The sequence below is a fragment of the Rhinoderma darwinii genome, chromosome 3 (assembly GCF_050947455.1).
Source record: "Rhinoderma darwinii isolate aRhiDar2 chromosome 3, aRhiDar2.hap1, whole genome shotgun sequence".
NCBI classification, from domain to species: Eukaryota; Metazoa; Chordata; class Amphibia; order Anura; family Rhinodermatidae; genus Rhinoderma; species Rhinoderma darwinii.
The window spans coordinates 204,619,886-204,764,064 of NC_134689.1; the positions used below are offsets into that span (position 1 = coordinate 204,619,886).

General features: G+C 40.8%; 3 protein-coding genes across 5 annotated transcripts; 1 reads left to right on the plus strand and 2 right to left on the minus strand.

Moving 5' to 3' along the window:
- The first annotated feature begins 3,159 nt into the window (after positions 1-3,159).
- On the plus strand, positions 3,160-65,421 carry LOC142750409 (chloride anion exchanger-like). Its single transcript, XM_075859411.1, has 23 exons — positions 3,160-3,290; positions 5,490-5,629; positions 5,770-5,880; positions 7,514-7,650; positions 7,743-7,907; positions 11,610-11,762; positions 13,221-13,303; positions 17,077-17,224; positions 18,942-19,055; positions 21,527-21,604; positions 21,705-21,800; positions 23,053-23,159; positions 23,476-23,545; positions 24,472-24,564; positions 24,653-24,748; positions 25,302-25,535; positions 28,270-28,324; positions 32,036-32,181; positions 34,347-34,421; positions 39,285-39,371; positions 41,510-41,564; positions 42,796-42,941; positions 65,098-65,421. Exons 1-23 carry the CDS (start codon positions 3,160-3,162, stop codon positions 65,419-65,421), a joined length of 2,844 nt encoding a protein of 947 aa, XP_075715526.1.
- Positions 65,422-69,067: 3,646 nt separating this feature from the next.
- On the minus strand, positions 69,068-86,231 carry CBLL1 (Cbl proto-oncogene like 1). Of its 3 annotated transcripts, none has more exons than XM_075857263.1 (7): positions 86,136-86,231; positions 83,202-83,360; positions 78,533-78,633; positions 77,172-77,255; positions 74,493-74,566; positions 74,135-74,176; positions 69,068-70,525 (listed from the first exon to the last, which is right to left on the minus strand). In XM_075857263.1, the coding sequence occupies exons 1-7, from the start codon at positions 86,146-86,148 to the stop codon at positions 69,496-69,498; spliced, it is 1,503 nt and encodes a 500-aa protein (XP_075713378.1). In that variant the 5' UTR covers positions 86,149-86,231; the 3' UTR covers positions 69,068-69,495. The 3 variants fall into 3 exon arrangements, with proteins under 3 accessions (XP_075713378.1, XP_075713376.1, XP_075713379.1); XM_075857261.1 differs by having other exon boundaries at positions 83,193-83,360; XM_075857264.1 differs by lacking the exon at positions 86,136-86,231 and adding an exon at positions 85,865-86,114 and having other exon boundaries at positions 83,193-83,360.
- Positions 86,232-109,374: 23,143 nt separating this feature from the next.
- SLC26A4 (solute carrier family 26 member 4) lies at positions 109,375-134,220 on the minus strand. Its single transcript, XM_075855069.1, has 20 exons — positions 134,069-134,220; positions 133,382-133,521; positions 131,964-132,074; positions 131,459-131,640; positions 131,080-131,244; positions 126,689-126,841; positions 126,520-126,602; positions 125,693-125,840; positions 125,216-125,329; positions 125,034-125,111; positions 123,296-123,391; positions 121,585-121,691; positions 120,965-121,034; positions 120,290-120,382; positions 120,092-120,187; positions 118,439-118,672; positions 112,001-112,055; positions 111,740-111,885; positions 109,896-109,979; positions 109,375-109,478 (listed from the first exon to the last, which is right to left on the minus strand). The coding sequence occupies exons 1-20, from the start codon at positions 134,218-134,220 to the stop codon at positions 109,455-109,457; spliced, it is 2,331 nt and encodes a 776-aa protein (XP_075711184.1). The 3' UTR covers positions 109,375-109,454.
- Positions 134,221-144,179: the final 9,959 nt, after the last annotated feature.

Genomic DNA, 144,179 nt, shown 5'->3' on the forward strand with positions numbered 1-144,179 from the left:
TTGCAAATTCAGTTTAACCCCTGCCCTATAGGTTTGTACGGTGTAAAACTACATTTCCCAGCATTGCTCGAACAATGGTAAGGATGTGCTGGGAGTTGCTGTTTCACAAAAAATTCAAAACAATATTATACTATCCATCATCTCACTGCAGGTCATACAGTGACTACAGTACAGATTAGAGGCAGAATAAACATTTACATTGAGTGACATATAGGTGACATCTTCTCAGATTCTAGTCGTTCTCTTTCTTTTTCTTCTCCTTCCAGTCCAGACTTCTATGATGAATTCTCCTGGCCACGGTCCATTTTTGCAGTTTGACACTCAGATGTCTTCAGCTTCTTACTTTTCAAACATTTCCGCACCTATAAACAAAGATAAAATTCTGATGGTGCCACACAATACACTCCTAAATAAAATAGCGAAATACACGGCTTCCCTGAATATAATAGTATCATACACTGGGTCCCACACACATACAGAGTTCCCTCTGTAGATAGTGCCTCCCCGTAGAGCCCCCTGTAGATAGAAGCCCCCTGTAGATAGTACCCAACATAGAGTCCCCTGTCGATAGTGCCCCCCAATAGAGCCCCCTGTAGATAGTGCCTCTCATAGAGCCACCTGTAGATAGTGCCCCTCATAGAGCCCCTGTAGTTATTGCCCCTCATAGAGCCCCCTGTAGACAGTGTCCCACATAGAGCCCCCTGTAAATATTGCCCCCATGCATAGTGACCCACATAGAGCCTCCTGTAGATATGGATCCCTATAGAGCTTCCTGTAGATACTGCTCCCCATAGAATACCCTGTAGATAGTGCCCCTCAGAGAGCCACCTGTAGATAGTGCCCCTCATAGAGCCCCCTGTAGACAGTGCCACACATGGAGACCCCTGTAGGTAGTGCCCCCTTGCATAGTGCCTCCTATAGAGCCTCCTGTAGATAGTGTCTCCATAGACCCTCCTGTAGATACTGATCCCCATAGAGCTTCCTGTAGATACTGCTCCCCATAAAGCCCCCTGTAACTAGTGCCCCCCATGGAACCCCCTGTAGTGTCCCATAGACCCCCCTAGAGATAGTGCCGTACATAGATCCCCCTGTAGATAGTGGCCCCATAGATCTCCCTGTAGATAGTGCCCCACAAACAGCCCCCTGTAGATACTGCCCCCCAAGAGTCCCCTGTATATAGGGCCCCCTGTAGATATTACCCAACAAACAGCCCCTTGTAGATACTGCCCCCCAGAGTCCCCTGTATATAGGGCTCCCTGTAGATAGAGCACCCTGTAGATAATGCCACTCACACTGTTAACTAAAAAAAATAAAACATTTACATACTCACCTGATCCCATTTCCGCGCTGTCCTCTAGCAACACAGGCCTGCTCTTATCTGAGCAGGTTTGCTGCAGCTGAACAATGCCTGCATCATTGAAAAGTGCTGAATGGCAGGACAATGAACTAATGTTTCTTATCCTGCCATTCAACGCCTTTCAATGACACAAGCGGCGCGATGACAACATCGCGCCAGCTGCGTCTAATAGACGCATATACAATTATAGTTCTGGAGGCAGTGGCAGTGGTTGTTTTTTTTTTTTAGCCATCTCCCCCTCAAATAGGCAGAGGCACCTCATGGGCGGTGCGGCCACGGTAAGCGTAGTATTAGTAGTCGTAGTTAGTAGTACTAGTAATAGTTGTGCAGTTGCAAAAATCCTTCACGCAGAATTTTGGAAAATAATGGACCAAACAATGTACATTTATAATTTCAATATCTGATTTATGGGTGATATTGATAAATCTGATTGTTTCATTGGTGATCATTAACCGTTTGCTGAACATAAGGACTACACATCAGAATAGTTATATACCTTTGAGATTAAACTAACTATTTTACCTAATAGTGTCAAGATTCTTCTATTCTTAAGATGCCTTATAGACACTTCTGCACGCCCTTCATTTTCTATTGATTCCACTGTCAATGGTCAAGGCCATGTGACATCTGAAAGATCTTATAAAAGTTAATACATGTTAATTATTACATAGGGGTGATAAGACTTCTTACTGATGCATCCTCCATGAATAAAATTATTTCATTTCAGTTTTAGCACTTAAAGGAATAAGACACCACAAAAACTTTGAGGGCGACTCCAGACAAAGTAATTCAGTACATGGGTAAGTTTTAGAGAGAAAAATAGATACTTAGGAACGTACTGCATAGAGTCAATACAATATGGTTACTTATTAGCAGCAGGGCTTTACAACATGTAGAAGATGCCTTTTATTACATTGACATGTAGAATTCAGAGTATTTGTATTGCCTGCGCAGGCTATAGCAATATATGGAACAAAACACAGTTTCTTGTATATGCCTTTAACTGTTTACATGTAACAGATATGAGAATCAACATTTTTATATTAAAATACAAGCTTACTTCTGATCCCACACTTAGAAGTGGTTCAAGGAACCTGCAAATTACTCTATATTATGTTTGTATTGTCAGTTGTATATTGCATATGACAAATACTATTGTAATTCTCTCATTTATTTGGAACATAAACGCTCTCCAATTTGCTGGAAAACCTAGTGGTTTTTGGTACCGTATAACATATTTCTACTAGTTCTTAATGTCTTTTCATTGGTGACAATGTTTAAAAGGAGTCAAATTTTGTAACTTTAAAGCCTTGAACTGGCTCCTAAAGGATCTAGTTTAAATAGAAATAACAATGGCAGCTCCTGTAGGTGGTACTAGCTCCCCAATGCCACTGGCATAAAACTGCTAGAAAACATAGTCCCACATTTATCGTTCAGTTCGCGTCAGGTTTTTGCGTAAACTGTTACCAAAAATTCACAATGTGTGACAAATTCGCACTAAAATTTGTGAATTTTCTCAATCCCTTGAATAGCCAGGGATTTGAGAAGTCTTACCACAGGTAGTGACCAGCTTCTCTCTGAACAGGGACTGTCTTCTTGATACAAAAGCTTTCAGTAACTTAAATTTAAAGTGTTGAATTTCCTCATATAACGCTGTAAAAATCTACAATGATTTAAAAGATTGTATTCTCAGTGTTAACAGGTTTCATTTTGTTTCTTTACTGTATAGGTAATTTCATTATTTATTTTTTTTCCTATAATTTATTTATTACTTAGAAGATCAAGATCAATAACGGACAAAAATGTATGAGACAGTGGGAAACCAGTATGTGGTATCCAGACCTGTATACTCCGAAAATAACTTCCAGGTTGAGAATGAAAAAGTGCATAGATACCATAAAACATTTCTGGATCACCTACGTGTATTTTTTGGGTTAGTGCTGTGTCCTTATTATAGAATTTAACTAGATATGTGCGCATAATACAAATATGTATCTACTTATACTTTGAATTCTGATATAGTTGATATATATATATATATATATATATACATAAGCTATAGCCAATTGGCACACATATTTGAACACAGTAAGTAACTGTGTTGACTTTCCTGCTTGTTGTGTGTCAGGACCTACTATAAATTAAGGCAGAGCTTATTAAAAACCTCCTGTGTTAGGCCCCCTGCACATGGCCGTAGCCGTAATCCTGGTCCGTGATTACGGCTACGGCCGGCCGCAGACAGTCACTTGCATTTGCAGGCCATGCTCCCATTATAAAGTTTGGGAGCACGGTCCGTAAAATAAAAAATTGGACATGTCCTATTTTTTGCGCAACCTTTCTACAGCCCGGACACCTTCCTGTAAATATAAAAATATAAATGAATGGGTCCGTACTTTTATCTGCAATTACAGACCGTAATTGCGGATCAAAATTACGGCCGTGTGCATGGGGCCTTAATTTATAAATGTACCGGCCAAATCTGAAAACTCTTTAGTATCATTGATTATTCCATTCTTTTCAGATAATGGTCAACACAGCAAATATGTAATTGTTTCTATTTTGTATACAAAATCATTACAACCAACTAAAGAACTAATAATGAATATTATCTTTTCCAATGATCAAGGTTAGAGAGAAGTGAAAAGAGGAAAGGCAAAATGTTTTAGAAAGGATCATATCCATAAGCAGTTAATACAACATAGTAAAATTAATTTGATAAAACCACCAGTTTGTTTTTACATTAAAGGTATTTGTATACATTGTATACAAGGCTAGAGAGCAGTTAAAAGGGTTCTGTGCATTTCATGTTTATGAATGGGCTACTAGCCTACTTACATAGACATCAATGTATGCATCTTATACTTAGATGGTCTGTAGTCCAGTACGGCTGTACCATGTACTGCCAAACAGAGTCCACCAGACTACGTGTGTATGAAGCTATTGCCCCCTAGAAACTATGCTTACAGGGGTGAATAAAGGGAATCCGTTAGAACATGTCACAATTTCTTTTCTGTCTGATTTGTACGGAATCAGACAAAAAAAAACAACCTCTGTATGCCTCCAGATGAAATTGGAGGTATACAGAGGTACAGTAGAAGGGTTATGCACCTCTATGTAAGCCCTATTACAGGTCCGTACAAAACAGTGCCATAATACATTTGTAAACATGAGCCCTTAGAGCTATATATAGAAGTAACCCCAGAAGCCTTGTTGGAACCCTCAAAGCTATTGCTCTTTGGTCAAATGAATACTAAAGTATGTACATTTATTACTTTGAACTGAGCATAGACAGGAAGTGCGCTCCCTACATATTGATAAATCTTTTTTTTTTCTTTGAGATTTTGTCCTGCTTAGTTTCAACGGTCATTGCTCTCATGTACATATCAATAATGATATCATTATTTCTTATCAGGGCTTTTGACAAATGCTGATATATATTATAGACTTTTTATAACACTCTATGTGACAAGACAATCAGTTAATACAGGCAATATACCCAATTGTAAAATGAAATCACACAAGAACCTATATTATACGGACTACAAGCAAGGCATTGATCTATTGTTTAAGATGATGTGAATTGTATTAGTTGCACAAAGTGAAATGGGCAATGCAGTATAATCTGTATGGGGCTGTATATCGCCGTAATGTGGCATCCACAGACTGCAATCTTTTTTCCGTTGGACCCATATGGAATCCAAAAGAAAAAAAATCTCTATAAGCCCGCATATGGAACTGGAGCCATTTAGAGAAACAGTAGAGCACCATAAAAGTGTATGGGTGCCACATTACAGCTCTGTACAACACAGAGTTTGTACAGAGTCACATACAATCATTGCGATGATGACTTGATGAACTCAAAAAATATTTATAATGTGAGTCTCAGGCCACGCCAACATCTAAAGTACTAATTATTCAGAATTGTGTCATAACATAGTTATTATTCAGGTTTAGAAAAATAACTACAGGTAAGGATTAAATGACAATTACAATAAGCAGTGGAAATTAACATCTCCAACTAGTTCATTGAACCTTGACCATTAGTGGTCCCTAACTCAGTAATAAATGTAAGATATACCTTCAGTAGATGTTCTACTATAAAATAAAACATGTGACTATCATCCATTTCTAGGTGCTCAAAAGAGAAGGCTAAAAGGATAGCATTTACATTTTTTCCCATTGCTTCATGGCTGCCCATGTACCAAATCAAGGAATGGCTTGTCAGCGATATCGTGTCTGGGGTCAGCACTGGCCTAGTGGCAGTCCTACAAGGTATATTAACCATGTTAATAAGCATAATGGAATGTGGACAATGCTGGTGTCATTATTTCCCATATACATACAGAAATAATGTTTAACTCAGCAAGGAATTATCGTTCTTTGTAGTAAGTTAGGACTTTTTATCATTTCAGGTCTTGCATTTGCTCTGCTAGTGAATGTTACGCCAGATTATGGATTGTATGCTGCATTTTTTCCAGTCATCATCTACTTCTTTTTTGGTACCTCTAAGCATATATCTGTTGGTAAGTCATGTAACTTATATAATTAGCTTATTATGGAGGTGCAATATAAGAAACCTTTTCAGGAGTGCGTCGTCGTCGTCGTCGCCGCCGCCGCAGCCGTCCAAATTCATCTATAATGAAAATCAAATACATTTTACAAATAGTCTCAATTAAAATCTATATTTTCATGTCCATAGCTCCTAAACAGATCTATTTGTTTCTATGGTAACAGACTACATACAAATCCTGTGTAGTCTGAGCCTATAGTCATATTTTCTTCTATCTAACCCCTACTTTTTGCTGACAGACATTCGGTAGGTTAGCAAGAAGATCAGGGGACAGATGCAAAGAAGTATGTTTGCAGGATCAGACTACTTATGGTCTGTATAGGAGCTGTAGATACAATGTTTAATTAGGACTACTTGAAAAGTTTGTTTTATTTTTAATTTTAGATGCATTGGAACAATAAAAGAAAATGGTTACAATGGTAGTATAGCTTTTTTCTATCATTTTTCAGTAAAAATGGGAGGCTACTTAGGGAAAATCAATGTCAGGTACATATTTTTAGGACTCTTGGTTTACTATGCACCAGAGTTTTAGGTTGAGGAGCAAGAATATATATTTTAAGCATCAGTTCTCTGTACACAAATCATACAAAAAATAAACAAATAATAAAATGAATCCTATCTTTCAACCAATCAACTCTTTATAAGTAGGAATGATCTGATAATAGAGCAGGACAACAGCTGTATATTTCTCATTGTAATCATTAACTACAGAATCCTTCAGGCTTTAATATCGGCTTTGGTAGGAAGGTCCAAAGCTGAATATAGTAATCTCCATTGCTGGGACCCCACAGGGATAAACTGCAATCCATGGGGGAATCTGGTAGCAAGTGTTTCATTGTCCAGTAGTGCCATTGCAGGGGAAATTAAGTATTACACTGTGATATCAATGGGTTGTCCATGCAATGCTTGGACGTGCTGGGTCCCGACAATCTTTGTAGGTGCTCTCAGCTCTGGTTAATAAAGGGGGGCCCAAGTGGGGGAACACACTCTAGTAACTCTGGATTCCCTAACAAAGTATTTGAAATGAGTTTTCTAATTCAGACTAATTTTAACTCTTCTGTGTGCTGGTCTGTCCCTCCTGGACTTTTAATCCATTTACTAATAAAAGTTATATCTTACATTTATTTAGTTGGTAGCTGGTAAAATGGTTTTCATTGTGCCTCTGGTACATTAGTTATTTACAATTCTAATTCAGACTATCACACTCTAGGCAGTAACTAAAGCCATGGGGAGTCAAATCCTGATTTAGCGTGGTCACCCTCTATTCAGTAGGACAGCTAGTAGTGCAACCACTGACAGTTCTTCCACTACTACAGTCACATGCAGGAGAGTCTTATCTTGTTTCTCTAATGATAAGATATTTTCTATATTCTTGTCATACAGTATTTACACATCTACTAGTATAGATTTATCAAATAGATTTATCTTAGAATACTACCCTTGTTCTTGCTAACTATTCCTTTGTGAAGAGCAACAGTAGAGGAAAAGTCTAATGGAAAAAAACATAGATGCATGGAACCTGTTCTGTTACCCAAGTAAATTATCACAGATAATCTAGTTAGACGGTTTAATCTGGTGTATTACAGGTCCCTTTCCTGTGTTGAGTCTAATGGTTGGCACAGCTGTACTGCGGTTGGTCCCAGATGATCCAAATGTTCTAAATTTGAATGAGAGAAGAGTTGTTGTAGCTGCTTCTGTGACGGTACTAGCGGGGATTTTCCAGGTCAGTGCTGCTGGGATATCTCAATAACCTGATACTCCACATGTATGCTAAAAGCTAATAATGGCCCATGTGTTTTTTTTCCTTTGTTCCAGTTGGCTCTAGGATTGCTGCAAGTTGGATTTATAGTCAAATACTTGTCGGATTCCTTGATTAGTGGTTTTACAACCGCTGCTGCTGTTCATGTTTTAGTATCACAGTTAAAATTTATATTTGGCTTAACAGTTAAACCATTTAGCGGACCTTTAGCCTTGTTTTATGTAAGTATATTTATGAATTTATTATATTTTGCTATGTTCTACATGTTTTTCTTTCCACAACCTGTTACGGAAATCTCGAAATATAATTTAAAGAGACTCTGTCCCCACATTATAAGTGCCCTATCTCCTATATAAGGAGATCGGCACTATAATGTAGGTGACAGTAATGCTTTTTATTTCGAAAAATGATCTATTTTAAACCACTTTATGAGCGATTTTTCGCTTTATGCTAATGAGTTTCTTAATGCCCAAGTGGGCGTGTTTTACTTTAGACCAAGTGGGCGTTGTACAGAGGAGTGTATGACGCTGACCAATCAGCGTCATGCCCTTCTCTCCATTCATTTACACTGCACTAGCGGTATAGTTATATATATCCCTAGTGCAGTCATTTACACAAACACTAACATTACTGCAGTGTCCTGATAATGAATAAACATCACTACCAGCCTGGACGTGATGTTTATTCAGAATCCTGACACTTCTAAATCTTTTCTGTGAGATTCCATCAAGGCAAGCGTAATCTCGCGAGATTACGATGTAACCTGTCATTTCAAACGAGATTACGCTTGCCTTGCTGTAATCTCACGTCCAGGCTGGTAGTGATGTATATTCATTATCAGGACACTACAGTAATGTTAGTGTTTGTGTAAGTGACTGCACTAGCTATATAACTATACCGCTAGTGCAGTGTAAATGAATGGAGAGAAGTGCATGACTCTGATTGGTCAGCGTCATACACTCCTCTGTACAACACCCACTTGGTCTAACGTAAAACACGCCCACTTGGGCATTAAGAAACTCATTAGCAACAGCTATTAGTTCTTGAGAGGGTGGAGGTGGAAAGGAGGAAGGAAACGGGAACCAAGAAGCTATTTGATAAGTGGCAAATATTCATAGAATCGCAATGTACAGCAGCCGAAATAGCGGAAATTGTTAAGCCTTTCCAGCACACAAAGTGGTACTGCACATAGCTCTTGGCAGGCACTTTAGGGGGGTTGCAACTTTGAACTAGTTGGGGGATAAATGATAAGTAGATACTCATTGATGACCTAAGTCGTGTCGGGGTTGGGGGAAGTCATGTTTTCGGTCCATATGAAGATCGACACTTATGCCATGTTTATATGTTTACATGTTATGTTATGTTGAATTTAATTCAAAGTTAATTCAATGACAGTTGAGTGCTGCGCACTCATGATGTAACTTTTACGTGAAATGTTTGTAAGAAAATATGAAAACTGACAATAAAAAGGATATTTAAAAAAAAAAAGAAACTCAGCATAAAGCGAAAAATCGCTCATAAAGTGGTTTAAAATAGATAGTTTTTCTAAATAAAAAGCATTACTGTCACCTATATTATAGCGCCGATCTCCTTATATAGGAGATAGGGCACTTATAATGTGGTGACAGAGTCTCTTTAAAATGTCAACAAACATTATTACTTTATAATGCTCTTTCCTGTGTGATTTTAGTATCAACTATCCATAAAAAACTCAAAAGAGCAGCCCATAGAGATATTTTTATTCCATTAGAGAAGTCTTATTTTGCTTTGGTTGCACATTTTCTGAGCAGACACCATAATCCAGTGTGGTTCTAGTGTGCTTGTTTTAAGGTGAGCTGGGAGCTGACAGATTATTAAATGTGCAGGTTGGGGAAATAGTGCTCACATCATTATACATTTCTACTTGTTTTCTATCAGATGCTTTGTAGAGGAACAATAAAAATATTGAAGTTCAGGAAAGTAAAATTCAATCAGCGCCCTTACCTCATTGACTTGGACAATGTCCTAAAAAAGAAAAGTACAGATGCTAAGGCTTCATGCACACGACCGTATTTCTCGTCCGTAATTACGAACCCTTCAATTCCTATTAGCCAAGGACACCTTTCAGTATTTTTACTGATGAGTGTCCGTGCTGAAAAAAAATTATAGAACCTGTCCTATTCTTGTCAGTAATTACGGCACGAACTCTCCCATAGAAGTCTATGGGAGCTTCAGTAAATACGACGGCTACGGATGTGCATCCGTAAACCATCCATATTTACGGAAGCGTTGCCATGCAACATGCTGATGACATAATTTACAGCCTCCCTCTTTTTTTACGGATCCGTATATACGGATCAAATACCAATCCGTAAATACGGATGAATCATGGATGCCTACAGATCCGTATTTACGGACAGTATTTACTGATAAATAAAAATACGCTCGTGTGCATGGAACCTAAGTAAACAATTTTTAAAAGCATGTCAAATTTTTATTGTGAGAGGTACATACCTTCTGAGAATAAAACGGTTAGAAACAGTGGAAAACCAGTGTAGATAAATAAAAATTTAAAGGGCAATAAATAACAAAATGAAAGCATTTAAAATACTAAAACAGTAGGGCACTGAGGCCCTATGCACACTGCCGTGCCCGTAATCATGACCCGCGATTGCGGGCACGGCCGGCCGCCCACATTTTCGGACCGTGCTCCCATACAAAGTATGGGTGCATGGCCCGTAAAATGGCAAAGAACGTACATGTTCCATAATGTTTGGAACATTTCTACGCCACGGACACCCATCCATAGTCATACGGAAAGGTGTCCGCGGCCAATAGAACTGAATGGGTCCGTAATTGCTGATCGTATTATGGTCCGCAATTACATCGAGTTTTTATGGTCGTGTGCATGGGGCCTAAGCCAGAACGGAGAGACGTTCTCCTGTTCCTGTCCACCCAGCTGCCCATGCATGGCCACATGCGGCTTTCCCAGTTAATAACAGCTGATCACTAGGAGTTAGAGAAGCCGGACACGTAGCGACCATCTGACCTCTGGGCCAACAAGGTTTTGGTTTTGTGAGACAGCCCTGAGGATTAGAAGATAGTATTATTCCTGGTTGATCATCAAGGGGACCAAGGGGAGTTGGATACCATCCCTTCTTGTGCAACACCATAGGAATACTTCTGACATGTTTCCAATACAAAAAGGTGCATTCTTTGACTTTAGCTGAGCATCTTTGGGTTTTAAGGGCATTTGGGAACAGAAAATTATATTCCTAAACTATGAAATGACCTACTCAGAAATTGGTTAGACATATGGAATCCAAATACATCCGTAGTACAGAAGGGGCTAAACATACTTCCATAGAAACACTAATTTACACATATTTGTTATGGTATTGATCAACAGTAGCACATTGCATCACTAGATTTTACATGATCATCATATCCCCCTGAATAAGGAAATAAAAATTCATGGCTAGGTTTCATATGCTCTCTTTGTCAACATAACTTAAACTTAAATTACTTAAAGGGATTTTTTGAGAGTAGAAAAAGGGGTGTTTTTTTCCAGAAACATAACCACTCTTGTTCAAGGGCTTTATCTGGCATTGCGGATCAGCCTCATTCCCTTGTATGTTGCACTACCAGACATAGCCCATGGACAAGAGGCCCACAGTTTGTGGAAAGAAAGGCAGACCCTTTTTCAGAAAACCACTTAGTGACTAAGATGACCATGTAGTACTTTTCTGCACCTAAACTGCTTATTACCTACTGCGGAAGGATCTCACTTTTACTATCTACAGTAAAGTGCAAAGGACAAATGTTTGTTTAAATAATTTTTAAATATGAATATAATTAGGAAAAATGTAGCAATTTTCTAATTTAACAGTTAAACTTTTTAAATATAGATTGTTGGTGTATTTAGCGTCGATTTTGTTTCACAGACTTTGGAAGGTCTATTTACGAAAATTACAAAGACAAATATTGCCGACCTTGTGACATCAATAATTATAATGGTTGTGGTCTTTGCTGTAAAGGAAATCAATGATCGCTATAAATCCAAGATTCCTGTACCAATCCCTATTGAAGTTATTATGGTAAGAAACTAATTCATTAAAATAAATTTGTAATAAAATGAATGTAAGATGCTAAAAAATTAATATAGAACGGTAAGGCTTCGTGCACATCTGCGTTAGAGACCTCGTTAGGGGCCTCTGTCTCAAATTAGGCAAGGCTATTGTGTCCAGCTGCGCTATTGTGTCTAGTAAAATCACAGCCCCTAGACGAAAAGTCGACAGTACCATTGAAGTCAATGGGTTCCATTGGCCACCGGCGGTGTCCGTTGTCCGTTGCTTCCGTTATTCCCTTGTTCTGCTCCTCTGACGGAGCAGAACAACGGAATGACACAACGCAGGTGTTAACCCAGCTTATGTCCACCTTCCTACATCATTTCACAGTTTATATACACTAACACATTTTAGGGTTTCTTTTACAGAATTAATCTGCATTAACTTTGTAAATACTTTACATTACTTATCTTGCGGAATTACAGCATGTTCTATTCTCCAGTTCTGCAGCCAGAATTCTGCAGTCTTCAGATCTAAAATCTCCCAACACTCTTTGCTGGCTTAAAAGTTTTACTAAATCTGCTTTGATGATTTCCATTCTTAGAATTCTAGTCTTTACAGCAGGCACTGTGTCATCTGATGTAAAAACCAACTGCCCCCATGCACTAAAAGAGCTCAGCTAAGCGGGTAGAGGGGTGTCTGACAACTAGCTTGTGGTCTGTTTCCAGTAATAACCAGCAGAATTATGAATGCAGCCTTTGGAGTATAAAAAGCCTGTAATGTAGCTTCTTATGTAGATTAATTCTATAGTATTAACTGCTAAATCGTTTTCAAAGGTGAGCATACGCTTTAATGATAAAGATAAGTAGAACATGACAGAGCATGAAAAAAACCCGAATGATCACAACAAAAATTGTGAAGACTGTAGCAGTTTGGCATCCGTTTAAATTTCCTTAAAAATTAATAGGATCAATTAACGGACCAGTCATGATCTGTTTTTTTTTTTTTAAATACAAATATATTAAACTATGTAAACGCACCCTTAGAGTATGTGCCAACTGGACTTTTTTTTTTTACTAAATGTTTAGGAAACATTCAAATGGGCACATACCCTTAAACTGCAACACAATTGCTCTTAGTATACCGTTTCCCCACCGCCTGTCTCTCGTATCCCTCACTGCTCATGTTTGTTATGGTTTAATCTTTTTAAACTCGGTGTGGTTTCTGTTTGAATTCAGATTTGGGTTATATCAATTTTTTTCAAGCATAAACAATAACTGAACTTCAATGCAAACTACTCTAAATACATGAACGCATGAAAATAGAGAATAGATGTCTAATTGCTCATTAAAGAAGATATAGAATTAAATTCCAAATAAAAGTAGAGTTATTATGGAACAAGCAGAAAGAATTTGTGATGAACAGAACGCCTGTATTTCTATCCTTACATCTTTTCACAAATTAATTTATTTATGTTTTGCTTTGCAGACAGTGATTGCAACTGGTGTATCATATGCATTTAATTTCCAGACAAAGTACGGCGTTGACATTGTTGGAAAATTACAGAAGGGGTATGAAAGTTTATATATTTCTAAGTAAAAATAGTCAATCCCATTGTTGTGAGCTGTCCATTCTGTGAAGTCTTTTATTATATATTTTTTTATCTTTTAATATCTTTCTGAGGTTTCTTGGTCTCCTTTATAGGTAATATATATTGTAATAACAGATAATTCCAGCTATTACAGCTCAACTAGGGGCTGTCTCTTATTTTTCCACTAACCCTGAGTGGCTTATAAACCTGGATTCTTATGCAGACATCACACCTCACTAACCTGTAACTCCCTCTTTCTTTCTGCTCTGATTTTATGACAAAAAACAATAAGAATAATCATTACATCTATGGTATTGGTTTTGACCCGTGACAATCTGATTCCTCGTTCGAAACACCTATTATTAATGATACAAATATAATGGTGGTTTCTCTTGGCTCAAATACCCACAAAATCTCTCTCAGACCGGAGCAGGCAAAACTAAATTGGGTATGACCCAACAAATACCCTAAATAACATATATAAAGTACAGTGAAGTTTACCGCTCAGACGGCACTGGTAACAGTCCAATATCATTCAGTATGGACTCTCTCCCAGAAAAATGCAGTGGACAGTCCGCAATCCAATGAGGGTGTGGATGGTAATTCTTATCCTTGTAGTTCCACCAAGCTCCTTATCGTCTCTCTCCACATTCAAAGAACTCCTGGTAGCGAAAGGATCTTATGTCTCTAATAGATGGAAAAAGGAAGACACATAGTGCAACACCCTCTGAAAAAAGATTGCTCCATGCCAAGTTTAATCCATACTCACAGAAGTAACAAGAAATAAAAGCATGGATGCCCCAGAGGAAGCCGGAAGGGCGAAACCCAGGGTCGGGCGAGAGTGTTTGGCGTGCCGCTTAGAAATTTTAAAGATTTTTACTTACCTTGATGCTTTTATTTCTTGTTACTTCTGTGAGTATGGATTAAACTTGGCATGGAGCAATCTTTTTTCAGAGGGTGTTGCACTATGTGTCTTCCTTTTTCCATCTATTAGAGACATAAGATCCTTTTCCTACCAGGAGTTCTTTGAATGTGGAGAGAGACGATAAGGAGCTTGGTGGAACTACAAGGATAAGAATTACCATCCACACCCTCATTGGATTGCGGACTGTCCACTGCATTTTTCTGGGAGAGAGTCCATACTGAATGATATTGGACTGTTACCAGTGCCGTCTGAGCGGTAAACTTCACTGTACTTTACCTATTATTAATGCACAGAGATTTGTAGAATGGAATGAGACGATGGGAGGAAACCTCCAGCTCACCAGCTCCACGTTCCTGTGTCAAAGTCTCGCCCGGATCTCCGTGACGGCACACGGCAGACAATACGAGAAAAAAAAGAGAAGTAGGATCCAGCGATGTATATGTAAATGGAGAAACTCGGTTTCCACTTTATTGATCACATGAATCAGCCATGAATAAGAGCACAGATCGTGCTCGAAACGCGTAAGCTTCCTTTAATTTGCCAATTTAACCACCTTGTCATTTCTCCTGTGTTTACCTTTTATTGTTCGTGATCAATAAAGTGGAAACCGAGTTTCCCCATTTACATATACATCGCTGGATCCTACTTCTCTTTTTTCACATATTATTAATGCTTTAAACTATTTTGTCAGTGGTAAACCTTACAATCATAGAGTTTACAGTCATCTGAGATAAATACATAGAGGGATATTCAAAGACAAGATATTTCTCATTTTTGCGTATGCCCCTTACATATCAGGCGTTCTCTTGCAACGCTCATAGTATAGGAGGAAAATCTTTACATCAATGGCTAGTTTAAATCTAAGAGTCTACAATGCAGTACTGTAATTTTATTTGTGAACTAGGAGAATCAGGACAAACAATGTTAGAGGTCCCACCCATTTTTGAATTTAGATTTCTTTCTTTTTTCCCCACTAAAATATAACTACTGTATCATCAGCAAGCAATGCTTCATCTCTTCGGGGACACAAAGAATAATGTTAAGTAACGTGATCTTTATTAGATTAAAGGGGAACTCCAACCAAAGCCAAATTTGCTTTGTGATCCATTTGTGATCCATTAAGGCATTTCTAGTTCAGTTAATCAAGATAAATCTGTCACTCAAACAGGCACCAGAACTTCCTGTATGATTAAATTGCATCGACTGTTCCACACAGGCTCTGCACAGGGGCACAAACTCCTATCACAGTTACTACTGATGATTAGACAGGCTCCTGTCACTCAGCTATAATAAAGAGGAGCACAGCTCAGCCTACCTGGCTCTATACTTATAATCTCTTACCTTATATAGGAGAATATTGAGGGAAGGATAATCACACTGTCCTCCCAGAAGGCAGAAATGGTATTGGCTGTAGCGGCTCGTGTGATGCTGTGCTGAGGCATCATGGGTTTGGTTGTAGGGATAGGAATTCCAGCTCTTTAAAGTGAGCCAGATCATTTGGCTCAACTTAGCCAGAAGAGCCAACTATTTCAGCTCCCAAAGGGCTCTTTATTTAATACCAATTCTGGCTTCTATTAATCAGCCAAACTTAGCAATCTTTCGAAATACAAAATAAATTATAATGTAAAAAAAAAGTAGCATCAAACCATTTTTACAGTGAAACACTTTAAGGTGTCTTTAGGGCAGATTGGAATTAAAAAAAATAAAAAAGTGCCTCAGATTAGAAATGTTGACATGGTTTCTACTCTGTTATTATTTGGCTTGTTTTGGAGAAGATTCTTTCTGAAGGGACTGATATCATTACGATGCACAGTCTTCTTGCCATCACCTTGTCAATGCGTGGGTAGATTGAAGCCTTGGTCACAGCTCTTTGGATAAGCGGGTCTCAGTGGGTCTGCAGCTCTTTGGATAAGGGTCTCTTCAGCATAATATCTTACTTGCAGTATAGCATATGCTGAGGAATTCTTTCTTGCAGTGTCTACTGTTGCTCTTTCATGAAAGAGCCTCAGACATTTGTGGCTCTACTTCTGGTGCCCCTGCTCCCGCTTGGCCTCCTGTTGATGGAGCGGACTTGCTAATGGAGCTACATCTTGCTGCTACCGTTTCTCTTTGAATGGCCTCATCAATAGCTGTGTTGTCATTAAAGGCCAACTTTTTGAACCTCGGGGCCAGTACAGTGTTTTCTGAGGGTAGAGTATTGTATTCCATTCTGTGACACTTTCTTTCTACAGATGCACAGAGAGCAGACAAAAAATAATAATTTAAAAAATTGTAACTTAGCAAATTAGATCTTGTTTTATTTTGTACTATATGGTCTTTGTTTACTATTACTGCCATTCATCTCTGGTATGCACTTTTAATATGCAATTATGTAATAATAAATAATATAACAAAAATTGTCCACTGTACCAGCCTGCATTAATCTCCACAGTGACTTGCTTAAAGGGTTCCAGAACAGTGCATCAAAGTGTCAACAGGTGCATTGATACGGGCCAGGGTAGAGGAGATTTCATCCTTGAACTCTAGAACCTGTTTAAGCATACGAAATGCTACATTCGACTTCATAAAACATACTTGTTTGGACCTCAGCCCTGGCATACCCATCTTGCACCGAGTAGACTTCAGCTTCTCTGTGGCTGTTGTGTTCATATGGGAAAATTCCACCATCACCTTTACTTTATCCAAAGTGGGCTTCATCACATTCAGGGCATCTCAGGTTAACTGCGTGAGACATTGTCTGGGGTAAAACATGTAAAAAAAAGGAGGAAAAAATATTATTCTATTTCTATAACTTAGTTTTTTTTCATACTTCTCTTCTTTATACATAGCTTCCAGCCTCCACTGGCACCAAGTCTTTCAGTATTCCAGGAATGTGTAGCTGACGGCTTTTCCATTGGAATCGTTGGATTTGCTATAGGTTTTTCTGTGGCTAAAGTCTATTCCATAAAGCATGACTATGTGATAAATGGTAATCAGGTACGTTACATAATTATTTTCACCATTTCAGATGATAGATCATTGTAATATGCATAAAATGTAAGCATCTTAAAGAGGCTCTGTCACCAGATTTTGCAACCCCTATCTGCTATTGCAGCAGATAGGCGCTGCAATGTAGATTACAGTAACGTTTTTATTTTAAAAAAACGAGCATTTTTGGCCAAGTTATGACCATTTTTGTAATTATGCAAATGAGGCTTGCAAAAGTCCAAGTGGGTGTGTTTAAAAGTACAAGTCCAAGTGGGTGTGTATTATGTGCGTACATCGGGGCGTTTTTAATACTTTCACTAGCTGGGCGCTCTGATGAGAAGTAACATCCTCTTCTCTTCAGAACGCCCAGCTTGTGACAGTGCAGATCTGTGACGTCACTCACAGGTCCTGCATCGTGACGGCCACATCGGCACCAGAGGCTACAGTTGATTCTGCAGCAGCATCAGCGTTTGCAGGTAAGTCGATCTTACCTGCAAACGCTGATGCTGCTGCAGAATCAACTGTAGCCTCTGCTGCCGATGTGGCCGTCACGATGCAGGACCTGTGAGTGACGTCACAGATCTGCACTGTCACAAGCTGGGCGTTCTGAAGAGAAGAGGATGTTACTTCTCATCAGAGCGCCCAGCTAGTGAAAGTATTAAAAACGCCCCGATGTACGCACATAATACACACCCACTTGGACTTGTACTTTTAAACACACCCACTTGGACTTTTGCAAGCCTCATTTGCATAACTACAAAAATGGTCATAACTTGGCCAAAAATGCTCGTTTTTTTAAAATAAAAACGTTACTGTAATCTACATTGCAGCGCCTATCTGCTGCAATAGCAGATAGGGGTTGCAAAATCTGGTGACAGAGCCTCTTTAAGTGTCAGGCACATGGCACACAGAGCTCCTGTGGCTCAGTACTATAGAGCTATAGGCACAATGTGTGCTGCCTATATGATGCTTCATACAGCAATATTGAGATATCAATGGAATACGGTGCTCCATACAGTGATACTTAGGTATTCTCACCAGCACCAATGCTTCTAGGGGAGAATAAGTCCATAATACTGTGACCTATGGAACATGGCACAACTCATTTTCATGCAGAGATATAGAAGTCCATGGTAACCTGATACAACTCAGAGGTTCACGGAGCCATAATACGGTTTTGTGTTTGAGCCCTTATGGTTAACCAGCAGTGGAAACCATGGTTATAATCTTATCATACAATGTGTTTGATAATCTTTATATCACCTATTAAAATACAAGGCACACAGAGGTAATTGCCAGATCATATTGTGAAGTTAATTTACAATTGAAAAAATGAGGTTGAAGTTTAAAAAAATATAAAAAATAAAATAACTGTTGGGGAGATTTATTAAGACTGGTATTTAAATTGCAGTCTTAATGATAAACAATCGGGAGTAAGATGCGACAAAACTTAAGAAGTGAACGCCTTATAAATGGTTCTAATATACGGATGCTTGTTCCACCAGTCGAAGCAAGCATGACATGCTGTCATAATTATGTATTTAATAAGATAATGAATGAGAAATTACACGTACAACAATGCACAGGAATTATGTTTGCAACAGTTGATATGATTTTCCACATGGAAATCATTCTTATGTTGGCAAATGTTTTCTAGTCACATCAGAAAATAAAATTTCTGTCTATGGTCAGGTTTAGTAATGTGACTTATTTAATACATTTTCAGGAGCTGGTAGCCTTTGGATTAAGCAACATCTTCGGTGGCTGTTTCAGGGGGTTTGCTGCAAGTACTTCATTGTCAAGATCTGCTGTCCAAGAAAGCACAGGGGGGAAAACACAGGTGAATATTCCATAAATGAACTAGCCTATAAATCAAATATATCATCTTAAAATCACTTTAGCAATAAGGTGCCTGTAGCAGCGTTTCCCTTTCCCTTCTCTCCACTATTCTACTATGCATGCATAAAACTGAATTGCGTGGTGGAAGAGAAGGGTATGTGAGCCACAGCATAGGACCCCCAATGATCCTGTAAATGTTAACGTGTTAAATACACGGTGGCAAGAAACTTTAACTTGACTTTTTCAATGGTTTTCAATTTTAGTGGTACGTTATCACGCTGCAGTAAGTTATCAGAGTCAAGATAAGGATTGCTGGTCACTAAACCGTTAAAAAAGTCACATATCTGCTATTACACAAACGATACATGTTTACATACCACAATCTCAGAACAACCAACGATTATTTTTTTGTTGACATAAACGATCATATGTACAAATCAACCAGCGTTTTAACGCTAGTCATTGAGTCGGTACACCTATTTACATGAAGTAATTATCATGCATGATCGCTGGTCAGCATTGAAATCTGACCGATTATCCGTTCGTATAAATGGGTCTGAACTATAGGGTAAAATAGAGAAAAAGAAGCGATGATGAAGGTAACACCCCAATGGTGGAACAATGGTATATTGGCCAGTTGCAGTATAACAAAGAAGATTTCTGTCATTGGGATTTTATTATAATTGGACACAAAAGGCTGATGTACAAGTACAGTTGAATGTATTTTCTCCATTTTCCATTTCTTAAACTTTTATATTGAAATATAAAGGCATGTCCTTTATTCCCAGTTTTAAGTACATGCAGCCTTAGTTTGAATAAGCTTCTACTATGATTACTAGCAGTGAGATTGCATGAGATTATGAATGATATGCTGTACGCATCCTCAGATGCACTTGTGCACTTTACCCTGTATGTAATATAGATAACGATACAGTAACAGAATACCCATTTATTTTCTGACCCCGCGTGAGTTGGCCTAGAAACACATCATGCACATGTTCTGGGAGCAACTAGGACATTCCATAGTCTTATAATTCAAACTAGACTCATGAATTAACACAATAGATTCATGCATATGAAGAGAAAGACATTTAGCTCTAGACATACCTACACAGACCTGAGCTCTATACATTCAACATGATGCAAAATGGAAAATCTTGACTCATACTTCAATATCACTGTATAATGATCTCCTTCAGGTAGTGATGCTTTTACCTGCTACAATTATGTAAAGTAGGTGATTTAATTATTATGATAATTGGAAATCATTATATAAAGTGTGATTGCACGCAGCTATTTTTCCATAGGATGCAAACAATTCTGTGCAATGCTGATTTCAATTTGACATTGTCATTTGTTGTTTTTTTCAAATACCTTGTTTTATTGAATGATTTCAATTACATAAATTCCAAATAAATAGCAGCCTTTAAGAAAACATATGCAAGTTAAATATTAATGCTACATATGGGTACAACTATACGCAGAATAATTTTAAATATATACATGAAAGAAATGTTAATGCCACAGTAAAGAACCATCAATCAGAGAGCAATCTATTTGCCTGGATTAGCCCATTTGCAGCTTCAATTAGAATAGAGCAAGTACATTATTTTTGGCATCTCCAGTCTTCTGAAAGATTGTGGTTGTAGCAAACTAATTAAAAAGATTTTGTTTCTGGCAAGATTGGTTATCATTTATAAATGGATCTCAAAAGATTTCTCACGGGAAGTAGAATGGCACCATAAGGTGAATAAAGCAATGCTTTTCGAAAGATCATATTACTTGTCGCTAAGCAAAGAGGAAGAGTAAACATTCTTTAGAAGATCTGGAAGAGATGGATAGTGGAACTATGCCCCGAACAGAAAAAGAACTTAGGGCAGGTTTAAAACCTGTTAGTAGCTGTTTGAGGAGTAATGTTTTGTTTTTTTCTCTCTCTCCCCTCCCTACGCGATATTTTCCAGGGTTTTAGTAGGTGACTGTTGATTTTCTAACATTGACTTTTGGGATAGTGTCTGTACTGCATAATATTTTGTTTGATATAATGTTAACTCTGAACATTTTCTTTGTTTTTTTTGTTATGTAGTATGGAATATTTTGCTGTATAAATCAACAGCAATTTAAAAAATTATATAAAAAAAAAAGTGCATAGAACAGGTACAAATGTGTACATCTCTGGCCAAATAACACTTATACGTGCTTAAAAATGTTCAGTCTGCATAGAATTTAACTTATACGAGCAGCAGTTAGTGCTCCAGAGCTTCTCTTCCTACTGTAACTAAATAAGTTGCACTTGTTGTTGATCATTTTGGAGTTATGGAACTGGGTTTTCTGGTCATTCAGTCACCCGCCTGCACACAAGACTATTCCCTGCTCTCTCGCTTTCCTAGCACACAAGGAGGATGTATAATAACATGGTATCATGCTTTTTTTTTTAAATAAAAAAATGCTTATATATAATATATTAATCAACAGGTGGCAGGACTTTTATCAGCAATAATTGTCATGATTGTCACGTTGGCTATTGGATTCCTCCTAGAACCGCTGCAAAAGGTAAGCTTCCATGATATATTAAAAGTATCATTCCTTAATATAAATAATCTCCATCAGTAAATGTAATAATATTGTTTATTTTCTTCTCTTTCTCTTTTAGTCTGTGCTTGCCGCCTTAGTCGTCATTAATCTGAAGGGCATGCTAATGCAGTTCAATGAAATTCCTAATTTGTTCCGGAAAGATAAATATGACTGTGTAAGTACTTAGTAGTATGTCTAAGCTGTATATAAACATATATAGGTTAGTATGAATCAGCCCTCATAGCATAATAGTGCAATGTCCAAGGACCAGAGCCAATAATTAATGAAAGTTGATCGACTGTATTACCTCACAGCTCTTTAAACAGCTGCCAAAAAGAAAATAGAGTTTTAAACAATGACAAGACACAAGTTGTTTGCATAGTAGGATTGCTTGTCTCGGTCCAAAGTGTTACAATAAGTATAGTAATAAAATGGGAGTCCATAGAGTCTTCAACTCTGTAAATTACCTTCTCCAAGTAATTTAGATAACCGTATCTAGCACATTTAAAGTGATATAACCAAAGAAAGAGCTTTTCTTGCTTTGAAAAATATTTTTAGGATTGCAACTCTAGTTTATATATTAAGGTAAATTATATATTTTTAAAGCATTTCATTAGATTACAGCATCAACTATTTTAAAAAAAAGTGCTAACATGTACCGGTAGTCAGCAGGACTATTAAGTTCACACAATAATGTAGTCTTTGTCTGTAGGCAATAGAATATTTACTGTATATAGCACCAATATATTCTACAGCGCTTTACAAATAAGGAAGTAACAAACAAGTAAAATGAGCAGTAATCAAAACAAGTCAACTGGCTCTACTTTTATTCAGGGGAATATAAGTAAAGCTGGGAATGTTAGAAGCAAGTCCAATGGTCCAGGGCAGTGAGCTTCACAGAATGCGTGCAGCACGATAGAAGTCCTTCAGACGGGGGTGAGAAGATGTAATAAAGGAGGTCATTGGTCGAGAAAAGAGCCCTGTTGGGTAGGCAGATGGAGGTGAGAGCGGAGATGTGTGATAGTGAAGTATTGTTTAGACCTTTGGAGACTAGTAGTAGAGTTCTGAATTTACTTCTACAAGAAACGAGTAAGCAGTGTAATGAGCGATACAAAGCAGAGAAGCCAGTATTACTGCTAGATATAGATCAACCTGGCTGCTGCATTCATGGTTGAGTTAGTTCTATTTGAATTCTACAATTTTCACGCTTTTACATAAAGTTATCAAATGTCATCAATATACAGTTATTTTTTGGATGAACTTGGACTTTTATAATCATAGATTCACAACAAATTCCATAGATTTTTTTTTTAGATTCCTGTTGAGTGGTACGGTAATGAAAATGATAGAATGATCCTGGAATTGTGTAAAACACTCGATATCCAAATGGCATACATGACTTCTCATTGTTCCTTTATTCTTTGCAGTTAGTATGGTTGGTGACCTTTCTTGCAGCTGTATTACTCGGTCTTGACCTTGGACTGGCAGCAGGAGTAGGATTCGAGCTGCTGACAGTAGTATTCCGTGCACAATTGTAAGTACTGTAGGGCATTGACTTATAAGTAGTCTATATCTATTGCATAATTCAGGAAGAAAATAGACAAGACATGGGCTAATATGACAGATGGAGTACTGCATACATGATACAAGTAGCCTAGGTTATTTCCGTGCAAGTGCAAGCTAGGCCTAAGTATTCACAAGTTTAGGACTATGATCTTGTATAAGAGGAGAGCTTCGGTGGCATTAAGCTATGAGGGAGTTTGTACTGCTTAAAATTATTTTGAGCGTATATTATTTTAAATACATCAACAATTATTCTGAATTAATATATTTGTGATTTTATTTTTCAGCCCAAAATGTTCCCAGGTAGCAAACATTGGGGGAACTGACATTTACAGGAACAGAAAAGATTATACAAATGTAAGCCGTCCAAATATTTACGTTTTTTAAAAAAAAAATCATTTTATTCATTTCATGCTCATAAACCAACAAATTAGGCTTAACAAAATATTGTCCTGGATTATATTTTCCACCTGTATTATATTAGCTTTTATGACTGAACTTGGTATCAAGCCCTTAAAGGGAACCTGTAACCACCATTTCACCTAATACCTGGTGGTAGTGGGTGAAAAATATTTTTTATGTACCCTATAATTATGTTCTAAGTAGGCTCTGTACCTTTAGTATTCAATTTTTTAGTGTTCCTGCACCGTATACTAATGGGCATAAGAGAGTCATATCTTCTTTTGAAAAGAGTCATATCTTCATTCCTCAAGCCTTTCCGAGTTTACCCCATCTTCTTACTTTTGATTGGCAGGTCCTCGCCTCCCCCAGCACACACTAAATCCCATGCTTGCACATAGATGTCCTGTTCTAGTGCGTTCGCACAACGGGCTACCATAGCAGCGCATGCACAGTATCTAGATTTGAGACCCGTACGAAGCAGGGTCGGGTGTTGGAGCATACAAGATGACTGCACGTGCGCTCTCTCAGATGAGTTTTCGATATTCAGGGCGGTGGGCAGGCATAAGAAGAGGAACTAACGAGACTAATGGATTATTACCATAAAGGGCAGAAAATGTGTGCAGAACGTTATTTACGGTCGGAGGTGCAGTATAGGAGAGGGGATAACGCCAATTAACTTTTGACAGCAGGGGTAAATATAGTTAAATAGGTGAAAAGCTGGTGACAGGTTCCCTTTAAGACTCTTTCAAATCTGTGGGCACCAGTACCAACAACCGATCAGTACAGTTGGTAGTTTCAGTCAAGAATTTTGCATTCATATCCAACACTTAAATATGTCAAACCTTGGTATATGACTGACCTGTTGTGCTTGTCGTCTACAGATCTATGAGCATCACGGAATCAAGATTTTCAGATGTCCATCACCAATATTTTTTGCCAATATTGATTTTTTTAAAGATAAGCTTGTAACAGCTGTAAGTTTGGAAACTTATAAAAACCATGTATATATTTTTATCTTTAAGAAACAACATTATAACACTGCAATATGTCTCTCTATTACAGGCAGGTTTTAGCCCACTGAGAGTGCTGCGCAAACGCAACAAAGCTCTAAGAAAAATAAAGAAGCTGATAAGTAAAGGGACATTTCAGATCCTGCCAGTAAGTGATGAGGAGTATTTCCACATATACATTATTTTGTATCACAAACAGCGTTTTTGTACAAATGAAGGCAAGATGGCCTGGGTCTCAGTCAGCAAGTCAATACATCTCAACGTGCTTGATAAGGAGGTGTCAGGGCTCGGTACTGGCCAGCAAAGGCCTACACGACTGCATTTTTTATGGACCTAGCCTTATTGTAGACAAGGGTGTAGGCACAACATCTACGGTTTTTGGACGTACAAAAGTTGCCTTTTGCACATACATTTTGTAACTTTTTTTTTTTAAGTTGTCAGAGCTTGGCAAAAGATGGCTCGACCATCCACGGCTTGTTCCATTTACTATAATTGACACCAGAAACTGGCGTAAATTATAGCAAAGTTCTACCCCAGCTCGATTTAACTTTCTGGTGCTTAGACGCCCAGAGATGCATCTAAATTATTAAGAGGCGTGCACCTCTTAATAAATTATCCACATCTTAATTCTGGGGACTTACATTGTATGCTGTATCAATTTTGTAGACTTTTAGTTAATGGTCTATGACTTTGTATTGCAGAAAGGTATAATTTCAACATTAGGAAACCAATATGAGTCTGAAGAAGAATTGGACAATAACAGGATTGAAGAGCTGGACCAACCAATAAACACCTCTGACCTGCCCTTTGTTATAGACTGGAATTCAGATCTCCCAAACAATTTGACGGTTCCCAAAATTGATATTCATAGTTTAATCATTGACTTTGGAGCAGTGTCTTTTCTTGATATGTCTGGAATGAAGGGTTTAAAAGCGGTATGTAATACAAATTAAGCGTTGATATAGAACATTTGAGATAGCATGATTAGTAGTGTATTAGCTTTATCCATATGTTAGCTGTATTGTGGTATAGGTTCAGAAAAATGCTGCAGTGAGCCTGTGCCGCAAAAAGTCAATGACACCAAGCAGCTGCTATAAATGACGGTGCAGCCATAATTCTCACACCACATGCAGTATAAACGCAAACATACTTATTGGTCCAGAAGTAAGATCTGGCTGTTTATAGCCAATGTAAAATAATATTTTGTTGGATTTAGTCGCATAAACACAATTAGGGACTTGTGTTAGGTTATATAAACTTTTGAACGCAATTTTTTTCTTTTATAAAAAGGTCAGTGTGTTTTATGCAACTTTATAATTAGCTTTTATTAAATATAATTTTTACTTTTTGAGATACAGCAGCTTTGTATCCTGCATACAGAGCAGCTGTATCTTACGATGATTCTGCTATCCGTCAGGTCTGCGGGACTAACGGGTTCAGTGTCAGCGGATCTTGCGTGTCTCTGACATGCAAGATCCACCTGTAATCTATCACATCTAAGTTATGAACTTAGATGTGATATATTACAGGTTGATCGTGTGTGGATTCAGTTTTTAGCGCAAATATAATTTTTACTTTTTGAGATACAGCTGCTCTGTATGCAGAATGCAAAGCAGCTGTATCTCAAAAAATAAAAATAATTTTTAATAAAAACTAATTAGAAAGTTGCACAAAACACACTGATTGACCTTTTTATTAAAAATCAATCAATCGCTTTCGAAGGTGTACATAGCATTTAAAGATAATCTGTCAGCAGAAAGGCTGGTGACAGGTTCCCTTTAAGACCTTTCAAATCTGTGGGCAGCAGTACCAACAACCCATCAGTACAGTTGGTAGTTTCAGTCAAGAATTTTGCATTCATATCCAACACTTAAATATGTCAAACCTTGGTATATGACTGACCTCTTGTGCTTGTCGTCAACAGATCTATGAGCATCACGGAATCAAGTATAAGTACTGCTATTAAAGAGGCTCTGTCACCAGATTTTGCAACCCCTATCTGCTATTGCAGCAGATAGGCGCTGCAATGTAGATTACAGTAACGTTTTTATTTTTTTTAAAACGAGCATTTTTGGCCAAGTTATGACCATTTTTGTATTTATGCAAATGAGGCTTGCAAAAGTACAACTGGGCGTGTTGAAAAGTAAAAGTACAACTGGGCGTGTATTATGTGCGTACATCGGGGCGTTTTTACTTCTTTTACTAGCTAGGCGTTCTGACGAGAAGTATCATCCACTTCTCTTCAGAATGCCCAGCTTCTGGCAGATCACGCTGTGACGTCACTTCCCCAGGTCCTGCATCGTGTCAGACGAGCGAGGACACATCGGCACCAAAGGCTACAGTTGATTCTGCAGCAGCATCAGCGTTTGCAGGTAAGTCGATGTAGCTACTTACCTGCAAACGCCGATGCTGCTGCAGAATCATCTGTAGCCTCTGGTGCCGATGTGTCCTCGCTCGTCCGACACGATGCAGGACCTGTGAGTGACGTCACAGCGTGATCTCTCGAGAACACGCTGTCTGCACTGCCAAAAGCTGGGCGTTGTGAAGAGAAGTGGATGATACTTCTCGTCAGAACGCCCAGCTAGTAAAAGAAGTAAAAACGCCCCGATGTACGCACATAATACACGCCCAGTTGTACTTTTACTGTAAACACGCCCAGTTGTACTTTTGCAAGCCTCATTTGCATAAATACAAAAATGGTCATAACTTGGCCAAAAATGCTCGTTTTTTAAAAATAAAAACGTTACTGTAATCTACATTGCAGCGCCTATCTGCTGCAATAGCAGATAGGGGTTGCAAAATCTGGTGACAGAGCCTCTTTAAAGAAATGTAATAGATACCTTAAATTAAACAGAGCTAATATGGCTATAAAGTCAAACTAACCTACATACAATTAAGTTCACACTTGCATTGTATAATCCGTTACTCTGATCAGTTTTTAGATCATTATAACGGATAAAAACGGACCTGTTAAAAATCTTATTGAAATCAATGAGAATTTTAATTGCATCCGTTAGCGTCCGTTATGTTAGTCATTAGTTTTTTTTACGAGATAAAGGTGCAGCGTACAGGATTTTTTTGGTCTAACGGATGGGTTATGTTTATCATTGGTGTCAATGTAAAACAGAAAACAAACTGTTTGCCACCATTATTTTTAAACAATCCACTGATCTAAAAACGGATTATACAATGCCTATCTTTAATCGGAGACCAGAATAAGTATGCCTCAATTAGGGGTGTAACAAGTAAACATGGGGCCCCATAGCTAAGCTTTGGATGGTGCCCCTCCTTCAGCAGCAAGGGTGATCAGGGCATATAAACTTGATTATAAAAAGTTATTATTTTGGTTTCCAGTAAGTTCAATTTTCCCTTTTCCTTCTTTCATTGATTTCCCAGCAATCTACAGTCAGTTTTTTACAACCCTTCCCTTTCATCATCTATAGCAATCACTTACTATATATCACCTCTGAGTTATGAACGCCCACATAACATATTGGTCCTCATAGCAGCTACTATGCCTGCTACCCTGGTAGTTACACCAAATTATGTATCAATCCATTGTGTAATTGGTTTTCCATACAGTGGAAATTTAACCCGTCCATGCAAGATCAACCAGCAGAAATGAAAAAAAAAAATGAATACACCTTTTGTTTGTTTTTATTTCTTTAGGTTTTGAAAGACTTTCTTAAGGTTGATGTAGATGTATATATTGCTGGAATAGACAGTAAGTACCTTTTTTTATACTTCATAATTCATTTGAAAAAAGGGAAACTATGGGGTTTGTTATGAAAAAACAACGCGCAACAGTTTTCTAATCTGGAAGCTGCTATCGGTTAACCCCTTAGTGACCACCAATACGCCTTTTCACGTGAGTCACTAATGGGCTTTAGGCTAGGCTGACGCCTTTTCACGTCAGCCTAGTCTAAGTCCTGCACGGGTCTCCCGTGCAGGCAGGAGCCGGGGCTCTGCTGTCTGATGACAGCTGAGCTCCTGCTCCAACGCCCGCGATCGAAGTTTACTTCGATCGCTGCCGTTTAACCCGTTAAATGCCGCCGTCAATAGCGACCGCGGCATTTAACTTTGTTTACAAAGGGAGTGCGCTCCCTCTGTCACCCATCGGCGGCCCGCGAATGCAATCGCGGGTCTCCGATGGGGTGTCATGGCAGCCGGGGGCTTGATAAAAGCCCCCAGGTCTGCCATGGACATATGCCTGTTAGGACGCGCCGGAGGCACGTCCTAACAGATTGCCTGTCAGATTTACACTGACAGGCAATAATGCTCTGGTATACGAAGTATACCAAAGCATTATAGCAGCGATCGGAACATCGCACAGTAAAGTCCCCTAGTGGGACTAATAAAATAAGTCATCAAAGTGAAATAAAGATTATTAATAAAAAGTACAGTAAAAAAATAAATAAAATCATTTTTTTGCATAAAAAGTGGTTTTATTTAGTAAAAGTGTATAAAAAAAAAAAAAAGTACACATATGTGGTATCGCCGCGACCGTAATGACTCCATTAATAAAGTTAATATGTCATTTAAACCGCAAGGTGAACACCGTAAAAAAAAAACGCAAAAAAACATGGCGAAATTGCAATTTTTTTCCATTGCCCCCCCAAAAAGTCATAATAAAAATGAATCAATAAGTCCCATCCACCCCAAAACAGTACCATTCAAAACTACGTCTTGTCCCGCAGAAAACAAGCCCAAAAATCACTACATTGATGGAAAAATAAAAAAGTTACGGCTCTTGGAAAGCGACGATGCAAAAACAAATAATTTTAGTTCAAAAGTGTTTTTATTGTGCAAAAGTCGTAAAACATAAAAAAACCTCTACATATGTGGTATCGCCGTAATCGTACCGACCCATAGAATAAAGGTAACGTGTTATTTACGCCGCACAGTGAACGGCGTCAATTTAAAAACGCATAGAACAGGTTTTTGTTATAATCCCCCCCAAAAAGGTTAATAAAAGTTAATATAAAAATTATATGTACCCAAAAATGGTGCTATTAAAAAGCACAACTAATCCCGCAAAAAACAAGTCCTCATACAGCTATGTAGATGAAAAAATAAAAACGTTATAGCTCTTTGAATGCGACTATAGAAAAACGAATAAAATAGCTTGGTCATTAAGGCCTAAAATGGGCTGGTCACTAAGGGGTTAAAGCAGAATTGCCCACCCTACCCAGTCCTCTCAGGAGAACCATTATGCTGTGAAGACTCTGTATGCCTAAACCATCATCTTAAAATGAAACATAGCCCTTGGCAGAAACTGTGCCAAATTGGTAGAGCATGTAAAATTGCTTAACAGCAATGATTTACTTTACCAAGATCACGGGCCCACAAAAGTGTTAGGGTATTTGATTCCAGATCCAGAGCGCATGTGAATAGCAGCATATGAGCTACAAAATGAGGAACTGGACATTGGTCAAGGTCATATGTCCTGTTTCCCACCCGCACCACTACATGAACGTGTGAACCTGGCCTTATCACGCAATTCTGTGAGCAGTAGACAACAGTAGACACAATCTATACAGTATTTAGCTAGTTTGTCAAATTGCCAGAGATAAAGAACTTGTAAATTAATAAAAAATAAATAATCAGTTTGTAAGGTGAGGCTTGGGTGATACAGATGTAGCCGTCTTTACATTGACTTTTAACGCATTAAACAAACAATGGCTAGATCTCTTAACTTGACTCTTTCAATGACTTTTCAATGGCTTTTGTTGTGTGATATCACGCTGCAGCAAGTTATCAGAATCAAGTTAAAGATGGCTACATCTGCATAAGGCCAATGCAGGGTAAACACAGAAAAGATAAAAACAAGTTTTCCCCACACTCTTACACGTTCCCTCCTTCCTCGTTTATTCTGTGCCGTCCCCTGGCTAAGGAACAAACATAGACAATGGGCTGGACGGATAGTACTGGAACTCAAACCACAAATAGTCCCTTAAAGATGCTCTGTCACCAGATTTTCAAACCCCTATCTCGTATTGCAGCAGATCGGCGCTGCAATGTAGATTACAGTAACGTTTTGTTTTTTTCAAAAACGAGCATTTTTGGCCAAGTTATGACCATTTTTATATTTATGCAAATGAGCCTTTCTTAAGTACAACTGGGCGTGTTTAAAGTTATGTACAAGTGGGCGTGTATTGTGTGTGTACATCTGAGCGTTTTTACTTGTTTTACTAGCTGGGCATTGTGAATGGGAGTGTATGATGCTGACGAATCAGCATCATCCACTTCTCTTCGTTAACACCCAGCTTCTGGCAGTGCACAGACACACAGCGTGTTCTCGAGAGATCACGCTGTGACGTCACTTCCTGCACACACAATACACACCCACTTCGACATAACTTTAAACACGCCCAGTTGTACTTAAGAAAGGCTCATTTGCATAAATATAAAAATGCTCATAACTTGGCCAAAAATGCTCGTTTTTGAAAAAAAATAAACGTTACTGTTATCTACATTGCAGCGCCGATCTGCTGCAATACGAGATAGGGGTTTGAAAATCTGGTGACAGAGCCTCTTTAAGGACCTGTTCACACTGAGTTTTTTGCAGGCAGAAAAAAACTCAGCCATTGAGCGCAAAAAACTCAGTGTGAACCCATCTTGGAGAATTATGGCATATCCACAGGTCTGATAGATGCGAGTCCCACCTCTGGGACCCGCACCTATCTCTTGAACGGGGCCCCCTAAACCCTGTTCTAGCTTACTCGGTTCCGCTGTCTCCCTGACACTTCCTGGTCAGGTTGTCAGGAGTTGCGGAAACAGCCGAGCTCACTAAGCTACGCTGCTTCCGTAACTCCCATTCACTTTTATGGGAATTACGGAAACAGCGTAGCTCAGTGAGAACTCGGCTGTTTCCGTAACTCCCGACCACCTAACCAGGAAGTGGCAGGGAGGCAGGGGAGCCGAGTAAGCTGGAATGGGGTTTAGAGGGCCCTGTTCTAGAGATAGGTGCGGGTCCCGGAGGTGAGACCCGCATCTATCAGAATTTTATGGCATATCCTGTGGATATGACATAAATTTCCAAGATGGGAAAACTCCTTTGATTCAGGTACACAAACAGTCCCTTACAGGAGAACACACTTCCACTCTTCTAGGATACTCAGTCGGATACAAACAAAAAAAAACCACATCTTTGCAAGCCACTGTATGATATTGGCAGAATACGGAGATATAATATGAACCCATATAAGTCTATGGGTGCTGGCTCTGTACAATCAGCAGATATAACTAAACTAAAGAAATGACTGAATATAATTTTTTTTACATTTTGACAGAATAGGACAACTCTGACACTGAAGATAGCTTTTTATGATAAAAACACCAGATGTCTATAAATGAAAGAGCATAAAATACACACATAAACCATATATAATAAATGTGTATTACAGTATTTCTGGCTTTTATTTCCTGTTTTCAGGTAATCTCTTGGAAAAACTGATAAAATGTGGATTTTTTGATGATGATATTACAACCTCTATGATTTTCCTAACCATCCATGATGCAGTCCTGCATGTACTAGAAAAGAAGAATCTGGATAACTTAGCTAAAGTAAAAGAGGCTACGGTAATTATATTATACAAGCAATTGCATATTCTTACAAACCTATGTAATCTGTGTCAGGGCACAGCAAAAATGTAAGCAAGTAAATATAACCATATATTTACATAGAATATATGCAGAACCCAAAACTATCCCATGGGAAAAGTGGTTTTGCTGCCCATAAAAACCAGAGTTCATCATTGCAGCTCAGACAATGAACAGAAAACTCGGATTAGTTGCTATTTACAGCAAGACCTCTTTTTCATGAGACCGTTTTGATGTAAACTACATTTCAATCGCAAAAAGAACACCAATTGGACTGGGTTTACACACACACAGATTTTGGCCATTGGATATTAATTTAAGTACAGCTGTTCTGAACTAGCTCATTGCATACACATATCGTGTTACCCCAGGTTCTGAAACTCCCGATAATCAGATGATATCTCCGGTAGACAATGCGTACACTTAAGAGGAAATTAATGGATGTCCACGTAATATATGGACAAACTGGGTATGCTAGAGTGGGAGTCGCGAATACTCTGCAGGTCTCGGTTTTTCCTCAGAGAAGGTGGTCCTGAGTGGGGAAGTCCCCTAATAGAGCATTTGGAAAGGGGTTGTCTTCGTGAGATAATACTTCCCTATTCCACATCATAGAGTCCTCTCTTCTCACCTTTCAAATGCTATATAACACAAAATAGATTTCTTTTAAGTCAACTGATCATTTACACACGTCACATTACGGAGACCCAAAGTGTTTCAGACAGCGAGAGATGTAAAAACTTTGGTGAAAAGTACAGGCTCATGCGTCTATGGGAGTTCATCTCAGTACAGCGTGAACATTAACAATAATATTTGAAGAGGACTAGGAAGCATGATTGAAGGTGGGAAGCCAGACAAGCCCAGAAGAAGTGAGCTACGTTTACTAGGAAATAATAAATTACCAGTCCATGCTTTGGTCAATTTCGGTATGGGTTCTAAAAAGTGTTCGGACTATCGGTGCAATTATAGCGATTAGTCCAATTCTATTTTACAAAACATTTACTGAAAAGTATTAGGGCATGACCAGACGTGGCGGAATTGCTCTGGAATTCCACTGACGACAGTCCACAGCGGAAATCCGCAGCGTACACATTTCTCCATTGCTTTCCACATCTTTTTAGTTGGGTTCATTTACACGTTGCGGACAATTCCGCTGCGGAGCATAGACTACGGTGCGGAATTTGGTGTCCGCAGCATACACTGACTGTTGCGGACGTGTAGCGGACTTGTTGCCGACTCATTGCGAAATTTCCCCATTGACTTCAATGGAGAGTCAAAATTCCGCAATGGAGTCCGCAGATGTTATGTGTGCTATGTAGCGTATTTGTTTTACAAACATGACATTTCTTCATTCTGGCTGGACCTATGTATTTCTAGGTCTACAGCCAGACTGAAGCCCCATGCACACTAACGCAAAAACGCCCGTAATCACGGGCCGTTATTATGGCACGGGCAGGCCCATAGAAGTCAATGGGGCTCCAGTAATTACGGGTGACTACGTGTGTGCACCCGTAATTACGGGAGCGTTGCTAGGCGACGTCAGTAAATAGTCACTGTCCAGGGTGCTGAAAGAGTTAAATGATCGGCAGTAACTGTTTCAGCACCCTGGACAGTGACTTCCGATCACAATATACATCAACCTGTAAAAAAATACTTACCGAGAACTCCCTGCTTCTTCCTCCAGTCCGGCATCCCGGGATGACGTTTCAGTCCAAGTGACGGCTGCAGCCAATCACAGGCTGCAGCGGTCACATGGACTGACGCGTCATCCAGGGAGGTCGGGCTGGATGTCGAAAGTGGGACGCATCACCAAGACAACGGCCGAGTAAGTATGAATTTCTTTTACTTTTACTAGGGAAAGGGCTGTCCCTTCTCTTTATCCTGCACTGATAGAGAGAAGGGAAGCCCTCTTCCCCTCAATATGCAATGGCTAGTCCGCATCAATTTAATGCCCATCTTAGGCAAAGCCGCAACAGAATCTGCAACGCAGATTCTGTGCGGCATTGATGCGGACAGTGTATGCAGAACTCCGCCACGTCTGGTCATGCCCTTATAATGCACCGTGCAATGCACTAGTTCAAAACGAACACTTCCACTGCCCATTATAGTGTCACGTGATTTGTAAAATAATATTTTATTTTTATTAGGAGCAAGTGAAAGAGACCAAGTTTGATGCAAAAGAAAATTTCAATAGTCCAATAACCATGAATAATGATTATGCTGTGAGTATACGCTTCATAAATTAATGCAATTAGTAAAAATAAAATAAAAGCCAGAGCCACATTGATCTACATCCTGAAGACCTTCCATGTCTATTCAAATTTACCGTAGTCTACTACGCTATTGATTCCGTCAAAACGACGGAACCCTTGCACAACTGAGACAAACGGAAACCATTGGCACCAGATCCAACACCATTGAAATCAATGGTGATGAAAACGGAAACCTATGGTTTCCGTTTGTGTCTGTCAGGGCTCCGTTCCGACGAAAAGCTCTGACGGAACGGAGCCCCAGCACAGATGTGAACGAAGCCTAACAGATTCATTGCCCTGCCCAAGCCAAGATAAGTAGCTTCCCTAGTGATAATAGCAAAGGAAACTAAACAGAATTAGAAAGCCGGGTTATGTGGGGCGGACTCGAGCTTCCTTGAGCAGTGTCTACAGATAGTAATTATTAAATTAAAGATAAAAACAAAAAAATCCATGCACTAGTAAAACTATAAAAATGGGCTAACAAAACAGTATCTTTTTAAATGTCAATGTGCATACAGCTATACCCAGTTGAATAGAAAATTGTCATTAAGCAGTTAAAAGGACAATAATTTTTGGCCCTTTGCAGGACAGAGCTTGGGCTCCTCTTATCCAGGGGTTGTCCTCTTTCATCTCCAGACCTGTCACTATCTTGCAGCCCCTATGCTTGTCACGCAGGAAGCCCCCAGGGAACTTATCCACCGTCCAATGCTGCCTTTTTGCAGCAATCACTGGGAGGCAGGGGTTGGTCTGGCAATATCAGCCATTTTATACACTAAGCGCCACCCAAACGTCAGGCCACAGTGTAGCCACGCTGCAACATCCTGAAGCTGTTATGGCGCAGCAGAAATTTGACCAAGATGTTGTCTGGGATTTACATCCCAGCACCAAAGCAACTTAGCCACCAGTCAGTCAATCATCATCTGCCACACATGCCAATACAAAGTGCACTATATAACAGTACAACATAACATGACACCAAGACAGCATAACAGCTCAAAAATCACAGCACTAGTATAAATACAAGTATACAAATTAGGTTCTAAAGTCGCCTTTAAGAGTTGGGAATTCTCCCCTACACTCTTACATAACCATGCTGTATGCGTACTCACCACTGTTACGGCGCAGCAAACGACAAGAAAATGGTGTCTGGGATGTTTCTCCCGGCACCAATACAAAGCCAGTCAACCATTATTGCTTATGTACCTGAAATAAGAATTACTGTACAATTTTTTTTAAAAACGGTCAAGAAACAGTTTTCAGATCTGTCAAAAAGAACGCTCTGGGTATGTCACAATGTACATTTAGATAGTTTTCTGGTAAACAAATGTACCCCTCTGACATTGTCCATAAACGTGGTGTGAATAGAGTCTTACTACTGCCAATTATCAATTAGATATGGTTTTAAAACAGATTTTGATTGGTAACTATTGGTTCTGTAGCTATGCAGATTTTCCTCCTGCTATTAAATAAAGATTCATGGCTATTTGTTAGAGATTTAAAGTACTTTATGTCCTTTTTCCCAGACGTGCATAGCGGCGCAGCTGTGATCACATGAAGTCATCCAGCACATTACCTGAAGAGCTCCCCTCTGGAATGAACATGGGATATAATGAATGTGTGAGGCATACAGAGGTCTACGTAGATTGCAGCCACTGATGCAACTTTGCTTATTGATGAGAACATTTTATTAAAACAAAAAAAAAAAGCGTATTCATATATATATATATATATATATATATATATATATATATTGTCTGTCATCCCACAATTCCTGCCTCTCCGATCTGGCCTGGACTTATATCACTGCTTTTCCTAGCTTCAAGAAAATAATTCCTGAACTAAGGTGTGCACTGACTCAAGAAACCAGTTGAATAGATGGAGCAGTTTCGGAATGTGAATTGTTTAATAGTGTGGATTTATGAGCCATTCAAGATTTGTGGAAATCTGGATGATAACCCCTAAGGGCCATGTAATGGCTGCTTTCTGTTACCCGTGGACACCAAAATAACGACAAAACCGTTGAAAAGAATATAAATAAGACCGCAAATTATAACTGTACTTCTTGTGCACATTTTCTATACCAAGAAACACTAATATTTAAGCAACCATGTTACAATGTGTATACAAAGTCAAAGGATATTAGAGAATATATATTGCTTACAGATTATTGGCTAATTGCATGTTACGGACATTGTTTGCATTCATGTATTAACAGGAATGTTGCTGCAATAATGTATGTATAGTATGTGGCTTAACATGAAATTGTACATGAAAAGTAAATGTATTATATTAATGCATCCATATGGTGATAATGTACACAATTCACATGTAATTATGTAAATAATTATGATTAGAAATTAAATATAATTAACTATTATACCATTTTGATAGGTGGGCTTATGATGGACCACGCGTACAAAAAATAAACTACAGCAAAATGGTTATTTACTGTATATTGTTGCCCAATGTGACCAGTGTGTACTAACAGGGACAGTATAATGCTATGCATATAATACTGTATACAATGCTGTGTGCATGATCCCCTAAGAGCTCATACAGAAAACAGTGCACGAGGCTGTATGGCTCCATACCGTTGTAAAGGGCTCTGATCCAAACCGTCACAAGATTGTTGGGGGTGACCTAAACACTATTGAATACTTTGGAGGAAAGGAAAGTACATTATCAAGGCTTTTGTTGCCGAGAACCGGAGATCAGGTGCTACCTTCACCGTTGGAGCAGGCTGACTTGATAGATCACTGGAGACAGGATCACCCAGATGACTCGAGATGAGCGAATAGTTTCTATAACAAATAGACTTCAGTCTAAATGTCCCAAAAGTTTTGTATTCAGTGAAATCTAAAAATTTTAGGATTTGAGGCGTACTAATCAGCAAAATCGCGACTGCCGGACGCCATTTTACATATTAGAAACAGGAAGAGGCTGTAGAATTTAATAGATTATGTTCCGAGGGAGAGTGTTTATCTTTGGCATTTTACCTCCTTCCTTTGCGATGACTATTCCTTTAAAACACCTTATTGCAACGATGCAGGTTGGAATTTACATCTGATAACGCACAACATTCATTGGACCCTTACTTATGCTGGGAAACTGCAAATGCAGCATTCAGGGGCCGCCTTCTCGCTCATGTGGTACACTGCCGCAAAAAAAAAACACTCCTACATGCCACAAGCGTAGAGTAGACTATATAAACTACCTTGCCAGTCCTATTCTAGACCATAAAAGATTGTGGATAGGAGTTAGGAACACTTTGAACATTGGTTATCAGATAGGGAGAAACTGAAGAGATCTCACAGGGTTGCAATGTATGTTCGAATGGGGAAAAAAAGCAGTTACTCACTAGATTAGCCACGTGGGTATATGGGATCACACCCATTCCAAAAATCAAAGATAAAAGTGGAAAAATCACTGCGCATCCTAAAAAGTTTAATGAGGAATTTTATTCCTTTTATCAGGAATTATACAGGGATGATGTTCAATCTACCTATTATCTGCAAATGTTTCTGGATTGTGTCGGACTACCGGTCCTTCTGGCTGAGCAGCTGGAATCTCTTATCGTTAGAGGAATACCGTCAAATCTTTGAGATCAGGCCCCGATAGTTATACAGGGAAGGTATACAGTGGGGCTGGAATGGGTAAGCGGGGAGAAAATCGTGACGCCGTTCCCTGCAAAGGGGGCGTTACTGGTGCCATCGTGTCAGGGGGAGTGGTCCCGAGGATGACGGAAGGCGAGCCCCTGAAGCCGGCCAGTAGCGTGAGTCAAGGGCCGGTGAACGAGGTGGACCAGAAATCAGCGGCGGTTTTCTGGTGATGTAGCTGACTGGATGTCAGCCAGCTCTGTAACATCTGAGTTGGCTGACAGAGTAGCAGGAAAGTCAGCTACCGCCCCGGACAGAGGCGATGCTGACAACGAGGATCCAGTGGGAAGCCATTCCCTGAGAAAGGGGAGTGGTTTGGACACCACAGACAAGGCAGTGTCAGCATCGGAAAGAGAGAAGTAATTGCCTGGCAAGAAGATTGTCTTAATAATGTCTCCCCTCCCTGGTTGCCATGGACACTAATGAAGCGGAGGGTAGCGTGGCGGTACCGCCTATAACATCTGGCGGTCTCTCCACAAAAACACCCAATGATGCAGAGGTGGGAAGTGGAGGAGGGGGGGGGGAGAGTGACGGAAAAAAAGAAAAATATTGAACCTGACCTGGCCAAAGAAATGATGTATGAGAATATGCTTAAAAATGTGATAGGTAATAACGTGATTAATAAAAATGTGGTGAATGGGTCAAATAATGTAGATAGTGTGCCAAACAAAGGTGCGGAGGGGCCAAGTGCTCCTTCCACTACTACTCCCAGCAGATTTTATGCTGGGGTAGGGATGGGGGGGACAACCGGCATACCATTCTTTCTCCTCTGGCCCCAGGGACGGTAACTTGCAACAGTCCTGGAGGCCTTAAGGGAGGGGAAGCAGACCCTAACAGTAGAGGGTGTGCAGCAAGACCTATCCTTTTGAATAAAGTAACGTTAAAACCAAGCACACCATTGTTTTTCTTGTGAAATTCTCGATAAGTTTGATGTGTCACATGACCCTCTTCCCATTGAAAAAACTAAAGTTGGATACAAAATGGCCAACTTCAAAATGGCCGCCATGGTCAACACCCAGCTTGAAAAGTTTCCCCCCTCCCATATACTAATGTGCCACAAACAGGAAGTTAATATCACCAACCACTCCCATTTTATTTAGGTGTATCCATATAAATGGCCCACCCTGTATATCCAAATGAAATACATGACTTCTCATTGTTCCTTTATTCTTTGCAGTTAGTATGGTTGGTGACCTTTCTTGCAGCTGTATTACTCGGTCTTGACCTTGGACTGGCAGCAGGAGTAGGATTCGAGCTGCTGACAGTAGTATTCCGTGCACAATTGTAAGTACTGTAGTGCATTCACTTATAAGTAGTCTGTATCTATTGCATAATTCAGGAAGAAAATAGACAAGACATGGGCTAATATGACAGATGGAGTACTGCATACATGATACAAGTAGCCTAGGTTATTTCCGTGCAAGTGCAAGCTAGGCCTAAGTATTCACAAGTTTAGGACTATGATGTTGTATAAGAGGAGAGCTTCGGTGGCATTAAGCTATGAGGGAGTTTGTACTGCTTAAAATTATTTTGAGTATATTATTTTAAATACATCAACAATTATTCTGAATTAATATATTTGTGATTTTATTCTTTAGCCCAAAATGTTCCCAGGTGGCAAACATGGGGGGAGCTGACATTTACAGGAACAGAAAAGATTATACAAATGCAAGCCACCCAAATATTCTAAAAAAAAAACAAAACATTTTATTAATTTCATGCTCATAAATCATCAAATTTGGCTCAACAAAATATTGTTATGGATTCTATTTTCCACCTTTATTTTATTAGCTTTTATGACTGAACTTGGTATCAAGCCCTTAAAGGGAACCTGTCACCAGCATTTAACTTATTAAACCAGCAATACCTGGTGGTAATGGGTGAAAAATCATTTTTATGTACCCTATTATTATGTTCTAAGTAGGCTCTGTACCTTTAGTATTCAATTGTTTAGTGTTCCTGCACCGTATACTAATGGGCATGAGAGTCATATCTTCATTCCTCGACAATTACAGCTGAAATTACGGAGCTGTTTTCAGGAGAAAACACCTCCTGCATTTCAGACGTAATTGCTCGTACTCGCGTTTTGCGAGGCGTCAATTACAGCCGTAATTTGGAGCTGTTCTTCATTGAAGTCAATGAAAAACGGCTCAAATTACGTCCCAAGAAGTGTCCTGCACTTCTTTGATGATGCTGTTATTTTACGCGCCGTCTTTTGACAGCGACGCGTAAAATTACAGGTCGTATTTGAGCAGTGTTTTCAGGCATAATTCGAGGCGTAAAACGCCTCGTTTACGCCTCTAAATAGGTCGTGTGAACCCAGCCTTACTCCTTACTTTTGATTGGCAGGTCCTCACCTCCCGCCAGGACACACTAAATCTCACGCATGCACATAGATGTCCTGTTCTATACACCATAGCGGCGCATGCGCAGTAACTAGATTTGAGACCCGTACAAAGCAGGGAAGGGGGTCGGACCATACATAATGGCCGCACGCGCGCTCTCAGACGATGAACTTAGATGTGATAGATTACAGGTTGATCGTGTGTGGATTCAGTTTTTAGCGTAAAAATTATTTTTTTACTTTTTCAGATACAGCTGCTCTGTATACAGAATGCAAAGCAGCTGTATCTCAAAAAATAAAAATAATTTTTAATAAAAACTAATTAGAAAGTTGCACAAAAACACTGATTGATTTATTTTTAATAAAAAGGTCAATCGCTTTCGAAGGTGTACATAGCATTTAAAGATAATCTGTCATCAGAAAGGTCTCCTTAAACAAGGGCATCTAATAATTGAATGGGGGACTATAAGCCTGTATATTAAACATTCGATCTCTCTTGTTTGGCCTAGAGGGATCACGAGACCTACAGCATGATTCCTTATTCAGAATGATTCGTTTGGGGAATATAGCTTCCATTAACGTACTGTAATTAAAGAAATGTAATAGATACCTTAAATTAAACAGAGCTAATATGGCTATAAGGTCAAACTAACCTACATACGAATAAGTTCACACTTGCATTGTATAATCCGTTACTCTGATCGGTTTTTAGATCAGGATAACGGATAAAAACGGACCTGTTAAAAATCTCATTGAAATCAATGGGATTTTGAATTGCATCCGTTAGCGTCCGTTATGTTAGTCATTATTTTTTTTGGGACGGAGATAAAGGTGCAGCATACAGGATTTTTTTGTCTAACGGATGGGTTATGTTTATCATTGGTATCAATGTAAAACAGAAAACAAACGGTTTGCCACCATTATTTTTAAACAATCCGCTGATCTAAAAACGGATTATACAATGCCTATCTTTAATCGGAGACCAGAATAAGTATGTCTCAATTAGGGGTGTAACAAGTAAACATGAATACCCCTTTCGTTTGTTTTTATTTCTTTAGGTTTTGAAAGACTTTCTTAAGGTTGATGTAGATGTATATATTGCTGGAATAGACAGTAAGTACCTTTTTTTTATACTTCATAATTCATTTGAAAAAAGGGAAACTATGGGGTTTGTTATGAAAAAAGTTTTCTAATCTGGAAGCTGCTATCGGTTAAAGCAGAATTGCCCACCCTACCCAGTCCTCTCAGGAGAACCATTATGCTGTGAAGACTCTGTATGCCTAAACCATCATCTTAAAATGAAACATAGCCCTTGGCAGAAACTGTGCCAAATTGGTAGAGCATGTAAAATTGCTTAACAGCAATGATTTACTTTACCAAGATCACGGGCCCACAAAAGTGTTAGGGTATTTCATTCCAGATCCAGAGCGCATGTGAATAGCAGCATATGAGCTACAAAATGAGGAACTGGACATTGGTCAAGGTCATATGTCCTGTTTCCCACCCGCACCACTACATGAACGTGTGAACCTGGCCTTATCATGCAATTCTGTGAGCAGTAGACAACAGTAGACACAATATATACAGTATTTAGCTAGTATGTCAAATTGCCAGAGATAAAGAACTTGTAAATTAATAAAAAATAAATAATCAGTTTGTAAGGTGAGGCTTGGGTGATACAGATGTAGCTGTCTTTACATTGACTTTACATTGACTACCACCTCTGGGACCCGCACCTACAGTATCTCTTCAACGAGGGCCCCCTAAACCCTGTTCTAGCTTACTCGGCTCCTGCTGCCTCACGGCCACTTCCTGGTTAGGTGGTCGTGATTTACGGAAACAGCAGAGTTCACTGAGCTACGCTGCTTCCGTTACTCCCATTCACTTTAATGGGAATTACGGAAACAGCGTAGCTCAGTGAGCACTAGTGGATATGCCATAAATTTCAGAGATGAGAAAACTCCTTTGATTCAGGAACACAAACAGTCCCTTACAGGAGAACACACTTCCACTCTTCTAGGATACTCAGTCGAATACAAACAGGAAAAAAAAACACATCTTTGCAAGCCACTGTATGATATTGCAATAATACGGAGACACAATATGAACCTATATAAGCCTATGGGTGCTGTACAATCAGCAGATATAACTAAACTAAAGAAATGACTGAATATAATTTTTTTAAATTTGACAGAATAGGACAACTCTGACACTGAAGATAGCTTTTTATGATAAAAACACCAAATGTCTATAAATGAAGCAGCATAAAATACATTACACATAAAATAACCATATATAATAAATGTGTATTACAGTATTTCTGGCTTTGATTTCCTGTTTTCAGGTAATCTCTTGGAAAAACTGATAAAATGTGGATTTTTTGATGATGATATTACAACCTCTATTATTTTCCTAACCATCCATGATGCAGTCCTGCATGTACTAGAAAAGAAGAATCTGGATAACTTCGCTAAATTAAAAGAGGCTAAGGTAATTACTGTATATTATACATGCAATTGCATATTCTTACAACCCTATGTAATCTTTGTCAGGGCACAGCAAAAATGTAAGCAAGTAAATATAACCATATATTCACATAGCATATATGCAGAACCCAAAACTATCCCATGGAAAAAGTGGTTTTGCTGCCCATAACAACCAGAGTTCATCATTGCAGCTCAGAAAATGAACAGAAAACTCGGATTAGTTGCTATTTAGAGCAAGACCTCTTTTTCACAAGACCGTTTCGATACATGTAAACTACATTTCAAATCACAAAAAGAACACAAATTGGACTGGGTTTACACACACAGATTTTGACCATTGGATATTAATTTGAGTACAGCTGTTCTATACTAGCTCATTGCATACACATATCGTGTTACCGCAGGTTCTGAAATTCCTGATAATCAGATGATATCTCCGATAGACATTGCGTACACTTAAGTGGAAATTAATGGATGTCCATGTAATATATGGATAAACTGGGTATGCTAGAGCGGGAGTCGCGAATACTCTGCAGGTCTCGGTTTTTCCTCCCAGAAGGTGGTCCTGAATGGGGAGGTCCCCTAATCGGGCATTTGGAAAGGGGTTGTCTTCGTGAGATAATACTCCCCTATTCCACATAATAGAGTCCTCTCCTCACCGTTCACATGCTATATAACACAAAATAGATTTCTTTTAAGTCAACTGATCATTTACACACGCCAGATTATATTGATATTCATCTAATTGGAGACCCAAAGTGTTTCAGACGGCGAGAGATGTAACAACTTTGGTGAAAAGTACAGGATCATGCGTCTATGGGAGTTCATCTCAATACAGCGTGAACATTCACAATAATTTTTGAAAAGGTCTAGGAAGCATGATTGAAGGTGGGAAGCCAGACAAGCCCAGAACAAATGAGCTACGTTTACTAGGAAATAATAAATTACCAGTCCATCCTTTGGTCAATTTCGGTATAGGTTCTAAAAAGTGTTCGGACTATCGGTGCAATTATAGCGATTAGTCCAATTCTATTTTCCAAAACATTTACTGAAAAGTATTATAATGCACCATGCAATGCACTAGTTCAAAACGAACACTTTCATTGACCATTATAGTGTCACGTGATTTGTAAAATAATATTTTATTTTTATTAGGAGCAAGTGAAAGAGAGACCAAGTTTGATGCAAAAGAAAATTTCAATAGCCCAATAACCATGAATAATGAATATGCTGTGAGTATACGCTTCATAAATTAATGCAATTACTAAAAATAAAATAAAAGCCAGAGCCACATTGAACTACATCCTGAAGACCTTCCATGTCTATTAAGATTGACCGTAGTCTACTATGCTATTGATTCCGTCAAAACGACGGAACCCTTGCACAACTGAAACCAACTGAAACCATTGGCACCGGATCCGTCACCATTGAAATCAATGGTGATGGAAACGGAAACCTATGGTTCCCGTTTGTGTCTGTCGGTGCTCCGTTCCGACGAAAAGCTCTAACGGAACGGAGCCCCAGCGCAGATGTGAACGAAGCCTAACAGATTCATTGCCCTGCCCAAGCCAAGATAAGTAGCTTCCCTAGTGATAATAGCAAAGGAAACTAAACAGAATTAGAAAGCCGGGTTATGTGGGGTGGACTCGAGCTTCCTTGAGCAGTGTCTACAGATAGTAATTATTAAATTAAAGATAAAAACAGGGAACTTATCCACCGTCCAATGCTGCCTTTTTGCAGCAATCAATCACTGGGAGGCTTCTGCACTCCACCTGATGGTTTTGCTACCACCTTGCAGGCATTCTCTCCACACTTCACCCACCATCCCGGACCCTCTAATGCTTAGGGCCTCCTCGTGCCTGCCAGCACCAACAGTGCACATTCTTCATACTTCAGTTGGCCACAGTCAACGCACTCAACCCCATCAGACGGGAACAGCTGCCTTACATAGTTTTCAGCACTGCCCCAGTGTGAGACACGCAGCATAACTGTAAAGTGTGGCCCCTAGGTGGTATAAGGCCCAAGCAGGAGTATAGTGGAAAAGGTGCAGACCCCAGGCGAGTCGTGGCAACTGGACTTTACAAGGCCGCAGCCAGAAAAAAAACCCCTTATCTTTTTACTTGAAGAGGCACAGTTCTTAGATAGAGCTCAGGAAGACGGATGATAAGATTCATACTTTTCGCAGACAGAGCTAAGAGTGCTCCTCCCTGATGCAGGGGTTGGTCTGGCAATATCAGCCATTTTATACACTAAGCGCCACCCAAACGTCAGGCCACAGTGTAGCCATGCTGCAACATCCTGAAGCTGTTATGGCGCAGCAGAAATTTGACCAAGATGTTGTCTGGCGCAGCAAAATCATAACTTATTTGCCTAAATGCAAATGCACTGGAAATATTACACATTCAATTCCAAATCAAAATAATAACATTTATACAGTTTGTGTTAATCCTTTACAGAAAGTAAAGAAAAAGGAATATTAGGCTGTTCAAAAAAAAAAAAAAATAGTGCCAGCATTTTCTTTAAAAGCTCAAAAATGTAATGTGTAAAGGGAATTTTTTTTTCCACTTTACTGAACTAATATTTAGAGGCATAACCATTGTTTGAGACCTGCTTGACATCTGTGTTGCATGGAGTCGACCAACTTCTGGCACTTCTGAGCAGGTATTCCAGTCCAGGAAGATTGGACTACATTCCACAGTTCTTCTGCATTTTTGGGTTTTGCCTCATAAACCACATTTTTTTATGTCACCCCACAAGTTCTCTATGGGATTGATGTCAGGGGATTGGGCTGGCTACTCCATTACCTCAATCCTGTTTGTCTGTAACCAAGATGTTGTTCACTTACTGGAGTGTTTTGGGTCATCGTGTTGAAACACCCATTTCGAGGGCATTTCTTCATCGGCATAGGGAAACATGATCTCAAGTATTTTGATATATTCAAATGTCTCCATGATCCCTTGTATACGATAAATAGACCCCACATCATGGTATGAGAAACATCCCCATATCGTGATTTTTGAACCACCATGCTTTACGGTCTTCAGTGTACTGTGGCTTGAATTTTAGTGCCCGGTGATCGTCTGACATACGGTCTGCAGCCACTAGACCCAAAAAGAACAATTTTGCTTTTACCAGTCCACAAAACGTTTTTTTGGGGCCAGTCAATGTATTCCTTGACAAACTTTAACCTATTCAGGACAACAACGAGACTTTGCAGGGAGTTCTTGTTGGTAACTTAGCTCCACTTAATAGTCCTGATTGTAGCAGTACTCACTGGTAACTTCAGATCTTCTTTGATCTTTCTGGAGGTGATCATTGGCTGAGCCTTTCCCATTTTGGTTGTCACTGCAAGGCATTTGAGATAACTTTAACTGAGCAACCTATAATTTGCTGCACTTCTCTATATGTCTTTCTCTCTCCAATCAACTTTTTAATCAACGTTCGTTTTTCATTAGAACAATGTCTGGAACGACCCATTTTCCCCAGTATTTCAGAAGGAAATGCACTATAACCAACATGTGCAACATTTCCCACACTCCTACCTTAAACAAGGGCCAAAATTAACACCTCTTATTCCACAGAATGATTGACGTCACCGATTTAACTTCTCACTGCTATTATTTTGAACAAGCCCCTTTCAATTAATGATTCAATTACACAGAATGAGCGGCATGTATGTCCTAATTGTTGGCTCTGTTTTTTTTTTACTACACTTATAGTAAATTATTTGCTATGTAGGAATATCACTTCTACAAAAAACATTGATTTATCAGGTTAATGCAGTTGTATTGATCATGAGATTTTAACAGATTTTTATAATCCTTCATGATGACACGACTGTCATGTAAACGGCCTCGCTGTACACTAAGTAATCGATATACAACTGCTACATCGATTACAAACAGCACAGCGGGGCTGGCCACATGACGAGGAGTCATGTCGTCATGAAAGACGACTTGCGGTCCCAGCGAGTGCTATAAAATTCTGTTAAAATCTCATAATCAGTGTGACAGGGGACCGAAATGTATATTAGTGAGTGTACTTACATACTGCAGTGGGTATACTTTTCGGTCCCCAAATAACCCCTTTAATTATATTATTATTATAGTCACTATTTCCTAGTACCGATGTTATTCTGTCAGGTCTATTGGCTAATAGTAACACCATCGCGCTCAGTGACGTACTATTCCGTCATGCTGACCGCACGGTTCACGCTCACTGATGGAATAGTAAGTCATGGGGAAAACGCATCGCCATTTTCCACTGGCACGTTCACGAGCTTTGACAGCTGCTGTTTCGGACAGCAGGCTATCACCGCTAAATACGCCGTGAACTGTCGCAATGGTCCCGCCTCCTCGATCGCCGCTATTGGTCAGTGACTAACTGTCTAATAGCGGTGACCGGTCTCTTCACTTCCTCTCCCTGACATCACATCCTGCTGCAACCGCCATGAACGCCACTGTTGGAGATAGTGAGGCGTTCACAGAGGTTGTGAGAAGAGAGAGAGAAGAGCAAAGTCCAAAAATAGTCAAAAAAACACTAACTTTTTTTTTGCTTATTTCTGCTTCCCACCTCCCCCATCCACTACCCACTCCTGTACCCTTCCTCCTTGTGTCCCCCCCCCCCCCCATGTTTTGGATCAGTGATCTCCTATCACTGACCACTTCTTAGTCTTCAGGACCAATTTCTTGTTCCCTGGGGATTTTTTTCTTTTTTTCTTTATAAAATATATAAAACAAAAAATATATATAAAAAATAAAAATAAAAATATGTGTTAGTTTAGACAATTTAACAGGTTAGTTTAGTATTAGGGTTAGTGTCGGAACCATCAAAAAGTGCAGTTAGGTATAGCGTCAGGGAATTTAGCATCAATAATCCATCACCGTAGTTAGATCTAGTGTTAGGGGTCCATCACCGTAGTTAGGTTTAGCGTCAGGGAAGCTTTGAGTAATCTAGTTAGGTTCAGTGTCAGGCACCCGTCACTGTGGTTAGGTTTAGTGTCAGTAAACTTAGCTAGATTATCCCGAGCTTCCCTATCAGGGAATAGTCGCCGTAGTTAGATTTAGTCTCAGGGAAGTTCAAATAAAATCTAGTTAGGTTTAGTGTTAGGAACCCTCGCCATAGTTAGGTTTAGTTTCAGGGAAGCCCACTCTATCTATAAAAAGTGGGCTGGTTTAGGTAGCAGCCTATTGCTCCTAGTTGGGAAAGCAAACAAACATGTCCCAACGGACATTTACTGCCGAAGAGGCAGATTCATTTCTTGCCTCAGACACAGACTCGTCGGATGGTGAGACTGTTTTATTTATCCACCACATCATCCAGTGATGAAGAAGAGGAACTCCCTAGGACCACCACTACATTTGAAATCCCCGAGCGAAATGACGCCATTTGGACCCCCATATCAGACATTTATGAGCCCCAAATCCCAGAGTACACGGGCAGCCCGGGGATCAAATTTAATATGGCAGGGCGTAGTGAAATGGACTTTTTCAAGTTCTTCTTCACTGATGACTTTATAGAGCTTATGGTCTCCCAGACAAATTTATATGCCAAACAGTATATCACTAAGAACCCCACATCATTTTATGCCCAATCCCACAGGTGGACCCCTGTAGACCCAGCAGAGTTGGGCAAGTTCTGGGGACTGCACTTGAACGTGGGGCTTCTGAAAAAGCCATCCATTGGGACCTACTGGAGCACGGACATCTTATACCACACCCCGATGTACCGTATGGCCATGTCCAGTATGCGTTATGAGGCAATACTTTGCTTCTTACATTATACTGATAATGAGCAGTGCCCACCCCGAGATGACCCCAGTTTTGACCGTTTGTATAAACGGAGACCCCTATTAGACCATTTCAGTGCCCGGTTTGCCCAAGCATATACCCCTGAGAAGTGTATTTCTGTTGATGAGTCCATGGTACATTTTAAAGGGAGGCTTCAATTTCCCCAGTACCTGCCGAGTAAGAGGGCAAGGTATAGCATGAAGATGTATAAGCTGTGCGATAGTGCATCAGGGTATGCTTACAAATTTAGTATATATGAAGGGAAGGACAGCAGTATTCATCCCCCAGAATGCCCCCCCCCCCTTACTGGGACTTGATGCAAAAATTGTGTGTGATTTGGTGCACCCACTGCTGGACCAGGGTTACCACCTCTACCTGGATAATTTTTATACCAGCGTCCCACTCTTCAAGTGTCTCGCTTCCAGAAGTACTGCGGCATTGCTAGAAGAAATCTGAGAGGCCTCCCTAAGGCCTCATTCACACGACAGTGAAAAACGGCCATGTGATGGCCGTCCTTTTAACGGCTTTCACATGGCCGTTTTCAGAACAATGATATTCTATGGGTGCATTCACACGGCCGTTTTTTTAACGGCCCGTGAATAATGGCCGTCAAAAAATAGGACATGTCCTATTTTTGGCCGTTTTAACGGCCTGACGGCCCCCATAGAAGTCAATGGATCCGTTTTTAACGGCTGTCAATACATGTAACAACCGTTAAAAACGGATCTGTTACATGGGGACTGGCAAGGGAACTACTAGTTCCCTTGCTGGCCATCGTTGGCATACTCACGTTTGCGGCGCTTCTTCACGTGTGGTCACTCGTCTTCATGGGTTTGAAGGCGCCTCGATGACGTCATCGCTCCATCGCGCTGCCTTGCCAGATCCCGTGCAGACGAGTGACCACAAGTGAAGAAGAGGAGAGACGGCGCTGCTCTCGTGAGTATGTGGCACAATCTACAGGGAGGCTGGTGTGGCATCTACAGGGAGGCTGGTGTGGCATCATGTACAGGCAGGCTGGTGTGGCATCATGTACAGGGAGGCTGGTGTGGCATCATGTACAGGGAGGCTGGTGTGGCATCATGTACAGGGAGGCTGGTGTGGCATCATGTACAGGAAGGCTGGTGTGGCATCATGTACAGGGAGGCTGGTGTGGCATCATCTACAGGGAGGCAGGTGTGGCATCATCTACAGGGAGGCAGGTGTGGCATCATCTACAGGGAGGCGTGTGGCATCATCTACAGGGAGGCGTGTGGCATATACAAGAAGGCTGTGTGCCATTATGTACAGGCAGGCTGGTGTGGCATCATGTACAGGGAGGCTGGTGTGGCATGTACAGGGAGGCTGGTGTGGCATCATGTACAGGGAGGCTGGTGTGGCATCATGTACAGGGAGGCTGGTGTGGCATCATGTACAGGGAGGCTGGTGTGGCATCATCTACAGGGAGGCTGGTGTGGCATCATCTACAGGGAGGCTGGTGTGGCATCATCTACAGGGAGGCTGGTGTGGCATCATCTACAGGGAGGCTGGTGTGGCATCATCTACAGGGAGGCTGGTGTGGCATCATCTACAGGGAGGCAGGTGTGGCATCATCTACAGGGAGGCAGGTGTGGCATCATCTACAGGGAGGCAGGTGTGGCATCATCTACAGGGAGGCAGGTGTGGCATCATATACAGGGAGGCGTGTGGCATCATATACAGGGAGGCGTGTGGCATCATATACAGGGAGGCGTGTGGCATCATCTACAGGGAGGCGTGTGGCATATACAAGAAGGCTGTGTGGCATCATATACAGGGAGGTGTGTGGCATCATATACAGGGAGGTGTGTGGCATCATATACAGGGAGGCTGTAAATAGTGTCTAGGTGAACGTGACCTTCCTTTGGTTGTTTTCAGGGGTCTGGGAGAAAAAAAGCCTGACCAATGAAATTCATCAGTTTTTTTAACGGCCATGAAAAACTGATGCAAAATGGATGTCAAACGGCCATTAAAAACGGACAGATGAACTTGAAACGGATGAAAATTTAGAGACACACTGATGCAAAATGGCCATGAAAAACTGACAGTTGATCAGTTTTAAATGGACATTTTTTTTCACTGTCGTGTGAATAAGGCCTAAGACTCTGCTTGGGCAAACACTCAGAAGGGCACATTCTAGCAGCAACATATTGTGTGTCACGTACAAGACAAGAGAGATGTCACACCAGTACCCATGTACCAGGACGAGGTAGGTACATCGGAGGGGTGGACTTGTCAAACGTTTGTCTAGAATTATTACTCCTCTTCCGGCGATGACACCGCGGCGTAGTCCTATCCTCCGTGATATTTTGGTTAGGAGTCATTATGTTCCCTCCACATCCAATAAATATCTTTTTGGACCAAGGGGGCCCAAATGGGGCAACGTGTCCTGTGGTAAATGTGGAGCCTGTCAAATTATAGAGAGAACTGATTAGTTCTCTGGCTCAGACTGCACTAAAGTTTATAAAATTGTACATTTTGTTAACTGCAATACTAGGAATGTCATTTACCACGCACGCTGTCCTTGTAATATGATATACATAGGAATGACCTCAAGGGATCTAAAAATACGGATAATGGAACACATTAGGGACATTAAGGGCATTCAACATAGACACGATGGAATTGATGATACCCTTTATGGTGACAAAAGTAAGCCTCTTGCAAGGCACTTCAAGGAGTTCCATGATAGCAATTGGAGACTCTTGAAAGTTAAGGGTATTGACCGGATTTATGTTGGGAACCGCGGGGGGGGGGGGGGGATATTGGGAAGAATTTAATGAGAAAGGAAATGAAATGGATTGTTACTTTGGACACTATGTCCCCTAGGGGTCTGAACGAATCACAAAGTTTTGCATCCTTTTTGTAATTGCTATGTTTAAGACAAATGCTGTTTTTTAATTTGCTGTTAGTGTCGATATAATGGATTCCTGTAGAAAGGGATACCGAAAAAATCCGGTATATATGGATTAGTGCCGATGATCATATAAGCTGGAAGATGCGAAGTTACGAACATAATACATGGCTCTATCTGTATGTGTATGGCTTTTCATATATGTACGAGTGGTTATATGAATAATGTATTTATATGTATGTAAGATATGTAGAATGTGTAAATACGTATGCATATCATTAAATAATAAATTTTGTTATGGAAGTTTTAATGTGTACGCATACCAATTGGATATTTATTTATTGATATTTACTGTCTATAAATTTATGGTTACATTTTTTGAGTGTATTAGTATATTCTAATATACATGTATAATTAATGTTTATCACTATGGGGGCTATGTATGTATAAATGTGTTTGTTATCATGTTATTAATTTAACCTTAACCCCTTAGTGACCACCAATACGCCTTTTTACGTCGGTCACTAATGGGCTTTAGGCTAGGCTGACGCCTTTTCACGTCAGCCTAGTCTAAGTCCTGCACGGGTCTCCCGTGCAGGCAGGAGCCGGGGCTCTGCTGTCTGATGACAGCTGAGCTCCTGCTCCAACGCCCGCGATCGAAGTTTACTTCGATCACGGCCGTTTAACCCGTTAAATGCCGCCGTCAATAGCGACCGCGGCATTTAACTTTGTTTACAGAGGGAGTGCGCTCCCTCTGTCACCCATCGGCGACCCGCGAATGCAATCGCGGGTCTCCGATGGGGTGTCATGGCAGCCGGGGGCCTGATAAAAGCCCCCAGGTCTGCCCTGGACATATGCCTGTTAGGACGCGCCGGAGGCACGTCCTAACAGATTGCCTGTCAGATTTACACTGACAGGCAATAATGCTCTGGTATACGAAGTATACCAAAGCATTATAGCAGCGATCGGAAGATCGCACAGTAAAGTCCCCTAGTGGGACTAATAAAATAAGTCATCAAAGTGAAATAAAGATTATTAATAAAAAGTACAGTAAAAAAATAAATAAAATCATTTTTTTCCATAAAAAGTGGTTTTATTTAGTAAAAGTGTAAAAAAAAAAAAGTACACATATGTGGTATCGCCGCGACCGTAATGACTCCATCAATAAAGTTAATATGTAATTTAAACCGCAAAGTGAACACCGTAAAAAAAAAACGCAAAAAACCATGGCGAAATTGCAATTCTTTCCATTGCCCCCCAAAAAACTCATAATAAAAATGAATCAATAAGTGCACCCCAAAACAGTACCATTCAAAACTACGTCTTGTCCCGCAGAAAACAAGCCCAAAAAATCACTACATTGATGGAAAAATAAAAAAATTACGGCTCTTGGAAAGCGACGATGCAAAAACAAATAATTTTAGTTCAAAAGTGTTTTTATTGTGCAAAAGTCGTAAAACATAAAAAAACCTCTACATATGTGGTATCGCCGTAATCGTACCGACCCATAGAATAAAGGTAACATGTTATTTACGTCGCATAGTGAACGGCGTCAATTTAAAAACGCATAGAACAATGGCGGAATTTCAGGTTTTTTTTATAATCCCCCCAAAAAGGTTAATAAAAGTTAATATAAAAATTATATGTACCCAAAAATGGTGCCATTAAAAAGCACAACTAATCCCGCAAAAAACAAGTCCTCATACAGCTATGTAGACGAAAAAATAAAAAATCTATAGCTCTTTGAATGCGACTATAGAAAAACGATTAAAATAGCTTGGTCATTAGGGCCTAAAATGTGCTGGTCACTAAGGGGTTAAATGTGATATATTATATATTTATATATTTATGTGTATTTAATTTGACTTTATTTTTGGATCCGTGCTGCTCATCCTGGTCGTTACCCGTGATCTCTGGTTTCGGGTTTCCGATTGGGATCAGCACCTATGAATCCATCAACCTATTACTGTGCACTTTATATTTATATTTATAATTGTTATGTATAATTAAGGGTCTGGTCCGTTTTTTGGTCCTCTTAATTTATTTATTGATGGGGGAGGTTTTTTCTATACACATGGTATTTTGCGTTGGATTCTGTACAATTATGTTTAATCATATTTAATCACCATTTGTGTAATACATCATAATGAATAAATTTTATAGAATTTTAATATAAGGATGATATTTGAATATATGGTCAGTCATGTAGTTATTTATCCATTTATTTTTTGAGTAATTTATTTCTGGTATTGAGTGATACGCATATTAAGGATATTTTCAATGTAGTTAGGTTTATTTTCATATGAACGTACATAGATATGATTGATAGTTCCAGGGACCGGAATGATTTAGGACACTTTCCCCTAATGATAGTATGCTTCCTGTTTCACCTGTTGGGTACTTGATGGGTGCGCATGCGGGTCACGTGATCTCCTGTGCGTCGGACCGGAAGTTGTCTCTAGGTTTGAGAACGAGTCCTGGTTTCCAGGTACGAACTTCCGGCCGTGACGCGGATGGTCTGACGCATGGAGATGTGCGTGACCTGTCATGCGCCGCTTAACATCACCTCATTTGGAGGTGTACTTAAGAGGGGAATCATTAGGCATACCTCACCTCCTGACGAAGGACGCAAAACGCGCGTCGAGGTGGTCCTCGGATCGGAGTGCGTTTTTTTCACCATGTCCACTTCAGGTAAATGACGTATTCACTTAGACTTTGATGTACTTGTGCATAATTATTGAGTTATATCTTGCAGTTTATAGTTGATCATTCTAGATATTGGATCTTCTGGTTATTCTACTAGTATATCATATGCTGTCATCATGTTATAATATATGGTCATTTCCATGGGACTTGGTGTACATTCCCATCCGGGGTGTTTTTAGCTCTTTGTATTTTAAATGTATGTTTTTTTGTGGGTAATTTCTCCCGTATGGGATAATAAAGATTTATATATTTTATTTTTGCTGTCTACTTGGTGTTATTTTTACATCAGGTATATTTTTGGATTTTTGATAATCATTGTCATACCTGATGGTTTGATATATGCTCTGAGTACAATTTCTGTTGACAATTCAAATACGTGCGGTGAAAAAACTGTGGGGTCAAAATGGTAACAACAACCATAAATAAATTCCTTGAGGGGTGTAGTTTCCAAAATGGATTCACTTTTGGCACCTCAACACCTCTTCAAACCTGGTATGCTGCCTAAAATATATCCGAATTAAAAAAAAAAAAAAAAAAAAAGAAGAAGAGGCCCCAAAATGCACTAGGTGCTTCTTTGCTGCTTCTGGGGCTTATGTTTTAGTCCACGAGTACACTAGAGCCACATGTTGGACATTGATAAAAACTGCAGAATCTGGACAATACATATTTAGTAGGGTTTCTCTGGTAAAACCTTCTGTGTTACAGAAAAAAATTTGACTAAAATTGAAATTCAGCAAGAAAAATTTAATTTACATATTTCACCACCACTTTGCTTTAATTCCTGTGAAATGCCTAAAGGCTTAAATAAACTTTCTAAATGCTGTTTTGAATACTTTGAGGGTCTAGTTTTTAAAAAGGGGTGATTTATGGGGGTTTGTAATACATAGGCCCCTCAAAGCCACTTCAGAACTGAACTGGTACCTTAAAAAAAAGGCTTTTGAAATTTTATTAAAAATATGAGAAATTGCAGTTTATGTTCTAATCCTTGTAACGTCCAAGAAAAATAAAAGAATGTTCAAAAAACGATGCAAATCTAAAAGTAGACATATAGGAAAAGTTAATTAGTAACTATTTTGTGTGGTATAACCATCTGCCTTAGGGCCTGTTCACATCACCGTTCATTTCCGTTCCGGGGTTCCGTCTGAGGGTTCCGTCGGGTGAACCCCGCAACGGAAAGTGAAACTGACAGCACAGCTTCCGTTTCAGTCACCATTGATCTCAATGGTGACGGATACATCGCTAATGCTTTCCGTTCGTCACCATTCCGGCTGGTTTCCGGTTTTCCGACGGAATAGCGTAGTCGACTACGCTATTGATTCCGTCGGAAAACCGGAAACCAGCCGGAATGTTTTAAGGCCAAAACAAGGCTGCGTCCTTAAGGGGTTAAGTCCAAAAGGGCCCTCCCTCTATTAGGGTCCTGCACCAGTTGGGAAAAAAAAGTTATCTAAAGTTATTGACAGAAAACAGTTTCCTTTAGGAGATTCCCAGGTTTCTTTCCCAATTTATATCTGGGTAGTTTAAAGGGAAAGTGTCGCTAGAAAAAAATATTTTTATTTTTTTTTAGTTAAACAATTAGTGTATAGGTGATTAAACATTGTTCTAATTTTTTTCACGAGTCAGGAAATATTATAAATTAGATTCTAACTTATATTTCCCAGCGCTGGTCACTAGATGGAGCAATTCCCAAAATTGCAGCATTGCATGTGGTAAAGCAACCACATTGCTTTATGCTGCAAAATTTGAGAAAACTCACTCGTGAGCTCTCAGAATCCCCCCTCCTTTATCCTGGCTAGTGCCGGGAGAAACAAGGGGATTGAACGATCAAACCTCCTACACTGTGTGTCGCCATTTTTTGAGCTAACACACAGTGTAGAAGGTTTAGAAAAAATGTTTGGGAGGATTCCTCCAGCTCACCTTATCGCATCAATGGACTTGCGCACGGGTCCTCGTGTCGGCACACGTATGGAGTAGAAGGAAGATAAAGAAAATGGATCCAGCGCTGAGTTCTCTGAAGTCTTTTTTAAAAGGAAACTATTTCCAAGTTTTATTGTAGAATTATCAAAAAATTAAAAACAATAGCATGGTAGGAAAATATTCTCAGATAGAATGGGGATTTATGGCAGTGTAAGCGGTGCCTACGCGTTTCTGACGCTTGCAGCGTCCTTAGTCATGACTAAGGACGCTGCAAGCGTCAGAAACGCGTAGGCACCGCTTACACTGCCATAAATCCCCATTCTATCTGAGAATATTTTCCTACCATGCTATTGTTTTTAATTTTTTGATAATTCTACAATAAAACTTGGAAATAGTTTCCTTTTAAAAAAGACTTCAGAGAACTCAGCGCTGGATCCATTTTCTTTATCTTCCTTGTAGAAGGTTTACATACAGTAGTAAACACACACTAAACCACGAACATACATAGAAATAACTTACCTGTTCCTGCCGCCGCCGCTCCCTCCGGTCCGTCCGCTCCGTCTGCTACCGCCGCTCCAAGTGCACAAGTCCGGAAGCCACGACCGGAAGTAGTAATCTTACTGTCCGGCCGCGACTTCCGGTCCACAGGAAAATGGCGCCGGACGTCGCACAGTTCAACTTGGACTGTGTGGGAGCGGCGCATGCGCCGTTCCCACAAAGACGGTGTACAGCATAGTGGATGGAACAGGCCCCGTTCGAATTCACTATGGGACTGTATGTGCCGTATTCCATGTCTGTATGTGTCGTTAATCGACACATACAGAGATGGAAAAAAAATGGCAGCCCCCATAGGGAAGAAAAAGTGAAAAAATTAAAAAAAGTAAAACACAAACACAAATAAATAAAAAAATGTTTAATAAAACACTAAAATCAAATTGATCTAAAAAAAATTTTTTTTCGTGACACTGGTCCTTTAAGTCATCCATTATAAAAACCTCATTAAGACTTCATGCATCATCTATTCGACTTCGCAGCAGATTTTCTGTAGACTCTGTAATATTTGTTGGCTTATAGCAAACCCCTAACAGTATTTTATGCACATTCACCCCTCTCTCACGCGCAGTGCTCCAAATGCACCCCTCACTCACGCGCAGTGCTCCAAATGCACCCCCCCTCACACACGCGCGGTGCTCCAAATGCACCCCCCCTCACACACGCGCGGTGCTCCAAATACACCCCCCTCACACACGCGCAGTGCTCCAAATACACCCCCCTCACACACGCGCGGTGCTCCAAATGCACCCCGCTCACACACGCGGTGCTCCAAATGCACCCCGCTCACACGCGCGGTGCTCCAAATGCACCCCTCACACACGCAGTGCTCCAAATGCACCCCCTCTCACACACGCAGTGTTCCAAATCCACCCCCTCTCACACACGCAGTGTTCCAAATCCACCCCTCACACACGCAGTGCTCCAAATGCACCCCCTCTCACACACGCAGTGCTCCAAATGCACCCCCTCTCACACACGCAGTGCTCCAAATGCACCCCTCTCACACGCAGTGCTCCAAATGCACACCTCACACACACAGTGCTCCAAATGCATCCCCCTCTCACACACAGTGCTCCAAATGCATCACCCTCTCACACACAGTGCTCCAAATGCACCCCTCTCACAGTGCTCCAAATGCACCCCTCTCTCACACAGTACTCCAAATGCACCCCTATCTTCTAGACTGCTGCCCATGCAACCCTACACACACATACCGCTTCCCATACGCTCCACCCTGACACAGATTGCTGCCCATGTACCTTTTTCACACTGCTAATATGTCTCGCTTCTACAGAAGTACTGGGGTTTAATGCAATATTGCAAACTTTCCATCTTTGATGAACATTTTTCATGATAACACAATGAGATTCTTACCACAGTTATTCTGGAGCTAGAAACTAGTTTAATAGATACTCAGAAACAAGAGTACAATATAGTAAAAGAAAAAACCTCATAGTATTTCCGCTTTTCAATAGAAAAATGCAAATTTTTGGGTCAGTTGTCCACTGTCTCCAATCTCTCGACACAACGCTTCTCATGGTTTGCTTGGGCAAAATATTCTAAATTCTGAGGTCAGTTTAACACAAAAAAAAAACAAAAAAACGTACCACTCCATCCTTTAAATCCTGGACATAATCACTCACAAATGAATACGGTTTATTGTACAGGAGAACACACATCTGTCTATTCAGAACATGGACCCCCACAAGTGTTCTTGAAATAAAAAACAAATGTGGGCATTGCATTTATTAGTAGATAAATCCAACACCTGCGGCCTAAGCCACCCCTGAATTGGTGGAAGTCGTGCATTTTAGCAATGGTTACAAGAATACATTGGGGATGTATTTCCTTTTTCTTATGACCATGTCCTGCCACATACAGCTGTTACATTCCTAATTCTGTACCGTGATAAGAGCATGATATTATTTTTGGAAGATCTCTAATAAATCGAGCTGTTCCTTATCAATACACCATGATGGGCTTTGTTACGGTTCTTCTGGAAATCATGACATCATTTTGGGGATTAGTGATCCTTTACTGCTCCTATAGATGGTTTTGGACACTTCCCCTCTATATATTCTGTAGGTGATTGGTTGTTTTGTGCACATAGCGGTTTCTACCTTGCCGGGGAGGGGCCTGTTATGGTGTACCGCGATTCGTCCCTCATAAGTATTGATGGAGCTAAAGAGACGTTGTACAACCAGTCACTGAAAAAAAAGCTGGTCTTGACAGCCCTGCAGGTGTTCTTCTATCTTGTGAACAGACTGGAGTTTGCAACATAGTTGGATACATTTTCCTCCATTTGTTTGAAGATATTGCCCGTCACTCCAGTACAGTTTATTTTTTCCTCTCTGACTGATTTTATATTAGGACAGAATTCTGTCCACAATGACATCATAATGGCACGGATGTGGGACAACTGCTTCTTCAGCAAGACATAGTTATAAGTACAGGCAAATACGTCTATAGCAACATGTATCCATTATGAATACACGGCTTCACTTCTCTTCTGTATGCCGCACAAATTTATTAATGTGGCATATTTCTAAAAAAATAACCGTAATAAGAATTTTAAGAAAACATTATATACCCATAGTATCTGAAATAATACCCATTATTTCCTCCTTTAAAACATTTTTGGTCCGCATTCTCACTACACCACTAGATGAATAACTTTAGGGGTTTCGTTCTTAAAATGGGGTCATTTCTGCGTGTTTTTTTTTTTTTTGTTCAGGCTGCTCAATGCCTCTAAATGCAGGATATGGGGCCTAGAATTTATTCAATTGTGCCCTGAAAGCCAAAGGGTGCTCCCTCTCTTTTTTGGCCCAGCCACACGTCTAATAAGAAGATTGGGGCAACAATGGGAGTATTTTAGAAAACTGGAGAAACCGGGTGATTGATTTTGTGGTGTGTTTCTTCATTTTACAAAGAAATCGGTCTTCAAACTGATTCTTATGAAAAAAGTTAAATTTAATTTTTTTCTCACCTGCTATGCATTAAATTTAGCAAAAAACTATGGGGTCAAAATACTTACTATACCCCTAGATAAATACCTTAAGGGGTCTAGTTTTCTAAATGGTGTCATTTGTGGGGTTTTCCATCATTGAGACCTATGAGCCTCTGAAAGCCTGGCTTGGTGCAGAAAACAAAATGTACTTCAAAATTTATAAATTATTCAATTTGTAAGTCCTCTAAATTGCTGAAAATGTATTTTTATTTTTTCAAAAGTGCTGCCAAAATAGAGTAAAGAGATGGAAATCTATATTTAATTAAAACAATTGTACAGTATGTATGTACATATTGCAGTTAAAAATAGGGAAAAATGTTAATTTTTACATTTTTCTATTCTTTAATTAATTTCCGCAAATCGTATCAGTCTACTTTTACCACTAAAATAAAAGTACAACATGTGCCGAAAAAACAATGTCAGAATTACTTGGATATTCAAAACTTTCACAGAGTTATTCTCTGATAAAGTCAGACATACCAGATTTGACAAATCTGGCTTGGTCATTAGGGTCCAAACAAGCTTGGTCATTAAGGGGTTAAGCATTGAGCAAGAAAAAAAAAACCGATAGAAAATTAATTCTTGTTGTGTCACAATTACACAACCTAATAATGAAATGCAGATGTGAGGCGCTGTCTTGCTCCAATCGCAAAATAGAAGATTATTTTGAAGGGCTCTAGTGTGACAGCGCAAAATGTTGGAAAGACCACATATTGAAACTTTGGGATAGCCAACCAGTTACTGGAAACATGCCAGCTGGTAATATACATATTAATTTCTTCAGTAATACTGTGCAGCGGAGGTAATTTTGCTAAAACGAAGTACTTTTTGGCAGTTCTTGGATTTTTAGGCATTTCATAAAGTATACATTATAAAAATAAAATCAGCAGGCAAAAGATTTTCCTGTAATCAGTCCTGACGAAGGGTGCGAAACGCACGTCAAGGTGTTTTGAGACCACTGACACCCACCATGCCAGTCACAGGTAATGACGAAGAGTGCGAAACGTGCAGAGGTGTTTTCTTGAGACCACGGACAGCCACAGGTAATTGAACATATCATATGTCCCTCTTGTATGTATATAATATACTGTGAGCAGTGTATTTACCTATAGATGGTGTTTCTGTTTTGGAGGAATTTGGAATAGAGGCATATTACATAATCACATTGTTTGCCCGTTTCACATTATGCATGTAACATACCTCCCTGGTTATGCTGGTATTTTGCTAGTGGTCTTAGTGTGATTTATTTTAAGTATGTTTTAATCTGTATGTATATGTGTGGGGGTTCTGGGGTATATCCATATTTATGGAACAATAACATTTAAATTTTTTGGACAAAACATGTCTAGAATTATCTTTGTGTGTTTGAGACATATATAGGATTTATGAAAGGGTATAAATAGTTGACTTTCAGGCAGAGCAATTACAACCCAATATTTTGGCCATGGCTCCTGAAAAACTGGTCCTTGTGATAGAACTTGATAGATTACTTTGCGAGAACCTAAAACGTGAGACTGCGTAAAGGTGATAAGGTAGAAATACCATACGAAGTCACCAATTCGATATTTGGCATTGTGCTAAATCGATTGGTGCTAAAATAATGTCTGCCAATAAGAGAAAGGATTAGGAGGTCCTTTCAAGATGGGTGAGCTCTGCAAAAGACCACCTCTGGTGGTGGGCTAAAAAAAACATGTAATCGAGATCCCTCTTTGCTTATTGGAAAATGGAACTCCTTGGTAGAACACGTTCGCAACATTCATTCTTGGGACTGTGGTTCACACTATTTTCATCGTGAGCATTCGCTCTTAATTAAAAGTGAGGACTGTCATCCAAAACGGTTAAAAATAGGGCACTACTGCACGTAATGCACTGAAGGCAATAAGGCTTCCCCCTAATTTACAACGTGATTTAGTATATCACTTTTTTCTCACACAGGCGAACTAAAATCATTCCATAGTTCCACTCAAGTTTCGCTCCAAGCATAAATAATTTTACTATGGACATCATGGCGGCAAGGACGCAACGGTCTGCGCTAGAACACAAAGTGAAGCGACTTAAAGTGAAGACAGACTTGTCATTGTTCTACGCCTGGCACCTTTCACCATGGTTTTGTTTACAGTAAAGCCAAAAAAAAAACTTGAAGTCCACTAAAAACATACTGAAATATTATTTATCTTTAAGAATTTATTAAAGATTTTTAAATATGTCATTACAGTTTCAAGTAAACCGAGACCCAGCTAGGTCATGTGCAAACTCATAACATCCACTTGTAGACAATGTAGACATTTGTACACCGTTAATGTTCAAAGAAAATTGATCAGCTTGACCAAGTTCATGGTAGAACAATAGATCATTCCTTTTTCAAATAAATTCCAGAACATAGAGTAATTATTTTCTAATATTCTTTTGACCTTTTCCCTGTAATGATATCTTCCAAGATATAGATTGTGGTTTAGCAAATAATTAACTATACGGCTGGCATTGACGCAAGTAATCCCTACTAGTGAACTAGCCAATGTCCGGTCAGTGTGTTGAAGTGGTGTGACCACATCGTGCAACTACTGCTGCTTGCACGAGTTTCATTTGCGAATTAAAATGGATGCCTCGACAATCTGTTGAGATGAAATGTGTACTGAGGCAGGTGATTTACACTCTAAACCAGAGAAGACATGGTGGAATCCATTTTTTTTGTCGAATAGAGGTAATACTAAACATTTGAGACAAGCTCCTGGCACATCCGTTAATAGTTAGTTTATAGGAAGAAAGCCCTCCATGAATAGAAGTGCAGTAAACCGAGGAGGCATTTTAGTGCCCTAAGCAAATAAGTCAAAATGTGCCATACACCGCGCACACAGAAGCATGGGTGATTTAGAACTAACCCATCAGGTGATATATGCTGTCTTATCTAAAAGAAACATATGATAAAGGAAGAAAAGTTGAGCTTCGTGATATAGGTTTTTATGATAAAAAGCAAAGTAAATCCTGACAGGAATTATAGGAGAGATTAGTGAGAGTCCTGGTCACCCTGCCCAAAGAGACAGATTGATAGCATTCCCTGTACACACACTGTTACAGGGAAAACCTGTCAATCAGCCTGTGTGCGCGGGGTTAGCAGAGTTGTTAGCGCTAGTCATTTAGTCACCACAAACGTCCAGTAAAACCAGTGCAATTCTATGCTTGAACTGTCAGATGCGTTGAAGTCCATTTTGCACCGGCTGTGGTGGAAGAGGAGGAGCAAGAGTGATTTAAAACAAACCTGTCAGGTGAATTTTGCAGTCCTATCTGAGAGCAACATATGATAGGGGAGAAAAGTTGAGCTTCATGAGATATAGGTTTTTATGATATGAAGCAGGATTTCTGAGTAAAAAAAAGAGTAAATCCTAACAGGACTCCTAGGAGAAATAGTGAGAGTCCTGCTAACCCCACGCACACAGGCTGATTGACAGGTTTTCCCTGTAACAGTGTGTATAGGGAATGCTATCAATCTGCCTCTTTGGGCAGGGTGATCAGGACTCTCACTAATCTCTCCTAGGAGTCCAGTCAGGACTTTTGAACAATAATCAAATTCTTCAGGCCGAAGCCATTTTTTGATTTTTCCATTTTCGTTTTTCACTCCCCGCATTCCAAAAGCCAGAACTTTTTTATTTTTCCATCAATAGAGTGGTGTGAGGGCTTATTTTTTGCGGGAGGAGTCAGTTTATTTTGGTACATTTATAGTTCCATATAATGTACTGGGAAACTGAAAAAAAATTCTTTAGGGCTGAAGATGGAAAAAACTGCGATTTCTCAATAGTTTTTTGGGTTTCGTTTTTACGTCTTTCACCGTGTAGTAAAAAAGACAACTTATCTTTATTCTGTGGCTCAAAATGATTACAGTCATACCAAATTTATATAGTCTTTTTATATTTTACTACTTTTATTGATAATAAACTTGTTTAAAAAAAATGGTTTTGTGTCGCCACATTCTGAGAGCCATAACTTTTATTTTTTCACCGTTTGAGGGCTTATTTTTTGCGGGACGCGCTGTAGTAGTTATTGGTATGTAGAACTTTTTGATCAATTTTTATTACATTTTTTGAGAGCGAAGGTGACCATAAAACAGCGATTTTGGCAATTTAAATTCATGGCATTCACGGTGTGCATTAAATAATGCTGTGTTGTAATAATTCAGACTTTAACAGACGCAGTGATACCAATTTTGCATACTTTTTTTTTTTACATTACTTTAGGGGGAAAATGTTTTTGTTTTGTTTTTTTACGCACTTCATTAGCCCCACTAGGGGACTTGAACCAGCGATCGTTTGATCGCTGGTACAATATACTGCAATACTAACATATTGCAGTATATCGTCATTTTTACAGGTATCTGTTAAGCAACAGGCAGGGCTTAACAGAGGCAGAGTGAAGGCAGCCCTGGTAGCCTTCATTAGGCCACTAGGCTACAACAACCGTTGTCACCCTTGATCTCACTGCAGGGGGCGATCAGCTGTCGTAGGGCACCCTCTTTGCAACGCCTCAGATGCTGCGGTCGCGATTGAACGCAGCATTTGAGGTGTTAAACTGCTCCCGGCTGTCCGCTGTAAAATACAGCCGACACCCGCAGCATATGGAGCGCGCTCCAAACATCACCCCCCGCACCCCGACATAATAGCACAATTTCATTATATACAAAAAATTCAAGATGGACTCTGAACAATTTTCAATTCCACTCAGAGAAGAACACCCAGATGGTAATTTGGGATTTAAAAGATGCGTTCTACCATCTTCCCATACATAAAGATGATCGGAAATTACTTAGTTTGCGGTCTTAGAAAGTACTTCCTCCAACACTATCAATTCACTTGCCCTCCTTTCAGGATATCTACAGCGCCTCGTCTGTTTCCGAAGGTGATAGCTGTCTTGAGAGAGACAAAACCTTGATCATCCCATATCTGGGCGATGTACTGTTAAATAGAGAATGCACAGTAGGATATTCAGCCACAGCTACAATTTATCATCTCGGTGCTTCAACAGTTGGGATTGACGGTGAATTGGGAGAAATCCCATCAAAACAAAGGAAGCACCTGGGCGACATCCTAGACACCACATCCTAGACACCACTGCACAGAGGACCTTTCTCCTTTAGAAGATTCAGAACATCAAAAATATTAGAGCCTTCTCCAAAAAAGATGACCACAATCAACCAGGCTATGAGGATCCTAGATCACACGACAGCATGACTCCCTGCAGCTCCTTGGGCCCAATCCCACGCAAGGTCCTTGCAGATGTAGATCCTAAGTCAATGGGTTAAAAGTCTAAAGTTCATCTTATAACTCCTCAGGTGAAGGTCTCTTCAGTGGAGATTGCAGGGGTATCACCTAAAAAAAGGGTCGACGGGATTCCAAATCCAATGACTTTGGTGACAATAGATGCAAGTGCATCAGAATGGGGAGCCCATATCAGCCATAACTTCTTAAAGGGGACTTGGAACACAACAATAGGTCCGAAATCCTTACATTTCAGAGAACTGATGGGCATTTGGAAAGCTCTGAAAGGCACAAAACTCGTAGAAGGGACTCATCTAAAAAATGTTTCAGACAACGTAACAGAAGTGGCCTTTGTACAACTTCAGGGAGTGACAAGACACCGCTTGCTTACAAAGTAGGTTTTTGTCTGGATAAAGAAACACCTCCTGTCAATCTTCAGTACAGCTAAAAGGTACTCAAAACCAGCTGGCAGACTATCTCAGCAAAAAGACCGTAATCCCAGGGGTACGTACACTATTAGACCAAGCATTCAACCTTATTACTCAGGCTTGTTGCCTTCTGAAATAATATATTTTTTCCTTTAAGAAAATCAGAAAGTTCTCCTCTCTGAAATCACAGGGATCATCCAACAGTAGTGGACACTCTGGCCATACAAACTAAGCTACGCGTTATCTAACTTTCTGCTCATACCAAGAGGGATTAAAAAAAATCCAGGAAGAAAGGGCCAAAGTCAATCTAGTGGTTACCTGACTGCCAAAGGGGAACAGGTTTGGGACCCTGAAAAGATCCTAGAGCAGCTGAAGCCTATTCAAACGAACGATGTTCAGGTCTTTGTGCTATCCTAGTGTAGAACTGACAGCACAGACTGAGCACTGACCCATAAAGGCCAATGGGCTCATTCACATCCAATTTTATTTGAACAGCTGTCACACTGTCGTCTGAATTTGGCCATACAGGGACAATTCTACTTCGTTTTAAAGTAGTTGTACCTCAATCAAGTGAAATGAGCAATAAAATACTAGACAATTCATTGAAGAGGAAAAAAAAAAAAAAAGGGGGCGCGGTTTCTGAAAGAAAGCAGCAATGTGAAACCGCTTGCCTATTAATCCTTGAGCAAAACAAGTCTTTAAATATATTTCTAACTTTTTGATGCAAATGACATTGCATATCTGGCATTATTGTGACCTTTGAGTTCTAATGGTTGAGAACATACACTACAAATGAGAAAACTTTAGAATCCCAGGTGAGGATTACTTTAAAATTACCTACAGATTCAAACAATCAGGTTGCATTTAGGTCAACTATAGATAATAGATCCTGTACCGAAACCAGAAACAGGACAAGCCGGGAAATTTTTCCCTGAACTCTTATAAAGCAAATTTTAGCAGGTATGAGAAGAGAAACATGTCAAACATAAGTGATAAAAAAATAATGTTTGTGTCCGTTTTTAATAACGTATACTCAAACATCGCTGAGAATAAACCAGGTTGAAAAATATGAAAGTCCAGATATAAATACCTTCCACCATGTCTTACATTAGAACATATTCAAATGTGTAGATAATACAATTAATATTATGCATATGCAAAATTGTAAGCATCAGTAACAGCGAGACCCAGTTCCAAGCTACCCCCTCAATTTGAATGAAAATTATTTCCCTTTTACGGCCATCTATGGTAAAACATACTGTGATTTAGTACTCAAAGCATCTGAGTACTATTATATACTACACAGTTTAGTATTTTTCACTTTGGCATTTGTGAAGATAAAACTAAAAAAATAAAATAAAGGGCAACAAAAATGTTACATCGTAATAAGAGTAAACGTTAAATAGTAGTACTTCTCTTCTCCGCACAGCTGAAGAACAAAACACATCTTCTGTTTCGGGGAATAGGTCGATGAGACGGACGAAATTACACACAGTTAGAGATGGTACATCAGCTGTACGACTGATAAAACTACAGACAATTTCTGCAAAACTAATAAAATAGTCATCTGGAAATCTGCTGCAGTCTCATGATCATACAAACACTTGAGATCAGCTTTGCATAATCTCAATTCTCTCTTATTGGAATACAGCACTTTACAATCAGGGGCATTCCCATCTACAATTATTCATTCAATGTAATCTAGGACTCAGCACAGTACAGGCTATTTAACAGAACCTGTGTATTCTCAATACAAGCTGCCTGTTGCAATGCAATGTTGATCACAGCAGCAGGTGTCTATCTATATAGACCTAATCACACGCCAAATTTAAGGCCCTTTTACATGGGACAATGATCGGCCAAACGAGTGTTCATATGAATGCTCGTTCCTGATCATTGCATTGTGTTAACAGGGCAACGATCAGCTGATGAACAAGCAAAAGCAAGAAATCTTATCGTTGCCAGCAGCATATCTCCCTGTGTAAACAGGGAGAAGTGCTGCCGACATGATTTACATGTATGAGGATGAACGATCGTAGCAATGATCACTCACCCCCATACGTAACGGTTTATAGCTCCTTGTGAAAGGAGCAAACAAGTGCCAGTCAACCAGCTGCCTCGTTAATCGGCACTGGTTTTCACGGCCCATTTAATAGGACCTTAAAGAGGCTGTCACCAGATTTTGCAACCCCTATCTCCTATTGCAGCAGATCGGCGCTGCAATGTAGATTACAGTAACGTTTTTTTTTTTTTTTTTTAAACGAGCATTTTTGGCCAAGTTATGACCATTTTTATATTTATGCAAATGAGGCTTTCTAAAGTACAACTGGGCGTGTTTAAAGTTAAAGTACAACTGGGCGTGTATTGTGTATGTACATCTGGGCGTGTATTGTGTTCGTTACATCTGGGCGTTTTTACTTCTTTTACTAGCTGGGCGTTGTGAATAGAAGTGTATGATGCTGACGAATCAGCATCATCCACTTCTCTTCGTTACCACCCAGCTTCTGGCAGTGCAGACACACAGAGCGTTCGAGAGATCACGCTGTGACGTCACTCACTTCCTGCCCCAGGTCCTGCATCGTGTCGGCACCAGAGGCTACATTTGATTCTGCAGCAGCATCGGCGTTTGCAGGTAAGTAGTTACATCGACTTACCTTCAAACGCTGATGCTGCTGCAGAATCAACTGTAGCCTCTGGTGCCGATGTGTCCTCGCTCGTCCGACACGATGCAGGACCTGGGGAAGTGACGTCACAGCGTGATCTCTCGAGAACACGCTGTGTCTGCACTGCCAGAAGCTGGGCGTTCTGAAGAGAAGTGGATGATACTTCTCGTCAGCATCATACACTTCTATTCACAACGCCCAGCTAGTAAAAGAAGTAAAAACGCCCCGATGTACGCACATAATACACGCCCAGATGTACTTTTACTTTAAACACGCCCAGATGTACTTTAGAAAGCCTCATTTACATAAATATAAAAATGGTCATAACTTGGCCAAAAATGCTCGTTTTAAAAAAAACAAAAAACAAACGTTACTCTTATCTACATTGCAGCGCCGATCTGCTGCAATAGGATATAGGGGTTGCAAAATCTGGTGACAGAGCCTCTTTAAGGGTATGTTCACACACAGATTTTTGCCTCTGTTTTTGATGCGGAAACCGTGCCAAAAAATGGCTGAAAACGCCTCCCATTGATTTCAACGGGAGGCAAAGGCGTTTTTTTCCCCGCAACTGGGGAAAAATTCTCGTGGGAAAAAGCAGCGTCATGCCCTTTCCGTCTCTAACCTCCTATTGACATCAATGGAAGGCAGAGAAAGTGGTTAACGCTGCGTTTTTTGCGGCAAGTGTTCTACCGGCAGGTCAAAATCTGCCTCAAAATTAATTTGGAGGCAGATTTTTCCGCCTGCAAAACAAAACTCTGTGTGAACTAGGCCTAAGTCTCCCATTGACTTAAATGGGAAAAGTCTCTGTAGACATTTGAACCGGCAGATATTTTGCCAATCCGCCACACATCAAACTGCACATCCACGGCAGAAATTTGAGAGAAGCCTCAGACTTCTGCTTCGGATCTTGCAGTTAGTACGACAACAGAAAATGAATGATAATACCCAAGTAGTTCTAGCAAAGTATATTTATTTAACCACTGGTAAAAATACCAGACTACAGCACAGAAGTTGTTACTGCATTATTACTTACACCATTTAAAAGGGCAAGGGGTACTACTGTACATTTAAATATACATTTTAAACAGTATCATTAACCATCACAACTGATCCCTAAAGATGGGCGGTGACCGGAAAAAGCAGAAATCAAAAGTGAACTGGTAAGAGACTAAACGGTTAGCGCTAGGAATTTGGGAAAAAAAAAATACAAGTAAATTGTGTTGACAATCACATAATTAAGAAAGTTGCTGGGTAAAGAATATTGATTTAGAAGTACAAGTATGTAGACACCTTAACCCGAAAAATTAGACTGTCTATAAACCGTAATGCAAGTTCAAAGTTATTAAGCATAAAAATAAAATCTAGGAGTTCAAAAGATAAATCATTGATAATATGGCCTATATCTAGCCTGATCGGGATGATGTTGCCCAGGAATAGGGGCTTGGTTTGGAGGACCCTGCATTCGTGGTGGTGGTGGTGGAGGTCCCCTTGGTGCAGGCCATATTCCAGGGCTTATTCCCCCAGGCTGTGTGAAAGGTGGGCTAAGAGTCCCTTGCTCTTCATTAAATTGTGGCAAAGAGTTAGGATTATAATGATGCGGAGGAGGGGCATTTACAGGTGGACCACCATGTTGTGGTGGTGGAGGTCCTGGAGGAGGATGATTCATGTAGGGTGGCATTTGAGCAATTATATGTCCAGGTGGAGGTGTAATTGGTGGTGGAGCAGTTGTCATAGGTGGAGGGGGTCCTTGACTGTACACCAGGTGGGGTGTACCAGGTCCTTGAGGAGGGTGTTGCATTGGATGACTTATTGGGGGTGGTGGTGGAGGGGGTGGTGCATAATGTTGCTGAGGAGGCATAATATGATGAGGATGAGTTACTACTGGTTGACCAGGGTACTCAGGATGGTGAAGAGATGGACCAGGTGCTTGAGGAACGTCCCTAGCCCCAGAACCAGAATCATCTTGTATAGGTACGGTTATTAAATTGCTGTGTTTTCTAGTATTAATTCTGAAAGCATCTTGAGGAACAGTGCGAGGTGGAGCCATGGACATTTCAGCAGGAGAAGCGCGCATATCTTCATGTTGCTGATTAAAATGCTCATGAGGGACATGTTGAATAGGGGGTGGGGGCATCAGTATGTGCTGCTTTGGTGGCATGTGACTCAAATGGTGCTTGTCTGGGGGCATTATGAAACGATCAGCCAAATCAGCCGGTGGTGGAGCCATAGGTGGATGTATTGGTTCAGGCGGAGGCCGAGTAGCTGGCTTCGCTGCTCTCATATGCCGGTGATTAATATGCGCCTGTAAATCCCTCTGGGACAGATACGTCCTCTTGCATCCTTGCATGATACTGCACATAAACAGTGTTCCACGTACACACTGCTCAATTCTCTGAACTGGATCGTTACAGCTGAAAAGACAACATCACATTTTAGAATTCAGTTGGCAGATTGGTTTTCTTTAATATTGGATTTATTTTACTTACAAGAAGGAACTGTAAAATAGAACATTTTCCTTAAAAAGAATCTTTAAGAGTCTGTCACCAAGACCGATCACTTTAATTTAGGAAAACAAGCAAGCACCCTGTAAGTCCAGGTTGGTTGCTTGGCTAAGTGGGACATCCTAAGTAGAGCCACGATACCTTACATGCTAACCTGTCGGGGCCGCGTGGTGCCGTATAGATTGCGGATTTTCTTGCGATGCCCCAAATAGCAGTTCAGGGGGCTGCAGAGCTTGTTTTTCGTAGGGAATCTCTTAGACGTCCTAGTTACAGATTCCCTTTAACCCCTTAATGATTAGGCCTATTTTGTCCTTAACGAACAGACATGTTTTTTCATCGTCGTAACGTTTTAATTTTTCTGCCGACATAGCCATATGAGGGCTTGTTATTTTGCTGCACGAGATGTTTTATGTAGCACAACCTTTGGCTACATAAAATATGTTAATTAACTTAACTTATTTGGGGAGGGAATTGAAAAAAAAAAACCGCTAGTCCAGCATATTTTTTCACAATGCGATATAAATAACATGTTCGTCTTATTCTATGGGTCGGTATGATTACGGCAATACCACATATGTATAGGTTTTTTTATGTTTTACTATTTTTGCACAATAAACCCCCTTTTAAATCAAAAATAATTAATTTTTGCATAGTCGCATTTCAAGAGACATAACTTTTATAATTTCCTATAGATTAATCCATATGTGGGTTTTTTTGCAGGCCGGGAAGGAATTTTTATTAGTACTATTTTGGGGTTACATGGGCGTTAGCGATTAAAGAGACTGTCACCAGATATAATTATATCTCCTACATAATCTGATCTGCGCTGTAATGTAGATAGCAACAGTGGTTTTTATTTTGGAAAAACTATCCTTTTTGACAAAGTTATAAACAATTTTAGATTTATGCCAATTCGTTTTAGTAGACAACTGGGCGTGTTTTTACTTTTTTACCAACTGGGCATTGTGGAGAGAAGTGTATGACGCTGACCAATCAGTGACCAATCAGCGTCATACACTTCTCATTGTTCTAGCCCAGCTTCTTTCACTGCACAATCACACTGTAACAATGGGCTGGAACAATGAGAAGTGTATGACGCTGATTGGTCATTGCCATACACTCCTCTGTACAACGCCCAGTTGGTCAAAAACTAAAAACACGCCCAGTTGACTATTAAGAAACTAATTATCATAAGTCGAAAATTGTTCATAACTGTCAAAAATACATCGTTTTTCAAAATAAAAACCACTGTTATCTACATTACAGCGGCGCGCAGATTATGTAGGAGATAGGGCACTTATAATGTGGTGACAGAGCCTCTAACTTTTATTATATGTTTTTTGGGAAGGGAGGGAGGTGATTGACAAAAAAAGTGTGACTTTAACTATATAATTTCTAGAAAGCATTTTAGAGGGAATAGTGCGACTCTGTGGGCATCGTACAGTTACTGAAGCAACTGTACCACACAACATGTTGCTTGTGTCTCTACACGCAATGTAATTTTGGGCAGGAGAGCAAAGTTACAATGACACTTTAAAAACTTCTTTAGTTAACTGGCACAAACTATAACATCACAGCAAGTAAAAAAACAAAAAACAAAACAAACGTTACACTTTTTTCCCCCTCTTAACCCCTTAATGACCGCCGATACGTCTTTTTACGGCGGTCATTAGTGGGCTTTATTCTAGAGCGCCGCCAAACTACGTCGCTGCTGTAGAATAAAGTAAACAGAGCAGGGAGCCGTGAAATCTCCCTGCTCTCAGCTGCCAGAAGCAGCTGAGGGCTGGGGGCGTCCCTGCTCTGCCGGGTGAGATCGATATTAGTATCGATCTCACCTGTTTAACCCTTCAGATGCGGTGCACAATAGCGAGCACCGCATCTGAATGGTTTTAGAGAGAGGGAGGGAGCTCCCTCTCATCTCACTGACACCCGGCGATAAAATCGCCGAGTGTCTGTGTCTTCTATGGCAGCCGGGGGTCTAATAAAGACCCCCAGGTCTGCCTGCAGCGAATGCCTGCTAGATCATGCCGCAGGCATGACCTAGCAGATGCCTGTCCGTTTTAAACGGACAGGCAGTAATACACTGCAATACAAAAGTATTGCAGTGTATTATAATAGCGATCGGAGGATAGTGAAGTCCCCTAGTGGGACTAGTAAAAAAGTCAAAAAAGTTTAATAAAGTTAATAAAATAAAAAAGTGAAAAAAAAAAAAATGAAAAACCCAGCTTTTCCGCTTACAAAATGCTTTACTATTAAAAAAAACTAAAATAAAGCAAAAAAGTTACACATATTTGGTATCGCCGCGTCCGTAACGACCCCGACTATAAAGCTGTTACATTATTTAACCCGCACTGTGAACGCCGTAAAAAATAAAATAAAAAACAATGGAAAAATTGCTGTTTTCTGTTAATCCTGACTTAAAAAAAATGTGATAGAAAGTGATCAAAAAGTCGCATCTACTCTCAAATGGTACCAATAAAAACTGCAAGTCGTCCCGCAAAAAACAAGACCTTATACAGCTATGCCGACGCAAAAAGAAAAAAGGTAAAACTCTTCGAATGTGACAATGGAAAAATGTAAAAAATGGCTTGGACATTAGGGCCCAGAATGCCAGCAGGGGGAAGGGGTTAAAGAGAACCGGTCACGTAGTAAACGCTGTCCAATCTGCAGGCAGCATGTCATAGAACAGGAGGAGTGGAGCAGAATGATATATAGCTTTGTGGGAAAAGATTCAGGATAACACATTATATTTATATAAATCCCTGGTCACTCAGCGATTAAGAGCTTGCTCAACCACTGATTGACAACCTTCCCTGTGTGAGTGTATACAGAGATAGTGGTCAACCACGGAGTAAGTACCGCCCACTTGACTCAAGCCCAGAGTGAGCAGGGATTTATATGAATAAAACACAGTTTATCCTAACAAAGCAATTTAGCAATCTGCTCCGCTCCTCCTGCTTTAGAACATGCAAAATGCATAGAAGACAAGAACAAACTACGTGATAGGTTCCCTTAAAAACTATTCCTAACAGCAAGTTTTCGTTGAACGTGATCAAACAAAGAAGTAATAGTATGTTATCTTTTATTAAGAAAACACTATCATATTATAGGGGCCAGATCATATCAAGAATATGTACAAGAAAAAGTATATTTAGGAGTTAGCCACAGAAAGATTAGACAGTCTGTGTGTGTGGGAGAGGGGGGTAGGTGTCCTTCGCCAGGAAGTTATTGCCAAGCCCACTTTTTTTTTCTGCATAGGTACCCTGCAGGATTGAGGGCAGTTGATGGAAACACTGGTGCTTATATTAGTCATACATGAAGAACATAGAATCTAAATATTATTACTCCATCTAAACAAATTGCAAAGGATAAATGCATCTCCTCCTGAGTACACTTTTCTTGTACAAACCTTGTAAAATACAGTTAGTACAAATGCCATGTACATTAAAATCAACCACCACCAACCCGGTGACCTTTAAATAAAAAAAAATAAAAAAAGACTATTCTTGTACAACCTACCTCACACGCTTATAGGTGTCAATACTTTCTTCAACAAGTGTTCTGTTGGGAAAGAAAGATATACCACAAAATAAACATAAAATGATATGCACATATTTAGGGTAATCAAGAAAATGACAACTAGTCTATACTTGGGGGATGCGGAATGCATGGCAAGTCTACATTATAAGTAACAAAGGGATTTGTACTTATAGAATATTAGAACTACTATAAAATAATGATACTAGAAATAGCTCTGCCTCCATATGGTTTCTAAAGATTATTTACATCAATATAAGGGAGTGAAATGTACAAAATATATTCTACTCAAACAAAAAATGTACATATTGAGGCAGAAAAACCAAAAAGGTTAACTCACCCTGGACAGAGCTTATCAGCCTTTTTCTCGTGTAGCAGGGCACAGTCATAACAGAAAATATGCTTGCAAGGTATCTGAAAGAGATACAAAAGCAGAAAAGAAAAAGGCAGAAGATTTATAAATCACTTACTACTTTTACAATACAATTCATCTGTAAGGCTCGATTCTCATAATTACTTCTGGAGGATCCGTTGATACCCAGGAAAATGTATCCCAACATACCCATATTGTCAAGCGTCCTTTTGGCATCGATTTGCCAGGTTAGCATCAGGATACAGTGTCTTGACTGCAAAAGTGTGGCCTACCACACTATTACCACAGAAAATTATATAGGTAAAAGTGAACGCCCAGTATTAGTAAAGGTATTATTTTGTCTGCTTCCTCCTGCAGCAATGAGAATTGTCTGAACAGGAACAGAGAGCTCTCAGTATTATGTGCATGTAGGGGCGAGCACAGAAGGAAGTCTGTGTGATGAAGCTTCAGCCAATAGCAGGAAGTTATGTCAGAGGAGGGAGCACCATTTTGGCAACTTCTCCGGTACAGCCCAGAAACATGCAGTAGTTATTGCCTGTGGTTTTAAAAACCTATAGTATACAGACCACTTTGGAAACTTACAAGTTAAAAATCAGTGAGAAAGAATTATTGGGTCTGCCGTTTTTACTCTTTTCGAGATTCTGCCCGCAGTTTTAATCTGAGGTATACTTTACTCAATGGCACACATACGCAGTTGCTTACTTCGCCCTTTTTTGTCAATTATATGGGGTCTAAGAGATCTTATAAGCGAGGCTTTGTTTCTTTACTGGTGACACACATACCTAGGACTGATGACACACATGGAAAGGCAAACTAGGCTATGGTCAAACTTTTGCATGGAAAATTCTACCGTGCAATACCAGTCTTGGTGCCAAACCTTTTGCACCAAAAGTTGGCACAATATACAGTTATATTCTGGTCACTAGAATGCACTAGGGATGCACGATGCATCGAAACTTCGATACAGTGCATCCCCAAACTGTTCAATACCGTTATTTCATGTATTTCGATACTAAGCTGTGCGGCCGCACAGCTAAGTATAGTAATACATGAATGTATGAGAGCGGGGCTGCGGCTGTGTAATCCACCCATTGCTCCGCTCCCGAGTCTTGACAAGTGCGCGCCATCAGGATGATGCGACGCAGCCAGCGCTGCACTAATGAGCGGCGGCACTGAAGACAGAACATGGCGGACGCACTGCAAAACACCCCCATGTTCTGGCTTCAGTGCCTGAACCGCCGCTCATTAGTGCAGCGCCGGCCGCATCACCTCATGCTGACCGCCCATGTGCACTTATTGTCAGGAGCGGGGCAATGACTGTATTACACAACAGCAGCCCCGCTCTATAACGTGGAGATCAGAGAAACCTCATCTCCGCCGTTATTCCCGTGAATGCTGCGATCACAGTGGACTGCAGCATTCAGGGGAAAATGAGAAGGGGGGATGCCCCTTGGATCGCATCACAGGAATCCCTGCGATGCGATTGAGGGACATACCATATATGGGCAGACAGCCCGGGTGTCCATGGAAGGAGCCCAGGGCTGTCTTACCATATTTCCTGTTGTTAGGGGATACTGAGTTATGTCCCAACAACTGCCTGTGTACTATCCGTACACAGGCTAATGTACTGTAATATAGATATATACCTGTGTACTATCTGTATATAGATATATGCCAGTACATTAAAGATTAAAAAAAAAAGTAAAAACAAAGTAATATTAAATTTAAAAAAAATACACATACCTTTTTTTACAATAAACATTAAAATAAGTCTCAATACATAAAATATACACATATTCGCTATTGGCGCGGCCAAAATTACCTGCACATATTTTTTTTGCGTCATTTATGATGTGTACGCTATAATTTTTTTTTAAAAAAACTGCTTTCTTTCACTTATTAATGTGAGGCACGAGGTGTGATGAATTTAACCTCCATGTGACTCACATTAATAGTAATTAACCCCATCATGTACCTTATACATTAACCCATTATGACTGAGAAACACGATGGGGTTACTATTAATGTGAGGCACAATGAAAATTCATCAAACCACGTACGTGCCTCACATCTGAAAATAGAAGAACCTTTTTTTTATTCTTATTACTGATGCCAAAGTATCGTTTTGGTATCGAAATCGCAATACTACACTAAGTATCGGTATCGAAGTCCAAATTCTGGTATCGTGACATCCCTAGAACGCACAGCACTAAATGGCAAGCTAAAACATTCCAGTTTAGAAAAGCATATCATTTACAATCCTCAGAATGTTATTGCAGATAACGAACACAAGTGATAAACGTGTTAGAATGTTCATATCTCACACTCCGTATCTTTTTTTTAATATTTTTTTTTAAAATCAAGTAATTTTTTTCACACTCCGAATCTCTACTTGAAAATACACGTTGGGCAAAACTGATAAACCAGGTCATGGGTAGTGAAAGTCCCGATATCGCACCTTCGATCCTTCACTATTCATACCAGCAATATTTATGCCAAGATTGTTCCTTAAAAAAAATATATATATTGGAAGACAAAACTAATGTGCTATAAAAGGAAGCGTATAATCAAAGTGTCCACGGCTGAAGATTAGCAAACAGGAAAACATATCCTAGTCAGATAAGATAGGCACGCTCTACAACTTACCATACGTCCATATATTTTTATCGGCAAGCCACATTTGTCACAGCAATGAACAGGAGTATCATCCTTTTCTCCTATAAGATTAAGCTGTAAAAACAAAAACACTTAGAAAGATGGTTTAATCCAAATGATATCTTTATAAAAAAAGAAATAACACGATAAATAGGTAATGTAAAAGAAAACATTTTTTTTAATATGAGCGCACATCACCATACAAAATATACCAGAAACAATAGATAAAGAGAGGGTGTATTGGGCAAACTAGATCTAACAATTGCTACTAAACATTTCAATCTGACACACGTGCATGCTGTATCTGTGGGATATTTTGTATTTGGGGATTATTTGTTAATGGTTCTCTTCTGACTGGCTTACTAAGCACAGATATGAATGTTTCTAGCTTCTGATCTAAAGCATTGCCAATACTACAATGAATAGGTACCAGATAGGAAGTCTTTAGCACGATTTTGCACATTTCATTTTAGATTAGTCTAAGTACAGAGGTTTGTGCCTCACTTAATGGTTTTAAAAAGCGTCTCGAAAAGAATGTGTGGCTTAAAATGCGCCAAACTAAAATTAATCCAACAAGAAGTTGGTATAAGGGCTTATTCAGACGAACATGATATACGTCCGTGCAACGCGCGTGATTTTTCACGCGCCTCGCACGTGCCTATGTTAGTCTATGGGGCCGTTCAGACAGTCAGTGTTTTTTACGCAGCGTGTGTTCTCTGCGTAAAACTCACGAAATGTCCTATATTTGTGCATTTGTAGTCAATGGGTGCGTGAAAACCGCGCACGGCACCCGGAAGCACTTTCGTGGGACACGCGTGATTCGTGTAACAGCAGTAAAAACTATGAATGGAAACAGAAAAGCACTACGTGCTTTTCTGTTTACAAACATACAGTGTCATAATGATGGCAGGTGCGTGAAAATCACGCAGCCACGCATCATACGCAGCTGACACATGGAGCTGTTCTATACCTCTTGCGCGCGCAAAACGCCGCGATTTTTGCGCGTGCAAAACACACACGCTCGTGTGAATCCGGCCTAAGAAAGAGAAAAGGATCCAGCATGCCTAAGATGCACCAGATTTATCATACAGTGTGCGCCACAGTGATCGATTTGGCGCATCTTCACACAGACTAAATCTTATACCACTTAGTATATCTGCCCCACTGACTTTAGAAGACATCTAATATGTTAGTGGTGAAGAACGGTGAAGGCCATGTATAAGGAAAGGTGTTATGGCTCAACACTATTAATTGTCTTCACATTTATAATTTATATCAATTGGAGTCTGCTAACAGATTGTTGAATGCAAACAGTAATTAATGGTTGCTGCAAAATATTTCACTGACTGTACCTTAAAGTCCCAAAAAGTGTGAGCGGGAAATCTTCTTTGATTGCCAAACAGATCACTTCCTTTGTTGTCATATCTTTCTTCTTCATTATAATCAAAGCCTCCTTGAAGAAAAAAAAAAAAAAAAGAACAGCTCTTGAGAAAGTAGTAGGACAGAAACGCTGAGGCTTTGTGTTGACTGAATAAAACTACACCTTTTGCTTCATTGGAGAGCTGTGGGATTTTTTTTATATATATATATATATATATATATATATATATATATATATATATATATATATATATATATAAATAGACACATACAGAGATGAAAAAAAAAAAAATTTGTAGCCCCCCATAGAGAAGTAAAAGACAGAAAACACAAATAAATAAAATTTATTTTAATAACATACTAAAAGCAAAAACATAAAAAATAAAATTTTTTCATGACACCTTCCCTTTAATATCTTTTCTTACAATTTCAGAGTGGACCCCCCTTGTTTACAAGGACAGCAGTGTCATTCTATATATGACTGAATTTTGGATCTCGTGATGGCATCATTTGGCCGTATAAAGATGCATGTATTTGGCTTCTTGAATTCTGTATGGATAGGCGGTGACTAGCGCATGGATATGTACAATACAAATACTTTTTGGATGATGCGCAGCTCTTTATTTCTTGCTCTAGCTGTATGTACATGTAATGTTGGCATTATGTAATGCATTCCCATAGTGATGGATCTGGTATGTTTTCACAATCATATGCCTTTCTTTACCGATATGATTAATTATTCACGTTGCAGTACTATATATGTATATATACATAGAATTGTGCCTGCCATTAAATTACCATACTGTGGCATGTCTATACATATACACATATATCAATTCACTTTATTTATTCAGCACTTTACTCATTTGAGTCTTTATTGGACTTTTTGGGCCTGGACACATTTTTCCACATTTCTTTTATTTATTCTTTTTCACAGATTATTTTAATTCATCTAGTATAATCACTATACTTTTTGTGTATCTCCAAATTTGGTACAAATATATACTATTTTGGCCGTGTGTGTACACGACGGGCCCCTAGGCATGCATTGGGCCCCCATTGTGTATACATTTATTCAAAACTATAAAAATGGCGAGTCAATGTCTGTTTAGTATGGTTCATCTGCGGTCCATGCTTGGTCATCATGTAATTGATGTATGCTATGATAATTCTCTGTGCATCATTTATTAGATCTAGAGATCCTGCATATATGTCGATTTACATCTGTGGATAATGGCACGGCGTTATGTTGTGCCATTACTCAAGATGTCTGCGGCAGGTCCTCGGATGGAGTGCGCATGCGCGAGGTGAGGGGCCGTTCATGACGTAGTTCACGGCGCACCATGGACTTGAGTTTTGTGCAGTTGCGCACTACTCGCTTCCGGATGCCGTGAACTACGTGATCGAGGTGCCAACAAACATCCTATGGACAGGTAATGGGGTTACATTGAATTTTAGTTAATTTCATATCTGCACTGACTATATAGGTCCTCTTGTCACACTCACTCAGCACCCCCTGACGAAGCTAGGTGCGAAACGCACGTTGGGGTGTCCTGACGTTGTTGTGGCAGTGAAATATAGCTCATGGTGGGTGAAGTATGTTGTATCATAGGGTTTCATGGCGTGCTGATATACATGGTTATTGAGGCTATTGTGGTTTGACCATGGTCCGAGTATCTAATTTTGGCATACATGTTATACGGTTCATATCTATTTAATGCACAGTACCACCATTTTTTGCCCTGCCTTTACCAACACTGTCTGTTCATGTACTGATTGTACATTTTGTTTTTATGGGTGTAATTTTTTTTTTTTTTTTTGTTATCAACTGTGTTTGTCTTCAATAAAAGATTTTTGTATTTTTCTATGAAATGATTGATGTGGTCTTGTTTTTTTAAGAAGTTGTTGTATTTTTTAATACCTTAACAATCGCCAATACGCCTTTTCACAGTGGCCGTTAAAGGAACAGTGTTATCACAAATAATTTTTTTATATGTTAAAGATGTTAGTGCTTTAATAAAAACGTTTATTTTCGTGTGTTTGTGTTTTACTGTTTCTTATTTTTACACTTTTTCTTCCCTATGGGGGCTGCCATTTTTTGTTCCATTTCTGTGTGTGTCGATTAACGACACACACAGACATGGAACACGGCAGCCACAGTCCCATAGGGACTGCGAACGGCTCCCGTCCCATTGACTGCCGTGTACGGCGTCTGTGTGGGAACTGCGCATGCGCCGCTCCCACACAGTCCTATTCGAAATTGGCGCCGTACGGCGCCATTTTCCTGTGGACCGGAAGTCGCGGCCGGACAGTAATATTACTACTTCCGGTCGCGGCTTCCGGACTTGTGCACATGGAACAGCGGCAGCAAAGGGAGCGGACGGGCCGGAGGGAGCCGCGGCGGCAGGAGCAGGTAAGAGATTTCAATGTATGTTAGTGTTTGTGTGTGTTTACTACTGTATGTAAACCTACTACACTGTGGGTTACCTCAAAAAATGGCGACACACAGTGTAGGAGGTTAAACCTTTCAAACCCCTCGTTTATCCCGGCACTAGCCAGGATAAAGGAGGGGGGGATGCTGAGAGCTCACTAGAGCGAGGGCTTTTAACCCAATGTTGCAATGCTGCAATTTTGGGAACAGCTCCATCTAGTGACCAAAAATGGGTAGTATTATAAATTAGAAATAATTTATAATATTACATGGACTCGTGCAAAAAAATAAAAAAAATTTGAACAATGTTTAATCACCCACACACTAAATGTTTAATTTTTAAAAAAAAAACATGTTTTTCTGGCAACACATTCCCTTTAAAGAGGCTCTGTCACCACATTATAAGTGCCCTATCTCCTACATAATCTGATCGGCACTATAATGTAGATAACAGTGGTTTTTATTTTGAAAAACGATCATTTTTGGAGGAAGTTATGAGTAATTTTAGATTTATGCTAATTCGTTTCTTAATGCCCAACTTGTAAAGAGTGTATGACGCTGACCAATCAGCATCATACACTTCTCTACATTCATATTCACAGCACAGCGTGATCTCGCTGTGTGTCACACACACCCACATTAACTTTGCTGAAGTGTCTTGAGAGTGAATAGACATCACCTCCAGCCAGGATGCAATGCCTATTCCCACTCCCGACACTTCAGTGAAGTTTCTGTGGGACTTCCTCACAGCACAGCGTGATCTCGCAAGCAGGATCGAAATCAGCCTCAATCCCACCCATTTAACTCCTCCAATGCTGTGGCCTAACAAAGTCCTCCACATCTGCCTCTAGTTAATGCCTATTAGGCCATGTCAGAGGCGTGGCCTAACAGGTGCCTGTCAGTTTTACACAGACAGGCATAATACACTGCAATACAGAAGTATTGCAGTGTATTATAAAAGCGATCAAAAGATCGCACAGCAAAGCCCCCTAAGTGTGAGTAACAAAAAAAAGAAAAAGTTAAATAAAGTCTATAATAAATAAAAATCCCAAAGTAAAAAACCCACTTTTTCCCCCTTACAAAATGCTTTATTATAAAAAAAATTACATATTTGGTATCCCCGCATCTGTAACGACCCCAACAATAAAGCTATTAAATGTAACCTGCACTGCAAATGCCATAAAAAATAAAATAGAAAACAATGCCAGAATTTCTGTTCATCCTGCCATCAAAAATATTTGGTAAAAAGTGATCAAAGTCACATGTACTCCAAAATGGTACAATACCATATTCATCCTGTCAAAACGACAGAACCCTTGCACAATGGAGACAAATGGAAACCATTGCCACCGGATCCGTCACCATTGAAATCAATGGGGATGGAAACGGACACCTTCGGTTTCAGTCTGTATCAGTCAGGGCTCCGTTCCGATGGAAAGCACCGACGGAACGGAGCCTTGACGCAGATGTGAACAATGCCTAAAAGCAGTAAAACATTAGAAAACTATATAAATTTGGTATCGCCGTAATCATAACGATTAATGTGCTGAATAAAGTTTTTATTTACACCACACAGTGAACGACGCAAATTTACGACGGAAAAAAGGGACACGAAATTGCTGTGGTTGCTCTATGGCAGTAGTGAAAGCAGTGTAGCATGCGAGCTACGCTGTTTCCGTAACTACGATTCAGTTCTATGGGGCTTGCGGAGGATCCCACCTTGTGGTTTAAATGACGTATTAACTTTATTATACGGGTCGTTACAATTAAGGCGATGACATGTGTATTTTTATTAATTTTTACACTCTTGCAAAATGAAACCATTTTTTTTGTTATGGCAAAAAAATATAAATATAGTTTTTTTGTTTTTTAAAAACATTTTCCTGATGAACGTTATTAAACGGTGTTCAACAATTTTTTAGTCCCATTTGGGGACTTCAAATCGCAACCTTCTACTCTGTATAGCAAAGAATTATTGGGCCGTGTTAAGTTATACAACCGGCCCTGCTGTGGATGACGGGGGCACAGCTCCTTTGCCATCCATTGAGCATACCATTACGCCCTATTGCGGCTTTAAAAACGCAATTATGACATCAGGGTACGCTAATTTGCATGAACGGGTTACTTTTACTGTGGAGCGCTGTGCGAATAGCATGGAATAAAATGACTACTAGATTTTGCTACTTAACAATAATCTATACCTTCTTCACCTTGCTGTGGCTTTGAAGTGATCCTGTTCATATTTCTCATTGGTCGAGCAGAAAGTTTGTTTTTGTTCGGGTGTTTGGAGATGAGTTTAATTGGAATGCGTCGTCTGACATCCAATCCACTCAGAGATCCCATACTGTTCGTTCCTTGTAAATCATTGTCTAAAATACAAAAAGAAAACACACGTTAGCAAAGATTGTCCATAAATGCACCTGTAAGGCTGAAATCACTTGTGCGGTTTTTTGTGATTTTTTTTTTTTTTTTTTTAAAGCAATAAATGGATCCAAAAAAGGAAAGAAAAGTACAATGGAAAAACTGATTCGTATCCACTCCTGGCTTTGGCTCAAAAGACTGCATAAAAACAGCCACAAAAACAGCGTGTGTGATTCTAGCCTGAACATAATAATGATTGTAAGACAGTCTCAATGTTGTAGGACAAGACTATTTAATGGACAAATGTAATGCACTTACACCTCATGCACATGTGTGCGCCGGCCGAGTCCCGTCAGTGATGCGAGGAAACATAGAATGTGTCCTATCTTTACTCGGATCGGAGACTCGGATCATTTTTCACGGACCCGATTCACCCGCTAAAGTGAATGGGTCCATGAAGACTATTGAGTGCCACTTAGATGCCGTCAAAAATGGCTCGAGTGGCACAACGTTCATGTGCATGAGATCTTATGAGGGGAAGTAAAATTGCTCATAAAGTTAAAGGGGTATTCCCAACTTGGGGCCTGTTCACATCAGTGTTGGCTTTCCGTTCCGGGTCTCCGTCCGATGAACCCCGCAACGGAATGTCAAACTGAAACCACAGCTCCCGTTTCAGTCACCATTGATATCAATGGTGACAGAAACATCGCTAATGGTTTCCGTTCGTCACCATTCCGGCAGGTTTCCATTTTTCCGATGGAATCAATAGCAGAGTCGACTGCATTATTGTTAAAACGGAAACCTGCCGGAATGGTGACGAACGGAAACCATTAGCAATGTTTCCGTCACCATTGAGATCAATGGTGACTGAAACGGAAGTTGTGCTTTCAGTTTGACTTTCCGTTGTGGGGTTCACCTGACGGAAACCTCTGACGGAACCCCGGAACGGAAAGCCAACGCTGATGTGAACAGGCCCTTAGACATTTATGGCATATCCACAGGATACATGTCATAACGCCAGGTTCTCACACACAGTTTTTTTCCTCCGTTTTATGACCAAGCACAGGAGTAGACACAAAAGAAAAGATATGCATCAGTCTTTTCTTTATACCTTTAAACGGAAGCAAAAACTGCATGAAAACTGTGTGTGTTATTATAACCTCAACATCTGACAGACGCAGGTCCCAGCTCTGAGACCCGCACCTATACAGAGAACGGTGGTCATCCAACCCAAATTTCATCTGGTGCGGAGCGCTTCGTATGCTTGCGGCTCTCCCCATTCTATTTCCATAAACTCCCATAAAGTAGAATGTAAAGAGCCCCATCGCCACTAGTTCTTGTCTGAAATCTGTGGCAAGAAGCCAGCGCACCAGGCGAAACTGGGTTCAAGTGACCCCCGTTCTCGATATAGGTGCAGGTCCCAGAGCTGGGACCGGCACCTAAGAGACATTTATAGCATATCCTGTGGATACGCCATAAATATCTAAGTTGGAATGCCCCTTTAAGATCAATATGAACGCTCGGCTAAGCATGCATTTTTATCAGTGGGGAATCCCGTAGACAGATATATCTCCGCTGAAACAGAGGCTTGGCCATGTTAAAATGCAACAAGCTCAATACTCTCCCATCTGCCACCAGGGGGAGAGTCGGCAGAACCCCATATACTTAAAGCCCTATGCCCACTTCAGTTTTTTTCTTCAGGGTGCTATCCGTTTTTTTAACTGATAGCAGCCCGACACGTTAATTTCAATGGGGCCATGCACACTAACGTTGTTTTAACAGAACCGTGTGGCCGTTCTGAGAAGAATAGGACAGGTCCTACTCCTGTTCGTTTTTGATGGAACAGACTCGGCCTTTTCATTAATTTGGTCTGTCCGCTCACGGAAGCCATCTGTGTGGGGTCCGTGTTTCACGGGTCCGTCATTAGCGGTCGTACGACGGCCAACGGAAGCGTGCATGAGGCCTTATTAGGGAACCGATCAGCTGACACTTCCCAAATGCGTACGGCCACATTTAGGGTTCAATGAAGTGATAAAAGTGTCTGCGAGGTGCTGCAGAATATGCCGGCGCATTATAAGAAACAGGAAAACATGAACGTAGAACAGACATCGCCTCCTTATACTGAACACTGGCAGAGCACCCAGAAGTCACACACTTATCAGACAGGCAGTGACCCACGTCTGTGGCATTGTGCCCAGTACTAAACGTCTCAACAATAGGATCTTCTTCCAATCCGAAATCCACACCTGAATGCAGATATAATCCTCAACATATGAACAAATAAATCCCCCAGCAGCAATGGGTAAACATGGCAGTCCCAGCATTACACATTGCCAGCCTGAGATGCCCCCAGTGCCAGGGTTTTACTCCTGCCATGTAGTGTTATTGATTTATAATAAGTACATAGAGATCAATAATCCAGAGCATGACTTGCTGTCCTGCATGGACGCTAGCACTGAAGGGAAGGAGCAGGGGAGGGCAGCCGGAGAGGTCAGTGTGTTCATATACTAACCAAGAAGCGGTGTCCAGATGAGCAACTAAACCTAGGTGTAGCAGAGCCCACTACCAGGCAGGAGCTGGTGCCCGCTGGTGACAGGGGGAGGGTCTCACATTGCCCGAAGCACAACAGGAAGCAGCGTCGTAACAAGGCCTCAGGCCAGCGCCAGGCGCAGTGCCAATCACAACTAGCTAACTCTGATGGCCGCCATTGAGCGCTGGGCCGGGAAGAAGCAGCGGGAAAGAAAGTGGGGTCGTTACAAACCATCTCTACCCGCTCTACTCACCACTATGGTCCATGATGCGGCGCGGGGCACTCCGGGAGCGGAAGTCACAAAGCGCTCCAAGGAAGGGGAAAGAACGCAGCCGCCGCTCTGGAATGCGCATGCGCCGGATGAATTGCTCGTAACGCGCAAGCCCAGTAGAAGGGCACGTTTGGGAATACGACGTGAATGGGCGGGCAGTAGAGTCGGGAAGCGTACGCAGACTGACGGCCTAGTATATGTACGTACATTATGTTTCTTCCAGTGGGTCAGTAGTGAAACAACTATAATGTTGTTACTATAAGGAAAAAAAACGTGTTTTATGACAGAAAATGTAGTAGGACGTGAGGAATATTTTGCATCTGCCATACATTTTCCAAAACATGTTTTTTTAAATACTATCTTGCCATTCGTTAAATTATAATAAAACAATATACCACATTTTAAAATATTTATTATTATTTCTATAATGCCAACATATACTACAACGTTAGAGCTGCCCTACCACATTGGTCCATGTGCCCATCGGCAGTGGAAATCAGACTCAAACAAGGCACCGTTCTCATGGGACGTAGTACAAGGAGGAGGCCAGAGTTTCCAGAGAGCCTGTGTAAGCTGTAGGAGGCCATACAAACTCCATGCTATATAGCGTACTGATATTTTATGCTGCATGGAGGTTTGTGGTTGCTGTGAGGAGGTCCATGTGGCAACGACTCTAAGGGTATGTTCACACGGCCTATTTTCAGGCCGTAAACGCCCGAAAAATTTGAAGCAGAACGCCTCCAAACATCTGCCCATTGATTGCAATGGGAAAAACAGCGTTCTGTTCAGATGGGCCGTTTTGTTACGCTGCCGTTTTGAAAAACGGCCACGAAAAAGAAGTGCAGGTCACTTCTTGGGACGTTTTTGGAGCTGTTTTTCATAGACTATTGAAAACAGCTCCAAAAACGCAGCGAAAATCGCGAGTGGCTTAAAAAAACTTCTGAAAATCAGGAGCTGTTTTCCCTTGAAAGCAGCTCCGTATTTTCAGACGTTTTTGACTCAGCGTGTGAACATACCCTAAAAGTATAGTATGGATACAAGTTATTCTATATTCACTCCTCATTGAAATTGCAACACCAAGAAAGAAAAGATTTGGACTTGTGGAAATCACAGGATCGATAGACATGTTAATTTATTCAGTATCGATTATGAGCGCCACGCGCAAAAATACACGCACTTACACGCCTTGACATGCTATCAATAAAGCTATTAATGGTTGTCTGAGGAATGTTATGCCACGCTGACTGCACTTGGAAACACAAATCATCAAGATTGGCTCCTGGCAGCTCCCTTTGCAATTGCCGACCAATGACGTCCAGATGTGCTCAATGGGAGACAAGTCCGGAGACGCTGCAGGCCATGGTAGCACGTTTAGGACACGCAGGCTGCTCACAGTAGCACGAGCAACATTTGGCCTGGCATTGTCCTGTTGAAAAACGGCTTCTGAGACACTTTGGAGAAATGGCCGTACCACTGGTTACACGACAAAATCAATGTAACGCCGAGCTGTTAGGGCTTATTCACACGACAGGGTCCCAACCGAGTCCAAGTGTCTGCCAATAAAATCGTCCGTTTTTCCCGGCCGGTTTGTATTTGTTTTGCATCCGGGCCGGGCATATCTGGACAGTGACATCAGGGGCAACTCCTGAAGGGGAATCCCCATGTGGCCGGTGATTCCACTTCAGGAAAAGCCCCTGTCGTCTGTGTCAATTTATGGACACTGAACGTTACTGGCTTCGCCTGGTGTGGAATCTCCGGTCACAGAGTGTTCGGGGATTCCGCTTCAGGAGTTTCCCTGCTGGGGGGGGGGGGATTTCCCTCCGGGGATTCCGCTCCTTCAGGGAGCTAAAGTGGGGCTAGCACATAGCAGAGCAGGGAGATACCTCCCTGCTCTGCTATAGTGGCGTCGCTACAGCAGTAGCAGCCGCAGCAGCTGCTAGCGGCGCTATTGGCCATGGGAGGTGTCGCCGGGCCAGGGCGCTTTTAAAACAAGCAGGGGAAGGGAGCCAGCGCAGTGCTCCCTTCCACCTGCTGTACACCCGGGCCCTGCCACACAGTCTAGAAACTTACCTCCAGCGTACAGCAATTCGTCCGAATGCCATAAACTCCTCCTCCTCACATGCACTCTGTGCTGTGAGGAGAGAGCGAGCGACGGTAGACACGGCCGTCACTCGTGACACATTCCGGTGATGGCCGTGTATTACCCGGCCCCATAGACTTCTATGGGAGCCGGGTGAACGGCCGAAAATAGGGCATGTCCCATTTTCTGACGGCCGGTTTTCCCGGCAAGTCAAAAAATCGGTCGTGTGAATAGCCCCATTAGGGGTCTATTGTTCCTACTGCAGCCGGGTGACAGCCGTTTTATGAACGGCCGGGAAACCCTGTCGTGTAAATAAGGGCTTAATGTATCTGAAATGAAGGAATATGTAATAAATGGATAACAGGATATGTCATAAATGTAAAGTAGATGCGGGTCCCACCTCTGGAAACCGCACCTATCGCTAGAACGGGGCCCCCTAAACCCTGTTCTACCTTCTTCTGCTCTTGCTGCCTCTCGGCCACTTCATGACTTTAGGGTCAGGAGTTATGAAAACAGCATAGCTTGAGCTATGCTGTTTACATAAATCCTATAGTAGTGAATGGCAGTTACAGAAGAAGTGTAGCATGCGAGCTACGCTATATCCGTATCTACTATTAAGTTCTATTGGACTTACAGAAACAGCGTAGGTTAGTGAGCTACGCTGTTTCCTTCTTTATGGTCGGAATTCACCTGCTTCAGCCGCAACACAGAGCGGCAGAACGGGGTTTAGGGGGCCCCCGTTCTAGAGATAGGTGCAGGTCCCAGAGGTGGAACCTGCATTTATCTGACATTTATGTCCTACATCTAACAGCCACTAATTTATTGCAGGTTTATTCTACAAAGTCTTCATCTTCTACACCTTCCCACTCGGTATACGGGACCACACTCAATGGACACACTACTTTCTTTATCAGTACAATTTTTTCCCCCTCTTACGCCCCCTCTTCTTGGGACCAGAGTGGGAGAGAAACTTTGTCACGAGGACAGGAGCATCAATGTTCTCCTATGGCTCCCAACACCTCTATTCTGGGCCGAACCCCCTCCAATCTCTTCCTCCCACCTTCTTGGTGGCCAGAATCTCCTTTACTTCGAAAGTCCCCGATGAGCCGCCAGGGACCACTGCAGAACTATGAGTCCTGGAGTAGCGGTTCAGGACCCTGGGTTTCAGCAGGGAGACGTGGAAGGAGTAAGGAATTCTGAGGGTAGGGGAGAGCCGCAGCTTGTAGGATACCGGGTTGATCTGTAGCAGGATTTCGAAGGGTCCGAGGAACCTAAGGGCAAATTTGCACGACTGCACCTTCAGCCGGATATTCCTAGAAGACAACCAGACTTTAGTCCCTGGTAGGAACTGCGAAAGCGCCCATCTTCTTGTATCTGCCTTTCTCTTCATGCGGTCCACGGCCAACAGGATAGAAGATCAGGTCTGTAGCCAAATCTGTAGAAAGTACCTGAAGGTTGAGTCTGCTGCAGGAACCTAGGACATAGTAGAAACAGGAAGAGGTATACGAGGATGTTGACCGTAGACGATGAAGAATGGACTGGAAGGGGTCGACTCACTGGTGTGGTTGTTATAAGAGAACTCTGCCCACGGGAGCAACTGCATCCAATCATCATGGCGCCTGGAAACAAAGTTATGTAGATAGTTCTCCATAATCTGGATAACTCTTTCGACTTGCCCATTGGACTGGGGATAATAGGCTGAAGAGAAGTCCAATTTTACACCGAGGAGGCCGCAGAGTGCTCTCCAAAACTTCGAGGTGAACTGGACCCCTCGGTCTGAGACAATATGCAGGGGCAAGACGTGCAGACGGAAGATGTGTTGTATGAAGAGGTCAGCCAATCGCATAGCAGAGGGCTGGCAGGTCAAGGGAATGAAATGAGCCATCTTGGAAAATCGATCCACCACCACCCAGATCACAGTGCAACTCGCAGAAGAAGGAAGATTCGTGACAAAGTCCATAGCTACATGTTGCCAGGGGGCAATGGGCACAGGCACTGGTTGGAGCAGGCCAGCAGGTCTGGAGTGAGCGACTTTATTTGCTGCGCATACCGTGCATGAGGAGACAAAGTCCATAACGTCTTTGGGTAGCGTGGGCCACCAAAACTGACGGGTGATTAGATCTCGGGCAGGGGCGTAGCTAAAGGCTCATGGGCCCCAATGCAAAAGTTCTTATGCCCCCCCCCCCCGCATACTTCTCATGGCCGACGGTCCGCAGCTTTCAGCTGCATTGCTGGGTCTCCTAAGTGACCCAACAATGCAGCACTAGCAGCCAGGGGTGTCGGGGTGTCACTAAGGTCTTAAAACATCAGGGGGAATAGCCCCAATACATATGTGTCCGCCCCAAAAAAATGTGTATGTGTGTATAGGAGACAGCATAGCATATCTATAGCACTACGACCCTATAAACTATTGATAGGATTAGATACATTGGCTCAGCAAACAGTATCACACATGATAGGATTAGATACAGTGGCCCAGCAGACAGTATCACACATGATAGGATTAGATACAGTGACTCAGCAGACAGTATCACACATGATAGGATTAGATATAAGGCCGAGCAGACAGTTTCACACATGATGGGATTATATACACAGCTCAGCAGACAGTATCACACATTATAGGATTAGATACAGTGGCTCAGCAGTCAGTATTACACATCATAGGATTAGAGATAGGGCCCATCACACATGATGGGATTAGATACAGTAGCTCAGCAAACAGTATCACACATGATAGGATTAGATACAGTGGCTCAGCAGACAGTATCACACATGATGGGATTACATACAGTAGCTCAGCAGACAGTATCACACATGATGGGATTACATACAGTAGCTCAGCAGACAGTATCACACATGATAGGATTAGATACAGTGGCTCAGAAGACAGTATCACACATGATAGGATTAGATACAGTGGCTCAGCAGACAGTATCACACATGATTGGATTAGATACTGGGCCCAGCTTGCGGACAGTGCGGATCCAGCGCTGGACTCAGGAAAGGTAAGTATAATAATAATTTGGCTTTTTTATGTGTTAATAATTATTTTTGTGTGTCTGTGTTTTTTTACAAGTTCGGTTGTTGGACTACTTCGGATTCGAGGACTTCAATGACAGCGTTTTTTTATTCTCAATAAAATGGTTAATGGGGGTTGTGTGTGTTTTTTTATTTCAATAAAATATTTATTCTATGTGCTTGTACTTTTTGAAACTTTATTATTACTGCCTTAGTAATGGCCGCTGGCTGATTGACAACCTCCATTACTAAGGCGAGGCTTAATGTTAGCAGGTGCAGAGGCTAACACTAACCCCCATTATTACCCCGGTACAAACCACCACCAGGGGTACTGGGAAGAGCCAGGTACGAACCAGTACCTGACCATCCGCAGTGATGGTTAGGCACCGGGGCGGCCGCAGGCTGGTAGTACTAGGCTGGGGAAGGCCAAAAACAGTGGCACCTACCACCTTGGTAATGCTGCCTGCTGCTGCTGCCTGCTGCTGCTGCTGTGTTGTATCTGGCTGGTTATGAAAATTGGGGGGGACCCCACATAGTTCTTTCCAATTATTTTTTTTTTTTTTAAATGACGTGGGGTCCCCCCCATTTTTCATAACCAGCCAGATACAATAAAGCAGCAGCAGCCTAGCATTATCAGGGTGGGAAGGGCCACTGTATCTGGCCTTTCCCAACCTGTTAATACCAGCCTGCGGCCGCCCCATTGCCCGACCATCACTACAGATGGTCAAGTACTGAATTGTACCCGGCTCTTCCCAGCACCCCTGGTGGCGGTGGGTACCGGGGTAATAAAGGGGGTTAGTGTTAGCCTCTGCATCGGCTAACACTAAGCCCCGCCTTAGCAATGGACGCTGTTAATCAGCCGGCGGACATTACTAAGGCGGTAGTAATAAAGTTTTAAAAAAAACACAAAGACATGGAAAAAATATTTTATTGAAATAAAAAAGAAAACACACGACCCTCATTAACCATTTTATTGATAATAAAAAAAGCCGTCATCGAAGTAGTCCTGGAATCCGACGTAGTCCGATGACCGAACCTGTAAGAAAACACACAAAAAACGATTAGTAACACATGTGTTAGGCTTAGATACAGGGCCAAAATGTGATACTATCTGTGGGACCCTGTATCTAAGCCTATCACAAGGTAGGCTTAGATACAGGCTCCAGCAGAGAGTAATCTGATACAGTAATACAGGGCCCATCAGACAGGATCACACATGGACCATGTATCTAAGCCTACCATGTGATTGGCTTAGATATAGGGCTCAGCAGACAGCATCGCACAATCTGTGATCCTGTCTCATAGGCCCTCTAAGCCCGCTACATCGTAGGCTTAAAGGACTTGTCCAGTCCATAAACATTGATGGCCTATCCTCAGGATAGGCCACCAATAGCTGATGTGTCAGGGTCCGACTCCCGTGAGCACGCCAATCAGCTGTTTTGAAGGGGCCGCAGCACTCGTACGAGAGCTGCTTCCCCTTCATTTCCTTTACTCGCTCACACTGTGAATCGCCGACACGGATTCACAGTGTGACCGGAATGAAGTGACCGGAATGAAGGGGAAGCAGCTCTCGTACGAGTGCTGCGGCCCCTTCAAAACAGCTGATTGGCCGGCTCCCGGGAGTTGGAACCCGCCAATTAGCTTCAGCAGACAGGGAGATTAATCTTACCCTCCTCTTCAGCCTCTGCGGATGTCTTGACTCCATCCATCACGATGTTGTGCGCGGCGCATAGCGTTGTGACGTCATGCGCTTGGCGCAGCTCTGTGACGTCAGGACCTCCGCTGCGATTCCGGAACCAGGAAGGTAAGTACTGTCAGTTGCTATAGTAACAGGGGCCCGCGGCCCGAGTTACTATAGTAACTTTTTATTGATGTGGTGCGGGGGGCTGCGGGCCCCCCTGACTTCGGGGCCTGGTCGGAATTGCGACCGCTGTGACCCCTATAACTACGCCACTGATCTTGGGTCTTACGAGCACCTACGTGACCTGCCAGCTTAGAACTGTGACCCCAGCGAAGAATTCTTCTTCGGTCAGCCAGACACACAAAAGTCCTTCCCGGAGGAATGTCTCTAACTTGCAGGGGATTCACAGAAGATGCAGGATGGGTCAATAATATTCTGTGGGGATTCTATGGCATCCTCAGTTTCAAAAGATCTAGACAAGGTGTCGGCCCTACATTCTTGTCGGCACCGAGCAAAGAACAACGACCACCTGGCTTGACGAGGATTCAACCGCTGGGCCGTCTGTAGGTAGGTCAAATTCTTGTGATCTGTGAAGATCAGGATAGGATGAACCGCACCCTCCAGTAGATGTCTCCACTCCTACAGAGCCAGCTTGATGGCCAGTAACTCCCGATCCCCAATCGAGTAGTTGCGCTCTGCGGAAGATAACAGCTTAGAATAGTAGCCACATACCACAGCCTGGGCCGCCATCAGGAATTTCAGGGCCCCATAGAGCTAAATTTTCTGGGCCCCCCTACTGTGGCACTGCCTGTTAACGGTACTCCGTCCAGCACTATATCATGCTACCCCTTCATTTCTACTTGCTCTCTGAGAATCGTCGACACAGATGTAGTGCAATTCAGAGTATTGCAGCCTTCTCACATTCACTTCATTGTGAGAAGGCTGCAATACTGTGAATCGCCACTACATCCTTGTCTACGATTCACAGTGAGCAAGTAGAAATGAAGAGGAAGCAGCGCTCGGACCGACCCATAAACTATACGAAAATACAGGTGTCGTTATTTTCCGTGGAGTCAATCTGCCACACCATTACCAACCAACCTTTGTGATCGATGCAGTCAGTGACATGTTAAAAGCCAGTTGCCATAGCCAACTATCTAGTCGCCATGGCAACTTCTAGATGGAAAAAAAAAAAAACTCATTATCCTACTCGGAAAGGTAAAATGGGACGTTTTGTGGTGATTTCTGCCTCTTTTTTAGCCTTAGGCCAAGTCGACTGCGCTATTGATTCAGTCCAAAAAATGGAAACCTGACGGAATGGTGACAAATGGATATTAATGGTGATGCAAACGGAAGCTAAGCTTTCCGTTTGCCTTTCCGTTGAGGGGTTCACCCGACAGAAACCTCAGACGGAACTCCTGAACGGAAAGCCAACGCTGATGTGAACAGGCCCTTACATCACCATTGAAATCAATGGTGATGGAAACCTCTGGTTTCCATTTGTGTCAGTCAGGATTCCGTTCCGACAGAATTCTCCAACGGAACGGAGCCCTGACGCAGATGTGAACGCAGCCTTAATGTGGCCGTTCACACGACCATTGTTTCAACGGAGTGTGTGAAGGGCCCATAAAAAAAAAATAGGACATGACCTATTTTACTGCGCGTCACGCACCCCTCCATAGACTCTAGTCTATGGGGGATCCGTGACAACGCACAGGTGCGCCTCAGACGTAAAAAAACTGCAGTTTTTCACGTCCGAGTTCAGCTACGCTGATCTGAATATAACCTAAGGGCTCTGGTACACGCCAGAGCATCAAGGGGAGATCACCTCTGTACATACGGGGTACCATGATTTATTTCTGTAAGATACGTACGTCATCCGACTGCAAAAACCTTCCTATAAAATAGAAAAGTTTCTCTCGCTGCATTCAGTCTAGCCAACGCTCTCCTGGACTCCAGGCTCATACATTTTACTAACACACTGTAGAAAACTATCAGGACAGGAGAGGCTTATGCTCTCACAGGATTGCCTAGAGTGGATACAATTATAGCAAACCCTAGACTGTGTTTAGACTTGTTCAGCAGAGATACTTTTCACAAAGTGGAGACTCAAACAACCAGTCATTCTTCTCCTCATTGCTATGTTCCCCGAGTAACTTGACCTCCTGACCTGTGTGCGCTTTACCATGTCCACTCTGAAATAACACACATACACAAGTCCTTGCCCACACAACATGTAGTAATGGATAAGTGTCCGCTCACACAGCGCTACACATGTATGTGACAGAGACGGGAACACAATTACTACACTACACACATTACACGCTCACCCTAACCCCAGGAAAACCTGTGTCACCGCCGACAATATCCTCCATTCATAGTATCAGTGGCCCCATGACCAGGGAGCAGCGCCGTCACTCACTACCAAGCCGCGAATCACACTGCTCACCCGACAGCTGGAGCCGGCGACTGACACTGTCACGTGACAGGGAACTCTTCTTTCCCAGACAAGACCACGCCCACTTAACGGCATCTACACACTTACGGAAGAACATTCCTTGTCGCTGGGTTAAGCCACTGACAACAGAATGAGGGCGTGCGCGAGCGGGTGGTCGCGCGGGCGGTGTTTGACGGCGGTGTTTGACGAGAGGGGGGGCCTGCAGCTCACAACATTCTTTTGGTGAAAAGAACAGGCCCCATTGCAGGGGCCTGTTTTTTTCTACCAAAGGCAAGTCGCGGCAGTTGCCGGGCCCCCCTTTCAATTAAGTTTGGCCGGGCCCCTTACAGTAGTACCCCTAACACCCCCTGATGGCGGCCCTGACCACATCCTTGCCTTTCGATCCTCTCTGGAACAACAGTGCACCAGCACCAACAGAGGAAGCGTCCACCTCTAACGAAAACTGTAGGGATACATCAAGATGGTGCAGAATGGAGGCAGACGTGAAGGCTTTTTTTAAAGATTCAAATGGGGCTTCTGCGTCCGGAGTCCACACTTTGGCATTCATACCCTTCTTAGTGAGGGTGGAGATAGGAGCAGTGAAAGATGAGAAGTTGGGGATGAACAGCTGGTAGAAGTTGGCAAAGTGTTGTATGGCCCTTAAGCCTTGGGGGCGTGGCCACTCCAGGACAGCCTTTACCTTCTGGGGGTCCATCTTGAGGCCCTGATCGGAGATAATATAGCCCAGGAAGGATAGAGACTTCTTCTCAAATACACACGTCACCAGCTTGGCATAAAGGCGATTCTCTCTTAGACGGAGCAACACCTGGTGGACATGACTTTGATGAGTTACTGTATCTCTGGAAAAAATCAAAATGTCATCGAGATACACCACAACACAAACATAAAGGAGATCACGAAAAAATTTCATTGACAAATTCTTGAACTGCGGGGGCATTACACAGGCCAAAGGGAATAACTAAGTATTCGTATCACGAGTATTAAAGGCAGTCTTCCATTCGTCACCTCGATGAATCCGAATCAGATTGTAGGCCCCCCGCAGGTCCAGTTTAGAATTTTTTTTTCGCCCCCTGTATGCGATCAAACAGTACCTGTTCTTCACCGTGATTTAGTTTAGGCCTCGGTAGTCAATGCAAGGTCATAGCTTGAAGAACCCCGCTCTGGCCGGGGATGAGGATTTACGAATGAAACCCCTCTCCAGGTTCTCCTTAATGTAGGCCGACATGGACTGGGTCTCTGGCAAGGAGAGAGGGTACACTCTACCATGAGGAGGAGACGATTCAGGAACCAGGTCGATTGGACAATCATATTCCCGATGTGGCGGCAAGGTTTCAGCCTCCTTTTTGTTGAAGACATCGGAGAACATGGAGAAACAAGAAGGCAACCCTGTCAAAAGCTGAAGAGGGGCAGGCTGTGGTGACTGGATATGGCCCAGACAGCGGTCAAGACACTTCGGACCCCACTGGAGAACCTCTCCAGAGTTCCAATCCAGGTCGGGGGCGTGCAGACGGAGCCAAAGAAAACCCAGCAGCACTGGGTTGACGGCCTTGCACAGGACGAACAGGGAGATGACTTCAGCATGAAGGGCTCCCACTTGGAGTCTCAACGGCTTGGTTACAGACACAACTGGGTCAGGCAATGTCAGTCCATCCACCGAGGCAACAATCAACGACCATTCAAGCGGGATAGTAGGTAACTGAAGAAGATCCACAAGGTCCTGGCAGATTAAGTTGGCTGCAGAGCCGGAGTCCAGATAGGCAGAGACCGGATAGGACCTCTCGGCAGCAATGATGGTTACGGGAATGAATAGTTTGGAAGAGAGTTCTTGATTCAATGTGTTGACGCCCAGGGTTGTCTCTCCAACCAAACCTAGGCGCTGGGGATTTTTGGTTTCTGAGGTCACAGACGCACAACAGCGAGGCCGCAATATAAGCAAAGTCCAGAGGTGCGCCTGCGCTGTTTCTCCTGGACCGATAATTCTAGTCGGTCTACTTGCATCGGGACCTCGGGCAAAGCAATAGCAGCAGGCAAGAAGGGTTGCTGGAAGTTGGGAGCCAGTCTAGGGCACCGTCGCTCCTGACGAACCTCGTGAGATCTCTCCCTCAGCCTTATGTCTACCCGAGTGGCAAGCAGAATCAAGTCGTCCAAGGCAGGAGGCAGGTCTCGTGCGGCCAGTTCGTCCTTGATCTCAGATGACATGCCATGCCAAAAGGATGCCACCAAGGCCTCATTGTTCCAGGATAACTCTCCTGCCAGAGTCCGGAACTGGATCGTATACTCGCCCACGGAGGTGTCCTCATGGCGAAGGTTGAAGATGGCAGTGGCTGCCGATGAGACTCAACCTGGCTCCTCAAAAAACGTTCAGAATATTCGCACGAATCCCTGGAAATCTTGGGTCTCGGGTTCCTGAAGTTCCCAGATAGGATTAGCCCATGCCAGGGCCTTGCCAGTCAGGAGGGATATGATGAATGCGATCTTGGCTCCGTCCGAGGTAAATGCTCAGCAGTGCAGGGTAAAATGAATGTGGCATTGGTTCAGAACCCCCCGACATGCACTGGCGTCTCCATCGAACCGAGAGGGCAATGGCAGCAAGAACCGAGAATCCAGACAGGAACTGCCAGGAGGAGTAACAGATCGGATCGGATCGGCTTGAAGGGCTTGCATAGAGGCAGGAAGAGAAGCAACTAGTGTCCCTAGCTGCTGCGCCATAGAGTCCACTGATACAAGGAGCTGATCCTGCCTAGCTCTGAGATCCAGCAGGTCCGCCTGCATGGCTCGGGAGGGTGCCAAGCCTTTGAATTGACTATCGGAGTCCATGGCCAGAGCCGTACTGTCACGAAGCGGGGTGTGGACCCACTGGGCCATACCGCGTAGCGGGATGGCAGCTGGCCAAACAGGTAAAGTACAGAGTTCAATAGTTCAGCGAAGATACCTGAGGCAACGTAGACAGTAGCGAGGCAGGCACGTCCTGGACCAGGCGGCGGGAAGACGTCAGGTGAGGCATAGCAAATCAAGCGTAGACTGTAGCACGGCAACAGCACAGCACGGCACTAGGACTGGGTAACACGGAAACAGGATACGGGATACTGGAACAAGGTACACTGGAAGACACTGGGAGACCATTAGCACGACAAACTATGGGTAACAAACAACGCTCTGGCAAAGAGCAAGAGGGCAGAGCCCTTTTTATAGCCCAGGGCATCCTGGGCTAGATTGCAGACTTCCTGCAAAATGCGTGCACTGGCCCTTTAAGACCATGCACGCGCGCCCGCCGGAGATAGTCTCGATGTCCGGAAGTGAGTGTCGGCGCCTCACAGGAGTACAACGCTGCATGCAGGTAAGATGTCCATGGCCATCGAGGTTTAAGTCAGAACGACGGGCCGTGGCCATAGACGTTACACCTTACATGTATGTTACAACTCCTCTGAACCGTCTGCTCAGTACAATAGAACTGCAACCTAGGGGTCTTATATTTCTCACCACCTGTACTTCTAATATTTACACTGTCGACAATATCTTCTCATGCCCTTCATACCATGAACTCATTTACACCACATCTTCAATCATTCATCACAAAAATAGTTTTCAACATACCTCTAGACAAGTGACTGCGTCCGGGAGATTGTCTTGTCACAACAGCTAATTCAAGGTCTCCGCAATACATGAGTGAAACGGTTTGTGTAAGATTAAGTTTCTTAATTACCTCCCAGTGACAGCTATCAGACGATTAATCTCCCGGGTTTCGGCACCAAAAACTGTTGATGCAATCCTGGTCAAAATATATTAGACTGAAGGTTTGTGTGGGTGTGTCAACAGACACTCGTCAGTCACTTTTCCAGATCCAAATCCATAAGTTATATCGGAGAGAAGTAAGAGACACACAGATGATGCTTTGTATACCCAAATAATCCTTCTCTGGTTTATTGATAGAATGTAGCTACAATAGCATATCACAAAAGGGAATTAGGCTTGAGCTCAGCCAATCATGTACTTTTACAAGTAAGATGAGGTTCTTATGGGAAATCATGAGTAAGATACAAACTTCTCATAACAACCTTACAGCTGCAACGTCATCACCACGTCACCAGGTCTAATCTCATAACAAGAAATGTAAATAAATGAGTTCCCAGGTGATATGAGACGACAGGCCCAATTCTCATAACAAAGAAAGGGTAAACAGATAAATTCTTAGACAGTTATGAAGGTCCCAAGCCCGTTTCTCATAACAAGGAATGATAATCATAGCTAGTAATATCAAACATATGAGTTTATCAAACAATCACACCATAAGTTTTTGTCAATATAAAATGGATTCTCACAATGAATGAAGAAAATGTATCCGGACTCGCCCAACTCTGAAGTTTTCATATGCTTTAATGCTCAAAAGAAGTGGGGGGGGGGGGCAGAGACAGAGATATGCACAGGTTCACAGGCAACAGCTGTTTCACGTAGACACGCTTTCTCAAGCCTTCAAGCCGTCTCCCCACTTCTTTTTGAGCGATAAAGCATAGGAAAACGTCAGAGTTGGGTGAGTGCGGCTCTACTTCTTTCTTCATTCATTACGATATTTATGAAGTCTTCGTGCCGAGCCAGCACCTCCCTTGACACACGCCATGTCAGTGTACATGCTTTCTGGGCAGTGATCTGCCAAACGCCCGGAGGACTATTGATTGCAGTAGTGCCGACTTATATCCTTTTGCTATTGCTATAAAATGGATTCTGCTTCATACAAAATGGAGTCACTTAAACACACTTTAATCACTTTCACACTAGCGTAGATAATTTGATAAATTCTCTTAATTGTGTTCAAAAGTGAAGTATTGTAGTAATTTCCGAGTGACAGAAAGATTAGCTGACAGAATTATAAGGACTGGTGTCCATATTGGTTGGTAACGGCAGGGATCAGATTAAAGTCTCTTGAGGAGTCCTGTCCCAACCTCCTTGGACATTCACTTGTGTCACTTACACATCCACTAACATTTATGTGGTGGAGGTGAACACAGGTTTATCTTCACTCATGTGTCCAGGTAACCATAGAGATCTTATCTCCTCCCCTCTCACCTTTTTCTTGCTTTGGTTTGTACTAAAAGTCACTCCTGTGGTTGAATTAAAGAATGTGCAATGGGCTGACTTTTGACACACAAGTTTTGTTCCTTTAAAGTTCAAAAATAAATATTAACTGGTAAGTAAAAGCCAATAAAATCACCAAGCTATAAATATGTTCTAAGTCAGTTCTGTACCTTTAGTATTTAGTTTTTCAGTGGTCCCGAGCCGTATGCAAATGAGCAGAAAAGAGTCAAATCTTCATCTGAAAAGAGTCAGATTTTCATTCCTCCAGCGTCTCAGAGAGGACTCCACCTCCTCCTTTTTGATTGACAGCTCCTTAGCCAGTCAGGGCCGGACAGGTGCCGGCGGTGGGCGGGGTTAAGAAGCTGAGTCCCAGAGGGAAAACGAATTACCATAAAAGGCGGGAAAAGTTTAAACGACTACATTTACCGACAGAGCAGGACTTCAGAAAAGAAGAGAACAGGAACAAACTCTGGACAGCTGCGGCCATTGAGGGGTCAGGCGAGTTTGACAGGTAAGATGTTGATGACAAGATCCCTTTAATGTGTGAGGGTTTAGCATCAGGAGAGGTTGGTACAGCGGTTTCTTAGTAGCCAGAGACAGGGACACCGTGCATTAAAGTTCATAACAGGGCTTTGCCTGTGTTTTATTCTTGTCAAAGAAACAGCCTCTTGTACAACAAGGCAAAATACAAAATAAATCCTGCTCGTCTGAGCACTAACTAAACAAGATATTATCTAACTATACCAAGTGCCTTCCTACCAGTCACTGGACACAAAGTAACACAGGTCTTTACTCACATAGCATACAGGCTACTCCAGCCTTAGTAGTCTCCGGTCTGAGTCAGGGGTGAGACTCACACACACTGTGACTGCACCTTTTTATACACAGGCTGCAGGTGCAGCTAATTGAGCAGCAGCCTTGTCCTACAAACAGAGATGGACTAGGGATTGGGGAACCCGCCCTGCTCTTCCCCAATCCAACTCCAGGCCCTTTTTCCGGCTTTTCCTTAAGCCGAGATTGGAAAGCTAGAGCTTTCTATTGCAAAAAATACTCATTCCCTGGAGCCTAGGATACATATGACAGGATTCTAGGGGAAATGTACCTTCCCTCAATGACTTTACCTGTCACTGTCTCACAAATGTTTAACAAAAAGCATTGTCAAAAAAGACTGTTGGTGCTGATAAATAACTTTTTTGTTTAATTCTAGAGCTCGATCATATATTTAGTAGAATATTGTTCAGTTATTTAGGATGTTTAAAAATTTTGGCATATGCTCAATAGCATCCTGTCCACATGGAATTTGGGCATTTGCATGAAAACTACTACCAAGTACCAAAGCACAAAACACGGTATTGATTTGTGTCACGCATTGCTTCTTCAGCAGGTAAATCAAAGTTTTTGATGCTGACTTCTGCCATAGGTAGTACCTTGTAGAAGGAAAATAATAAAAAATACAAATTTTTGAAAAGCATGTTCTTAATAGTCACAATACAGGTGAAAATTCAGGAAGATGGTATATTTGACGGCACAAAGAAGCACATGGTCTTCTTCTGCAATTCTCCAACCTGTACCCTCTGAACCCAATCCTGTGGAACACAGGGTCATTGCAAATAGTAATCCCTTCCACCCACACACCTATAATGGACAGCACACTAGATACTAACTGAAACTTTAAACCCAAACCTGTTGAGCACATAGCCCTTTCCTGTAACCTCCACCCCTTCCCTCCTTTGTTGAGCCTGCAGTCCTGGGATGCTCTCCGGTGATCACACCCACTCCCCAGCATAGATTTAACCTAAAATTCAACTTTCACCACTCCCCCTTGTTGAGTGTAACATCCATGGCCACGCACCGTCTAGATTACTCACCCCTCGACGGCCGCAGCCATGGTGTGGTGAGCGCTGGCCCGCATCTCCTCCTTAGGAGATGCCAGCGCTTACTTCCGCTCCACTCTGTTGTGTCCCATAGGGTGCGTGCGCACGCTCGCGCCTGGCCTTAAAGGGCCAGCGTGCGCACATGCAAACCAATAGTAATTAGTCCAATGAACACCCTGGACTATAAGAAGGGCCCTGCCCCTTTGCTCATTGCCTGAGCGTTGTTAGTATTCCCATGTTAGTCTTGCAAATGGTCCCTTAGTGTTATCCTGTTCCCGTTGTTATCCGTGCCCTGCTACCTGTACCTTGTATCCAGTGCTATTTGTCCCTGTGCCTTGAACATATTGGAGTCGTGTTGTGCTACCGATTCCACCAGCTGTTTTACACCACGTCTGGTGTCTGCTGTCAAGATCCCATCTGTGCCTAGCCGATGCTACTGTCTGAATTACTACAGGTACAGTTGTGCTTGGACTATATATATATATTTACTTGGTACTCTGTTGGCCAGCTGCTATACCGCTACGGCGGTACGGCCCAGTGGGTCCACATATCCACAGATCGTGACATTGAGAACATGGTCCTGGGATCATCTCCAGTAATAACACCCCTTCCCTAATACTGAATCCCAAAAACCCAACTTGTAGAGCATATAACACAGAGCATTTGGCCCCAGAACAGAGGGCCCTCCTTTAAAAATGATTAATTCTACAAAGTACAAATCTGTATGGGGAAAAAAAGCACCCAGAAGCTGTGCATTATCTGAAGAGGAAAGAATTATGTCTCACCTGATCGCATGTGAGCATGACATCAGACCTCCAAACTCAATTCTAGTCACTTACTAGACTACTCCGTATGTACCTCTCTCTATCACAGACTACTTACCATGCCCCCCTTTACAGACTGCTACCCATGCCCTTCTCTCACAGATTGCTCCACATGCCCCCTCTCATACAGACTGATACCCCTGCGCCCGTCTCTCTCACAGACTGCACCCCATGGCCCTTTTCTCTCACAGATTGCTCCCAATGGCCCTTTTCTCCCACAGACTGCTCCCAATGCCTCCCTCTCTCACAGACTGTCCCAATGCCACTCTTTCCCTCACATACTGATCCCAATGTCCCCCCTCTCTGACTTCTTCCCGTGGTCCCCTCTCTCTCTCACACAGACTGCTCCCCATGCCACCTCTCCCTCACTGACTGCTTCCCATTTCTGCCTCTCACACAGAGAGCTCCCCATGCGCCCTCTCACACATTGCTCGCCATTCCCCCCTTTCTCTCACAGACTGCTCCACATGACCCTCTCTCTCTCTCACAGACTGATCACCATGTCCCTCTCTCTCACACAGACTGATACCCCTGCACCCTTTTCTCTCACAGACTTCTCCCCATGGCCCTTTTTTCTCACAGACTGCTTCCAATGCCCCCCACCCTTTCAGACTGGCCCAATGACCCTCTGTCCCTCACATACTGATCCCCATGTCCCCCTTTCAGACTTCTCCCCATGGTCACCTCTCTCAGACACAGACAGCTTCCCATGCCCCCTCTCTCACAGATTGTTCCCCATGCCCCCTTTCTTGCACACACTGCTCCCTATGACCCCCTCTCACAGACTGATCAGCATATCCTTCTCTCTTACACAGACTGCTCCCCATGCCCCATTTTGCTTTACAAACTGCTCTCCTCTCATTCTCAGTCTCCTCATTACCCTCCACCACGGAGGTCGCTCGCAGGAGCAGCAGCGATCTCTTCCTCACTAATTATTTTACCTACATAGAGCGGCAATAGGGAGAAGACCATGTAAATTTTACATCATCAGACCTCAAAGGAGCAACTTTATTCTAGGCACTACCATATCTGTATCTGTGCTTGCGCTAATTCCCACAAGCAGACCCAGGTATTTAGCGTTAGTCCATGAATAATGCAATCACGTGTCTGCATAATGTGTGACGTTCTGGGGATGGACTTTAAAAAGTGCTATTGGCAGGCAACATTTAGATGAACATCATGCACTATATGTCTTAAAAGAATGTTGGCCTAATTATTGAGTTCCGGTATTTCACTTGCACCCATTTCAAACAGGTTCATAAAATCAAGCACACAGCCATGCAATCTCCAAAGACAAACATTGCTAGTAGTATCGGTTGTACGGAAGAGCTCAGTGACTTTAAACAAGGCAGTGTCATAGGCTTCCACCTTTTCCAGAAGTCAATTTATGAAATTTCTGATCTGCTAGATCTCCCTCGATCAACAGTAAGTGCTATTATTGTAAAGTGGAATCGTCTAGGAGTGACAAGAGTTCTGCCTCGAAGCGGTACACCACGCTGGGATTGCAAAGAGAACGCTACCTAAAGGAATGCATAGTACCTACTGTAAAATTTGGTGGAGGAGGGATAATGGTCTAGGGATGTTTTTAAGGGTTTAGGCTAGGCCCCTTATTTTCAGGAAAGACAAATATTAATGCTTCATCATACAAAGACATTTCAGACAATTGTATGGTTCCAACTTTGTGGAAACAGTTTGGGGGAGGCCCTTTTCCGTTCCAGCATGACTTTGACCCATTGCACAAAGCAAGGTCCACAAAGGCATGGATTGCGGACTGTCCACTGCATTTTTCTGGGAGAGAGTCCATACTGAATGATATTGGACTGTTACCAGTGCCGTCTGAGCGGTAAACTTCACTGTACTTTATATATGTTATTTAGTATATTTGTTGGATCATACCCAATTTACTTTTGCCTGCTCCGGTCTAAGAGAGATTTTGTGGGTATTTGAGCCAAGAGAAACTACCATTATATTTGCCACAAAGGCATGGTTGGGTGAGTTTCGTGTGTAAGAACCTGAGTGGCCCACCTAGAGCCCTGACCTCAACCCCATCAAATTCCTTTGGGATGAATTAGAACACTGATTGGGAGCCAGGCCCCCTCGTCCAACATCAGTGCCTGACCTCACAAATGGTCTTTTTGCTGAATGGGCACAAATTCCCACAGGCACACTCCAAAATCTTGTGGAAAGCCTTTGTAGTAGAGTTTAGGCTGTTAAAGCGTAAAAAGTGGTCCAACTCCATATTACAAACACAGGGGCCCAACTCCATATTAAAACCCATGGTTTTAGAATGCAATGTCCAACAAGCTCATATAGGTGTGATGGTGAGCTGTTCACATACTTTTGTCTACATAATGTATTAGTTATAAGTATCTTCCATGGATATTATATGGTTGTGGCAGAACTTTTTTAAGAAACTGGCCAACCACTTTAAATTGCCACTGTTGTGAGATAATGATGCAATGCTGTAAATCAGGCCTGGACAAATGTCACTAAAGTAAGCAGAAAGAACTCACACTAAACTCACCCCATAAGGTCACATTCACTCAATGTATAAAGGAAGAGCTTCTCTTTTTGGTGTCCACTCCTTGTTAGTAAGCCTGTGTTAACACAACCAGGATGCAGGCCACACTTTATTTTAGTTTTTGTTTTTTTTGACAGAATTCTAAGAGGGGAATTTGTTATAAGTGGTGTTTCATATACCATTCTTAATAGTAAGAAAAGTTAGAGTAAACTGTGACACATGTATTAAAAGGCAAAAGCCTCTTAATAAATGTGTCACATGTTTTGGCTGGGCTCGTGCGCCACAATTGTGGTGCAACGACAGCGGTCATGGGCCATACATCCCCCCATTTGACAAAAAATGAAAAACATACTCACCTCAGCGCTCCCCTTTTCTCCCTCCAGCTCCCTTCATTACTCCAGTGCCGCTTATACAAGGCCCTGACGCTGAGTAGTGCCAGGGCCTTATATGCGACGCAGCACTTCAACGTCATCAGCTGCCCAGCGTCATTACATTGTATGAGCTACACTGGAGTGATGAGTCGGAGGGGAGAAGAGGAGCGGAGAGGTATTTGTTTATGTGTGTGTGTGTGTGTGTGTGTGTGTGTATGTATATATATATATATATATATATATATATATATATATATATATATATATATATACAATTTAAAGTTTTAATGTCCAATGGGGGTCGGGGGATTAGTCTAATCGGGAAGGGGCAAGGTATAGGACCAGTATGGGCCTCTGCTTTGCTACGCCCCATAGAGTGAAATCTATGCCAGCTAGAAACTGGCATAGATTTCCACTATAATTATCTGCCGATAATTATAATTACTTTGTCGGACCTTTTCCCAAGGCCACGTCCTTTTTGCACAAAAGTGTCCGAAAACGCTTCATGCCCCCTGGGAAGGGGGGATTATTAAATACTGGAGTGAGTGGGCCTGGTCTGGAAAGTAGTCCCAAGGACGTTAAATTTTCTGACCATGTTTCTGCCTTATGTTACAAACTGTTGCCGCTTATCTGTTTACTGAACTTGGGTTGGTTTCTGACCAAGATTGTTCTAAATTCTTTTCATTTTTAATGTATTTTAATTCTTTAAGTCATGACAAGCAAATTCGTGAAGCGCTCCATATTTTTGACTGTGAATATCTCCACCGCCCCCCCTCCCACTTCTTTTTGAGCAATAAAGCATATGAAAACGTCAGAATTGGGTGAGTGCGGCTCTACTTCTTTCTTCATCCATTATGATATTTATGAACTCTTCTTGCCGAGCCAGCACCTCCCTTGACACACACCGTGTCAGTGTACATGCTTCCTGGGCAGTGATCTGCCAAACTCCCGGAGGACTATCGATTGCAGCAGTGCCGACTTATATCCTCTTGCTATTGCTATATCTCCATACATGTTTATATGTGCCATTAAGAACACAATGCTCTTTGATTCCTAATGTAAAACGATGTCTTTCTTCTAACTTTCTTAGGGCTCGTTCACATCTGTGTTCTGGGTTTCATTGGTCTGTTCCGTCTTAGGAGCAGAACTACGACAATACTGTAAACTCGGGATCCATTGCATCACAGAAGCTAATGGCGCCCGACCGAACCCATTGACTTTAATGGATTCCGTCAGATCTCCATCGAGGTTTCCGTCATTTTGCCAGACACAATAGTTTTGTCCAGCAAAAACAACGGAATTTGTGACAGAAGCCCGTAACGGAGCCTCCAATGCAGATGAGAGCAGTTTTAATCTGCCTCCTAATACTTAATTATTTATCTGTACTACATTGGTCCTCTTTTTAGCTCACATGTTCCATTCCTTCACAATAGACGGTGATGCAGCACATTAAAGGGTTTTATGGTTTCAGCAAATAAAGGTTATTTATTGTACAGTACTGTGTGTATTAATGCCTTGCATTTTTCAAGATCTGTGCTTGAAATAAAAATATAAATTCATGAATAAAGGAAAATAAAAATTCAATATGAACTTTCACTGTTTCCTTCCAGTGGATAAAAATCAGCCCTGGTCTTGTGAAGGACATACAGGTGCACGACTCATTACAAGACATAGCTCTGATAACTGTAGTGACTTACAGTGTGCACTGAAATATTATTGTTGTTAACAAAATAAAACAAGATATTGGCAATAATGATGATCCTTAGATAAAAGAAAATATTTTTAAATGAAGAAAAATATTACTCAACAATAACATATATTTGTATAGACATTAACATAGCTATATACTGCACTATGTAGGTTTAGGCATCACAATCACAAAATGGGAATGCCATTTTTGTTCCATATTAGTATGTAAATAGAAAAAATTTGTAGTTTTTATGAAAAGTCTAAAGCAGCTGATTACTTTTTCCTTTAGTAGCCAACTTGGGTAAAATGCAATATCCAGCACTTATGGTAACAGGAAGAAGTGATGGCATTTTGCTAGGCTATGTCATCATTTTCTGATCAGTGGGGTCTATCTGCCAGGACCCCCACCGAGACACAAGCTGCCGGGTCTCCCATCGATCCACAAGTCTCTCAACAGTTTTTACCTGCACAGCACCGCTCCTGTCCATCCACTGTGCAGTGAAATGCAACACGGCCCTATTAACTTAAATAGAGTTGTGTTGCGGTTCTCAGCACAGCAGGTGGAAAGGACCCCAGCTGTGCAGAAAATCTGTCGAAGGGGCTCCTGCCCCACTGATCATGAAGTGGTGGCATATTCTAGCAATAAGCCATCACTTCTTAAGATGGAAATACCCCTTTAACATAGGTTTGATTTTTTTTTTTATACACTCTTAGTGAGTATTTACAATATGTAAGATTTTCCATATTCATTTTATCTGTACATATTCTTTAGAAAAGTGCAATTATTTTAACATGCAAGTAGTTTTTTTCTTTGCATACCAATATATGTATGTATATATATATATATATATATATATATATATATATATATATATATATATATATATATATATATACCTATAGTGGTTTGTAAAACTGTACAAGACTGTTAAACTATAGATACTCTAGCTGTGAATGATCCTGCAACCCCATAATCTCAGTGGTCTGAACATTATGGAGGTGACGTTTTTACAGAAATCCTATATGGCCACTGGCTCCTTAAGATTTAAGATGGCAATCAGCATATCTTCCCCAATAATTAAAGTACATATTTAAAAATATCTGGTATAGCACCTACATTAAACCATTATTTCTGCATCTACATTTCTGGAATTAAAGTGAAATTACTTATCAAAGAATATTTACTACTACATGTTCCTTACTAGTTACCATAGCACAGTGGTCTCCAACCTGTGGCTCTCCAGCTGTTGTTAGACTACAACTCTCATAATGCCCTGACAACTTCAACTGCAGGTGTGGTAGTTTTACAACAGCTGGAGAGCCACAGGTTGGTGACCACTATAATAGAGACTGCTATAGTAGTGACTTAGATACTATTATTAAAACTTCCTGGCCCATTGGTGTTAAAGTGCTAAAATTGTGTCCATAAGAAAGATGGTAATGATGTGCATTCTGTCTTACTGACCATGTATATGAATGATATGAAAACAAATTCTCTCTCCTACACTCTCATTTGCTAGATGACTAAATCGACAAACAGTATACAATTCCGATTATCACAAACTGCAGATCACAAACTGAGATTGTAAATGTTGTATATGTGGGCTAGCCATAAACTGAAAAGTTCTGAAGACATGAAGAAAGAAATTGTTTAAGAATATAAGGGCAAGCAAATGCTGCACATCCCAATGTAAAGATTCCAGTAGCATTGTTCATGAGGCAAGTCTTCTGAGAGCCTGTGGAATAATACAAGTCAATTATTAGTCTGTTTTAATGCAAACACATTACAAGAAACTAATGTCAATTTTAAACCGTGTGCTTGATTTATCTATGCAAATAACTGGGCTGCCAGTCATGTAGGAGTTAATATTTCAAACAGTACCCTTAAGTTACAGATGCTCCACATATAGGGTAAGGGACCCTTACCCTATATGTGGAGCATTTGTAACTTACAGTTACTCTGCTTAGCATTGGAAGTGCACAATATTGAACAAAAAATAGTGTTTACACTATTATAATTACATCACATTATATCATATCAACGATACTACGGTTAATCTTGTATATACTTTCTTGGACACTTTATTAATGGACCACTTACCCACGCATGCAAGGCATAGTTGCATGTATTTGTATGTTAAATGTTTTCTTACCTCCTCCTGAGCATCCAAATCCTGATAACTTGGCTCAATATCTGTGAAATCCAGTGGTTCTTTTGATTCTTGCATTAGTGAGATCTTAAGAAAAACAGAATTTTGGTTCAGATTATATATTTTATGTAAGGGCCTGTTCACATCAGCGTTTGTTTCCGCTGAGGGTTTCCGTCGGAGGTTTCCATCGGGTTTACCCCTCAGCGGAAAGTCAAACGGAAACCTCCGCTTCCATTTCCTCACCATTGAACTCAATGGTGATGGAAACCTAGCTAATGGTTTCCGTCTGTCACCGTTGTGACAGGGTTCCGTCGTTTTGACGGAATCAATAGTGCAGTTGACTGTGCCATTGATTCCGTCCAAAACAACGGAAACCCTGTTACAACGGAGACAGACGGAAACCATTAGCTAGATTTCCGTCACCATTGAGTTCAATGGTGAGGGAAACGGAAGCTAAGATTTCCGTTTGGCTTTCCGCTGAGGGGTAAACCTGATGGAAACCTCAGAAGGAACCCCTCAGCGCAAACTAACACTGATGTGAACACACCCTTAATATTTTGGGCTTTGCTTTCCCACAAAAAGAAAAGGAAACATATTGTAAGGAACTCAATAATATTTGGTTATTTCATTAGAGATGATGTGAATAAGGGCCTGTTCACATTAGCGTCGTGATCCGTTCGGGGTTTCCGTTCATTTATTCCGTCAGAGGAACAGATGAACGGAAAGCCAAACTGAAGTTTGAGTATATTGATTCCGTTTAAAAAAACGTAAACTTTAGAGAACGGAAACCAACTGAAACAGAAGCATGAGGCCCCATTCACATGGCCCTGCCCATAATCATGGGCCGCGGACAGCCGCCCACATTTTTGGCCCTTTCTCCCATATAAAGTATGGGAGCATGGACCGTAAAAAGCAAACGATAGGACATGTCCTATCGTTTGTGGTACACTTCTACGGACCGGACACCTTCCCATTTATTTGCGATCCGCAATTATGGACGATTTTTATGGTCGTGTGCATGGGGCATTACCATTGAAATCAATGGTAATGCAAACATAAAGTAAAGTTTCCATTCAGCTTTCTGTTTATCTGTTCCTCTGACAGAATAGATGAACGGAAACCTAAAACGGAAACGACGCTGATGTGAGCAGGCCCTAAGACTTTAGTAATGTAGTGGAGACATGTCAGTGGAGGTCCTTGCTTTTTCTTCCCTATATTGGATATGGAGTATTGCTTGAGTCAAGAGGCACCAGAGCTCCCATGCATTGTAAAGGGGTTTTCCCATATGGACAACCATATCCATATGCCCTATTAGAGCATATAGCCATTATAGAAGGAAACCCCTCTCTATTAGCCAGCGCAAGAGCAGCACACACTCTGGTTGACTTGTCTTGATCATGTATTACATGCTTGCTAATTCATTTGAAAGGGCTTCATGTAATACTCCATTAGGGAAATGTGTGACAGCCTGTAGCTTACCTGAACAATAACAACTGATTGCCAGGGGGTTCAACAGCCCCACCCATAGCAATCAACTGATCACTGGTGTGGCTGCCTACTGAAAGGAGTACAGTTAGGACAACCCCTTTAAAGGGGACTGTAGTGCCATTAAATATCTGTGACATGTTAAAAGTTGAAAAAATATATATATAAGTAAACTGTTAATAAGCATTATTATATCCACCAACAAACTAAATATGACTAGCTTAGACGTTAATGTTGAGGATCATAACATGCATCTGATGCAGCTTATTCACCATTCTTCACCATTCTGTGCATTTCACAAAGCCTAATCCAGAAAACTATTAATATCTAGAAATAAAATAAATAGTCCACGTTTTCTTTACCTTGTCCATTAGTGGATCATGTCCTTCATTGAACTTTCTCTTTTCCTCTATATGTAACACTGCATCATGAATAGTCAAAAAGAAGATGTCTGGCTTGATTTGGTCATCGAAAAAGAGACACTCTTCAAATTTTTTATACACGTTATCTATAAAAAAAAGAAGAAAAAATACATATACTAATTTTATACCAATATTTTTAGGTTAATGGGATTGTAACAAATGTCATAAAAGAAAATATAATACAGTAAAATATTTATTTACCATCACATGCTGCAATGTACACATCTACATCAATCCTCTTGAATTCTTTATATATCTGAAAAATCAAGAAGGTGCTTAGCAACCGGTGTTAAATACAGAAATGAACATGCTATTATATCAATGTTGAGTTAGTCTGGTGACGTGAATAGGAGTTGAGAGAGAAAAGACATCTTCACGCAAAGATAAAATGTATTTATATGGCTAATGTGAGTGAATACCCTCTATGTACAGCACTGTAGGAAATGTCGACTTGATAAGCAATAGGAAATAAATACATAAATAATATTCACGTAGTAGTGAGAGGATAATTCAACCCCTTAAAGTGAACCTTTCAGTGACTTTATGCTACCCTCTCTGAGGTCAGCATAAAGTAGTGACAGACACGTTGATTTCCATGGTCTATCACTTTTATGGAAATGTTATGTCATTTTGGAGAATTTACAGTTAAAGCGTTGCAGCGTGATACGAGCACTAGTAGGATGGAGTCCTCACAACGCGATGCGAGCGCTGCAACGTTTCAGCTGTAAGTTCTCCAAAATCACATGACATTTTCACATAAGTGATAGACCACTGAAATCAGCATTGATGACAGGTTTGGTTTAAAGAGGCTCTGTCACCACATTATAAGTGCCCTATCTGCTACATAATGGGATCAGCGCTGTAATGTAGGGGACAGCAGTGTTTTTTTTTTATTTAGAAAAACTATCTATTTTCACCAAGTTATGACCTATTTTAGCTTTATGCTAATGACTGTGCGTGTTTTTACTTTTGACCAAGTGGGCGTTGTAGAGAAGTGTATGACGCTGACCAATCAGTGACCAATCAGTGTCCTGCACTTCTCTCCATTCATGTAATCAGCACATAGTTATTATGCCGTTATATTTGGCGCCCGATATTTAAATAACCCCCTGAACAGTCAACGGGGCATGGAAGAACTGGGGAGCGCTTGCACTGTCCGTAGCAGTGACACGCCCCCTTGCCAGTTCGGCAGACAATACAAGACTGATCTCTCGCAAGTACTGAAGAGATGAGAGCTCCTCTCCCCAGCTCTTACACTGTCCGTAGCAGTGACACGCCCCCTTTGCCAGTTCGGCAGACAATACAAGACTGATCTCTCGCAAGTACTGAAGAGATGAGAGCTCCTCTCCCCAGCTCTTACACTGTCCGTAGCAGTGACACGCCCCCTTGCCAGTTCGGGTGAAAAGACTGATCTTCAAAGCTGAAGAGAGAGAGCGTACACTTTCTCTGCTCGCTCTTGCTGTGGCACTGTCCACATCTGATTGGACAGTTTCACAGCCAAAGTAACACGCCCCCTTGCCAGTACATGCCCTGTTGACTGTTCAGGGGGTTATTTAAATATCGGGCGCCAAATATAACGGCACCGATATCTAAATAACGGAGGAAGGTAGAAAAAAATGTAAAGTGCCCCAGGGTTTGTTCAGCCCTTCCCTTTACATGCTGCACTCAGCTGCACATGTATGGGGAGGTGAAAGGTTCTCTTTAAAGGCTATGTAAACCTTTGAAACGCCCAAAAATGTATGTAATAAAACGGTTAGTCAGTTTGTTTTGTGTAACTTTGTAAATACTTTTTATTAACCCCTTCAGAACATGGCCAATTTCAGTCTTTTAATTTTCATTTTTTCCTCCCCGCATTCCAAAAGCCATAAATTTCTTCCTCGACATAGCCATATGAGGGTTTTTTTTTTTTTGTATGGACAAGTTGTAGTTTTTCAGTGCAGAATGTGTTGCACCACATAATGTACTGGGAAGCTGAAAAAAAATTATTTGTGGGGTGAAATGGGCAAAAAACTGCGATTACGCAATTTATTTGGGGGTTTTGTTTTTACGGCGTCCATCAGGCGGTAAAAACGACATATTCACCTTATACTACAGGTTGATATTATTACGACGAAAAACAGCAATTTTACATGTTTTATATACCATATTTTTCGGATTATAAGACGCACCTGACCATAAGACGCACCCAGGTTTTAGACAACAGAAAATAGGAAAAAAATTATTTGTTAAAAAATAATTTATTCTGCTTCACCACATTCTAAGAGGCAAAAATTTTTTTATATTTTTTTTTATCGATCGAGCGCTGTGAGGGCTTATTTTGTTGCGGGACAAAATTATTTTATTTTTTACATTGTGCTTGGGGAAAAATGGGAAAAGGCTTTTTTTTTACAGTCCTAAAAATGTATCTAACTTTTTTTTTTTTGTATAACACAGCCGTCACCCGCTGATTATGGAGCAAGCTCAGTCCGTGACATGTTGTTAAGGGGTTAAAAATTCCTTTTACTTTTTTAGATACAGCTGCACTGTATTTTATATACAGATCAGTATTATCTAGCACTATTCACTGAATCCGTCGGTCACATGGACCAGTGTCGGCGGTCAGGATCTACCAGTTATCTATAAGGGTATGTGCACACACACTAATTACGTCCGTAATTTACGGACGTATTTCGGCCGCAAGTACCGGACCGAACATAGTGCAGGGAGCCGGGCTCCTAGCATCATAGTTATATACGATGCTAGGAGTCCCTGCCTCTCTGCAGGACAATTGTCCCGTACTGTAATCATGTTTTCAGTACGGGACAGTAGTTCCACGGAGAGGCAGGGGCTCCTAGCATCGTACATATGTATGATGCTAGGAGCCCGGCTCCCTGCACTGAGTTCGGTCCGGGACTTGCGGCCGAAATACGTCCGTCAATTACGGACGTAATTAGTGTGTGTGCACATACTCTTACATCTAAGTTATGAACTCAGATGTGATAGTTTACAGGTGGATCCTGCGTGGGGACTGATGGATTCAGTGAATAGTGTTCGATACATTTGCTCTGTATAGAGAATACAGAGCAGCTGTACCTAAAAAAAGTAAAAATAATTTTTCATAAAAAAGTATTTACAAAGTTACAGAAAACGCACTGATAAACATTTTTATTAAAAAATTGCCTTTCAAAGGTTTACACAGCCTTTAAACATAACACACCGTCAATGTGTAAGGGGCGCAGAGTTTAACCCATTAGTGACCGGCCCATCGTGTTTCTACGTCGGTCACTAACGGGCCTTATTCCGATGCCATAGACTTTTTACGTCGCGGCATCGGAATAAGTAAACAGAGCAGGGAGCTGTCAAATCTCCCTGCTCTCAGCTGCCAGAGGCAGCTGAGGGCTGGGAGCATCCCTGCTCTGCCGGGTGAGATCGATCTTAGTATCGATCTCACCAGTTTAACCCCTCAGATGCGGTGCACAATAGCGTGCACCGCATCTGAGTGGTTTTGGAGAGAGGGAGGGAGCTCCCTCTCTCTCCCACCAACACCCGGCGATACGATCGCCGAGAGTCTGTGTCTCCAATGGCAGCCGGGGATCTAATAAAGGCCCCCAGGTCTGCCTGGAGTGAATGCCTGCTAGATCATGCCGCAGGCATGACCTAGCAGATGCCTGTCCGTGTTAAACGGACAGGCAGTAATACACTGCAATACAGAAGTATTGCAGTGTATTATAAATGCGATTGCAGAATCGCATATTATAGTCCCCTAGTGGGACTAGTAAAAAAGTGAAAAATTTTTTTAATAAAGTTAATTTAAAAAAATTTGAAAAAAAATGAAAAACCCAGCTTTTCCCCTTACAAAATGCTTTACTATTAAAAAAACAAAATAAAGTTAAAAAGTTACACATATTTGGTATCGCCGCGTCCGTAACGACCCCGACTATAAATCTATTACATTATTTAACCCGCACGGTGAACGCCGTAAAAAATGTAATAAAAAACTATGGAAAAATTGCTGTTTTCTGTGAATCCTGACTTTAAAAAAATTTGATAAAAAGTGATCAAAAAGTCGCATCTACTCCAAAATGGTACCAATAAAAACTACAAGTGTTCCCGCAAAAAAAAAGCCCTCATACAACAGCATCGGCAAAAAAATAAAAACGTTACAGCTCTTCAAATATGGAGACACAAAAACAAATAATTTTGAAAAAAAAGTGTTTTTACTGTGTAAAAGTAGTAAAACATACAAAAACTATACAAATTTGGTATCGTTGCAATCGTAACAACCCGCTGAATAAAGTTATTGTGTTATTTATATCACACGGTAAACGGCATAGATTTAAGATGCGAAAAAGAGTGGCGAAATTTCAGGTTTTTTTCTATTTCCCCCCAAATAAAAGTTAATAAAAGTTAATCAATAAATAATATGTCCCCCAAAATGGTGCTATTAAAAAATACAACTTGTCCCGCAAAAAACAAGACCTTATACAGATATGTTGACGCAAAAATAAAAAGGTTATAGCTCTTGGAATGCGACGATGGAAAAACTAAAAAAATGGCTTGGTCATTAAGGTTTAAAATAGGCTGGTCGTTAAGGGGTTAAGCAACGTTGGACGCTTGTGTATCACCCCGTACAGAGCCTTTTTTCCTTCCCCCTCCTCCCCATCTTTCCCTCTTTTCCTCTTGTATAGTAATTTATGTGTATATATCTCTATCTCTCTCTATATATATATATGTGTATATAATATATATATATATATATATATATATATATATATATATATATATATATATATATATATATATATAAATTTATTTCTGTTGCATGTTCTTTATGCACGGCCAAACGACTGGACCAATCTGCACCAAATTGGGCACATAAGTAAATCACGTGCTTCTAAAGGTTTTAGAAAGGGTTTCAGCTATCTAGGACCTACCGTTCTCGACATATTCACAAAAGAACATATGACACCACTGGCTTCCACACCAAGGACCTTCCTCCATATCACAAGTATTAGCCACTAGAAGCTTGCAGGTCCTTCATTCTTAGCCTCACTCACATACACAGTTTTAGACCAGGTTTCCATAGCAACCAAGCCATTTTTCTTTACTCGATGTGTTACTGGATTTGAGCATTCTCATAATTTGAAACCCTTTTATACCAGTCATGCCTCCAAAAAGGAACCCTGCACTTAGACTAAAGACTCCTGTGACAAAGCGCATGGCTGCTGCCCAAGCTGCTGAAATCTCTCAACAGAACCAAGCCCGTGGATTTAAGCATTCTCATAAATTTAACCCCTTTCAGACCAGTCATGCCTCCAAAAAGGAACCCTGCACTTGGACTTTATTGGATATGTTGGCTTCCTATCAGTAGGAAATTAAGTTTTTAACCACACACACAAACAACAGACAAATAGACCAGTGTGAAGGCGGGTAACTCTGCTATTCTATATTATAAAAGTGAATGTCTGTCTGACCTCTATAGGCATCCAAACGCCTGAACCATTTGACTCCAAATTTGGTACATAGGTACATCGGGTATCCGGGAAGGTTTTCGTAAATGTCCCAACCTTGCCGTTGTTCTCTGTACTTTTATAGCAAAGTTGTTTTTATCTGGCAGTAGTAGGAAGTGCACTTTACAAGATAATCCTAGATGGGAAGGTACAGGGGAGCGGTTAGCCATAGCAACCACTCAGATTACTGATGGCCAGGAGGAAAGCTGCATTACTAGCTGCAGAGACTCCTCTTGCCCAACTACAAGCTGATCAAATGTGGCATACTGCTGCTTGAGCTGCTGAAACTCCTCAGCAAACTCTGTCTCTCTCAACAACAAATCAGACAGGTGGCTCTCAGAAGCGCAGAGACTCCTGCCGAACCCAGGCCAGTCAGCAAGCTGATAGAGCACATCATGTTCAGCGTGCTAATGAGTGGGCTTTCATGCATGATGCTGTTTTCAATTATGATCCAACCATAGTCTATGGCCAACTGGTAATAAAACAGCCAATGTTGTTAATCAACAGGCTCTGTCACAGTCTTATGACTCCATTTCCTACCAGTTTAGCTGTTCGGTATTTAGGAAGTTAAAATTGAAATAAACAGTGTGTAACTGCTGGGGTATATAGGGCTACTAGCGATTTCCCCGTAAACCAAGACAACACGAGGGCATGGATTAGCCTCCTGGGCACCCTTGGAACAAATCTAATGAACACACAAACAAACAGACCGACACGTTATACCCGGGCAGCGCCAGGTACTTTTTCTAGTATATATATGTCACAGATATCTTCCAAAATTTATATTAATTGCATATGAATTTATAATATAAAGTACATGTTCTGTCTGCATTCTCTATCCTTCAATCCCGCGGACCTGACAGATTCAGGTCTTAGCGAATGATACAGCTGCAATCTATACAGAATACAAAGCAGCTATATCTCAAAAAGTCAAACTAATTTTTTATTAAAAAAAGTTGCAACATTCACACTGATAGACATTTTTATAAAAAATACAAATAGTTTTCAAAGGTTTACATAGGCTTTAAAGTAAGTGGGGCAGAGTCTATGTAAAATAGGTTGTGAATGTTGTGAATATATCACTAAGATGAATATGGTATTCATTGCTCATTAGAAATTGTGTTTCTCAGGAAATTAGAATTTTGCTTACCACTTTAAATGACCTTACAGCAACCACATCTAGGAAAGATATTTGTCCAAAGTCAAAAATAAGGCTGTCAATCGTGACTTTGGGAACAGACACTTTAACTGGCAACTCTGAATTCCAGTCCACTTGAACCTCCACTTCTTTCACTTCTGGGCTTTCTTCTCTTTCTAGGTCTTCAATATCATCATCTGGATCAAACCCTTCATTATCTGTACCCACATCGCTGATGATACCATTCTAAAAAAGAAAATAATCATTATAGAGCTAAAGCAGTCCCACTGTTCCTAGGTTTTATAATGATATAGACATGAAATAAATATATAACAAATAATGGCACTTTTATCTACATCTAAAGTATTTGGAATACAAAATAGCTTAAAGAGGACCTGTCAACTCTCCTGATATGTCTTCTTTAGACTGACAGGTCCTCTTTACGTTATATGCATGTGTATAATATTGTCAATAACACAAAAATCGAGGCAATGATGTGCTAGTGTGGAACTTACTATGTTAGAAACAAAATTAATAGCAACGTTGTGCTTACAAGTCAGTCAGCAACAATACAAATAGAGGGAAGCAGAGCTGTGCTATAATGCCTCATGCTCATGACCATGTGTGATATCCGAGTCCTGTCAGTGATCCGAGGAAAGATAGGACATGTTCTATCTTTCCTCGGATCGGAGACTCGGACCAATTTTCACAGACCCGATTCACCCGCTAAAGTGAATGGGTCCGTGAAGACTATCGGGTGTCATACGGATGCCGTAAAAAATGGCCCAAGTGGCACAAGGGTCATGTGCAAGAGGCATAAGTCTTTCATATTAAAGTGACTCCATAGCAAGGGTCTATTCAGATGGTGCGGCTGAGGTGCAGTGAAAACCACATCTAAAATCCGTAGTACTGCGATTTGATGTGTTTTTCGTCAAAATAGCAACCGCATGAAAAAACAACGCTAGATTGCCTTCTTCCCATAGTGCATCCAGGCAACATCAATGCCCAAGGTAAGCAATGCACAGGCACCTGGCCATCCTCATGATGTAAAAGAAAACATGATTCATTAGACCTAGCCTTCTTCAATCGCTCCATGTTCCAGTTCTGATGCTCACGTGCCCATTGCACAGTAGATATGGGTCAGGATGGGCAATCTCTGACAGGTCTGCGGCTATGCAGCCCCATACACAGCAAGCTGCGATGTTCTGACACCTTTCTATCATAGCCAGCATTAACCTGTTCAGCAATTTGTACAACAGTTTCCTGTGGGAACGGACCAGATCAATGAGCCTTAGGTGCCAATGATCCTGTCGCTGGTTCACCAGTTCTCCTTCCTTGAAACCCTTTTGCTAGGTACTAACCACTGTATGCCGAGAACATCCCACAAGACCTGCCATTTTGTAAATGCTCTGAACCTGTCATCACAATTTGGCCCTTGTCAGATAATCCTTCCTTTTGCCCATTTTTTCTGCTTCCAACACATCAACTTCAAGAACTGACTGTTTACACGCTGCCTAATATATCCCACCCCTTGACAGATGCATTGTATTGAGATAATCAATGTTCTTCACTACTCCTGTCCGTGGTTTTAATCTAATGGCTGACCGATGTAGGTGACAAAACTTCTTTAGAAATGATATAAGATATGTAGGGACAAACAATTACCTTTGTTGCTTTTAGTTGTCCTTTCTTTATCAGTTTATGTATTTTCCTCAATGCTTTGGTCCTCTTATTAAAAACTTTGACAGCATCAAACCCAGTCTATGAAGAATCAGACACAATACATTTACTCACTGTCAGAAGACTATTAGCAGTATTATTGAAATCATACGAAGAGATGAATACAAATGGAAACACACTCACTATTGATTTGATGCCACTTTTCAATCCATCAATATTGCCATAGAAAATAGCACTAGTAAACCGAACAATTTTAACTCCTTCTGGTTCTACAACCTGTAAAAAATATAAACAATTGTTTTTTAGGTATGCGTGAAAATGTAGTAAAAAATAAACCCAAGCCTTTTAAAACGAGTTCCCAAAAAAATTACTAGTTATATTAGAGGTTACTATAGTGAAGGTGGGAGATCTGTCTTTACTAGTTATGTGCAATGATGGGGCCTTTCATGTTATACCTGACTACCATATGCTAAAAAAATGTTCAAGAATTCAGTGAGATAGTCCCGGGATCCTGGCACTGATGCTTTCTGCTGGGATTGTCTTTTCCAGCATTGAACTCTGACTGCAGAGACTGGCACAGGAAGAAATACCTACATAGAGATACCTACATAGAGCTAGTAGCTGCAGATTGGCATATAAGCTTCTATTGTTCTGTGAGTGTAGCTCCCATAAGAGAGATAGCCAGCCACCCCTGTTATATGCCATAATATGTTTTAGTATCATATATAAAATATCTATAATATGTTTGGCCCCACAATGATTTTTATGTCCCTTTGTAGCATACGTATTACTTTATATTAGCTCTGCAGGAAAAAGTTTTTACAAGTATGTAAAATACCAACGTTAATCTTTACTTACAGTTTTGTATTTCTTAACTTCCTTGTAGATTTCTGTTCCAGGGATGTTTCCAAGTGCACCACATGAGGGGCTAGAACAAAAACGTATTGAAGGTAAATGTGTATAGTATAGTATAGTATAATATAGTATAGTAAAGACTGGGTGCTGTTAATAAAAGTGACGTAGTGTACAGTAGAGACAACACTTTTAACAAAGTAGAAAAACAGTTTATGAAGTCAGTCTGAGGAACTACATTGGAACTATCTATAATATCCTATTTTGCTTTATTTACTAATATATGTTTATATCAGAATTGCTCCCTTTATGAGCTGGAGTATGTGGAGAAGTAGTGATGTCCTCCCAATGCTGTTGAAACAATTGCAGTAAATTTGGAATTGCTGATAATGCCATTCGCTTATTTGGTGTTTAATGTGGCACCAGATTAGAGATCCAATTTATAATACAAGGTCAAGTTTTGACTTTTGTCCCAAAATTCAGCCAACAGTAAAATTAAAAGAAAGTAAGTTTACACAAGACTGGGAACAGACTGTATCTACACCATCCATTGCTTTTTGCTAGTCACATATATTCTATTAAGCATACTAGTATCTTGTTAAATAATAAAATAAATAAGTACTTACAACTGAACTCGTAGAACAACGGTTAGTAATCCAAATACTAAGCCAGCCAACAATCCCAGATCCAGTCCCAATAGGATGGAAGCAACACATGTGAACACCCAGATTACCTAAACAAGAAGACTTTCTTTTAAATTCTTGTCTTTATAACTGTGTCTATGTCTACGTTATCATGTCATACAGAATAGTGCACTAGGTTGCTTTATTCAAGAAACATTTGAGCTATGACACCCACTGGACCTTAGTCAGAAATACAAATACTGTTGCACAGTGGAAATATATTTATTTTCTGACTCAATTTCTGCATAGGCACTCTCACTGGATCACATGGGGCACTATTCAGACAGTGTTCTTTGGGAGTTTCATCTCTGTTTGGCGTCATTTGTACATGACAATGCTTTGGTCAACAATTTAATCCCTTTCAGCCATTTTTCCTTGTTTTTTTTCCTCCCCGCGTTCCTACAGCCATAATGTTTTTATTTTTCCATCGACATAGCCATATGATGGCATGTTTTTGCAGGATGAGTTGTCGTTTTTAACAGCATTATTTAATGTGCCATATAATGTACTGGGAAAATGAAACCTCCATTGATTTATGGGTTTCATTTTTACAGCATTCACTGTATGGTAAAAAGGACATGTTAACTTTAGTCTGTGGGTCAATACGATTATGTCGATATCAAATGTATGTAGGTTTTTATGATGTATTATTTGTTTTGTGTCGACATAACTTTTTTTATTTATCAATCGATGGAGTAGAGTGAGGGATTGTTTTTTGCTGGGTGAGATGTTCTTTTTATTGGGTACATATGACTTTCTAACCACTTTATTACTTTATTTGGGAGCTCTGACCAAAAAATACTGTAGTTTTTTTTGTGTTTTTTTACAGTGTTCACCCTGTGGGTTAAATAGCATTATAATAGTATAGTTTGGAGTCTTATGAACACAGCAATACCAATATTTTTTATTTTATTTTATTTTTACATTAGGTGAAAATTTTGAAAAGTAAACTTTTTTTATTTTTTGGGGATATTACAAAAACGTTATTTAAGTTTTTTACACTGCTTTTTAAATTTCCCTAGGGTACTTAAACAAGTGATCGCTGGTACAACACACTACAATACTTATGTATTGCAGAGTAATATAATTTTTACTGGCTCCTACTAGGCTCTGTCCCTTGCAAGGCTTAATAGGAGCCCAAAAATGGCAGAACTGGGGGCCTTCATAAGGCCCCTAGGATGCCATGACAACCATCTGCACGCCGCTATTGCATCATGGGAGGTGGGGGCAATGGGATGATGGAGGCCCCCCCTTTCTAATGGCATAGATGCAGCTGTTGCTATTGACTGTGGCATCTAAGTGGTTAAATAGCCAGAATCGGCATTATCGCCGATCCCGGCCAGTACAGTGAAGTGTCAGCTGTAACATACAGCCGACACCCACTGGGTACTACCCCTTCCCGGGCATGATATACATCTAACTCAAATGTTGAGATGGGGTTAAGTGCCCTATGCATGAAGGGGTATGCCAACCATAGCAAGTGACAGCATTTCGCTTCCTCAAAATGCTCCCTCAATCTTTTCCCTCCTCTGTCTCGTGCAATATCTGCGGAGATGTAACTGTGAACTATACTCCATAAATGTAAATGTTATCACAATGATAAATTAGGTCCCGAAGGGTTTGAATACATAATGAAATTGTTCTTAATACTTACAGAGTCCCACTTGTTCTGTTTCCATAAGCGAGGCACATCTAACACTTGCCAGAACATACCCTTTAGATTCGCTATGACTATGGCTGCCAGCACCGACTGTAATGAGAAGTATAGACAAATTTATAAACCTTTATTCTTTTTAAACACAACCTTAGAAAATGGAAAATTGTTCTAAGAAGCAATTTTGTTATGTTAACCCAATGTCAAGGCTACATTTTCATTTCAGTGAACACACATTTTTAGATGTCAGCTTCATATAAAATAACTTTCCTCATTTTTATAATTGCTATTAAAGAGGTATTTGTTACATTTGTCATAACACTAGGACTTTCCTTTGGACTTTGAAGAAGAATACATTTCCATAAAGTGATGCTTATCTTGAATTTCAGAGATTTTTCAGTTTATAGATATTATGTCACATTATTAGCTTCCACTTTTACGTGATGACGCATGAATGTCAGCCAGTGGGGACATACACTATAAATGCTATAATTAAAAGTACCCTCGATTTTACGGGACCCAGACAGAGGCAATTTCAGGATTTTTAATGGGGGGGTTTCCAAATACATACTTTTTAAACCAAGTTATTTTTGCAAAGTTCCCGCTACCGTCTAAATTTTACACTACGAGTATAGGCTATTGAATATGTGCTGGCCACTATTCGTAGTGTAAAAAAAACAGCCTAGATAGTGTCACAGTCAGTGCCCCTTTTACATAGTGCCAGAGAGCTACCTGTAGATATTGCCACAGTGCTTACTGTAGATAGTGCCACACACTGCCCCCTGTGGATAGTGCTACACACTACCCACTGTATATAGTGTCATTCACTGACCCGTGTAGATAGTGCGACTGTGCACCTTGTAGATAATGCCACATATGTAGATAGTGCCACAGTTCCCGCCTTCAGAGTGCGCAATGCCACAACAAGAACTCTCACCTGTAACCGTTCCTACACTGTCCTCCAGCGATGCAGGCCTGGTCTCTTCTGAGCAGGCCTACACCAGCAGAACAAAAATCACAAGAAAAACACAGAATGGTGGGTAAGGGAACTGAAGGTTCCCTTGACTCGCCAGCGCTATCAATTGTATCTGCGCCCTAAATCCAATTGAATGTGAGGGCCTCCCAAGCCAGCGGGGACCCTCCTCAGCCAGGTGGATAGCAGGGCCTGTAACTGAAGCTCCAAAAGCTCAAATGTTAATCCAGCCCTGATCACATGGGGTTTTCTGGAAAACTGGAAAACCCCCTGCATTTGCCCCCCGCAGATCACCTCTTCAACGGCGATGACGGCAATGGTACCGTATACTAGCCGAGATGTAACGAAATTGTATAGGAAGCAGTTTCTAAGTGGCTTTATTTTCCATGTGTGCAATTGTCTATTCTGTGACAGAAATTTGGTTGCTCGTTACATTTCATTCAGGAGGTCACCATAGTCATGGACTAATACATAATCTGAAGTCTTGTCATTTGTCACTTTAAAAATCACTTTCCTCTAATAGTAATATACAATATACTGGTAGTATTAGTATTCTGGTCTCTGGAGGATGGCATTTATCTTTACACATTGGATCACTATGTTCCTCCTTTTAAATGCTTAAAGTTTTTTTTACATGTTTACAAGAGTTAATACCTGCTAAATAACTGACTCATTCTTACAGCAAAATAGCACAAAGAAGGTCGGTAAAAACACAAATACGTTCAGTTTTTAATTAAGCAAAATCTAAGGTCTTTAGTTACTTACCTTTTGCAATGGTTCAAGGAGTCTGCCGAGTGCCACTATAGCAATTAACACAATGAAGGCTGAAATCAGGCCAGCGATCTGCAACACAAAAATGTTTTATATGAGATAAATGCTTATTATTTAAATTGGAAATAGTCCTTGTGAAGGCAAATAATTGACTCCGAGACATAGCTGCAGCTAACCTGAGTCTTTCCCCCTGTGCTTTCCTGGACAGCTGTACGTGACAAGGCAGTGGTGGCACAGAAGCAAGAAAATGCTCCACTGAAAATGTTGCTGATCCCAAAGGCAATAAATTCCTGGAAACCCAAAGAAATATTATACAGCACATATTCATTCTATAAAATGATGGTAAAAACATAGAAATATTCTTAACACGTATTGGGGCAATATTTCTACATTAATAAATTCAGTTCTTACATCCCTATGCATTGTAGAGCGTTTTTTGTGGTTCCTAAGATGTGTGGGATAGCAGATCTGGTTTAAAATGTTTTATTGCAGGAATGGGTTAAATAAAGCTTTACATTTACAAACATCAGCAGGTGTGAACATTTTGCTGTGCCTTGAGTGATGTCATTGGGACATTGTATATGATCTCTACACATGGTCATAGCATAGGATAATACAATTAATCTGATGTGGAGTGTGTTGAAGATGCATACCTGATTGCCATTGATAGAATAGTTGTGTTTGGTGGCATACACTTTCCCCACGGAAACGGCCACAGCATAGGCCACTATACCGATTGAAAACGCCGAGCCAATCATTTCTGAAAAGAGACTCACATCTGGTGTCATAGGAGGTATAAAACTAGAAAAAAAATCAAATAAATGATAACTATTTAATTCTCAGTGAAAGAAGTAAGAAAGCTAATATACTATTTAATATAATAAATAATATTTATCCAAGAAGTGCCAGATTTTAAAATGATGCACAGGCAGTGCGATAGATTTGAGGCATCATGGTGCATGTTAGGGTGGTATACTTTAGACCAGTATAAGTGCCATACAACTAGCACACGCTAGTGATAAATCTGGCACACTTAACGAGTCAACAAATTCACGGTCATATTCTAAGTATGCGACTTCATGTGGTGAGCATGTCGCAAAGCAATGTTTTTTCTGGCGCATGAACTTATAAATTTGGCCAAGAATATATGCGCCAAGAAAATAGGCGCGCGAAGTGCGGGAACTGAGGTGCATAGACAATAATAAATTTGCCCCATTCTGTGAAAGCCTTTTTGCCTCCGTCTTTACACAGGGGCGGTGTCTGCTTAGTAGTAAAGAGATCAAAGTATTCTGCTCTCCTGCGCAAGCTGCGAACAGGATGAAAATTGCACATTGAGAGGACTTTTGTGATCTGTTTGGAAGCCACCTTATTGTAGATGTAGCACCCCTTTAATTTGGAAGATACATAGTCCACCTCTATAGACAGGTAATATCATTTTGACCTAAATACTGAAACTTTTGGAATACACATTAACACTTACCCGCTCGGAATGGTTTTTACGATTCCTGCATTGTATTTCTTTTCTAGATTGACTCCATATGAAATCCCTGTAGCCACAATTGTCTACATTTAAAATAAAATGAAAAATTAAGCAAATCAAGCGTACAAATCCAAATTATTTATATACCAATACTTTTTTTTGCACGTACCACCAAGATTTCTATTGGAATGGGTATTTTAATGATGTGTTTGTATCGATCATTCAATTCTTTTACCACAATGCACACAACTAAAGTCAGAAGTCCAGCAATCAGATCCGCAATATTGGTTTTTCCAATGTTTGCAAAGATATCAATAATTGTCTGTATAGAAATAAAATAAAGAAATATCAGTAAAGTAATTCAGCATGTTCTAGTGACAATGAGTTAAGGTACATACACCTATACATTATGTTGCAGGTATGGCACTTAGATGTTTGCAACTGACATCTTTAGCATATACATTTTAGATTACACAATGCCACATATGGACCTTCAATGCAAATGATTAAAGGGAAGGTGTCACGAAAAAAATATTTTTGTATATGTTTTTGCTTTTAGTATGTTATTAAAATAAATTTTATTTATTTGTGTTTTTGTATTTTACTTTTTTCTGTCTTTTACTTCTCTATGGGGGCTGCCATTTTTTTTTAAATCTCTGTATGTGTCGATTAACGACACATACAGAGATGGAATATGGCACATACATCCCCATAGTGAATGCGAACGGGAGCCGTTCCATTCACTATAGCGTACGCCGTCTGTGTGGGAACGGCGCATGCGCGACTCCCACACAGTCCAAAAGGAAGGTCTTCGGCAGAGCGACATCCGGCGCCATTTTAATGTGGACCGGAAGTCGCAGCCAGACAGTAAGATGACTACTTCCAGTCGCGGCTTCCGTCCATATGTTCAGAAGCAAGGACTAGGAGCGGAGGGAGCGGAGGCAGCGGCGGCGACAGGAGCAGGTAAGTTATGTTTGTGTATGTTCGTGTTATACTGTGGGATTACCACTGTATCTAATCCTCCTACACTGTGCATTCGCTCAAAATATGGCGGCACACAGTGTAGGATGTTTGAACATTCAACCCCCTCCTTTCTCCTGGCACAAGCCAGGATAAAGGAGGGGGGATTGTTTGAGGACGCTAGAGCGAGTGTGTCTTCTCCAATTTTGCAGCATAAAGCAATGAGGTTGCTTTACCACATGCCAATGCTGCAATTTGGGGAATTGCTCCCTCTAGTGACCAGCACATGGAAATGTTATAAATTAGAATCTAATTTATAATATTGCCTGACTTGTGAAAAAATGTAAAAAAGTAGAACAATGTGTAATCATTTATATAGTAACAGTTTAACTAAAAAAATATATTTTTTTTTCTAGCGACACATTCCCTTTAAGAATGAACGTGACCTCTCCTTCTTACAATCCCTCCTAAGCTTTCATAATGTGAGAAATATGGCCCACAGGTAAGACTACACAGGGCCCCCATCAGGAATTTTTGGGCCCCATAAGCCAAGGAGTCTGGGCCCCCTCCATTACCAAGGGTTGGGCAACGAAAAGTGGTGCGCTCACGTTTGTACGTTATGCTTTTCGTACTGATGTCAATTACAGTGAACAAAACCATGGGTCAGGCACATGACTGGTTAATTCCCCGGACTATGTTCAATTCAGCCAAAACATATCCCACTGTATGGCATACAATGGGATACATCGCCCGGGGATTGGCCCGGGGGAAACTCCTAAAGTCACTGTCCATAAATGGACAGTGAAGTTAGAGCTTATAGTCAAAAATTATAGAAATATATACATTTTATTACACAAAATAACACACATTTAAAAACACATGATAATGAAGACTCTAGTACTAACACTGTGGTACATGGTTCAGCACGGAGACATACTAGTTAAACGTTATACTGGCATAGAATGCAGGCTATAAACACTGCCCACATAGATACTTCACTATCACATAAGATGGATTGTGTATTGATAGCCCATAGTGTCCTCACAATCTTATAAAATTGAAAGGCAAATGCCGGATATAGGGAGGATCAACAGGGGCCAAACAATTGTTAAGGTGAGCAATATAGCAATGCAAGCTTACCCATTTGAAGGGATGAAAATTGTCTATGCACATCCATGCAGAATCCACCACAGGGAACCCCAACGCATGTGTGTTATTTTGTGTAATAAAATTTATATATTTCTATAATTTTTGACTATAAGCTCTATTTTCTCGTTGGTATGGTCTAATAACTATGGAGCAGTCGATCCGATAAATTATGGGGGGAAGTTGGTGTCTTAAACTTTACCCAGCCTGTAACAAATATGCAATCAGAGTCTATTTTTTTGGGACAGTGAAGTTAGTAGCTTTCCCAGGGCTAGAGTCCCCGGAGCTTTTACTAGAGCTCTGCCTAGGGAATACAGCGCTGTTCCTGATGTCCATATGTGGAAAGTGATGTCAGGAGCTTCCCCAGGGCCAAAGGACAAGGTCAGAGTGATTGCGATGCCCTGCCTGGGGACTCCAGAAGTGGGAAGCTCCTGACATTACTGTCCATATAGTGTTGTCAGGAGCGGTATAAGTTTTTTTTGCGTGATAACTCAGGATGGAATAGCGTAATACACTATTCCATACTTCAAAATCTATCTATCTATCTATCTATCTATCTATCTATCTATCTATCTATCTATCTATCTATCTATGTTCAAAAAGAGGCAGCACTCCAAAAAATGAAAATAAATCTGGTGGCTTGAGAAAGGCTCCAGTGGACGAAGCTGAAACGTTGCACTGAGGGTGATAAAGTACCCCTGATTATTTTCACTTTACCTACGGAGTGCTGCCTGTTTTTTGCTTTGTATATACGAGACGAGGGTCTTTTCCCCAGAGCCTGCACCCACCAAGCTGCCTGTGCTGCTGGACTTTGGATTTCCTATCTATCTATCTATCTATCTATCTATCTATCTATCTATCTATCTATCTATCTATCTATCTATCTAGCAGATATAAAAAAATGGCGACAGCACCCTGCAACACTAATGCCACCTAAACCACTAAATATAAATAGATATGCACTAAAGCTCAATCTACCTACAAATAGGGAGGTTCTTAGTGCACATTTTGATCAAAAAGTGTTAGCCCACCTGCCACGACAAGGCGACCTCTGTAAGGTGGGAACCTACGCTGCACATACACCCAGAACTGGGACTAAGCCTACATATATACCTGGGGATGGTAGGATCCAGCATTGAACTGATTAAAATCACCCTATCTATCTATCTATCTATCTATCTATCTATCTATCTATCTATCTATCTATCTATCTATCTCATATCTATGTATCTATCTAACTAACTAACTCCTATCTATCTATATATCTATGTCTCTATCTAATTTATTTTGATATATAGTATAGTTTTAGGAAGGGCTACACAGCAACTTTGGCCTCAACACAGGTCGCACGGCCAAAGATTACTATGTTCCATAGCCTACATGGAAAGTAATGACAATGATTGTGGTCGCAGTAATTTTACTTGCAATTTAGGCCATTGGACAAAGCGATTTTTGGGCATGGGAAGTGTGTCGTGGCCAAAATCGTCGTGTAGCCCAGCCTACAACTATACTATACATCAATATATATGAGATAGATAGCTAGATAGATAGCTAGACAAACAAATGGATCCAGCAGCACCGGTATAGTGTGGGTGCAGGCCCTAGGGAGCAGACCAAGATCCCAATTCTATACAATGCAAAAAATAGGCAGCACTCCATTATGTTTAGGTGAAAAAAAGTGGGCACATGGGGCAATAAAGTACCCACTTTTTTTCACCTAAAAATAACGGAGTGCTGCCTATTTTTTGCATTGTATAGATAGATAGCTAGACGGACGGACGGACGGACGGACAAACAGACAAACAGACAGACAGACAGACAGATACAGAATAGATAGAAAAATGTTTTATTATTATTAATACTGTTCTCCCTCTCCTGACACCCTGGGTGTGCATATTTATTCAACCACATTATTTTTGTTCTTTATTTTTATTTTCCCCCTCTAAATGATTTCAGTTTGTTTTTCAATGTAATTGTACAGATTATGGGTCACATTAAAGCTGGAAAAAGTTCATCTTGGACTGGATGGATGGATAGATAGATAGATAGATAGATAGATAGATATGAGATATATAGATAGAGATATATAGAATAGATGTTAGAAAAGTGTTTTTTTATTATTATTAATACTAATCTCGCTCTCCTGACACCCTGCCAGGGGAGGGAGAAGTTGCAGCAGGTCTGCGAGGGGCCCGAGACGAGGGGGGTGGTGCCAGTCCGGCGGGCCCCTTTTTGTCAGCCATGTGGCCGGGCCGCTGACGGCTGTACCACTAGTACTGCCCTGATGGTGACCCTGAGACTACATGGGGGACAGTTTTGTAGTATTCTGTATAGTGGTAATGATAGTGGTAATGAAATACTTGTGTACCTGTAAATAGTACCCACAACACATCCTTTTTCATATTTGGTTGTTCATTTTATATTATACAACATTTAACATTTTGATAAACTTACATATATTATAGAGAGCACGCCATTGTAGTTTTTTGTCGGAACGTTGAGCACTGTTTTGACTTGGGAAACAAATACTTGGAAAGCAGCAGCTGTGGTGAACCCACCCACTAAAGGATCTGCCAGGTACCTGACAATGAAGCCAATCTGAAATACCCCTAGTAGAAGCTGGAGATAAAAAATATCATTTTTAAATGAAGAAGCACAGCAATATATAGATGAATAGAAGTATAAGCAGTGTTAAGTATCCGAATGTCAGAAAGCACCATTGCAAGTATTCCTTATCAGTTATTATTGTTAATTATAGACAAAACCAGCAGATCGAAGCATAAATTCTATTCAGTTCAATGTGAAGGAGGAATCAAATAAAAAAAATTATTACCTGAATGATTCCAATTAGGAAACAGAGAGTTCCCGAAACCATAATTCTGGCCGCATCCCTGGCCACTGTGTCTATCACTGTCTTGTTCAGTCCAGTACCATTACTGAGCAAGGTAAACTTCTCATCAGGAGCCATACTCAACACAACAGATCCCACCATCAAGCTGACCACTGGGAAAGGTCCTGTTGAAACAGTAGTCAAACCAATGTGGTGTTTACCATTTTCTGACCATTCTTCTAGCAGTTGCCCTTCCCCCTACTTCTTCAGGAAGATTAGACAATTTATATTACTCAGCAAGGGCTACAATACGAAAAGGACATATCACTTCCCTGGATAAAGAGAAATTGTTACAATAACGTAAAATTCTGAATTCAAATATCCTGTATATGCATTGTATTAGCGTATTCAGATCAACAAAAATGCAATACTATGTACTAATAATTGTTTGTGATAATGCAATTGAACTATTTTTCTTGTCTTGAAATGTCTAGATATGAGAACTTACCCACTGAGATGTGCTTAGATGTTCCCAGGAAGAAATATGTCAAAATGGGGAAGAATGATGAGTAGAGGCCATATCCAACAGGGACCGCAGCAAGTAATGCGAAAGCCAGACCTGTTCACAATAAATATTAAGCAGTCCATAATTATTTACCACCAAACCAAAATGCCTCAAATGATGAAAATCTAGAAGATCTAGAAAATCTAGAAGATCTAATATAAATCTTCATCTTTCTTGTGTCTTTTTATTTCAAGTAGCTTTCCATATATTGACAAAATTGTCAACCATCAGCCTTCTAAAACTTGTTAACAAACACTCTAACTAACTAACTAACTAACTAACTAACTAACTAACTAAGGGTCCCCATTATAACAAAGGGCAGACCAACTTTCTGTGTAAAGGTGGCACCATAAAAGTTATTCTTTCTACATGCTGTACTCAATGATCTTGACTGCACTTTTTGCTCATCCCATCTCTAAGTGAACCTAAATCTTCTATATAAGAGATTCACATCACTTTACATTGGAATGAAATATTGCATCATTTTCCAGCTTTATTTGGGGACCTATTCAATACCATTATCATTATTAAACAGTCTGTGTTTACACTGGTGTCATTTCATCAATTTATAAAGCGTTAACGGATAAACAGATCACATTGACTTCTATGGGTTCTTCAAGTTTTCATTATTATTTTTACGTTTTGTCTAGAAGTATAGTAGTATAGCACCAGCATACTTGAGCCTGATAGTTCTACCAATAGAGAAGAAAAATTCAGGCGCAAAACATAATTTATTGTGGTGAATTCATTAAAACAGAATCCAAATAGAAAATCAGCAAAAACATTGGGACAGATTTAGTATTGTGTCTGCGTCTAGAATGTGTCAAAAAATTTGCCAAATTTTGGCGGATTTAATTTTTGACTAATTTAGGAACAGATGTTTGCGCCTCATTAGACACTTTTAAAAAATGTCTAGAAAATTGACATGGCGTAGCAGGAAAGGGGGTGCTAAAATGCACTAAACAAGAAGTAAGCCAACCATGAGTTATAATGAATAAGGTATAAGGAACAGAAAATTTGCCGCATCTTCAGACTGCCTGTTCTAAGTTTATGCTGTCTAAATCTTACATCTGTCTTAAATCTGCCCCAGTGTTGTATGTATTTATGGTTTTACTCAGTAGTAATACTTTAAAACTCTGTAGCCTGATTCGTTTTTATTGTTGGACTGCACCTTTAAGAGCACGCCATACTGCAGCTCAGGTCCTGGGTACAGATTAATGGTGCGGCTCTAATGAGAATTCCTATGGATATATTTGATCTTAATTTCTTCTTTTGAGCAATACAATGGAACATCTTCCAAAACACTGTAGTCACTTAGCATATTACAGGTGTCTCAAATACAGAATAGTCATTAGACTTACCTTGCAAGGTGCCAACTAGCCCTGTGCTGACTCCAGATATCAGGTCATTCACAAACCATTCCTTCCATCTGTACTTTGGAAGCCAGTCCAAGACAGGGAGAAATGACTTCACAATAAGGAGAGCCCTTCTGGATGTACAACTACCAAATAAGAAAACAGAATTAATATAATGCCTGAAAACAAACTGTGTCTTTGATCAGCCTGTTTAATAGTAAAATAATGTCAGTAAATAGAAAGTCTGCAAAGTTCCACGTGTCGCTCCAACTATAAAAATAATTTTATTTTATTTAGTAAAAAAAATTCTGTGCTGGATATCTGCATAACATATATTTACACAGCCATACAGTTAAAGAATAAAATTCTAGCTACCAGGAGCCACCACTAGGGGGCAGTTACTTAAGATGGATGTATACAGTTACTATTAAACTCAGTAAGTTTTGGACCTAAAACAACACAATGGTCGTAGTTGTAGATACAATTTAAGAAATAATAAGAAACGATGACAACAATTATGTGTACATATAAATAAAATAGTAATGTAATATAAATATATACTATTTTGCTACAGTAACCCACAACCAAAGTGCATATAAAACCAAACTATATGTAAAACCAAACTATATGTAAAAATGTCACTTCACTCAATGGAACTGCATCCAAAATACAGTAAATGTTTGTGATAACAACCTGAAGTTCTTTTGCAGCTTCTCCTGGATAGTTTTCTTAACAATTTCCTTCTTTTCATTTTCATCCTGAAAAGCCGGGTCTGAGTAAATAGATCGTGCCACGAGATATTGGTTGTATCCAGGGCTGTGAATATCCATCCTTCCTGATGCCATCTGAAGAACATAGCCAAAAGTATGGGAAATATCTCTCCAGCTTCAATACATATAGTTCACTTAGTAACTCTGAGATTAGATGGCATATTCATATGAACATCATATTAGATGCACATAAATATAGGGAAAATATAATATATATTATATATATATATATATATATATATATATATATTATATATATAGATATATATATATATATATATATATATATATATATATAAAATGAATTGTATAGAATTGACCGTGCAAAATGGCATGCATTGATATTTCTGTGTACCTGTGAAAGCAGCAGCCCTCAGCAACCTTGGCAGGTATTCTGTGCCATTCACATTATATAGTCCTTGCAGCCCAAGGGAAGTTATATTTACTGGAAAACAGAGACTCCCATCACCAGTTTGAGGTAGAATAAACTCACCATCCAGCACACACATATTAACCCTTCTGTCTTGAGTCCCATTGAATCCACCAGTCCCCAACCGCCTTATAAATACACTTGTAAAACATGGTATATAAAAGAGTCCTCCTAGCTACAACTTAGTGGATATTAGATAACAAGTTTAAACTATCCCTTTATATAGCGACATTCATTGCTGCTTAATAACATTTCGAGCCATTACTAAATGATAAAACGAAGCCGTTTTATTTTCCTCCCGTTCCCTCCCACATATTTACAATAAATATATGAATATATAAATGACATTCTGGCTGCACGAGTAACAAATTATCTTCGATTTGTAAGCGTCATCCGCTCGGTGTCTTATAAATCGATTATTTGGTGATTAAACGTAATCCTAATAAGATGTTATTTACATGCGCATTGATCCTGGCTGTTTTTTGTCTATTGCCTAGATGTGTGTATACAAACAGGCATTGTGTCTATATATACACACTGTTCTCCGGATGTAACACATTGTACATGCTTACAAATGACCTTATCATACAGTTACTGTTTTGTGGTTTTGATTATTTGCGTTGCATTGCCATATGTCATTACTTTTATACACAGATTTCTTGTTGTTGAGATACTATGTAATGTAGGACAATGTAAGGATATTTTGATCAGTGAATTTCTTGCTACCAATTAGAGGGGTTGCCTCATGAAGAACGCTATTTTTTAAAAAGAAGCCGACTCGGCAATTAGCGGACCCGGCTTCTTTTACCCCAGGCGATCAGTTGTTATTGCTGGGGGAAGCTGTGGCCAGCCACACATTTCCCCTTTAAATACAGGGCTATGTAAGCAAGGCCATTAGGAAGGCCATTAGGAAATTAATTTATTGCATTTAATAATAATTGATCCCGAAGGTTCACAAATGCCTATTAATTCACTACCCCTACAACTTAAAGGGCAATTCCTATCTAAGACATTTATGGCATATTCACGGGAAATGACATAAATGTCTGATAGATGTGGATTCCAGCTCTGGGACCCACACCTATGTTGAGAACAAGGGTCCCCTGATGGCCGGCTCACCAGGTGGAGTATTAGTAGAGAGGTGGCCACGCAGGTGGGACGGGGTTTGGGGGACCCCTGTTCTCAACATGGGTGCGGGTCCCAGAGCTTTGTGGGTCCTGTGGATATCTCAAAAATTTCTCAGATGTGAAGAACGTTCTAACTTTTAATAAATATTTTACAAAAAATATAACTATGAACACTATTGATAGTGTGTTAAAAACACGATCCAATATAAATTAAAGTAATACTCAGCTGATGGTTGAAGATAACAGTATGTAACTCTAAAGGCCCTTTTTACACTGGCCAATTATCAGGCAACAGGGCGTTAAGGGGGGGGGGGCAAACTGGGCAATTGCCCAGGGACCCCATCCCTAAAGGGGCCCCCTCTTTTAGCATTGCTGTTCAGCTGCCCGTCTGTGAAAGCAAGCAGACGGGTAGCTGAAAAGCAGTAATAGTCAGGTAGGGAGTCTCTCCCAAAGAATTAGCACAGAGGAGCGCCACGCCGCGGGATCGCCAATATTATCACTGATCCGGCGGCGCGGCGCTCCTCCGTGCTGATTCTATGGTAGAGACTCTCTACCTGACTGTCTCCTCCACGTCCTGGCATGCGTACTGTGTCTTTTTCTGACGCTGTCAGTGTCATGACGACCTGCACACAGTGTTGTGTCTGTGGTCGCTGACCGCTGGCATGCTGTACTCACCGGCAGCCGCGATCACTGTCAGGAGACGCCAACACACGCGGATGCACTCTCCTGCCCCTAGGATGAGCGCGCGCTTGTCCTCGGCCTTAAAGGGCCTGTGTGCGCACCAACAAAATGTGCCCTAACCTGTCCCCTTACATCCTGGACTATATAAAGGGCTCTGCCCTTCCACTCCTTGCCTGAGCATTGTTGTTGTCTACCCATGTTCATATAGCAAATGGTCCCTTAGTTGTATCCTGTTCCCTGTGTTCCCGTATCCTGTATCCAGTAACTGTGTTTTTTCCTGAGCTGAAATCTAGTGTTGGAGTCGTGCTAGTGTCATCCGCCACGTCTGGTGTCATCCACCATGTCTGGTGTCATCTGCCACGTCTGGTATGACCTGCCAAGCATCATCTGTGCCACGAATCATCTGTGCCGAATCATCTACTACATCTCGTGTCTGTCTGGACTCTTACAGGTACTCTTGTACTAAGACTTTAATTTACTGTTGTTTGGCCAACTGCCACCCCGCTACGGTGGAGCTGCCTAGTGGGTCCACGTACCCCAGAATCTTGACACGCTGGGCAGCGTCAGGACACTGTACTCTGGTGTCCGGAGGGAGTATAGCAGGCAGGAGCGGAGGAGTTACATTTATAGATAGGCAGCACACTGCCATAGCATATTATCTCCAGGGTCTGAATTATTTATTTTATTTTGTGGTCAAAGTGACTTGAATCTGGGGTTTGATTCTGAGCAATGAGAAGGTACATATAATATGTGTGTATCATACACATATCATACACACATATTAAATGTAACTCCTCCTTGGTTTTCCCATCAGAGACATTTATGACATATCCACAGGATATATCATAAATGTCAGATAGATGTGGGTCCCACCTCTGGGACCCGCACCTATCTCTAGAACGGGGTCCCCTAAACCCCGTTTTACTGCTCTGTGTTGGGGCTGAAGCGTGTGATTTCCTACCATAAAATACGGAAACAGTGTAGCTCGCTGAGCTATGCTGTTTCTGTAACTGCCATAGTAGTGAATGGCAGTTACGGAATTAGCATAGCATGCAAGCTACACTGTATCTGTAACTTCCATTCAGTTCTATGGGACTAAATGGTCGTAAATCACACGCTTCAGCGGGAACACAGCGGTAGAACAGGGTTTAGGGGGCCCCGTTCTAGAGATAGGTGCGGGTCCCAGAGGTGGGACCTGCATCTATCTGACATTTACGACATATCCTGTGGATATGTCATAAATGTGCCTCATGGGAAAACCCCTTTAAGTCACTTTGACCACAAATTAAAATAAATAAATCAGACCCTGGAGATGATATTCTGTGGCAGTGTGCTTATACGCTGATACGCTCCACACTGCCAGAACCTTTCTCAAGCCTGAGAAAGGTTCTGTGACAAACTGAAACATCGCTCACTTAAGGTGAATAAAACCACCCAGTTTCATCTACTCTGAAGTCCTGGTGCTGTTTCTTTGTTGTATGGTCGTTTTATATATACACCGTGTTCCAAATTATTATGCACATTGGATTTAAGTGTCATAAACATTTAATTATTAGTTTTTCAATTAAACTCATGGATGGTATTGTGTCTTAGGGCTCTTTGGATCATTGTAATCAATCTCAGACACCTGTGATAATTAGTTTGCCAGGTGTGCCCAATCAAAGGAAAACTACTTAAGAAGGACATTCCACATTATTAAGCAGGCCACAGGTTTCAAGCAATATGGGAAATAAAAAGGATCTCTCTGCTGCTGAAAAGCGTGAAATAGTGCAATACCTTGGACAAGGGATGAAAACATTGGATATTTCAAGAAAACTTAAGCGTGATCATCGTACTGTGAAAAGATTTGTGGCTGATTCAGAGCACAGACGGGTTCGTTCAGATAAAGGCATAATGAGGAAGGTTTCTGCCAGACAAATTAATAGGATTAGGAGAGCAGCTGCTAAAATGCCATTGCAAAGCAGCAAACAGGTATTTGAAGCCGCTGGTGCCTTTGGAGTCCCGCGAACCTCAAGGTGTAGGATCCTCCAGAGGTTTGCAAGTGTGCATAAAGCTATTATTCGGCCACCCCTAAACAATGCTCACAAGCAGAAACGGTTGCAGTGGGCTCAGAAATACATGAAAACTAATTTTCAAACCGTGTTGTTTACTGATGAGTGCCATGCAACCCTGGATGGTCCAGATGGATGGAGTAGTGGATGGTTGGTGAATGGCCACCATGTCCCAACAAGGCTGCGACGTCAGCAAGGAGGTGGCGGAGTCATGTTTTGGGCTGGAATCATGGGGAGAGAGCTGGTAGGCCCCTTTAGGGTCCCTGACGGTGTGAAAATGGCCTCTGCAAAGTACGTAGAGTTTATGACTGACCACTTTCTTCCGTGGTACAAAAAGAAGAAGCGTGCCTTCCGTAGCAAAATTATCTTCATGCATGACAATGCACCATCTCATGCTGCAAAGAATACCTCTGTGTCATTGGCTGCTATGGGCATAAAAGGAGAGAAACTCATGGTGTGGCCCCCATGTTCCCCTGACCTCAACCCTATTGAGAACCTTTGGAGCATCCTCAAGCAAAATATCTATGAGGGTGGGAGGCAGTTCACATCAAAACAGAAGCTCTGGGAGGCTATTCTGACATCCTGCAAAGATATTCAAGCAGAAACTGTCCAAATACTCACAAATTCAATGGATGCAAGAATTGTGAAGGTGATATCAAAGAAGGGGTCCTATGTTAACATGTAACTTGGCCTGTTACGTTTTTTTTGATTGAAAGAGCTTTTGATTTCTGTAAATATGACCTCCTGATGCTGCAAATTCAACAAATTACCATTTTAGTTCTCTTTACAACCTTTAAAATGTTTTGATCTCTGTTGTGAATAATAATTTGAAAAAGTGCATTTTGAGTTTTTTACTTCTAAAAATAAAATCTGTTATCATTAGGAGATTTGTTCAATAAAATTCGCATTATACTTCAACGGTTGATGGCTTGAAGATTATACTGACTGTCATTTGCATCGACTATTTAGGAAAATCAGCGAAAAATAACATTTGCATAATAATTTGGAATTCGGTGTACAAGGGAGGGGGATGTGTGGCACTACACAAGGAGGGCTATGTGGCACTATCTACTAGGAGCGCTGTATGGCATTATTTACAAGGGGAGGGCTACGTGGCACTATGTACGGGAGTCTGTATGTGGCGTTATATACAGGGGTCTGTGTGTGGCGCTATCTACTAAGAGGGGGCTGTGTGGCACTATATACAAGGGGGGCTGTGTGGCACTATATACAAAGGAGGCTGTGTGGCACTATATACAAGAGGGGGCTGTGAAGATTATACTGACTGTCATTTGCATCGACTATTTAGGAAAATCAGCGAAAAATAAAATTTGCATAATAATTTGGAACGCGGTATATATATATATATATATATATATATATATATATATGTATGTATACACACAGTATATGTATAGACCAGAAAGTCTGTAACATCTGCAGATACTTTCTTTATCAAACGATGAGTTTAGTAGTTATGGTAATGAGGTATGGTATTATACCGTAAGGGCAAAGTATAAAAATGTGTCAGTTTTAGTCAATCCTACATTTTTTATGAGGTTTGATTTAGTTCTATTTGTGTTTAGTAGATTTTCCAGAGACAGCCAGAAAAACCTGCAGCAACTCAGCCGCTCATGTTGTAGGGTAAATCAGGACTGTCCACTTTTTCAAGGTTCACATCAAACAAGGACTTATCTCTGCTGTAGCTATTACTTTTTGCTCTTATTTCTGATTTTAGCCCTGCATATTTATTAAATGAAAGTAGAGTTTGGAGCCCCAGACACTGATCACATGATTTGTACATAGGCCACTGTGTCCCACTGTGTACAGTCAATATCATGACTCAGTTGTGTAATTACCCCTTTACCAGAGGGAACTATCACATTTCTTGGTAATAATACAAGGAAATAATTTACTGCAATTACATATAAAGTAAAGTTCTAAAAGTTCAATAATGTGTCAAACAAATGCTGAGTACAACTTTGCTACAGCTGGTAAAACACAAAACTGTTAACCAAACGACGGCTATCCCCTCTGACTCAGATAAGCCTAGCATGTATGTTTACTGCCATAGGTAAGGGGGGATAAACGTATTCTAGACATGTCTGGCTTCGCTCATCTCCTTGGGGGAACAAAGGAGGCATACCCATACAATCCTCCTTTACCCCAGCGACAATCATCAGGGGATGGTCAAGCTGCCCCCATAACACATTAGATTGGCGGTGGATCTGATCTAATATGTAAAGCCAGTTTAACAGCTTCATAGCTATTGACACTCAGTAGGACTTATTCCTGGTACACCATACACTATTTTGCCATGCTCATATACAGATGCATGCCCCATTTTGCATTTCCTAAATTTAGGCCAATAGTTGTAAAAATACTTTGTTGCCATTGTGTGATGTTAAAAAACGGTTCTTTTTGTTTTCCTAATTAGAAAACATAGAAATCTTATTTGGACCTATTTATGTTTAAATAATAAAATATTTTTATTTTATTGATTTATCTATTTAGAGGACTTTAGCAATACTAAATATCCCAAGAAAAGAAACCAATGCACTACTCATACCCATTTAATATCTTGTTCCACTTTGTTTTAGCATTTGGGTACAGAAACAGACACATTAATGCCGCTAGATCTGGTTTCCCACTATACTTCATATATATCTCCATGTAAACAAAATTTAAAAATTGCTACTTAAATAATACTAAGGCTATGTTCACAACTGCTTTTGGCCTTTGCGTAGGGGATTGTGTCTAGGTTTCTGACACTTTTGATGGCAAGAATAGCGAAGTATACATGCAACATACCCAGCACATCGTAACAGCTTCCATTATAAACGCAAGCCATATTGCAGGTGTGAACAGAGCACAAATGAAAGGGAAAATGAAAGGGAGAGAAGGGCAAGAAGCATAAGGATCAAAAAATCGCTTAGAAAAGTAAAAATAAAAAAACAGCTTAGAGAGGTATGGTGTACCTAACAGGAATAGGGTGAACGTTGCCCTCATTTGAGAACACCCCATTGAATATACGAATCCCATTCAGTATGTATACAATTAATAAAGTGATAAATACCTATATAGAACCAGACCTAACAATAAACGTTATGGTAAACGTCCACACATATCAAGAAAAACACGTAATAAATACCTATAACTGTATGTGAGGACAGATATTAGCACCCCTAAGGGTAAAATATAAAACCCAGTACAACCAAAGAATATGCAAAAATATATAATCCTTTATTACAATAAATACAAGAACATTTTGGCCATCAAGACCTAAAAACCACAAACAATTAAAATATGCACAGTGGACAACATGAGATTTACTGACAAATGGCATATATACAATAAATCAGAAAATGCCAAACAAGAATCATACTGACAGTCATGCCATAAATGTGTATACTCAAATGAATATATAGCAGAAGCCTGGAGCTGTATCTCCAGAAAGATATGCAAAGACTTAACAGTATAGTATAGACCCTGGTCAAAAAATGACATGCAAAAAAAGCTAAGTAGCCAACACTGAGTAGTCAGTGTGAGTATGTAGGTATAGAAACCAGAAAATCACCTAAAGTCATAATAAGTCCCAGAAGCCATACCAACCAATATATTGCATGCCAGATCAGTGTAAATGAATGTCCACAGCAGGAGCCCCGACACGCGTTTCGCGGTAGCTTTTTCAATGGGTCTTGAAAAAGCTACCGCGAAACGCGCGTCGGGGCTCCTGCTGTGGACATTCATTTACACTGATCTGGCATGCAATATATTGGTTGGTATGGCTTCTGGGACTTATTATGACTTTAGGTGATTTTCTGGTTTCTATACCTACATACTCACACTGACTACTCAGTGTTGGCTACTTAGCTTTTTTTGCATGTCATTTTTTGACCAGGGTCTATACTATACTGTTAAGTCTTTGCATATCTTTCTGGAGATACAGCTCCAGGCTTCTGCTATATATTCATTTGAGTATACACATTTATGGCATGACTGTCAGTATGATTCTTGTTTGGCATTTTCTGATTTATTGTATATATGCCATTTGTCAGTAAATCTCATGTTGTCCACTGTGCATATTTTAATTGTTTGTGGTTTTTAGGTCTTGATGGCCAAAATGTTCTTGTATTTATTGTAATAAAGGATTATATATTTTTGCATATTCTTTGGTTGTACTGGGTTTTATATTTTACCCTTAGGGGTGCTAATATCTGTCCTCACATACAGTTATAGGTATTTATTATAATTAATAAAGTGAATCTTGTATGTAGACAACAGACAAATTCAACTATCAGTGCTGGATACTAATGGGTGCATTCTATTTTATTTTAATTTTATTTCATTTTATTGCCAGCAGCCTTATTAATTGTAGCAGTCTGGCAAAATGAAACACAAGGCAACACGAGCAGATACTTATGTTAAACTTAGTACCAGTAACAAGATCTGACAACATAAGTAACAATGAGGGCAGCTTGGAGAACACTGCCCCTCTCTCCAGTAGTTGCGGAGCACTGATAATTGAATTTGTCTGTTGTCTAAATACAAGTCTCACTTTATTACACTGGCACGTGCAGTTGGTTGCGTAACAACATCCAGTGAGTTGCACCCAATGCATCACCTAGCGCAAGTCTGTACAACGCAGTCTGATACAGACTCATTCCAAGAGTAAATCCAATATCAGAAAGCAATATAGTGTGGCGCTGCAGGGAGACAAACGTTACACTTAGATTGGCCTCTGGATGCACCCTACTGTTGATACTTGATTCTTGCACCTTTCCCTCTCCATTCCCATTCAACTACTCTAATTGTATACATGCTGAATGGGATTCGTAAATTCAATGGGGTGTTCTCAAATGAGGGACCGTTCACCCTATCCCTGTTAGGTACACCATACCTCTCGAAGCTGTTTTTTTTATTTTTACTTTTCTAAGAGATCTTTTGATCCTTATGCTACTTGCCCTCCTCTCCCTTACATTTCTCCTTTCCCTTTTAATTTGTGCTTAAATTCAATTTGGTGGTGTACATCAGGACATAATTAGAAGCCAAAACCCCCTTAAGAGGGATTTCTATTAAAGTTTGAACAGAGCCATTGTTATCCAAATGTGGACTCCCATTTCTGGAGACAACAGGCAGCCGGTCTGGAAGGGTATGTTCGTATTCTTTGTTGGAAACTCTTCCATACATCTGAATGGGATTGTTTCTGCTGCAAGATCATGGATTTCTGCAAACCCCATTCAGATGAAAAGGACAGTCTTGCACACCATTTTAATCATTACAGCAATATAGCTCATCCAAACATAATAAACCCTCCATTTTGGGTCTCTAAAAGTATGGCAAATCATAAAGAGATGTCATTACTACCTGCGGGTCTGATCAGTAGTTGCCAGTCCACTCAAGAACAAATGAATGTGTTAGTTTATACATACGTCAATGTTTCCTTTGTGGTTATTTCTCCCATGGATTAACTAGGAGGTGAAAGAAATTGTGGAGAGGAGTTGACTTAGAAATTCAAGTCCAAAGTCATCATTTAAAAGGGCTCCTGTTTCGGGTTGATTTAATTATTGTAAATACTTCTGTTGAAATGACATCAGCCTCTCATTTTTTTATTAGACACATGTAAGGCTGGGTTCACAAATTGTGTTTCTGTTGCCTTTTTGAAATGGCAAGAAAAAAAAATTTGCTTTTGTAAAAATGCATAAACTTTTTAAAATACCAATGCGTTTTTACAAATTGTTTCAG

Excerpts from the sequence above, each read along its gene's own strand:
- SLC26A4 (XM_075855069.1), bottom strand. The coding sequence starts at position 134,220 with ATGGCATCAGGAAGGATGGATATTCACAGCCCTGGATACAACCAATAT. Across the intron at positions 126,603-126,688 it reads TTCCAATAGAAATCTTGGTG|ACAATTGTGGCTACAGGGAT; the intron begins GTACGTGCAAAA and ends TTTTAAATGTAG. Across the intron at positions 109,479-109,895 it reads ATTTGGATGCTCAGGAGGAG|GCTCTCAGAAGACTTGCCTC; the intron begins GTAAGAAAACAT and ends ATTATTCCACAG.
- CBLL1 (XM_075857261.1), bottom strand. Across the intron at positions 78,634-83,192 it reads GCCACAGCAAGGTGAAGAAG|GAGGCTTTGATTATAATGAA; the intron begins GTATAGATTATT and ends TTTTTCTTCAAG. Across the intron at positions 77,256-78,532 it reads ACACTTTTTGGGACTTTAAG|CTTAATCTTATAGGAGAAAA; the intron begins GTACAGTCAGTG and ends TTGTTTTTACAG.
- LOC142750409 (XM_075859411.1), top strand. The coding sequence starts at position 3,160 with ATGTATGAGACAGTGGGAAACCAGTATGTGGTATCCAGACCTGTATAC. Across the intron at positions 25,536-28,269 it reads GAATGAAGGGTTTAAAAGCG|GTTTTGAAAGACTTTCTTAA; the intron begins GTATGTAATACA and ends TTATTTCTTTAG. Across the intron at positions 32,182-34,346 it reads CTAAAGTAAAAGAGGCTACG|GAGCAAGTGAAAGAGACCAA; the intron begins GTAATTATATTA and ends TATTTTTATTAG.